The 144,179-nt window shown below is 35.0% G+C and overlaps 3 protein-coding genes and 1 pseudogene across 16 annotated transcripts; 3 read left to right on the top strand and 1 right to left on the bottom strand.

The window, feature by feature from the left end:
- The first annotated feature begins 1,860 nt into the window (after window positions 1-1,860).
- LOC147382713 (PPPDE putative thiol peptidase family protein) lies at window positions 1,861-9,438 on the top strand. Its single transcript, XM_086428036.1, has 5 exons — window positions 1,861-2,006; window positions 4,420-4,491; window positions 4,588-4,685; window positions 7,647-7,963; window positions 8,879-9,438. The coding sequence occupies exons 2-5, from the start codon at window positions 4,483-4,485 to the stop codon at window positions 9,307-9,309; spliced, it is 855 nt and encodes a 284-aa protein (XP_086284162.1). The 5' UTR covers window positions 1,861-2,006; window positions 4,420-4,482; the 3' UTR covers window positions 9,310-9,438.
- A 29,800-nt stretch (window positions 9,439-39,238) lies between these two features.
- Window positions 39,239-98,124, top strand: LOC147382711 (uncharacterized). Of its 2 annotated transcripts, XM_086428233.1 has the most exons (3): window positions 39,239-39,506; window positions 39,618-40,307; window positions 97,352-98,124. In XM_086428233.1, the coding sequence occupies exons 2-3, from the start codon at window positions 39,623-39,625 to the stop codon at window positions 97,885-97,887; spliced, it is 1,221 nt and encodes a 406-aa protein (XP_086284359.1). In that variant the 5' UTR covers window positions 39,239-39,506; window positions 39,618-39,622; the 3' UTR covers window positions 97,888-98,124. The 2 variants fall into 2 exon arrangements, with proteins under 2 accessions (XP_086284359.1, XP_086284360.1); XM_086428234.1 differs by having other exon boundaries at window positions 39,258-39,866; window positions 97,175-98,124.
- LOC147382712 (uncharacterized) lies at window positions 81,086-94,366 on the top strand. Of its 12 annotated transcripts, none has more exons than XM_086427868.1 (11): window positions 81,100-83,750; window positions 83,850-83,975; window positions 84,489-84,568; window positions 84,657-84,784; window positions 85,396-85,516; window positions 86,247-86,336; window positions 86,550-86,731; window positions 87,438-87,510; window positions 88,491-88,588; window positions 88,813-88,973; window positions 89,816-92,799. In XM_086427868.1, exons 5-11 carry the CDS (start codon window positions 85,451-85,453, stop codon window positions 90,139-90,141), a joined length of 996 nt encoding a protein of 331 aa, XP_086283994.1. In that variant the 5' UTR covers window positions 81,100-83,750; window positions 83,850-83,975; window positions 84,489-84,568; window positions 84,657-84,784; window positions 85,396-85,450; the 3' UTR covers window positions 90,142-92,799. The 12 variants fall into 12 exon arrangements, 6 of the variants coding, with proteins under 6 accessions (XP_086283994.1, XP_086283991.1, XP_086283990.1 ...); XM_086427866.1 differs by having other exon boundaries at window positions 81,102-83,750; window positions 84,657-84,752; window positions 89,816-92,798; XR_015173435.1 differs by lacking the exons at window positions 81,100-83,750; window positions 83,850-83,975; window positions 84,657-84,784 and adding exons at window positions 93,211-93,291; window positions 93,386-93,601; window positions 93,710-93,841 and having other exon boundaries at window positions 83,998-84,568; window positions 89,816-92,735.
- A 3,860-nt stretch (window positions 98,125-101,984) lies between the features above and the next one.
- Window positions 101,985-112,065, bottom strand: LOC147382710 (putative vacuolar membrane protein YML018C; annotated as a pseudogene). Its single transcript, XR_015173544.1, has 3 exons — window positions 111,009-112,065; window positions 110,479-110,895; window positions 101,985-102,694 (listed from the first exon to the last, which is right to left on the bottom strand). The product of XR_015173544.1 is annotated as a putative vacuolar membrane protein YML018C (transcript).
- Window positions 112,066-144,179: the final 32,114 nt, after the last annotated feature.

Below are 144,179 nucleotides of genomic sequence, written 5' to 3'. Positions count from 1 at the left end.
TAGATTAAATCTCTATAGTTGGTTCAAAAAATCACATTTATCTTGAAATGAATTAGCAACACTAATGTAACATAAGATGGTTTTTTAGGGTTTTTAGGATTTTTGAGAGAAACAGACTTACATATGAGATTTGGAGTAGTTTGATCGGTGGCACTAATAAGTGAGTTTCAGTTATTAGGATTTTTGACTTGAGCTCTGATTTCTTCTTCGATTTGAGCTTTGAGAGATTAAAAATTCATTGACAAAGTGAAAGAGATCGTTCGGTGAGTGAGATTACGTATTGTTTTCGAATGTGATTGAACCAAACCGAAATGGGATTTGTGAGTTGTTGATTGAAATGGGAGTTCTTCTGTGCAGCAAAACTCGTTTTCCCTGAGATGGCTGAGAAGGGAAGTCTGTTTGATGTTTTAATTTTTTTTTGTTAAAAAAAAAAATTTCAATGGTTTGTTGGGCGTAGGCTGTCGAATTTTTTTATTGGGCTTAAATGTAGGTTTTGGGCATGTGAAAATAAATGTGAGACTTGAGCCATCGAGTTTAACCCTATAATAATAACGAATTTTAACTTTTTTGAGGTAGTAGTTGTAAAGGACAAAATTCTACGAACTTTGATTTTCTTTTTTTTTTTCAAAAGAAAATTATTTTTTACTATTAAACTTAGTTTATGGTTGTATGAATTTAATTTTAGTAATGATATTTCATTTTTGGTGGTGGAAATAAAATTTATTTTTTCAATAAAGGTTAAAATTTTATTGAATAGATTATATATGGGTTGGGTCAAGTATACCTAAATATAAATGGGTTGAGTGTGGGTTTAAGTTTTTGATACGATTATTAAATAGGTTGGATTTGGGTTGGATAAATTTTCATAATACCATTAACTCAACAAGACACGACCCATTGTTACCCCTAACCATATCTTTTCTTTTTCTTTATCGCCCTTAGAGTCTTTTTTGTTTTTCCCCTTTTAGCCAATATATATTTTTTTACATGATTAAGGCTCATTTTGAATTTTGAAAAAGAAAGAAATGATTTTTTTTCTTTTGTAATAATGGAGAAGATGATGAAATGAAGAGGAAATAAATAAAATAGATATGAGAATTTTGAAGTTCAAAGTAATGGAAGAAGAAGAAGAAGAAATGTTCGGTTATAAAATAAAATTGTGTAGACCCATATCGACTTTTTTGGAATTGTATTGATAAAGTAAGTTTTAATTGTAGGATGCAATTAGTTATCGAAAACATCCACGACATCTATTTGGATTTTTAAAATTCAAATATCAATACAAATCTCAATAAAATCTAACGATGATAGATGATAATCATTACATCACATCGCATGTCAATCACATGAGTAAATGTGTGGGTAATGAATCCTTTTCAACTACTTTTTTTCGATAGCAAATTTATTAACGTCACAAAGAGAACGGACTTTTACGATGAATAATAATGAAATAGTAAATATGAAAAGTGCAATAACGTATTTTTGGTAAATGTTGATAATTAGATAAATTGTCCTATAATTATGTTATAAAAGTCTTTGTCTAAAATATTCTATAATTTGGATTTTTCTAATCTCAAACAAGGCTTGATATAACACAGCGTCATACATACCGTTGAGATGGAAGAAAAGGACAGATTCATTCGCATGTGAGCATCTCTAGGAGATATCTTCACATCTGAGCTGTTAATTTGATGGGGATCCTCGAACGATGATCGTAGTGCAATTCATTGAAAAGTCAAACTCAGCTAACAGATTTATTGTACAGTCCACACGCAGCTAACATAATTTCTATGCTGGCTAGATCGTAGGCGTATTTTGACTACAACACCACGTGTCAAATTTATAGTGGTTAGTAGATTCTAGAAACCTTCTAGAGGAATCGTCTTTCTTGTCCGTCACTCTGGAGAATTTCTTTGGCCTATAAAATGGGTCAAATTCTTTTGCTTTTTCTTGTATTTTTGCAGAGAGAACGAAAGAAAAAATCCAGTTTTCTCGAATCATTTAAGGTGATTTCTTTTTACTAATTTTTATTTTTTGGTTTCTGTAATTTTGTTATAGATTTTTTCTCTTTATTCCGTAATGTGGATGTTTTCCTGCACTTTTTCCTTTGATGTTCTTCTATATCAGAAAATTTCTAGGGCAAAATTAGGGTTTAAACTCTTATTTCTCTCCGCATTTTTCTTTTGGTTATGGAATTTCAGTCGTTAAACTGTTGATTATGAGATTTGAGATGTAAATTTAATATTTTGTTTGTTGTTAATTAATTATGGATTGACTTTGGAGAAAGTTCTCGAATTCAATTACGATGCCTGTTTAATTTTTATTTATTTATTTAAATTTTGGTGTTTATTTGGGTAATGGGTATGTATTGTTCTCCTCAATAAATATAATTCTCATGTGTTGATTTTTCCTTCAATTACGAATCGATGCAATATGTTGTAACAATTGTGAGTTTACCAAAATTAGCTATGACCATCCTTTTTCCATGACAGATCTACAGATTTTGGAGGAACAAATTAAGAATTTTGACCTTATCAAAGTTTCCAAGAAAGAGATGGGTTATAAAAGTGTGTTAACTGTTAAATGACATTTCAAGGCGAGACCTCAATCTTGTATTGTGGGTTTCATGATGTATTTTAACAGAATGTGTTAAACTGTTAAACAGCATTTCAGTGCGGATCCCCAATCTAGTATAGTGGTTTTCATGATGTATTTTAAAAACAACATTTCAATGTGAAATCCCAATCTAGTATAGTGGGGTTCATAGCACATTTCAACAACTTACACCTCAGTATACTCAATCAACTTGTTGAATTAGATCTCACTAAAATAACCTACATTATCAATGAAGGGGAAAAAAGAATAAAATGTTTTTTTTTATTTTTTGATTAGAGTAGGGAAATAGGGGTTTTTTAAGCTGCCACCTTGGTGAGAAAAAAGTCTATGTGGTAAAGACACAGACCTGGGTTTAAAACACTGCATTTCAGTACCGATTGGAAAGGGTTTTGGGAATAGTTGTTCATTTCTATAAAACAACTTAACTCAAGAAAATATTTATAACAATATAATTTTATTTTTCTCTTTTGCAAAATGTAACTTGGAATGTCAATGCAGAATTCATCTTTTTAAGACAGTTTTCTTGGTCAACATGGAGAAATTGAACAATACATCTGATAAATGTCAATCTAGATTGACCATTTGGGCACCACCCCTGTACCCTACCATGGATTTTTCTTATTTCTTATGACGGTAGAGCTTACTTATCTCCATTGCATGGTTGAGGGAAATTGGACAGAAGACTGCCATATTGAGGGATTGAGGTGTTCCAACTGGTTGACCTCTTTCTACATACTACATACTACGTTTGCTAGGATGTGCAATAGTCCTGTTTTTGTAGGGCTGACTTTCGTGTGTTTGCTCTATTAAGTTTTGGGTGATTATGTACTCTTTAATTTAAAAAAGAATCAATGGTATGAGAAATGTTCAGCAACAAACATTTTGGCAAAACATTTTTCAAAACATGGGTTAGAGGTTTTGGAATGGGCTGATTTTTGGTGAGGCTGATCTCTACGGTGAGGAGATCATCCTCACCAAAAATCAGCCCATTCCAAAACTTCTAGCCCCAGTTTACAAGTTGAAAAATCGTGGACCGTCCATTTTTTGTAAACCATTTTTGATAGGGTTAAAAGTTTTGGAATGGGCTGAGTTTTGGTGATGATGATCTCCTCACCGTAGAGATCATCCTTACGAAAAATCAGCCCATTCCAAAACCTCTAACCCATGTTTTGAAAAATGTTTTGCCAAAATGTTTGTTGCTGAACATTTCCCATATATATATATATATATATATATATATATATATTAGATAGATAGATAGATATATGGGTAACTCTAATATTCATTCAAAATGGGAAAAGATGTTTTTACATTTAAGAATATTCACCAACACGTGTTATGCTGTAATATATAATTACAAAAGGATTTACCAATGTTCATGCCAGTTAAATAGGAGAAATAAAAGTAGTTCATTGCCATGTCTCGTCTACATCCGGAGTTGACTCATTCTCGTCATGTCATTGTGGTTTTAAAATCTTGTATAACATCTCATTTCGGTCCCCATTGATATTGAGTTGACTTGTCCAAGCCGTCTCATGTTGGACGATTCATATCTTTTAAATTATTATAGTTAAGTACTTATAAGATTTTATTCCAAATACAAGATTTGGGATAATTTAATTAATATTGAACAGTTGAATTTTGTAAATAAAAGGTTGGGATACATGGGAAATGTAGCAAGAAAAATTAGTAGTATTTTCTTTGAATATGTTTTGATATTATAAAAGAAATTGCATTTTCAAGCATCCACAAAATTTTCCTTTGTCACTAAAGCTAATGGTTTTCTATTTCTGGTTTAAATAGATTTGCTCCCGTCGTGCTTTCAAAATTTTCACCTAGCTTAATTTGTATTTTGGACATTCGGAGATGGCAGAGGTATGGAATTTCTCCTCTTTTGATGATTTTTGTTGTTTGTTGCACATTTAGTAACTCTTCTCTTTTTATCTCATATATACTCCAAATTTGTTGTAGGATGGTTACAAGGTTTCGTTGAACGTGTATGATCTAAGCCAAGGACTTGCTCGTCAGTTGTCTACAAGATTTTTAGGGAAAGCTATTGAAGGTATATGGTATGTGTTTCTTCACTCTGAGGAGCTATACAAAATGGCATTTCTATCCCGAAGAATGTGTTTTAAATCCTGATGGGGGTGAGGGTGGCTTATGCCTCAAGGGAGGCTTGGGTCTTGGCTACAATTCTTAAGCCTCAATTGTTTTTTAAGAGGCCTTTTTTCACCAAGTTGAGGCTTGAGGACTGAATCGTTGATTAGGTTGAAGCTGTGGTCGCACATGCTCTAAATAGTTGAATTTGGAGAAATTTTGTTACTCTTTACACTATTCCCGAATTATGTTTCATCTCTTTTCCTCCGCGTCAGAAACAACCCTACCAATATTATTACTCATTATTTTTCTGTAAAAAACCTTTCAATTTTTTATCTTCTGCCACAAACAACCCTTATAAAACAAACTTGAACAATATTTATTCTTGCATTTATGTTAATAAATCTATCATATACACAGTCATGGGAGTCTCTCATATCAGTTTTATAGGGAACCAAACTTTTGAAACTTGAGCTTGATGTCATAAGAATAAAGATTGCGAAGATTTAAATTGATGCACTTTGAGATGACTTACCAATTCGCTGCAATTGTCAACTTCTTTATCTTTAATAGACTACACTTTGTTTACTTGTTGCACCAGCCAATAAAGGGAGAATACCACATGAGCAATGTACATTGTTGGACTAGTTTTCCCTGTCAGTTTGACATCACTTGATAATTAGCTAGTGTTGCAAATTCTGCATTAAGGTGTGGATATAATGGTACATCATCAAATGGAAGAGCTATTGATAGGTGGACTTATTACAAAATTTTAATGTTGATATTGGGTATATGCTTTTTTCTTTTTTGGTAATCATTTATGTTGAATGAGATGTGCATTCCTTTGTTTACTGTTTGTTTACTGTTCCATAATACATTTATGGTGATATATGAAACAAAGTTAGAGGGGTTTTATTAAAAAAAAATTGAGGTTAAAGGGATAAAAGATGAAAAATAATAAAGAGGGTTAAAGGGGTGAAAGAGAAAATATACTAAATTTAGAGGGGGTGATGAGTAAAGGAAATAAATTGGGCTCCACATCAAGAGGTTTATCCCACAAAACTATAGCATGTGTGGGCCTTACGGTTGTGTTTTATTACATATATAAATTAAAGCGGCCTAAAGTTGCTGCTAGTAGACTCTTTAAAGAGTGAAACTTAGAAGCCATGTACCCCTATTTCTTCTGGAAATCCTCCTTATTAAAGATTTGTCATCATCATCATCATCATCTCAAAAGTCTTATCCAAAGTTTCAGTTAAATAACCATCGTCCTCTGTTCAATTATGTCTGAAACCATGTCTTCTGTTATTGCCAATATGTTTATGTTTGCTCTCACTAACTCAATCCTTGTCCTTTGAGGTCTTCGCCTCACTCTTCTAGAACCTTCAATAAGCACATATCTTCCAACTGGGTAATTATTAAAGACTCATTATCCCAAAACCCCACTAATTCAAAGAGTTAAATATTTCACATCACTTCTTTGATTCATTGGTGAATGCTTAAAATGACACTCTTGTAAACTTGTTGCTCTTGGAAAGACTTCAATAATTAGACATGGGAAAATGTACCAAACCATTTCTTTTCCTAAATTCAATAATTAATATCCTTCGTTTGTTCTCTATCATGCTTATAAAGGAAAGCTGCATCTTTTTCGCAAGGAAACTTCTCAATATCCTAAGTTCTCTAACTAGCCCCAAGGAGTAGCTCTAATTTTATATTACTTCTTTGATTCATTAATGAATGTCTAAAGCGGAAAATCTTGCAAAGATGCAGCTCTTGGAATGACTTTCAAACTAGAAATAAATCTCAAAGACAGAAAACCTACAAGTACATGCATGCAGCTTATCAGAAAAGCAATCCAATAAATTATCCTCCCTTGGATAGGCTCCAACTAGACAGAGATCTTAAAAAAGAATAAAACTGCAAGTGCTTGTAAAAAGTTATGCTATTTATCAGGAAAACAATGCAATTAAATGCTCCCTGGAATCCATTGCTTCAACAATTGGGAATGCCAACATCTTTTCTGTCTTGGCATATTTCGGCGTAATGTTTGTGATAAGTGTCGATCTGTATACATTGATTCAAAGTTTTTTCTGTCTTGGCATATTTCTGCGTATGTTTTAGTTTTCACCGAGAAACTAATGAAACACTCTCCCCGAAACATTGAATGTTTCAGAAATGTTTCAGATTGTTTCGTAATGTATCAGTCAAGACGGTCTTGGTTTTTTCTGACTGAAACATTGCCCTGCAATGGGATCTTACATTGTGACATATACAACTTCTTCCTCTTGTTTCGATTTGGGCATATTTGAGCTGGTTAATTGTGGACTCCATTATCAACTGGCAAAATGTCTACATTAAAGTTCAAACTTTGTGTGATACCTAGAGTTGTAAAAAGGAGACCTTGTTTAAGTATATGCATCAATGCTCTCGAACAAAATAGGGTCCAGCATGGAAACTAGTTTGGGGTGTTTGCACAAGCTACTATTTGGATGTTAGAAGCAGGTTTCTTTTCTAGTAGCGGGATTAATCAATTTTATGAAACTGGTGTTATTGCCTCAATAACTGCTAGAGCAATTCAATTCAAATCCAATTGACTGGAAATTAGAATTATGAAAATTATAAAAAATGTTTAAAAAAAATCATAATAATTTCCTCATTCAATACATTGGATTTAGGAATCATTGTCAAATCCTTATTTAAAACATTTGGGGATTTCGGAAGCATTTTACCAATTTGTCAGTAGGGTTGGTCTGGTAAAATTGAGTTCTCTTTGTTGGCAGTGATGGTTTATTTATTTTTTAATTTTAATTTTTATGGTGTACCTTTCTTTTTTTTCTTCTGTTTTTTTGTTTGTTTGTTTTTTATATTTTTATGTACCTTTCTTCTGTTTTTTTGGGTATCGATGTTTGTGTTGATGGATGCTGAAACAGGCACACAGGAGTAGTAGTGTATGGGAATGAATACTACTTTGGAGGAGGCATCCAACATGCCTCTGTTGGAAAGACACCATATGGAAATCCAATCCGAGTAGTGGATCTGGGTGTCACACATGTACCAAAGGAGCTTTTCGAGGAATATTTGCAGGAGATCAGTCCCCGATACACTGCTGAAACTTACAGCTTGCTCAGTCACAATTGCAACAACTTCAGCAATGAAGTTACTCAATTTCTAGTTGGAAACAGCATTCCTGACTATATTCTTCAGCTCCCAAATGAAGTCCTTAATAGCCCAATGGGTTCCCTGATATGTGAGTCCTTTTTCCCATTACATGGTTTGATTAAATCTCTTCCTTTCTCCTTTGACATGTTTTTCTTCTGAATTTTTTACTGCAATATTATTAAAAAATATCTTATTATCAGTGGTGTTGTCCCCATTTCAACTGCCACTATCATATGTTCGTTATTTAGAATTGAGGTGCCATACTAATATCTGAAGATACTATTATTATTTATGGTTGCATTACTATACCAAGCGAAATGAATGTTAGAAGTGCTGCCCTAACTATGCTGTCAGATGGAAAATGCTTAAGGAGATCATCCTCACAATCAAGCCATTCTAAAACTTCTAACCCCATCAAAATTGGTTTACAAATTAACAGGAAAAGTCGATGGTCCACAATTCTTCAACTTGTAAACAAACCACTTTTGATGGGGTATACACTCCTTAGATAAGGGCAAGCGATAAACAAATGTGTTGTATGTATTTTTTTATTTTTTATTATTTATTACTTCAGTTTAAAAAAATCACAATTCTTCAACTTGTAAACAAACCACTTTTGATGGGGTATACACTCCTTTAGATAAGGGCAAGCGATAAACAAATGTGTCATATGTATTTATTTTTTATTAATTCAGTTTAAAAAAATCAGGCAAGTCTTGTAACCAATGTTTTAATAACTGAACTTGATTGGCCCGAAAATTGTCAAACTGGTCGTGGAACCTGTGGTTCAATTTGGCTGGGCCGACTTAAATTTATTACAAAAATAAAATAAAATAGAAATATGTATTCCTCCCTAAATTATCTTCATTTGTATTGATAAAAAAAAAGATAATATTGACAGAAAACCGAATAGATTACAATATCTGGTTGAATAACTGGTTGGGTCTGGTTTTCAAAACATTGATTGTAACTTAATCTTTTATCTTCAACGGTGGTGGTGCAGTGCCCATGATACAGCAACTTGAAACAACATTGAGAGCAGGTGCTGTTCCCCAAGTTCCTCAGTTCAGGCCTTCTTCCATGGCCCAGCCCATGTCCACACCTGTCAATAACTACTCCAACAAATCCACAAGTAACGGCCCCAACATGGCAGTATCCAGGGAAACAAAAATAAGCAAAGATGAGGGTCTAACGAAATCTGATGACACATCATCATCGGGCATAAAATCCGGTGGAGGGGCACCCAAGAAGATGGTCAATGGAGTTGCAGGAGACCCTCTTGGAGATGCACGGACTAAGGTTCAGGAAGAGATAAGCAGCGAGTTTGCAGCGATCATGGCAACTGGAACACTGCGAGCAAGCGAGGCAGCAGCTCTCGCTACCAGGAGAGTGATGGAAAGATATGGACAGATGAACGTGGCCACTAACGGATGAAAAAAAAAAAGTTCTTTTCTTCTTAAACCAAAAATATTATTTCCCTTCTTTTATGGATGGGCTGTAATTCCATTGGAATTTTACCTGATTTGAACATAATTCTATTCTATCTAGAACAACATATTTCCATGTGATGTTGTCTTTATATCAAAACTATATGCCCTCAATTTATCAAGCAAAGCAGGTTATAGTCACGGCCTACAATAGCTACGTTCAGAAAAATAATATCAAGAACCTAATATTATACTGTTTTTTTTTTTGTTTTTTTGTTTTTTTTATGGGTTGGATTGATGCATTAAAATTTTGTGAATCAGTTTAACAACAATCATAAAGGGTGGATTATGGATGCATGAATGAAATGGAAGGGGAAACTTTATTCTGAACCTAAGTTTTCTCATATTCGTATGAATTAAACCAATGCACCAAAAATAATTGGGAGTGATAATGGTGTGGAAAGTCGAACCCATATTACATATCTGTGTGTTTCTCAGTTGGTGTCCTTGGTTGTCCACTCTGTGTAGGCTTTCACTATGGGGGCTCTAGGTTGCCCATTTTCACAAACATCTCCAATGTCCAATTTCTCATGTTTTTCACTATGATAACATTCTTTTTGGGCTCTTAGATAAACTCTTTCCGGAAGTCGCTCCTCCCTAGGTTTGAAGCTGAGAAGTGTTGGTTCTTATAATTGATGCAAATCCAATCATGTGCCAGAAGCACCTATGTCAATGATGCAAAAAGTTGAGCTCGTATGTCCTTGGGATTGTAACACAAACTTACATAGCACAGATTATGTTTTCCTTGAGGGAAAGCGTGGGTTGTAATCCCCTCTCTTATTGAGGCTACATTTACGTGTGGGCACACTATTATAATTTGAAATGATACGAATCCAATCAATACACCAAAAATACCTACATCATAATGATCCGAAAAGTTTTCATCTCTTTGGGATTTGTAGCACAAATAGGGGGTCCATTGGTTATAATCCTTCTTGATTATGACAATGCGTAGGTGTGGATGATCATTTCTGCAAAAGTACTAGATTGTGACACATGGCATTATAATAAACCGAATCCAAAACGTAGCAACATATTCCGAGTAAGACGTGGTGACGAGTCCAATCAGTAGAAAAAGTAAATGAGCCGAGTTTGGAGATAAGCAATTACCTGAGACTGAGGAAGGAAAATGAGAACAACTCAACCTCGGAATCAGAGATAACAAACTGAATACAACACAAGATCCAAATTTAAAAATATCCAGGATTCGGTTCAAATACTGTCTACTGGATATCCGATGACATCTGAACTCCCGCGGAGGGGGGGGGGGGGTAACTGTGGATGATCATTTTTACGAGTGTACTAGATTGCGACATGTAGAACAATAATAATCTGAATCCAAATTCTGAGATAGATGTGATGTCGAGTCAAATCAATAGAAAAAGTAAATGAGCCGAGTTTGAAGATAAGCAAATACCCGAGATTGAGGAAGGAAAATCAAAATAACTCAACCTTGGGTCTCGAAACCAAAGATAACAAATAATATACAGTACACGATCCGAATTTAAAAATATCTGGGATTCGTTTGAAATACTATCTGTTGGATATCCGATAAATCAGGGATTATCCTAGATTGGGGGGAGATTGTTGCTAATTTGACTCAATGAATGTAGACGTGATCCATAATAAGATACATTCCAATTATGGTCCCATTTCTGAATTAGAAGGAAGATGATGTCATTAAGAAAATAGAGGGGCTAGGGTTTCACCTTTATAAATACAAAAGGCAAAGACATTAAGAGGTATGCTTTTCTCCTATATTGAAACTCTGATCAATTTTGTATTTAATTTAACTTGGACATCGGAGAGATTATGTTGAGGGCATACTTAAGAGTAGGAAGATTCAAATCTGAGACAGTGACGAGAATCTTGAGGTAATGCAAGAAATTACATCTACAATTTGACACCGTTCATGGGAAATGATACAAAGAGAAATGACTGACATGGCGAGAATAAGGTGAGAAGGAACTAGTGAGGCTCACTCGCATATCCCAAGGTCGTATGATTACATTGCCTCAAATATTATAGTTGGGGATGCATGTCGTCCTGAGTGTTATCCCGCCCAAACCATTGGACAATTTTTCTAAGCCCAATGCATACAATTAAGACTTTCCAACATTCTTAGAAAGTCACATTCTTCATTTTTATGTAGTTATCTTGCAATATCTTCAAACATTTGGTGATCTCAAGTATTCTTCCCCAAATACCTTTATAACTTCCCTACAAAATTTTCATATCTATAATTGTATTGGACTCACCAATTTTTACGTATTCATCAATGGAATTTGCTAGTGTTATATATATATGCCAACATTTAAAATACAATTGTTATTTTTTGTAAACTAGACAATTCAAGTCTACCAACATCATCCTTCTTCTGCATGAAGTATTCATCATGATCTTTTACTTTGTTGATAACATGAAAGAATAGACTTCGATGCATTCAAAATCATTTACAAAAAAGACTTTCCCTATATGTGGAATTCTCAGGAAAATAATCATTCCATAGTCGAGAATTACTTTCCTCCCTTCCATAGTGTATTGCGATATCTCTAGAAATTTAACATTTATGTTTCGATTTGTCATCTTGTTCAAGAGTTTGAGCAATGATGGTAGTCTTGGAAGCATGTAAATGAACTAATAGTGCTCGTTCTTCCTTTCATTTTTGCGTTTCTACTGCATAATTTGATAAGCACGTTGAAAAGTTATCTTCATTAGAACTTGAAGATGATAAATGAGATGGCCCCTCTCTAGAACTCATTATTTAAAATGACTTAGATACACAGTAAATTAGGGTAAATTAGAGTGTATGGTGTGTTACGTTATATAAAAGAAAAATGAGATAGAAATATGTGAATGATTTTAAAAAAAATACAAATTTTAATTTATAATCACAAATCCTTAGATTTAAAAGGTATAATAAATCTCAATCATCGGATTGAGTACATGTACTAACACTATCCAATGTACTCTCACAAATCATGTACATCAATCAATAACAAACATTCTCTTTCTACACCAACCATTGGATTTAAAATATATAATTAATCACAACCATTAGATTGTATACTTATACTAACACTCTATTCAATGCATTTATCTCAAGTCTTATCTATTAACAACCAATTCTTCTAGTCAAAACCAACCCTTAGATCAAAAGATATAATAAATCTCAATCATTGGATTGACTACCTGTACTAACATTCTATCCAATTCAATATCACAAATTTTACCCATCCATCAATAATAAATATTCTCGTTCAACACCATTCATTGGATTTAAAAATTAGAATTAATCCTAATCATTAGATTGTATATTTATAATAACACTCTATTCAATAAACTTATCTTAGGATTTGTCTATTAACCACCAATCCTCTCATTCAATACCAACCCTTAGATAAAAAATATAACAAATCTCAACCATTGAATTGAATACATGTACTAACACTTTATCCAATGTATTCACAAATCTTGTCCATCCATCAATAACAAATATTCTCTTTCTACACCAACCATTGATTTTAAAAAGTAGAGTTAATTCCAACCATTAGATTGTATATTTGTACTGACCATTGAAGGAAAAATAAAATTTATCTTAACCATTGGATTTACTAATATATTATGCAATAATATTTTTATTTATAAATTATGCCTTTTTTTTTCTTTCTTTCTGGAATCATACTTTCTCATCTTATTCTAGAATCATAACTCTTTCTCTTCTATTCTCACAACATGTCTTCAAGCGTGAATTTTTTGATTGGACATACTTTCAATAAAAAACTAGGGACTCATGGTAGATCATTCTCAATTGAGGAAGATCAAATTTTATGCACTGCATGGTTTGGAATTTCTCAAGATCCTATATCCGGAGCGAATGCATTTATTAAATCTTCGAGAGTCGTAAACTTAACTATTGTAATGAATCTTGAATACCGAAATATGTCGTATGTGTATAATTACGTGAGAAATTAACAAATTTCAAGGATGCATTCGTCAAGTAGAAAGTTATTATCAAGCGGTACAAGTTAGATATTGTAGGTACTTTTATTTTGAAATTATGATAATTGAATAATGATATGTTGTCTAGTAAAAATTGACTTTTTTCTGTTTTATTTGCTGTTGACAAATGCTAGAATATTATTTGCAGAGAGAGGGATCAAATTTTATGCACTGCATGGTTTGGAATTTCTCAAGATCCTATATCCGGAGCTAATAAAAAAAAGATAAGTTATGGGAATGCATTTATTAAATCTTCGAGAGTCGTAAACTTAACTATTGTAATGAATCTTGAATACCGAAATCCCTTTTATGTTGTATGTGTATAATTACGTGAGAAATTAACAAATTTCAAGGATGCATTCGTCAAGTAGAAAGTTATTATCAAGCGGTACTTCCAAGTTAGATATTGTAGGTACTTTTATTTTGAAATTATGATAATTGAATAATGATATGTTGTCTAGTTTTTTTTTATTTTAAAAATTGACTTTTTTCTGTTTTATTTGCTGTTGACAAATGCTAGAATATTATTTGCACGAGATCTATTTGAACAGAGGGCTCTTATTGGATTATATATGGCTCATCCTTAAGGATGCTGAAAAATGGGTTGATGCCAATCCAAAACGAAATTGATTTGAACATTTTAAAGGGTTTCAGACAGGGACTCATGTATCCAATTCTTCGAGAACGCCAGCATCTATTGATTTGAATGTAAATGAAGAGGAGTCTTTGCCATTAGAAGTAGACAGGATTCGTCTGGTCTCCTTATGTGAAGAAAAAAAGGAAAAAAGTTAGCAATTGAAAATATTCAGGCCCTTTACATGTATGTTTGAGGAAATCGTCAGATCATTGAAAGTTTGAAAAAATGAGAAACAAAAAGGGATGAGCGGTTACACATATGAATAAATTCATGATGATAAAAGCTGAAAATGAACATATGAATATTTTCACAGTTAGAAACTCGAAATTATACACACACACACACAAAAAAAAAAAGACTCGTGATTTACAAGAGGGTGGATCATCAACTGCATTTAATCTCTCCAATTTTAATAATTTTAATCATTTCAAAGTGGATACGGAGGAGATGACTTGCCATCTTATTAATGATAATTTACCACCTTGGTTATTTATAAATAACCAAGAAAATGTAATTATGATGTTTGCTGACTTACCATTTTTTTATTTAGTATTTAGCATATATCTTTCCAAGAAGATATAGTATGAAGTTTGTTTTCATTTATAATAGGAGAAAACTTTAATCTTTTTTGTTTCTCAAGTTTAATGTAATTATCTTTTTAACCTGCATTTGCTAAACATTTTTTTTCTTAAATTATTTATCACGATGCTAATTAAAGAGTAAAACACACCCTTCAAACTTGACAAAGGTTTAGGTTCAAGTTATTACCTCAAGATTGCAAAGCATTATATCACATTTAAACTACATAAGTTTCTTTATTTTATTTATTTTTTATTTTTATTTTGGGGGGGGGGGGGGGGGTGTTAGGATTTAAAATGAGCCTAATCATAATTTTAAACAATTATCTAATTTGTTGGAACAAGTGTTATAATGTTTCGTAATGTTGAGATTATAATTTGAGGCAAACCTTTGTAATGTTCGGAGAGTGTGTTTATTTTTTATTAGGGTGTGATAAATAATTTAATAAATTGGAGTGCAATAAGTCAAAGTTGGCGTGCCAACAAAAATTCTATTTTTTTTTCACTTAATTGGAGTGCCAATAGCAACATTAATTTGTTTTTTATACTTTTAAATATGTTTGAATAGTGTTTTAAAGTTATGAATAGTGATTTAAAGGCGGAACCCCTTAGAGTAACAAAGAGGCTTGGAGCCTTTTATTTTGATGGAGATGCCAATTTGAAGACTTTTTTAAAGCTCTCAGTTGGAATTGCACTAAGTGTTCAAATTTGATGGGTTACCATCTATTATTTTGTTATGAACTTCTAGTACCACATTAGATGAGGAAGCAACTCTCATGCAATAGAGAAATCAATCTAAGAACAATAAATGAAGAAAAATAAATCAAGATGCAATCAGAACAAAACACAGAGATTTTTCTATGGTTCCTTCAAGATTGAGGTACGCACACGGATCACATCGATTCTACTATGAAGAGAAAATTTGTAGTTACAAATTACACGCTTCGACTAAATATCTATATATATATAGGGAGCCGTTCGACATCAGCTTCTTTATCAAACCTTTTACCCTACAAAAGGGAGTCGTTCGATCAGGAGCAATTCAACAGATGAGATGCCTTCAAAATAAATAAAAAAACGTGTTCACTTATAGATTTTAGAAAATTGTTACGACTTCCCTGCAAGTTTATCAATAATAAAAATGACCTCCCTTTTGCGTTTTGACTAAAACCCGCAATACTGTTTTCTCAAAACTCTTCTTCTCTTATTCGCTCTCTACAGCTCTTTCTATCGAAGCTGTTTATCAAACGCTCGCTCTCTCTCTCTCTCTCTCTCTCTCTCTCTCTCTCTCTCTCTCTTATTCTCCTACTCTCAGGACTAAACTCTGATCACCCTTTTCTTCTTCACGGCCTCATGATTGAACCTAATCACTCACGAATCACGGCAACTCTCTCTCGAAGCTCTCTTTCAAACTTTCTCTCAAATCCTTCTTCTTCTTCATTTTTTCCTCTTTTTTGACCTCTCTCTCTCTTCTTCTCACAACTCCCACTCAAATCCTTCTTCTTATTCATTTTCTCCTCTTTCTCGATCTCTCTCTCTCTCGGATTTCACTCAATTAAAATCCTTTCCTCTCCTCTCTCTTTTGGCTTCTTTCTATTAAGAAACCCTCTCCTTTCTCTTTCAACCTCTATTTATCAAGAAACCCTTCCCTTCTTTCTCTCAGTTTTTTTCTTCAAAAAGAAACCCTATCTTCTCAATCTCTCTCTCCTTATCGCAACTTTCTTTTAGATTTCTCTCATTTGAAATCGCTACAATGACTAAACCAATAAACACACAAAGAGTTATAATTCTCTTTAGAACTCTCATTCTCTTATCGAGTGAGTTAAAGGTAATTTCTTCCACTATTTCACTCTCTATTTGTTAGTGTATGTTTGGTAATACTTCTGAAGTATGAATGGAGATGGTCCACCTTTAAAATTCAGACTTTAGAAATTTTATTTCTATTTGTTTTGGTTCAAATTTTAGATTTTAGAACAAAAATTCAGAAGTTTTGAACCAGCAATGGAGGGATGCTGGACAAAACTTCCGAAATCTGATTTTTTTATTCCTAAAATACCTTCTTCAAAACCCTGATTTCTATCACTTATCATTTCTTTATACGAATCTTAAAACTTTTATTTTTAACTTTTCTACCTCTCATTCATCTACAACTGTGTTGTCAAAGTCTCTATCCCTTTCTCTCGTTTCGTGTTTGAAAACCCTATATTTTTATATAAACCCTAAAATCCTATATTTTTCAATTACAAAATGAATGATTGATTTTTTTTAGTATTACCTTGTTAGAATATAATTTCTCCAAGTGTGAATTCACATTGAAAATAATAATTTTGGGGTGTTTGATATGTTAGAAATCGAAATTAAATGTGTGGATGGTTCCATTATGCATAACATGTTATATTTTTCGGTTAACAATTTATTAGAATTACAAAAGGGTAATATTGTCAAAATGGTCATTATGTTTTAAAATTCTATTTGTAACCAGAAGCTTTTAAAAATGATAAACAAACAACTTTTCTATAATAAGATTTCAGATTTCAAAAAACAGACTTGAGACTTCAAACTTCAGATTTCAAAAGTGTTACCAAATATACCTTTAGAGTTATTTCATTCGTTAAGGATTTTTTAGCCATTGTACATTGAGGAAACCTTGACCTTTACTTATCAATCCTAAACAAGAACCCTAACTTGTCACTGGAATGTCGACTTTGAAAACCATCAAGTATTAATTTTGTTTTTTATATCAATGAACTGCTAAATTTATAAAATCATTTATCTTTGAATTAGAAAGGGATTTTTTGCACTTTAATTGTGGAAACATTTTTGTTTCCAATTTTAAATATCACTAGATGTTCTTTGGAATTGTATGTTTGACAGTGAATAGGAAATTATGAAAATTATAAGCAAATATATTCTATTAAATTTGAATTATACCTTAAGGACCTTAACGTTTGACTATCAACAAGAAAGATTAAATTATTACAATGGATGCGATTGCCATTGACAAGTGTGGGAAAGCGCTATTGGTGAAATTATGGGATCTTCATTGAGAATCCAAGTAGATAGTGGGGAACGTGTTGATTGCGAGAGTCTTATAAAACTGTTGAAAAGTTGAAGGTACCATATGTGGGGATGATCTTCAATTCAATTGAAGAAGGATTTTCCATTCGGATTTAAACAACTTCTAAGTCTCGACGATGTTCAAATAAGATAACTAGAATGATATGTTTACACACATGAAAGAAAATATAAGACGATAGAAAAAGATGTTGAAACATCAATTATGAATGAAAGCGAGAATAAGATAATTAAAAAAAGTTCTTCAACTGTTAAACATGGATGTAAGGCTATGATGCGTATTATAAATGATTACAAATAGACGGCAAAATGGAAAGTGTCAATTTTCGATGTTAGCCATAATCACAAGGCAATCACACCATCGAAGAGAATGAAGATGAGATCAAACTGTTGTATGCTTAGAATAAATAAGGATCTAGTGGAAAGATTTAGAAGAAACAATATTTAAATCACTAAAGTGCAAACCATTCTTGGTGGAAATCTAATTGACTTTGATGGTAGGGACTATTATAACCACTTGAAGAATGTTAGGCATAGGGAATTGGAGGTAGGGGATACACAATCAGTATTAAATTATTTAATAACAAAACAGGTTGGAAATCTACAATTCTTTTATGCAATACAATGCGATGATGAAATAAGGGTAACCAATTTTTTTTAGGTGGATGCAAGGTCAAGATTATCGTATGAATATTTTGGTGATGTGGTGACATTTAACATGACTTATCGGACAAATAAATATGATATGTTGTTCACTCCATTTACTAGAATAAACTACCACTTTAAATCTATACAATTTGGGTGCGCTCTTTTACAAGATGAGACATATGTGACATTTTTATGGTTATTAGAGACTTGATTCAAGGTTATGGGAGAATGTCATCCAATATTGATGATCACCAACCAGGATTTGGTAATGAAGAATGTGATTGCCAAAGTTTTTCCCAACATACATCATCACCTTTGCATTTGGCACATCATGAAGACGTTTCTTGAGAAGTTGGCTCATAAATACCTTAAAATTTGTGATTTCAAAAGTAAATTAAAGAGATGTATTTGGTGGACATACATAGGAGAAGAGTTTGAAAAGAATTGGAAAAACTTGATTATGGAGCATGAATTGTAAGGAAATGAATGTCTTAAACAATTATTTCATTTGAAGGAGTCTTGGGTGCCTGTTTATAATCAGAGTTTTTTTTTGCTAGCATGAATACTAATGATCGTAGTAAGAGCATTAATGCATTCTTTGATGGGTTCATTACATGGAAGACAAATCTAAGATAATTATAATCAAGTATGAGGAAACATTGAAAAAACTTGTTACAAGTGAGAGTGATGAAGATTTTAAATCAGAACACAACTTTCGATGTGTCAAGAATGACGAGTTACTTCTCAAACATGCAATAGTGTATACTAAAAGTATTTTTGAAAAACTCAAGGAAGAATGGCTCCAAGTAAATCGATTTAAAGTTGAAGAAATGAGAATTGACAATGGATTTCATACGTATTGGATGACAATTAAGTTTCGTAAGCTTGAGGAGTTTGTGTTGAAGTTAAATTTGGATACTTACAAAAGTGCATGTGAATGTAAGAAATTTGAGTTTATTGGAATAATATGTCGACATTTTCTAAAGGTGTTTCTCCATCTTGACATTGATAGTATACCGTCACACTTCATTCTTGAAAGATAGAGGAAATGGGCAAACAAATTTAAGGTGGTGGATTCACAAGTAATGATTGATGAGAAAGAACTGTCAATTGCATTGAGATTTGACAATATATGTCAACAAGTTAGTATATTGGCTAGTTTTGCATCACCTTCAATAAAGACATATAAAATCTTAACAAATACTTTAAATGAACTATCCAAACAAATTTTCGAAGTTCGATACGATGAAATGTTAGAACATAAATCTGTAGTTGATGCATTCTCAACTTTAGAAATAAAATGCAGTAATAACCTATCATAGTTATTACTTTTAGTCTCGAATATCTCACAAAGAAAAGGTAGGAAGAAAGATGAGAAGGGCAAAGGAAATGTTGAATGTACTGGCAGATTAAAAAATATTATCGAGTTGAGCTAACAGAAGAATAAACGAAAGTATATATCATGTAAAGCATTCAGACACAACAAACGAATATGTCCTATAAATCCATATAAAAAGTGGATATGTTCTATAATTTAAGGTAAATGAAATTTTCTTTGTAAGAAAAAATATTATTTTAAAACATTTATATTGTACAAAGTCATATTTCTCATTTTTCATTTTTAACAGATAGTGATGATATGCAAGAATTGGGTTAGGACATGGAAAGTGATTGAGGCATCTCTATTGAGTTAGACACTTGGATTGGTATCAATGAGCTTCTGATATTCAAGCTTACAATGTACTCTTTTATTTTGAATACATGTATGAAGAATTTGTTTCCTTTTTGTAGTTTTGAGTATTTTGTACTTTTTGTTTGATGCACTTTATATTTCAGATTACATGTCATCAGTTCTACAACTTAAAGCGGTTCCAACAAATTGGATTTTCAATTATAAACAATACAAGATGGAGGATCCTAGGGTGGTCGAATCTGATGAGGTTTTGGATTTTTCTCCATCTCTTTATTTGCAGAGGCATGGGTTGCTTGGAGATGTGTATTATGTAAAATTTTTTTTCTCCATCTCTTTGTTTGATGATAATGTGTTTATATATATATATATATATATATATGGGAAATGTCCAGCACCTAACCATTTTTGTCCTACATGACTTAAAAGTTTTGAAATAGGTTAATTTTTGGTGAGGATGATCTCCACGGTTAGAAGATCATCCTCACCAAAAATCAGCTCATTCCAAAACTTCTAACCTCATGTTTACAAGTTGAAAAATCGTGGACCGTCTATTTTTTATAAATAATTTTTTATGGGGTTAGAAGTTTTGGAATGGGCTGATATTTGGTGAGGATGATCTGATCTCTTAATCATAGAGATCATCCTCACCAAAAATCAGCCTATTCTAAAACTTCTAACCCATGTAAGACAAAAATGATTGGGCAAATGGTTGGGTGCCGAACAGGATCATATATATATATATGGGGTCCCGCTCAGTAACAAACATTTTGGCAAAACATTTTTCAAAACATGGGTTAGAGGTTTTGGAATGGGCTGATTTTTGGTGAGGATGATCTCTACGGTGAGGAGATCATCCTCACCAAAAATCAGCCCATTCCAAACTTCTAACCACAGTTTACAAGTTGAAAAATCGTGGACCGTCCATTTTTTATAAATAATTTTTTGATGGGGTTATAAGTTTTGGAATGGGCTAATTTTTGGTGATGATGATCTCCTCACCGTAGAGATCATCCTCACCAAAAATCAGCCCATTCCAAAACCTCTAACCCATGTTTTGCCAAAATGTTTGTTGCTGAACATTTCCCATATATATATAGCCAAACATTGTGCCAAACATTTTTCAATGTATAAGTTTGAGGTTTTAGAATGGGCTGATTTTTTGTGAGGATGAATTCTATGATGAGGAGATCATCCTCACCAAAAATCAGTCCATCTAAAACTTCTAATCTCAGCAAAAGTGGTTTATAAAGGTCGGACGGTCCACGATTCTTCAACATGTAAATTAGGGTTAGATGTTTCGGAATGAGCTGATTTTTGGTGAGGATGATCTCTTCACCATAGAGATCATCGTTACACAAAATCAGTTCAGTCTAAAACTGCTAACCTCTATTTTCAAAAATGTTTAGCACAATGTTTGACTCTCTTTAGGGCTTTTGAACGCTCCCCACCACCACACACACACATATAGAATGAATTATACTTGGCACTCCATTGTTACAACTTACAATGCGATTAGGGAAAACAAGCAGAGTTGACCAGTAGGAGTTGTAAGCTTGGGCTGTATAGGTTTTTTTCTGATTGGCAGATTTTTTTTATTTGATAGACCTGTCTCATTTTTATTTTATATATATATATATATATATATATATATTATATTTATCACAGCATATGTGATCAGCAATCAATTTTCTTCTGCAAATAATCACAGTGGATGCATGTTAAGAGTTTTCTTTGCTTTGCGCAAAATAGACTTCTGCAATAAGAACAAGTTCCCATACCCCACCAACCACCTTTTTTTTAGCATTGAATCTAATAATACTTCCATGGCATACATACTAATTGTTACCTAATGATAATTTTTATTTCATGAAATTGATGGCGAATTATGAAATTGATGGAGGCCAAATTGCCTACTGAGTGAAGTTTAAATCATCATAAACCATAAGTTTTTGTTTTAATGTTCATGCTGCTTGTGATATAATTGAAACCTCGGACACTGACCCTTTTCTTAGTCTTCATTATCAGCAAAAAGGTTCATATGCTTCCTCTGAAATGGAGTTGGAGAGACTAAGACTGGAGTGCAGAATATCTGTGCTGATGGCCTAGCAATGGAAGAAAATGTATGAAGACCTGCATCATTTCTATGTAAATGAGCTTGTCGATGGTGGCCAAACTGGAGCTTGTCGATTTTAATTTGAAACTGGTGCTTTTCAACTTCTCTACTTACGTTTTCAAAGCAGACGTTTTGGTATTATTAAGAAAGAGCCATTGGGTCCGTGAGAGATATTGACTGTTTTTGGCTGACTTAGAGGTTTCACTGATTTATTTGTTCAAGAAGTGAACTATTTGGCACAATTAAAAATATAAGAATGAGAGTGTACCTTAGCTGACTGCATAAGTAAAAGTTGGGGTGTGAATGGAAGCGCTCTCATTTATTTATTTTTAATTTTTGGCTAAATTTCTAATTTTTGTGTTTAGGATTTTATGAGCAGAATCATAACTGTAAACAACTACTGAAATTGACTGAAGGAGTGTTATAATGTTTTGTAATGTTGAGATTATGGTTTGAGCCAAACCATTGTAATGTTTGAAGAGTGTGTGTTAATCTTTAATTGGGGTGTAATAAATAATTTAAGAAATTTGGGTATAATATGTAAAATTTGGGGTGCCAATTGCAGCTCTATTATTTAATTTTGATAACAATTTTTTATAGACAAAAATGCCTAAATCATGTATGTGGCATATTGCCAACTATGAACAATAAAATGAAGTCTCGTACTTGGGGGAGGCCTCAAACAGAAGTATTATTTACAAATTCTCCGCTGAATTTGAAATAACTTCATGTTCTAATTTTGTTATAAGCACCCCGTTCTTATAATTTTAAAGAACCCATTGCTTTAGATTTTGGATTGGATGTGCTTCAAGCTATAAAAGATGAGCTCAAGCTTCGTCCTTCCCGGACTAGACTAGATTTTCTTCTCAATGCTTGTATAACTGCCAAGGATTCGCTTCGTGCTTCATTGATTTCTGAAGAATATCAGAAAGCTGACCTTCTCTTCAATGTACTTACTTACTTAACGTGAATGTTTTCTATGGTTGGTTTTATGTATTGTTTGTTCAGTTTATTTAAAACTCAGCAAGGCCACAGAACTCTACATGGAGCCTATATACTTAGGCTTGATGAATTGTGATCAACTACAAGGCTTCTTGATAAATATGGTAAAACCTTCACAGAAGTGAACAAGGCTTTGCTAGATTTTATCTCATAATTGACAATGCTCGTAATATTTCCCTTACTTTGCAACAGGATGTACTAAACGATTTTTTCTCCCTCTCGCTGATTTGGATTTTTTGAATGCTTTTGCAGGATGTATCAAGTCTGTTTGGCTTCAAGAGACAATAGAGGTGCAAAAAAATTGCTGAAGGAAATACCGAAAGATGATCCCCATGTAGGTTGCATCATCAACGCATGTAAAAAGACTTACTGTAATTCCAAACCTGTAAAGGGGAAGAAGGTGAAGAAGGGGAAGAAGAAATGAAAGGTGTATCACGCATTTTTTTTCTTTTATTAAGGATCAAATGGTCTCAAGGGCATTTTGGACTTAAAATGTACCTCATTTAATAATTAATCAATTTTGTCTAAATATCCCCTCTCTTATGAAATGTGTTTGCAGTAGTAAGATTTCAATAGATCACAATGTAGTAGGGGTGGACATTGGATTGGGTAAACCCAAGAACCAAACCAATCCGAAGCTTTTGAATTGGATTGGTTCGGATTGAACAAACTCACGGTTGGGGTATGGATCAAAGAAAAAAAATTCGGTGGTTTTGGTTCAGTTCCGAATTAGGGATATAATAGAACCGAACCAATCCGAAAACCAAACCACTTTTATGTATATATATATATATAAAATTATTTAAAAATAAAAGTTTCGTTAATTCTTTATTCCTCTCTTCTTAATCTAGTTAGAAGAAGTCTGAAAACGAAAAACCTAGTCGCTATTGTTCTCGTTCGTCTCCCTCACTCACCTCACCTCGCCACCTCATCGGAAAACGAAGAGGTAACTCTCTCTCTCAATTGTGTTACGAAGAGGTAACACTAACCCAGCCTCTGTTTTTTAGCCGTCATCGTTCTCATTCGTCTTCCTCACTCACCTCACCTCGTCACCTCATCGTAAAATGAAGAGGTAACTTTCTCTCTCTCTCTCTCTCTCTCTCTCTATCTATCTATCTATTTATCTCTCTCAACTGTGTTATGAAGAGGTAACACTAACCCATCCTCTATTTCTTAGCCGTCGTCGTTCTCTTTCGTCTCCCTCACTCACTTCACCTTGCCACCTCATCGAAAAATGAAGAGGTAACTCTCTCTCTCTCTCAATTGTGTTACGAAGAGGTAATAAGTATGAGAATTGAGAACTGATCCGAACCAAGATTGGATTGGATTAGTTAGATTCTATAGGGTAATCGGATTGGTTCGGTTCCAAATTTATAAAATCGATCATATTTGGTTCGATTTCAATTTTGTCAAAATCTGAACCAATTCGAACCATGTGCACCCCTACAATGTAGTGTTGAAGGTAGGGTGTTAATGTTGAAAGAAGTCTCTGTTGTTTGCTTGTTTTTAACTGTCCTGGCAAAAGACTCACCATTCATTGAATCATTAATAGAGTATTCAAGATGACAAAAGAGTAATCACACTTAATCTTTTAAATAACACTACCAACAGACAAACTTCTATTTGATAAATTTATACATTATTAATACAAACATAAACACAGTAAAAAGAAAATTATATAAAGCAACAGACATTTGCAATTATACAATTTCTTTGTAGGCCCTTGACTTTTTTCAAGGATTTGTGACTTCTTCCTTAGCCTTTGTCTTTATTCAGGGAATTATATTGGGTTTCCATAGTGAAGTTGATTGTAAACCAATAGATGCCTCTCAGCTTCTTCAAATGTGCGAAACACTTTAAAACAACTATCCTTGTATCCATTTATATACTTACGACATTCGTTCCGCATTTTGTAAATCTCAAGTTTACTCCCAACAAAAATGACATAAAACTTTGTCATCCTAAATATCTGTAAAAATATACATATATTTGTAAAAATAAAATATTTCAAATAAATGACTAATGAATAAGTTATACTAATAAGGCTAAAATAAATCATTATTAGTAGATAAATTACATGACACTTCTAAAGACAATTGTTTCATCAATATACCCATACAACTATTTTATCTATCTGTTCTTAATCAAAAATCTTGTCTCAGCTCATTTTTTATTCTCACCCTAACAAGATTTGTCTATAGGAATCTAACATTCTCGATTTCACTCCTTGGAAGAGTGAATCATTTATTTGTAATTTACTACCATGTTTCTAGTTAGATCAACCATAAACTTGTTTGCATATAAACATTAACAATCCATAGGAGAACAAAACTGAAAATTATACTACATGTGAGTTTACTATAATTCTAGTGTTTGATTGCATGTGTGAGTTCACCCAAGAGAACTCCAACTCCAATTCTTTTTTGTTAGTTTAAACTGTGCTTGGATTGGATGGTGCAGATCCTTCAAGAGGAGGCTTGGTAGCTCACCATTTCCTCCAAAATCACAACCAAACATAAGAACCCCTTGGGTTTTTGTTTTCTTTCTAAATTCTTCAATTTGGGTGTCTATAATCTTTTTTGTTTATTTTGCATAATTCTATTTATTAGTGTGATGGAAAAAGTGTGGCAACTATCCTTTATCATGCTTAACAAAATAATCTCTCTCTCTAATTGGTTTATAAGGGACTCATTTGTTTGGTGTGCTTAATTCTTGAAACACCAACTTTTTTAATCCTTAATCAATTAATAAGTAGAAACCTAAAAACATACTTGATGTTTTGGAGGAAAAAATGTTATAAAAAAAAAAAAAAACACATAAAGCCAACCCAAAAACATACCAACTTTCTCTTCTCACTTTTAAAGTAATAAAATACATTAAAAAAAAAAAAAAGAAAGAGCAAAAAAAAGACAAACTTTGTATCTGTCTCTCATCTTGATCATAAATCCCCAGAAGTATGGAAAATATATAAATAGAAAAAAAAAAAAAAAAAGCTATTGAACACAACTATAATAATAAAAGAAGGCTATAATAATTATTATATCAATATATAAATAAAACCTGAACATATCAATATATATATAAGGCAAAGAAGATCCAAAAAAGAAAAAACAAAATTAGAATGAAATTGTAAGTAGAACCCATTACTCATGATCTCTTCTACCTTCATAAAAACTAAAAATCGTTTAGTGTTGATGTTGCTCCATAAATTATACTTCAATTGTAATAATTTAATCTTAATGCTAAGGAAACCAAACAGTTCCAAATAGCATTATAGATTAAAAGAAACATAACTCTTTTCAACCAGTTCTTAGGGAGTTTCAAGCTTACGCCCAACTACCGATATTGCATTGTTGGGAATATGTTCATTTATAATTTCATCAACTAATGTTGCTCCATAAATTATAGTTCCATTATAATAATTTAATCTTTCCTACTAATAATCAAACGTTAAGTTCATTGATAATCAAATGTTAAGTTCCCTAAGGTGTAATTCAGGTTTAATAGAATATGTTTGTTTCTAGTTTTTATCATTTTCTATTCACTGTCAAACATACAATTCCAAAGAACATCTAGTAATATTTAAAATCAGAGATATACTAAAATCGGAAGCAAAAAATATTTCCACAATTAAAGTGCAAGAAATCCCTTTCTAATTCAAAGATAAATGATTTCATAAATTTAGCAGTTCATTGATAAAAGAAAATTAACACCTGATGGTTTCAAAGTCGACTTTCCAGTGGCAAGTTAGGGTTCCTATTTAGAGTTGATAAGTAAAAGTCAGGGTTTCTTTACAGTACAATGGCTAAAAAATCCCTAACGAATGGAAAAATCCTAACAAAACTATCAAATTAATGAAGGATGAGAGAAATTTGACAGCTTTAAGCCGTCAAATCTAGGAACATCAAGAATTTCGACGGTCCTAGACCGTCAAATTTCAGTTTCTAAAATTCATGGGCCTTGGCCTCTCAAATTTTATCTCAAATTTCCAGTTTTCACGTAGTGATCCTCACAAAAAATTAACCAAATCCAAAACTTTTAAGTTATATAGGACAAATTTTAACTCCCAACATTGTCCCCCTAAAATTGTCTATTGAATGTTCCCCTATATATATTACCCCCTCATGAAAATTTAACTAAGGTTTTACATAATACAAGTAAAATTATAAAATACACATGGCAAATTTCTTTCACGGGTTCCACCATTGAACCCCAACCTTTCGGGGCAAGGTGGCCACTAACCCCAACAAGCTCAATGTTGAGTTTGATCGAAGTCTCAATTGTGTTAAATGATGAACAACACTCCTTCCTGACCAGTACCGTCAGGTTCCACAGACAATAACATGTGCAAAATTACAGAAATCAATTGTTGAATACTTTGTAAACTCCAAAGGAAACAATTTCATGTTCTAGCACATGCAACTATCTTTCCAAACATTCACTTAATTTCTCTTATTAATACTTCAACCACTTCTATTTATGTTTGGACAATTATCAATTTTTCATCTTTTTGCAGTCGTTTGAGACATTAATGAGAAGGCCCCGAAGGTGGTCCATGGTGCTCTAACAAGATCGACACATGTATGTAGTAATAGTTGGGAATAAATCTTACTTTCAGGAAAACGAGCTGTGCCTCAATCTTTTGTACTACCAATAAATTCAATCCTAGCAGTTTATTTCCTTTACAAATCTTGTAAGTAATAATTTAATTTCATATTTTATTTGAAACAGATCCATGAAGGAACGTGTGGTATGGTGGTTTGATGGCCCTTTCAACAAAAGAGACATGAACCCATTTTTTTCAATGCTTCAAGTGAGGCCATTAATTCTAGAATATTTCCGATTAAATCAAAACCAAAAAGGAAAGCTTTCACATTGAAATGGACTAAAATAAATTTGAGGGCATGGTTTTAAAACCCGGTATTGTGTCTCGTCTCCACCCCATCATAATTCCGGCTTGAAATCAGTCGTGACTCGCTCCCCCATCTCAATAAAAAAGCATTTATGTACGCTTAGTTCTTGGTAATTTGTTCATGTGGGTATCATTTCTAAAATTGTAACCCATATACTATATCTTGGTTCTACTTATTCTAAAGTCTTTGGACTCGAAAGGAACTTTCCAATTATCATCTTTTGCCTTGATTTTCTATCCATTCTCATAAACTAACACTACAACATCTACAATTTACATGTTCCATATATCTACCCTTAAATATGATCATTTTTTTTTTCTATCAAATTTATGATAGAGAAAATTAACTCTTTGAAACTATCATGTTTGTTTAAATAATAAAATTAATAATGTGGAAATTCTTCCTCAATTCTGAAAATATATTCATCATTTGTCTAAGTGGAAAAATTGCCTCAACAATTGGTCTTGTGTTATAAAATCAAATTAAGTCATTGATACCTACGTTGTTCATCTTCATCTTTATTCCATCATATTCATATACTAGAGTTCACTAGTGCCTATGGCACGGGCATCCACTACAGGGTTAAGAGGGTAAAAGCGAAAAAATAAAGTTAGAAAGATATTATTATTATGAAAAAAAAAAATTTGAGATTAAATGATTACAGACGAAAAAAAATAAAGTGGATTAAAGAGGTAATAGATAAAATATAGTAAAAATAGGGGAAGTGAAAAATAAATGAAATAAAGTGAGTCCCAAGAAACTATAGCTTGATGGAAAGGATATTATTAAAAAAAATTAAGATTAAAGGGGTAAGAAATGCAAAACAATAAAGTAGATTAAAAGGGTAAAAGAGAAAATATAGTAAAGTTAATAGGGACATTCTCTTTCGGGTTAAGGGGGTAAAAGTTGAGAAAAATTGAGTTTGAGGGAAATAAAGTATGTCCCATGACACTATAACTTGATGGGAGGTTTAATCTACAAAACTGTAAATGATTGGACGTTCGTGTCACATACAACTTCTTCAACTTAGTTGTTTTTATTATATAGATATATAAAATTGACAACTATTTTTATGCCCACACCTCGATGTTAACTGTCCATGTTTTTAATGTTTTCTACGACACCACAAAATATTATTGGATCTGTTAAAATGGATGGCATCCAAGTAATGTAAAAGTAATTGTCACTTGTAGATGTCCCCCAAACATGCCCATACATATTCATATATTAATATTCTTATAGTGACTCATAAGTTAATGTCCCAATAGTTAGAGTACCTATCTCTTTCTTGTTTGTTCTTGTACCTATTGGTATTTCAATATTTCTTATTCATCCAATGTCTTTATCTAAAAATCATTAAATAATTTAATCAAATGTTTCACATTCGTTTCTATAGTTCTATTAAATATGATCTTAATGCTCTATCTTAGGTGTGTAAATTGGGTTGGGTCTAAATAGTGTCACTGTGTCAGCTTCAGATTTTGCTTGGGTCCGGCTTTGTCAAATTAATAATTTATTTATTTAACTTAAAACCTAAAATTACATTGATGAGACCAAGAATTGCGTATTTGATTATATACATGAAAGAGACTGGATGATACGACCACATTTGCAGAATCGAAAACGAAATGCAATTAATTAAGAAGGATTTTAATAGGTCATGAATAATTTAAGCTAGATGAAGAATTATTTTAATCAAAATATGAATAGATGTCAAATGGTCTATAATATGGATTAATAAATTGATTCAATACTTCAATGTCAGCCCCTTCATGTACTCTATCATGCGGTCACGACCCTTGTTGGGCCTTAAAGGAACTCAATGCAAGTTCCATGGCAGGTTCAACATTGGCTTGGATGATTGGGTCTAGTAGTCTTTACGATGGTGAGTGGTAAGAGTGAGGTGATGACAATGAAGGTCATGATAGGTGGTGTTGAGATTAATTATGCGATGTAAATCAGTCTCTTGATGAAAAACTTGTTAGTAGGTTGATGATCAGTGATTGTTTGCTCACAGACCAACACTGTTTTGACATGTGGCACTGACAATGCAAGTAATAATAAAAGGATTTTTCTCTCCCCTACCCATGGTAAAAATCAAAATTTCCTGATAAGATCATATGGTCGCATTCAAAAATATGATCCAATACAAAAGTGTTGCAGAGGATGAAATTCTATGAATTTCAAAAAATAAAAAAACAAAACAACAAAAAATTTTGAAAATTATTTTTCACCAATGTATTTTAATTTAAAATTTGGATGCTCGGTGGTCGGACATTTTCAACATGATTGATCAAACTTGAAAAAAATTGTTTTCTTCTTAATTTTTTACCATGAGTTTTTTCTTGAAATCTAAAAGGTTGTGATGTTCGATTGTCAATATGATAATTCATGTGGATTCCACAATATTTTTTAAGATTTGAAATTTAAAATAAAAATTTCTGGACAGTGAATGTGCAGGCAGGAGAGAGAAATTTCCACTTTATCACTTTTGTGTCAAAATAATTTTGGTCTGTGAGCAAATTTCAAACGATCACTCCTCTATGATGGTGATTGTGTCCATGGTGAATTTTTGAGTTATTGTGACAGTGACAATGTTGATAGAGACGATAATAGTGATAATAAAGAGGTTAGTTGTGAAAAAATAAAAGAAAAAAGATTAGTTCATGACAGGTGTCATCAATGAAGTACACTACAGCTGTTGTCGAGAGTGACCCTAAGTATAGTTTGAAGGGTGATTAGGCATGCGCCATATTTTAATGTTAGATGTACCCCCATTTTCAAATTGATGACATGTGGCATTGACGTAGGGGCTTCTATAAGAGAATAAAGTAAATAACCTAAATGCCCCCATCTTCAATTTCTTGGTGAAATCTCCTCTACTTTCTCCTAAAATAAGTCATTTTCAACATTGATTTTGGGGGGTGGGTTTCTATGCCGCTCTACGTTTTCATCAATATTAGTGATGATATACTCTCCTTGATCTAGTCTACTTTGATAGAGTAAATTAAATCACCTAAATGCCTTCATCTTCAATATACACCTAAAACCTTTTGATTTTCTCCTCAAAATCAGACATCTTCAACTATTCTATCTTCTTTAAGCATCAAACCTCAATGACAAGAGAGGGTTTTTTTTTTTGGAGAAGTACAAGGATGGATTTTTCCTAAATCAGTCCATCTTCTACCTCTTTTATAAATCATTTACCCTCATATTCAATTTGAAAATTCTGCCTACTTAATCTTCAAACCTCAAGAATGCAATCTGATTTGGGGAAGTAGAAGGTGATGTAAATTTTAGCAGAAAAATCAAGGGTTTTCCACAAGAGATCAAGACGAGGTTGAAAATGATGATTGGAAGATGAGAGGATAAATAGGTAAAAAGTAATTTCTTATCAAGGTTAAAGAGCTTGCAAAAGTTTTTTGATTAATAGCTTGGAAGACATAATGTTTTTGCTAGGGATTTGGGTTAGAGAAGTTGAAGATTAGGGCATTTAAGTCACTTTAAGTTATTTTCAAACAAAACCTTCGTTGAGGAGGTATGCCATCACTTTGAAAACGTATTGAATATCTTTAATATTGATCAAAATGTGAAAAGGATATCTACTAACTAGATAATTTATATTAGGGTTGCAATCTGGGTAGGTTGGAGGGTAGACCCATGCTAAACCCAAGTGGTAGAACCCTCTCAACCCAAGTTCAGCTTAACCCGAGCATTGATCCTAAGTTCATTGACCCAAACTCAACCCAAGCTTGAGCCCAAGTTAACTCGAGTTATATATAAGTAGCGTTCTTTTGACAAAATCCTAGACAACATTTTAGACAAAGCATTTTGTTTTATATGGACTAAAATTTTTAGAATGGACTGATTTTTTGTGAGGATGATCTCTATAGTGAGAAAATCATACTCACAAAAAATCAGTCATTCTGAAATTTCTAACTCTATTTTATACGATGAAGAATCGTGAACTATTAATTTTTACCATTAGTTTGTAATTACTTTTCATTAGGTTAGAAGTTTCAAAATTGGCTGATTTTTTGTGAGGATGATCTACTGACTATAGAGATCATCCTTCCAAAAAATCAGTTCATTACGAAATTTTTTAGCCATATAAGACAAAAAAGTTTCTAGAATGTTGTGAAGGATTTTGTCAAAAGAACGCTACCCTATATATATATTTGTTTGGCATGTTGAATGAGCCTACTTTTATTCGATTAGCAAAGAAATTTTACTTTTTGAACAAGAAATGCAATTAACATGAGTAAAAATTTTATATTTTAAACAAAAAATACGTTTCAAAAATAATTAATATAAAAAAATTTATGTAGCCTTGCGTTTGGGTTGAGCTGGGTTGCCAAATCCTCAACCCAAATGAAGGTCGATTTGAGTTATTCTAACTTATCTCAAATCATGTTCTACATTACTCAGCACAGGTGAGCTCGGGCTGGCCCAGCCGGCCAAAGTAAAAGTCTAAAGCTAGTCTGCACCAGATCCAGAAAAAATACTTTCTATATTTTGTAGGAATCTAAAATCCTTAGAAGATTTTGTTGCCAAATGCGTTAATCTTTTTATGCAGAATCACTTCTAGCTTCTGTGGGTAATGAAAATAATAAGATAGAATCATTCCCAAGCACTTATTAATTCTAACTAATTAATCCAACTTGAGCTCATCCTAATCTGATTAAGATAATGATATGATGTATCGATATAAACTTTGTTAAAATGCATCATATATATCGAATACTTCAATAAACTTTACTACCCTCTTTGCTTATTTTCTTCTTGTTTTATATATCTTCTTAAGTTTTCTTCGTTTCTAATTATTTGTCAAGGACATAGAATGGATCATTTTTTCTAATGACCTTCTAAACATCTTCATTCCATCACAAAAATCTTCTTATGTGGGTGAATTTTTCTCATGTTCTATTAATTTATTTTTATTATATTTATAATTAATAATCCTTTTTGTTACTCTTTTATATAGTTAGCTAACTCATACTCGTTACTGTGGTCTTTCCATCTACATCTATTCCTTTGTTAATTTATTTATAAAGGAAAAACATTTTTTTTCCTTTTAGATTTATAATTTCATTCTTTAGTAACGCTTGCTTTGCCCCATCTCTCATTTATTAATGTTACATCTAAAATGACTAACTTATAGTGTGTATTTCAGCTCTTCCTGAAATGACCTTACATTAATTTTGTATTAGTCCCTAATTTCTCCAAATAGAAATACATTTTATTGATGAGTTGCAATCTAGAATGGTGGCCCCTTCCTACAACAAAATTAGGCACGTACATGGCAAATTTTTATTGGAGTTCAAACACATCAGGCTGCATGCACGACACTCCAATAATAAAGTGCCATGAGACACCTTATGAACAGGACAACGTTCTAGATCCTAACTCTTTATTGATTCTACTCTTAAAAGTAATTAAATATTCGATCTCTTATCTTCCTGCTTGATCTTCGGCGGGATCAAATGCTTCCCCAGTCATGGTTCAGTAAATCTACCAGTCATACGGAAATCTGCTTGATTCTCCTGATCTACAACCATCCTTCACGTCAGTATTCAGGTCCCATTCTTGATGTACCTACTATTGAAGTTCCTTTCAAAAGTCTAACTCACGCCCATTGGTGCACTGCCTACAAGAAACCAAAGAAGCAATTAACTAGTGATGATCTCACTCTGTAGGTATATGCATTGTCAACCATTTATTCCATTTATTTCAAATTGTCCATACATCGAAGACGGTGTGACGTTGGAATTCACAATGTGAAAAAAGCCCATATTTGATGGCCTTCGACTGTCAAATTTCATAAATTTTGATGGCCCAAGAGGTTAAATTGGTGTCGAATTTTTCATTATCAAATTAATGAAGGATAAGAGAAATTCGACAGCTCTAAGCCGTCAAATCTGGGAACATCAAGAATTTCGATGGTCCTAAACCGTCAAAATTCAGTTTCTAAAATTCATGGGCCTTGGCCCATCAAATTTTTATGTCGAATTTTCCAATTTTCACATAGTGGAAGCCTCGTCCTGCATGGAGACTATTAGCCTCTTGATCTCGACTTATGCTATGGAAATAATTCGATTGCTATCCGAAATGCCACTGCAATTTTAAAAATATAATTTCCCATTTATTTCATTCTATCCGTATCCATGTCCCAAGTGCATTCTCATGTATCAGCTACTTTTCTTGCATTTATGACTGAAGTCTTGCTGGGGTGGAGGCATGATTTTGCCCATGAGGGGGCAACTAAAAGTATAAAAAAAAATTGTGAGGGCAAGTGCCTCCACTGTAAATCCACTCCTGCTCATGCACCATAAATACCTTCTTTCCACCAATAATTTGTTGAATGATATTCAACAAAAAAAAATTATAAAATAGTTTAATATATGAATGAGTATATTATAATATAAAATAATAGATTAATTTTATTTTTAAAATTTTATTTTATCACTTAATAAATTTTAGCATTTTTCAAATATACAGATATATATTTCAACGATTAACTTAACGACTAAACTTTTTGGAAAAAGTTTCATTTTGAAAACTACACTGGAATGGTAGTTTTTCATGCAAACTTTTGAAAAATTACACTTAAATGATTGTTTTTCGTGGTAATTTGAAAAGCTACACTTGTATTGTCATATTTTATAGGGTTGTCAAAAATAGTTTTTCAATGATACTCAAGTTTTTATTTTGCAATTTTGAAAAACAAGTGGTTAATTTTATTAAAAATAATATTTTATTTTGGTTAGTTTTGAAAATTTTCCCCTTTAGGAAATTATTCGACTCCAACCTATGCATATCAAAATTACTAAAAATACTTTTTATTAAATAAATTAATCAAATTATAAAAATACAGTCAATATTTGTTATGATAATATGTGCATAAATTTACAAAAATATAAAATTAAAAACCCTCGTCAAAGATACATTAAATTGCATATTGAAATTAAAAGGTTACCCCTCACCTAAGATAGTTTTAAATTATAAAAATAACCCTTAGTTCTTCCTACAATAACATGTATATAAATTCACAAAAAATATATCTCATTAAATATACATTTATTTGTATATAAAATTACAAAAATACCCCTTTATGCGGTAAAAATCTGGTAGATAGTACTAATGGACTCTACCACACTGATCTGAAGCCACTCCTATCACCTCCCTCCTTGTGCTGGCGTGGTACCTACCAAGATCACTTCGATGTTCAAATTAGAGAAGTATAGTCTAAAGAACTGGTTAGACCTCCAATCTGTCAAAAGATCCTTTCACTAGTGTTTGATGTGCTATTTATAGGTCCTAGTTGTGAAAGGGTTTTTCCCTTTTCGGATGACTATCCTGGGAAATCCCCTGATTCTGTGGATCTACTTATCGAATAAGGATCTTCTGGATTTGTTGTACTATACTACAGAGATTTCCTCCGAGATCTCTGGGAGTAACGTACGTGTATCAGGGTTACAGTTATCTTATAACCAGGTCTGCCCTGCTTGGCAGATCAAGTCTCATTACGTGATGTGTTGCCTTCTAGCCAGACTAGGAAGATCTCTTAACCTACCCTGTTGAAGGGTAGCGCCCATATGCTGATCTGTACATGGTACCACTTAATCGGCTTGGACACGTGTACGACTTAAATAATTATGTGATTATTTCCTTCTACACCCCTCATTTGTGTTATTATAAAATCCTTCATCGTAGAGTAATTTTGTAAACTTATATGCATGTTATTGTAACAAATATTGAAGGTATTTTTGTAATTTGAACAGTTTCTTTGATAACAAGTATTTTTCTTAATTCCAATATGTAGGTTACTATATACTTGATGGGGACATTTTTGTAACTCATATGTACTTTAATGTAGCAAGTAAAGGATATTTTTGTAATATAAATAATTTGTGGTATAATAACTTAAAACGGTTTCCACATTTTTTTTTTAGGGGGATTTAGATATGCAACCCCATTTTTTGATGAATATTAGAGATATCTCCCATATGTTTTGAAATTGATGACATGCATCCTTTGACTTTAGTCTTCTTAATAGAATAATGAAAAAGACCTAAATGCCCTCATCTTCGATTACTGCCAAAAAGTCCTTGTTTTTTCTTCCTAAATCCAGTCATTTACGTCCCCATCAATCTCTATGATATATTTTATAATCTACTCAATCTTGTTTTTAATTCATCTTTTTCAACATAGGATTAACTCTTTGTAGAAAACCCTATGATTTTTTAGCGAAAATTTCATGCTTTCATCTTTCCAAAAATACTATTTGATTTTTATTTTTAAAACAAAAAATCTTGAAGCTCTTCAACCTTTTTCTTAATGTAACTTAAATCCATCAACCTTATCTCATGTCATCATTTGCTACCTTCCCTCAACCATAGTAACAAAAAACTCTCTTGTTTTTTAAAAGGTCTTGTTTAAAACATACTTTGAACCTCTACCGACTAAAAATATAAAATAAAATAAAATTGAATTTTTCAAAGAGACGTGTCTTACATTTTAAGTACATTTTGTTTAAATATGTTTTAAACACATTTTTTTTCTTCAAAAGAAATAAAAATAATAAGAACCCCCTTTTTTTGCCAATGATTAACTTATGGTTGTTTGTGATTTAGTTCATAAATGTTGTTTAATGTGGGATTTTATGATAATATCTTGATGCTATTTAGCTTTTAAATTTTATCTATAATATGTTCTTTTGCTCAAAAGATACATCGATGGTTAAATTTTTTTTCATCATAAAATGTAAATTTATTTGTGGAAACATGTTATCATGTATAGATACTCAATGGGGTTTATTTTTCATAGACTAAACGTCTAATATTATATGTGTGTTTGTTATATGTTTTCATAATTTTTTACCTATATTTTTTATTTTGTATATTTGTCGTTTTTCCCCCATTTTATTCTTGTTCTTTCCCTTGTTTTTTTTTTTTTTTTTCTTAATTTTCCCTTTCCATCTTATACCCATATTCGACTTGGTTACTAACCTTGGATTTTTCCTCCCCAAATGCCTTTGTTCTACCGGAAAAAAAAAATTCTATCTTTTTTATGGGCTTGGAGGTTAAAGATTGGTGTTATAAGTTTTAACCAACTTAAGAGGTTTTAAGTGATTGGTCTTCAGAAGAAAAATCAAGGTTTTTTTTGTTATAGTTGAAGATGAGGGCGTTTGGATCTTTTTCTTTTAATCTATTAAGAAGATTGAGATCAAGAGACACATGTCATCAGTTTCAAAACATAGGGGAGCCATAAAATATTCATCAAAAAGTGAAGGGCCATGTCTAAATCATCTTTACTATTATAATGATGATTTAGCATCAAAATTGGGATTTCAAAAATGCCTCTACTTTAATATTCAAATTTCATATAATTAATATAATCAGGATCATTTTGGTCAAAATCAAGAAAATTACAATCCCAAGACGTTAAAATCATATTGATTAGTTTTCAAAATTATGAAAATGTCATTTTTACTATATAATCTTCAAAATCACCCTTTAATTAATATTTTAAATTACAATTATACCCTTTAGATACATGTGTGTTTGCACATGCCACCTCCTAGTTTTAACAAAAAAAAATCATTACAAAATTTTTGCATTGCAACAAAACACAAGAAGTAATTTCACAAAAGATTTCTTTATGGTTTACCAAGCAATTGTAAATTTTCCATCATAAAACATTTTCAGTGAAACTCAATTGCAAATCCAAATGATTTGTAGTGTACTAAGCAGGGGTCAATGTGATGAGAAAAATTTACACTCATGGACTAAGTTCTTTACTTCTACTCAACCAGTCTAATTTGAGAACCGTTGCCTACTTCTTATAGGAACCGTTGTAATGCATTATTTTCCACTGCAACCAAGCTCTCCTTCACTGTGTCGCCTTCTAGAAAGCCTTGGCATGAATTGAAATGAAAAGAGGCTCATATTTCATATTAAGAATTAGCAAAGTTTCTACAACAACCATGGTTTTAAAATTTGTTTGGATGTCTAGTCTTTCGATTTGTTCGAGTCATCTAGTTTAACCATGGACGGAATTTTGAGAAACGCATCAGGTTTGAGATGACTTGTCTATCTGTCTTGTTGGTGGATAATACCAAAACAAATTGGACGAGTTGTCTCAGTCTCAAACAAGATTTAAAACCTGATACCATCTAGCTACCTAATGGAACGCTTCTTTATTCGGGCTTGAGGCCACTAATATATATTAAAATAATAATAACATGACTCGAATACATCGACGTAGAATGTGCACAAAACCATAGATTTTTTCCCTTGTGTATCTCAAGGAAAAACCTATGATTTTGTGCACATGCCACAACAGTTGAGTTGTTTATTTTTTTTAGAAGTTTATCACGACTCTTTTCCCTCTTGTATCATAAGCACAAAATTCAATGGTTTTATGCACATTCCATGTTAGTTGAGAGGCTTTTTTTAGTCAGTTTAGCGTGATTCTCAATTATTATAAGATAAAAGGGATCAACTAGTTGCACACCACCCATTGTCAATTGCACTTCATCACTTAAAACTTTCCATTTACTTTCCTTTTGGACTAAACTCAGGATCCAATACGATGTCCCATCTTATAAAATAGGTTAGGTGTGTATGTGGCATGCTTTAGTTGGTGTTTAAAACACCTTGGACTCCAAATCAAGTTGTTCACGCGGTCAAATTGTGCCACATAGATACCATTTGTATCTATAGAAACAAGACACCATATGGGATCTTGACTCTTTGGATTATTGCACTCAAAATTAAAATGAAAATATTGCACTCCTTTGGTTCTTTTTTTCTTCTTCTTCAATCATGCTCACATAAATTATTTTTAGTTCAATAATTTTTGTAAGAAATACTTGATCGTATAATAAGCATGTTTACAATTCACAGAGAAGACAAAGTCTCAAGAAGGTGAAAAATCCGAAATTTTAATTTTACCAATAATGGTGCAACTAGTAGGTTACAATAGAGATTATAAACAATAAAATAAAAAAAGATTCTTTTTCAAAGTTGGTGTGCAACTAGTCCGTTCCAAAATAAAATTAGTTTTGATATTTTTTAGCTCAAATTTGGTACTTGCTAAATTGACTAGGGTTAGTAAATGGGTTCTGGGAAATTCATGCTATATGAGTCAACTCAGGCATGTTTTGAGGTGTTTTAAAACTACGCGCACTTCTAGTTGTGAATTGTTTATGGGAGCACAGAGAGCATTGAATGAGAACACGTTACTTGGTTAAAGAGGAAGCTTCAACACCACTGTTGTTGTCATCTGCCAACTGGATCCATTTGATTCTGTATTTAATGGATAGAGTTCAAGAACTCTTTAGTCAAAACAGTACTAGCACACAACAAACACACACAATTCACTCTTGATAGTTCGATTGATGGGCAGTTGAGAATTAAATTCGGGCCATTAACAGATGAGATCAAATTCATTTTATGCTTGTAGTCGGTGAGAGGAATTGTGTAATAAAAGCTATTATTCTTCTCCTATAAATACCTTACACCACCATTGTTGTGGTTCATATATCCTTAAACAAAACACTCATCTTCTTCAACTCTGTTTTCTTGTTTTAGGTAAGATGAGCTTTGGTCGTTGTGTTGCTGTTTTTGTTCTTGTAGTTTTTCTTGTGAACGACATTGTTGTTGGTAATGATGTTAAGGGTAGTGTTAGTGATGATAAGCACTATTTTGGACGTCGTGGTGGTTTAGGGAATGGAATTTATCGACATCGTAGGTTTGGTAAGGGTGGAGGTTTAGGGGGAGGACTTGGTGGTGGTGCAGGAGGTGGTCTAGGAGGAGGAGGAGGCCTTGGTGGTGGTGCAGGCGGAGGAGGAGGCTTGGGTGGAGGTGCAGGAGCAGGAGGTGGACTTGGTGGAGGTGCAGGAGGAGGAGGTGGACTTGGTGGTGGTGCAGGAGGAGGTGCAGGAGGTGGACTTGGAGGTGGTGCAGGAGGAGGAGGAGGACTTGGAGGTGGTGCAGGAGGTGGACTTGGAGGCGGTGCAGGTGGAGGAGGAGGCCTAGGTGGTGGTGCAGGAGGTGGAGGTGGACTTGGTGGTGGTGCAGGAGGAGGTGGAGGCTTAGGTGGAGGTGCAGGAGCAGGTGGAGGCTTAGGTGGTGGTGCAGGAGGTGGACTTGGTGGTGGTGCAGGTGGCGGAGGTGGACTTGGTGGTGGAGCAGGTGGGGGACTTGGTGGTGGTGCAGGAGGAGGAGGTGGACTTGGTGGTGGAGCAGGTGGGGGACTTGGTGGTGGTGCAGGAGGAGGAGGTGGACTTGGTGGTGGAGCAGGTGGGGGACTTGGTGGTGGTGCAGGAGGAGGTGGGGGACTTGGTGGTGGTGCAGGTGGGGGACTTGGTGGTGGAGCTGGTGGTGGTGGAGGTTTAGGTGGTGGTGCCGGAGGCGGTTTTGGTGCTGGTGGTGGAGCTGGTGGAGGTCTTGGTGGAGCTGGAGGTGGAGGTGGTTTTGGTGGTGGTGGTGGAGGTGGTTTAGGAGCTGGAGGCGGCTTTGGAGCTGGAGGTGGTTTTGGTGCTGGTGGTGGTGGCCGACACTAAAAACAAAAAAATAAAAAAAAAACAAAAAAAAAAACCCATTTAGTACAGTTTACCTAAAATTATGAATAATTCATTCTATCCAAATGTGTGTGTTTGTTTTTTTTTTCTTTGGTTTGATTGGAGAAAGTATTTTATGTTATTTAATGTAATGGTGATTTATTATTGAATGAGAATGTACTTAAAGAGGGTGGCTGAATGATACCGACTTGGGGGTGAAGGAATCAGTTATTTCTTCGATCTCAAGTTCAAATCCCACTACCCATAAAAAAAACTTTGGTGAGTATGCACTATTGCACGTGTAGATTAACACGTGATGGGCAAAGCTCGAGTGTAGGGGTGGGAGTGGTTTTTTTTTTTTTGATAAATGATATTTCATTCATATAACAGAGACAGATCGATCGAGATGACCAACTTAATATAAGACCTTACAAATGGACACTAATCACAATAGAACAACAAATCCCATCTTAGTTATACATAAAATCTTAAAAAAACAGACCCCCTAAATTTCTTATAGACTTTTGACCAATAAAAAATAAATCCCAAAATGAAAATAATTGTACCTGAGTAATTTTTTTTGTTTCTCCTCAATGATATGTTTATTTTATATCTTTTTCAAACCACACTCCCCTAACAGATTGCGCGAATGGTATGATACTCCACAACTTCTTTTTTGCACTGTCAAACAAATATCCAAAAGAGATCTCTCATTATTTTAGACAAGCAGGTTAGTACCCCATACAACTTAAAAAAATGAGTCCAAATAGCATGGATGAATTTGTAATGAAGAAAGAAGGTGATCTGATAATTCTCCATTATTTATACATTACACATAGCAATTCGTCTTGTACCAACTACACCGCATCAAAAAGTTTATCGTTTGAATCCTTCCTAGAACCCCTATCCATGTGAAGAAAGAAACTTTACTTTGACACTTTTGAATCCCAAATTGAGATATGAGGAAAGAATGTATCTCCATTAATACCTAAAGATCGATAAAATGAACATACTGATCGAGAATCTTCCATCTTTACTTGCCATCCATACTATCCCATCTTCCCTTCCTGTGCATAATTCGATACATCCTTCGAAGACTCGGCATATTAGAACTGAGATTAAATGATAATGTACGATTGTCAACATCAGCATTCAATACCTCAACCAATCAGCTAGTACTTTTATGAAACACGTTACAAAATAGAATCAATTCACATTGGATGACCGTGATATTTCGACACTATTATATTATATAAATATGATTACAACTACCCTACATCTCAAATTTATAATCCTATAATATAAAGAATAATGATGAATGCAGCGGTCCTGTTATGTGGGTGACGTGGTAAGGGTATAGAATCACCTATCTTTTCTTGTGTATCTCAATGAAAAAGATTTATGATTTTATGCCCTTGCAACATTATCTATGTACCAAATTGCATACTAACATTGTGTTCATTCTTCGGACTCTTACATAAAATCACACAATAAGTTAAATTATTTTATTTTATTTTTAATGTGGAAAATATGGTTACCAAACTGTTGAAACACTAATCTCTAGTAAGTGAGAAACAAACTGTTTTTTTTTTAAAGATAAATGGAGAAAATAGTTGGTTTCTAATTTATTTTTTTCAAAAGCAGTAAGAGTGATTTAGACGTAGCCCTACTTTTTGGTGATATTTGAAAATAACCTCTGGATTTTGAAACTGATGACAAACGTCCCTTGACCTCAATCATCTAAATAGCCTTGTTGAAAAATACTCATATCCTCATATTCAACTCGTACTCAAAAGCCCTGCTTTCTCTTTTCAAAACTAATCATCTTCCACTGCTCTGAATGTCATTTTTAACTCTCAGTTCAACATGAAGCTTTTATCTAGATCAACCTTCAAACCTCAAGGAAAGATATGGTGTTTGTTGAAGGGTAAAATGATAGAATTTTGCTTAGAAAAGACTAGGATTTTCTACAATTGGTTAAAGGCAAGTGAAAAATAATGAATCAATGACAAGGTTGAATAGGTCAAAGTTACTACAAAATTTGAAGAGCTAAGAGCAACTCCAACCGGTCTCTATATTTCTATATTTAGAGATAGAGACCTTCGAACCTAACTCCAACCGATCTCTTAATTTCTGACACCCCCTCTAAAACACGATTCACATTTCTAGAATTGGAGGAAGCAAAAAAAAAATAGAGATGGTCCCTATTTCACTATGTATCTTGTACAAATACCAATTGTATCCCTATCATTTTACATAAATATCATTCTTAATTTCTTTTTTGAATAAAAATATGTTTTAAATATAATTTCTATCCCTTATTTATTTTAAATTATTATTATTCAACATTTTTAATTCTTTTTATTAAATATTTAAAGACTCATATTTAATCAATTGTTCGAAAAAATTTGACAAAAAATTGCAATAAAAAATAAGTTTTATCATGAATATTCATTTTTTTTTCTTATATATATATATTTAAATTGGGGTGTAACAAGTAAAGTTGAGTTACCAATAATAATTTTTCCTTTTTTATTTTTAATAATTAACTTAGGGTGTAATAAGTAAATTTGAGTTGCCAATAGCAAATTTTATATATTTAACTTGGGGAGAGAGAAGTAAAGTTTGGTGGCCAATAGCAAGTTTATTATGTGAATAGTGAATTAGAGGCATGAATAGTGATTTAGAGGTCCCCCCTTGGAGTTCATTTAGGTTATAGAATCACCTCTATAATGATAGAATATGCCAAAATAGAGACAAGATATAGAGACGAGTAAGAACAACTCTAACCGGATTGTATATCTCTATATAGAGATTTTCGAACTTAGCTCCAACTGGCCTATAAAATTCTGTCAAACCCTCTAAATCACTATTAACGTTGTAGACACGTGATTTTCGTCATTACGACGGTCACATCTACTATGGTTTGGAGTCGCCACCATTCATATTATAAATGGGTGTGAATGGTCACCCGATGTATATTTTCCAAAAAATGTCATTTTTGGCACGTAGTGACTCAAGTTGGATAGGGATTGATCAAACCTAGGGATTCGGGTAAGCGGCCCGGTTGGAGAAAAGGGAAGGAGTTAGGCACCCTTTTCTCCCCGTCAAGTTGCAGTAACCTCAACATAATTTGGTAATTTTGATTTTAAAGAATATTGAAAAATAAAGTACCACGTGGAAGTGTTTGTACCCTCAATGGGGATTCATTTTTGGCTTGATCATAGGGTCATTTCATTGATGGAAATGACCCTTTTAGACCTTTAGCCATGGGATCCATTCATATTCAACCCATTTAAAATAAAATGAAAGGGGGGTGATAGAAGAGGAAAAAGGAGAGGGTAGAGAGAGAGAAATGGGGGGGTGTTGGTTGCACCCACCTTGTATCCTTGATCTTCTTTTCTTCTTCTTCTTCTTCTTTTTCTTTTATTTCTTCTTTTTGAGTTCTTTTGAGTCCTTAGTGAGTTGAGAGTGAAGTTTTTCGTTTTTTAGAATATGATATGAGAAATTAGTGAGAAGGAGTAAAGAGAGTAGGTTTTTTTTTTTTCTTAGGGAGACTTGGTAATCATTTTTGGGGTGAGGAGAGGGGTATTTACAGGAGTTGGGAGGAGGTTTGGGGGCATAATGGGGTTAAATTTTGAAAATGATGATACTGACATGGGTTTTAGAGGTGAAAGGTTTGAAATTTGGAATACAAGTGAGGGTATTTGTGTAAAGGATGAAAATGAGTTGTGTTTTAACCCAAATGGTTTGGATTTTACCCAAATCCATTTGGGTAGAGTATTTGGTGGGATGAGATGAGTGATGGTTGATGGGAGAATGGAGTGTAAGGTATTAGGTGTTTGATTGAGTTTTGGATTGATAGAAAAGGTAAGGTGTTTAGATTTAGGAGGATGAGTTGTGTAAGAGGTGGGTATATTGGTTTTTGAGAGGAGAAAGGGGATGATGCCATGTGCAATCATGATGAAAGGATGAGGTGATGAGATTGGTTGATTGGTTGATGTGGGTTGTTTGATTAGAGAGAGAAGTATGGGTTAGTTAGTTGATGATGAGAGAAGTACAGGTTGAGGTGATTTTATTGGAGTGTTTTAAGGAAGATGATGGGTAGAGATATGGGTGGTGATGTGGGTGGTTGATGATATTAGATAATGGTGATGGATTAGGGTATGGGTTGAGGTGTGGGTGGTTGATGATGTTAGAGGATGGGGATATGTTAGGTTAGGGTAGGGTATGGGTTGAGGTGATTTTAGAGGGAAGTGATGTGTTAGATGAGTTGTTTAGAGAATGATGATGGGTGATGAGATGTGGGAGGTGAAGAGTGGTGATGACATGTGTCATCTTTGATGTAGGGATGGTGATTGGTTGATGTGGGTGATGGATAATGGGTTAAGGTTATGGGTTGGATAATGAGTTGTATATGGGGGGATTTTGTGGGCCTTGATGTGTATGGGCTTGGGTTTAGGAGGGTTTGTGGGTTGTTTTGGATTGGGTAAGGCTTATCTTGGATTTTGATTTTGAGAAGGGAGGTTGTTTTTAGGGCTTAGAAGGTATGAGATTAATTTTGTGTTGGGTAGGTTGGAAATGAATTTAGGAAAGAGTTGAGGCCTTGTGGGCCTTAGGTGGGTTTAGGGTATTTGCGAATTTCGAGGCGGAGTGGTGGGTGATAGATGAAAGGAGGTCTCTCAAGTCTCACCTTTTTAATTTTTATTTTTTTTGTATTTTCCTTGAAGTTATTGATTTGATCAAAAATGCCACGTATTTGGCAATTTGGGCCTTTTGGGCCCGTTGGAGAATTTATCTATTTTTGTGGATATAAGTGTGGAGCGACGAAGGTTGGGATGACGTGGGATGAGTCTGGTCCCTTTGATGGATCGAAATTGTCACTTTTTAATGTTTTGGGTCTTAGAGGCCCGTTGGCCTATTTTGTCGAAAATCGATGTTCTGAGTGGAGCGGGGTAGAAGGGAGATAGCCGAATCCTTTTGATGGACCTACTAAACCATTGAGAGATGTTAGAGGCTTGGATTTTGGCTAAAATGTCACATTTCGATGGTTCGGGCCATCGAGGCCCATTGGCAAAATTATTTGGAAAATTGCTGTTTTTAGCCCTTTCGAGTGAGGGCCCGTTCAAATTGGGGTGTCTACAGTTACCCTTCTTTGTAGGAATTACGTGCAAGGAACTGCAAAGAATAGACTAAACCCCTATTTGTACGGGCCAGACGGCATTTTGTAAAATACGACTTTGAATTACCGGTTGAATTGATGACTTTTGTAAAAAATGGTTACTCAAGCACGGGGTCTAACAGAGTTACCTTATTAATTCCTTAATCTCGATGGCGCGGAGCTCGTGTAAGACCTTGGATTTGATGAAAATTTGATGAGTTCTAAAAATCGACTATTCCTTCGATCGTGTTTTGACAAATCAGAGTGAAGCTCAACTTGAAAAGGGTTTTTGATTTTTTTTTTTTGATTTTTTTGATTTTCATTTGATTTTTTATTTTGATTTTGATTTTTTTGATTTGATTATTTGATTTTTTGATTTGATTTTTTGGATTTTTTTTTATTTTTATTTGATTTTTGATTTTTTTCGATTTTTATTTGATTTTTTATTGTTTGATTTGATTTTTAGATTTTTTTATTTGATTTTTGATTTTTGGATTTTTATTTGATTTTTAATTGTTTTGATTTTTATTTGATTTTTTGATTTTTACTGATCCGTGCTTGAGGCACGGATAGCATTTGGAGCGATTTAACCCGTGTTTAAAACACGGATAGCCTTATTCTTGTCTCATCCGTGCCTGGGACACGGATCCAATCAAGCTCTCTTCATCCGTGTTGGCGATACGGATAGATCAAATTTTGCTTCATCCGTATTGATAACACGGACCAGTACAAATTTCAAACGATAAAGCCTTCGCGCCCCTCCATTTTCTCTTTCTTCCTCGGTTTCTTTGGTTTCTTCTTGCTCTTTGGCAACTTTTGGCGATTCTCTTCTTGCCTCTTCGTTTCCTCATTAACTTCCCTCCCATTTTCTTTATTTTCTCCTCATTTTCGTTGATTTGTGCCTTGAGTTTGTTTGGGAGAGTAAACGGGCGTGCGTGTCGCATTTGACCGTTCGTAGACAAGTTTTAAAGCTTCGAAGAACTTGTTTGGATTGTGATTTATATCGAGGTAGATTTTAATTGATCCTTCTTTCTCTTTTTCGCTTATTTGATCCATACATAGTCTATATCACTGTTTCATGTCACCTCTTCTTTGATTTCTGCTTTGTATACTTCACGTGTGATATTCTTTTAATCTTTTTGAGCATTTTTGGAGTGCATGTGCATGTCTTCCATCTTTTGAATGTTGTTATAATCGAAAATGATGTAGCTTGATGCCCCTTTTCCTTGTTATTTTGCTGTTTTATCATTTTTATTTCACATTTTGATTGGATGTGAGCGTATGTATTGTTAGTCCATGGAATTAGTGGGGGTGTTGGGGCTATTTTGTGGGTGTGGATTGATAGATGGAGTTTAGTAGTTGGTCGGGGCTTGAGGAAATGGATGATGGTGGTTTGTTGCGACTTGTATGGTGGTTGGCTTGTGGTTGGGGTGGTTTGAGATTGTTAACGGATTGCTCGGATGGGGATTCGGACTGGTTTTTTTAGGTAGTTTGGAGCGAAGGGTTGTATATTGGGTTGTGGGTAATAGAGGGCTTTAGAGGAGGCGATTCTTTTTCTTCCTCTTTTCTTAGCATGCCTTGGTTTGGAATTGTCTGTCATCATGCTTGTATCCCCACATCTTCTTTCTTTTAAATGATATTTCGATATGATGGATATGGTCATAGGTTGGCGGGGTGAAATTGGTTGAACTAGGCTTTGATTAGTTTGGTTGGGTTAGGCTGGATGTGGAACGGGTTGATTGATTTGATAAGATTGATTGGGTCAGATAGGGTTTCACTCAGATTTGGCTGGGTCGGACTAAGTTGGACAGGGTTTGACTTAGATGGGTTATGTTGACCGAGTTTGACTTTGGCTAACTGAGTTGACTGGGATTGACTAGACTTAATGGGTGAATTGGGTTAATCGGGTTGACTTAGGCTGATTGGGCTAAATGAGTTGGACTGGGCTGACTGGGTTGGTGAGTTAAATGGGTTTTATTGGGTTGCCTAGGTTGACTGGGTTTAGTTGAATTGGGTTTGACCGGGTTAAACTGGTTTTGGCTGGACTTTGAGTTGACTGGGTTTAATTGGTTTTGATTGGATTTAAGGGTTGACTCGACCTTGGGTTGACTGAATTTGGCTGAGTTGGACATGTTCACTGAGTTGAGTTGGGTTGGATAGGTTTTGGGTGAGTTGGTCAAGTTGACTGGGTTTTAGGTCGAGTTGACCTAGGTTTGACTTTGGTTGGATGGGTTTGACTTAGATTTGACCTAGATGGGATGGGTTTGACTAAGTTTGACCTTTTGGTTGACTGAGTTGGCTGAGTTAAATATGTTTGACTTCAGATTCAACTGGGTTTGATCGAGTTGGGTAGATTTGACTCAATTGGGCTAGTTTTGGCTTAGGTTGGCCAGGTTTAATGGGTTTTGACTTAGATGGATCAGGTTCGACAAGATTGCGTAGGTTTGACTGAATTGACAGATTAGGTTGACTGGGTTTGACTTGATTGGACTGTGTTTGACTGAGTTGATTTGAGTTAAAAACTAAGTTTTGCTTGAGTTGATTAGGTTTGACTGAGTTGGGTAGGTCTGGTTCGGATTTAACTAGGTTTGGTAGGTGGACTCAGATTTGACTGGGTTTGAGTTGGGTAGGTTTGACCTAGACAGCTTCATTGAGATGTGTGATCATAGGATTTTTGCATTGTTGTTTGATCACATGGCGACATTCTTCAGACAAGGAGGATGAAGCGAGGCTCAGGACCCAAGCTCACTTTGCTTTGGGATTTGGGGTGGCGACAGAGTACGGTTGGCCGAGATAGCCTTCCTGGAGGCCTGATTCAGCTTCAGTGACCGGTTCTTCATCCGGTAGTGGGGCAGATGAGGCCAGTTCTCCTCATAGTGGTCCAACTGAGGACCTACTGAGTGGCAGTGGTGGTGGAGGTCGACGTGGTGGCCGAGGCCGAACGGATAAGGCCGTAGGTGCCGGCGAGTCGGTAGAAAGGTTCCCAGGGTGGAGATCCCTGCGGAGGAAAGTGAGAGGGTTCCAGATACCTCTCTTCTCCGAGGATTAGGGAGGCATGTCTTATGCTTATTCGATTGGACATTCCTACCCCCTACCCATCAGCCAGCTTTCGCGGGAGGTGGAGCACCTTTTTATCAACTGCTGCCCTATTTTCTGACGACATCAGGACACAGTTTGCTACAGTAGGCTTTGGAGCCTTCATGCAGATACCGTATTTCAAGGCGGATTGACCCCTGTTTCTAGCCATGGTGGAGAGATGGTTTCCAGCGACTCACTCATTCCATATGCCAGAGGTGGAAATAGGTATCAGGCCTTTGGATTTCGTTGCGATTACGGGTATCGTGATGGATGGAGAAGTTCTATCCTTGACTATGCTATCTGTCCAGGAGGTAGGTGAGTTGTTGGGTCTTACTAGAGTACCTGCCTTTATGGTGGGGAAGCAGGGCAGGATTAGCACGGAGGTGTTGATGGGACTGTTACTGATTGAGGAAGAGGATGGAGCCCCTCACACTTATCGAGAGAGATCAACTCGATTTGGAGATAGAGACTTCGACATTATTTTTCGTATTTGCTTCCTTCTCCTCATCGACAACTGTTTCTTCTTAAAGATGATTCTTCAGTTTCCACCACATTCCTCTCAGTTATGCACAATATCGATCACATCGGTGACTTCAATTGGGGGAGTCTCATTTATGGTACCATTTTGGCCGGACTTGATCGGGTCGTTGAGGGGATCACTGCCCCTCGTGGAGCTGGGATCTCCACACGCTTCTTTTGGCAGTTTATTGAGGTAAAATGGATCTTTTGTTTCTTTTCAATTCCTTTCCCATATCTCATTCGTTGTCTGATGCCTTCTTTCTTTTTCCAGATTTTTGTTCATGTGTATTTTTCTTTGTACCTGCCTACCCGTCGTCATCCCGATGAGGGTAATCCGTTGGGTGCATTCTGGGCCACTAGAGACGCTAGGGCTATCCGGAGTAGCCCTAGGAGTGCCCGGGCCCACATTGATAGATGTTGTCTCCAAGACGTGAGTATTCGAACCTTTTCTTTTTTGTTTTACTCTGAAACTGCATGTATCTGTTGTCTGACTATCTCTTTTGCAGATCTTCTCGGTTACGCTTCGAAACCTCCCCCGCACTGTCAGCGGAAGACAGGAGGTGAGGAATGCCTATAGGCGTAACACCAGGCGACAGTGCTACCCCTACTTCATCGACGAGCAGCGATACACATTTTACTTGGGGGAGCGTCTATTCTTCCAGCATGACGGGAGCCTTCGCATCCCTATCGCTCCACCTGAGCCTATCTCGGGGGCTATGACTCTAGACAAGTATCTCGCCCAGGCGATGGGCGTAGATGCTGCTGGACTGGTGAGAGGGGGTGATTATCAGGTATGGTTCCGAAAAGCCTCTATTGGGTGCATTATGCCTGCAGTCACTGCCCGTGCTGGGATCACTGAGATTGGAGGGGTCCTTCTTTAGGAGCACGCTATTACGGTATGCATTCTATCACTGTCTTTCTTCCTTATAATTTTTGTATTCCATTATATCCTTATCTCACTTGATTGGTGTTCTTGTTCTCAGGCCGATGATCTTCGTCACCTTCGAGAGGGCTACGACGTGATCGAGGCTCAGGCAGTGAGGGCCATGGAGATGGAGAACAGATGGAAGGCCTCTAGGGTGGAGGTGGAGGAACAGGCTGCCCGGCTGGAAGAGCAGGAGGCTCGTCTCGAGGCCCAGGCGGCTAGTATCCAGGAGCTAGAGCTAGAGGCAGCCATGCGGGAGTCTCGTTTCCAGGCTGAGATGGTATGTCATTATTTGTTTCTTTTTCCTATTCTTATGTAGATCGTAGCACTCTTTTTCACTTGTTGTGATTGATTTTCTCATGATCTTCTCAGGATTACTATCGACACCGAGACAGAGCGAGCACCTCTGCACGGCCTCCGACACCTCCTAGGGTAAGTATATGCATTCCAGTTGTTTATTTCCTTATATATGCTGCTGTATTTTAATATGTTCTGTTTTATTTTCAGGCCTCCCTCTTCACTGGACCTGCTGTCATCGGTGCTGATCTCGCGGGCACTACGGAGCAAGATGCTACCCTGGACGCGGAGCTATTCTTCATGGATTCGGAGGGACAACTACGGATGTACGGTTTACCTTCTTCCGGGGTGTCTGGCTCTAGTGCAGTGGTCGGTTCTTCTTCTAGAGCTATCCTAGAGACTCAGAGTGCCCGGGATGATGCTCCCCCTCCATCTGATTCTGTTTCTTTTTGTACATTTCATTTTTTTACTTCCCTTTTTCACTCTTGGCCGATTTTACTCTCCTTCTCCCTCAAAGCTTCTTTCTCAAGCTCCAAAGAGGTGCCCTCTATTCTTCCAACTTGAAAAGGTATGATATTGTTGATTCTTTATTGAGTAGTTGGATAGATAGCATAGATAATGATGATAGAGCTCGATGGTGCTTGAACAAGTTGGGGTTCACTCTCTTTTTGCCCAAGGTTCCTTTGTAATGGGTTTTAATCAAGGTAGTGTTGGGATATTGGATTCCTGAGCTTAATGTCTTTCGGTTTGGGGTGTACGAAATGACTCCCACCATTGAGGAGTTTGAAGTATTATTGGGGCTTGAGATATCGGGCCCTGTTGTGATTCCACCATTGCGTGATGGATTCTGAAGTGAGGCTTCCGACTTCTTGGGGATAAGTCGCAAGTTTTTGAAGATTCCGGATGGCGGATCAGTTTTGAAGACAATGTCTAAATCCTTCTTGATTGAACGCCTCACGGATCACTCGAAGCCGTTGATTCACTTTAACGCTCTTACTTTGATGGTGGTGAGTCAACTTCTATTTCCAGGTGGTGGAGACATCATGGATCTTTCTCTTATTCACGTGATTCAACAAGTCCGGGAAGGACGCCGGTTGGCACCAATACTTTTGAGTGAGATGTTCCAATCTCTCAAGGCTTGCTCTTCCGGTCGTGATCGAGTTTTCCGAAGGTGTGTTCCACTCCTGCAAGTAAATTCTGAACTTAGCTTATTTTAAATTTAAATCTGAACTTGTTAGTTTCCAAAGTTTAGAATGCTCATGTTATTGTAGCTTTGGTTTATGGATCATCTGGCTTCGACTGAAGTGGTTAATCGCCCATTTTGTGTTAATGCCGATCTTGTACTCATGATGTCGATGCGAGTTGCTCCCTTTATCTCGGATAGCAAAGAAGAATGGTATTCTTTTATCGACAACCTTGATAATGAAGAAGTGAGGTGAGTTGGGGCCTTCCAACCTCGAGGGTCTCCCGTGATTGCATTTGATGGTGCCTGTTTTCTCGTTTTGATTGGTCTTCAAGGGGTGATTCATTATGTACCACTTCGGGTTCTTCGTCAATTTGGCTATGACCAGGGTGTGCTTATCCCTGAGAATTTTAATGAGTTGGTTGGTCCGTTGTCGACTACACTTTTGAGTCGACTTGTAAAGGAATAGGGTCGAGTTGAGGTTCTGAGTCAGCCCATCTTTGCAGCACACCAATTCCCGGCATACTTGCATTGGATTTGAGAGCTCGTATCTGGGAGACCCTCGGTGTCGATAGTTTCCTGAACACGCCCTGGTGTTTCATCCTTTTTTATTACCGAGATCGAGTTGAGGAGTCTCAGACTGATCATCGTCGAATTCAAGCTATTTGGCTCAAATCCGAGAAGAAGATGTAGAAAGAGATCGCTCGGCTGACATCCGCCCTTGCCCAGTCCGGATATAGTGATAGTGGTGAAGTGGCTAGGCTTCAAGCTGAAGTCGCTGAGTTGAGGGATCGGCTTGCCCAATGTCCTCATTTTAAGGACTTTGCAGCATATTTGGTGAGTCGTGATGCTTCCGATGCCGAAAAGGTAATGATGAGTCAAGTTGCCCGAATCCGTGCTTTGGAAGAACGCCTTGACTCATTTTTCATTTCTCACCATGATGTTTGATTGACTGCGTTGTATTCCTTTTTTTGTATTTTCTTTTCATTAACTAAATGTATGCCAACGTTGAAAGATTAATGCCAAGAAAATAGGTTTTGTACTTACTTGGCCTCAAGTATATCTATTGTTCCTGAAAACTCGAAGTTTTGTTGAATACGTCCTAGATTTTTCATCATCGACCAAAATAATAGTTTTTGAAATGTAATTTTGTGCAATGTCTTTATCAAATGAGTACGATAAATTCAGAGTTTGTAAAATCTTTGGTTATGACGATTTTGGTACTTTTGCCAAACACTGGGGATGCAAGCGTTAATTATCTTTTGGTTCCTTTAGAGTCATCTCTATTGCTTGGTATTTGGAAGATTGTTATCTGTTTGGATCCCGGGATTTTGGATAGATTTCACCATTCACAGTTTTATACTCTTGCGGGCCAAGAGTTTTTTTTTTTTAAAACCCTTATTGACCCTGGAGCCAATTACGATTTTTACCAGACCCGAATTTCACATTTTTGCGCATCGACGTCCTTTTTGGGATTTTCATCGTGCCAGTGGTTTTGATCTTGTCATGGTCTGATTCTTTTACTCATAATGCTCTTTCAGGTTTTCACTATGCCCTTTCAGACTATGCTTGTATTTTTCGGATTTTTACATTTCAGTTTTGTTTGGAATCTCTGTGTCTCTGTGGCTTGGTGACTCAAGTTGAGCTGCGAGATCGACGACTCTACTCTTGTAGTGGCACTCTTTCTTGAGTAGTCGATCTAGATTCCCCTCTCGAGTTGGCTGATGACTATTCGTGATTCGACAACTCAAGTTGAGCCGCGGGATCAGCTACTCTATACTTCGAGCACTTTTTTTTTTAATGTCCAACCTGGATTCCCCTCTCGAGTCTTCCAACGACTAATAAAACTTTGGAGGTCCGAACCAAGTCGCCAGATCATTAGTGCTGCCATTGTCATTGTGTTGCCCTAGAACTTTCCCTGATCAAAAAGGACTTTTGTTGGGACGAATGTTGGCTTAGGCTTATGGCAGTGGAAGGTTACAAAAAGTTAAGGTCTGGATGTATTCAGAGTGGTTTAGACATGGGGTTCGTCTATTTTTGTTTCGAAAAGCTGATCTATGTTTCCTCCCAACGTCTCTCGAACTTGTTTAGGCTGGAGATTTGGGTCGAGCTCAGATCAAGTGTCCGAGTTTTTAATTTTTTTGATTTTTTTTTGTATTTTTAGCCGTTCACAATTTATCCTCATGCGGGCCAGGAGTATTTTGATACTTCTGATTTTCTCTTTGATTTTCTTTTCTCTTATCTTTTTTTTTGTTTTTTTTTTGTAATTATTGACTTACCCCGATCTTAGGTTATGAAATGAACATGATGGCTCAAAAGGGCTGACTAGGGTTGGATAGTTTATTTGGGATAGCAAAGATGGCCTTTCGTCATCTCAGGGTCAGATCTTAGGCGTAATATTTCTTGACAGTGTCAGCATTGATCGGTTGCGGGAAGACTCGTCCGTCCATCTCCGTAAAGATCAGAGTTCCTCTTGTCATCACCTTTTTCACGATAAATGGTCCCTCATAATTCGGTCGAAACTTTCTTCTAGCGTCTTCTTGGATTGACATAATTTTTTTTAGAACAAGGTCTCCCAACGAGAAATCTCTAGGTTTGACTTTCTTATTGTAAGCGCAAGTTATTCGTAGTTGGTAGATCTGTCCGTGGCAGATGGCTGCGAGTCGTTTCTCTTCAATTAGATTCAGTTGATCAAATCGAACTTGAATCCATTCAGTTTCATCTAACTCTTCTTCTTTTAAGATCTAAAGGGAGGGAATCTCAACCTCTACGGGTAAGACTGCTTTCATTCCGTAGACCAACGAATACGGAGTTACCCTAGTCGAAGTTCTGAATGAGTTTCGATAGGCGTGAAGTGCAAAAGGCAACATGTCATGCCAGTCTTTGTACGTAACCGCCATCTTCTCGATGATCTTCTTGATGTTCTTGTTGGCTGTCTCGACTGCTCTATTCATCTTTGGTCTGTAAGGTACAGAATTGTGATGAATGATTTGAAAATCTTCGCACATCTTGATCATATCTTTGTTTTTAAAGTTCTTGGCATTATCAGTCATTAGTCCGCTGGGAAGCCCATATCTGCAGACAATGTTGTTCTTGACAAACTTCAGGACATTACTTTTAGTGACGTTGGCATATGAAGCAGCTTCTACCCACTTGGTGAAGTAGTCGATGGCCACTAAGATGAAGCAATGCCCATTTGCAGCTTTAGGTGAGATCGGACCGATGACGTTCATCCCCCAGAGCGAAAAAGGCCAAGGTGTAGTCATATTATGAATTCTGATGGCGAAGAATTGATCTTATTGGTGTAGATTTGGCATAGATGGCATTTACGAACATACTGATAGCAGTCACTTTTCATTGTTGACCAATAGTACCCCATCCGCATGACTTCGCTGCGTGCCATGGCTCATGTGAGGTTCACAGACTCCACCATATACAGTCTCGATTAATCGCTTTGCTTCTGCTTCTGCTACGCATCGGAGTAAGACCTCGTGGTGCGATTCTTGTATAGATGCATTACTCATGAGAATTGCCCTGCCAAATTTCTGATAGTTCTGCGATCATTTGACGTTTGCATTGAGGAGGGTTCGATCCTCAAGATATGCCCTGATGTCCGAATACCAAGGTTTTCTTCAGATTCTTCCACTTCGACGGGGAGTAGTAAGCAGGCTCATCCTAAATTTTGATATCAATTGGGTCAATGATCAGATCTTCTGAGATACTAATCATGAAGCAAGTGTAGCTAGTGCATCGGCGAACTGGTTCTTAACTCTTAGCATGTATGTAAACGAGATTCTGTCAAAGTGTGAGCTTAGTTCCTCTAGATACTCGTGGTAAGGGACCAATCTCTGTTCTCAAGTCTTCCATTCTCCAATTGTCTGATAGACTACTAAGCTTGAATCTTCGAAAACATCAATCTCATCTACCTCGAGATCTAGTGTTGCTTTTAACCCTGTTATGCATGCTTCGTATTCAGCTTTGTTGTTAGAGCATTGGAATTTCAATCTGATTGCGATCTGTACGTGGGACCCATCCGGCTTGATCAAAACTGCCCCTATTCTGCTTCCTTTATCATTAGCTTCTCCGTTGAAGTATATTTTTCAGCCTGGTTCTTCGTCGTCATCATCGTTTTCAATCTCGGCAAATAGTATGGCTTCATCCGGGAAGTTCATTTTTAGCGGCTCGTAATCCGATAAAGGGTGATCGGTGAGGTGGTCAACGATGGCTTGCCCTTTGATAGCTTTTTGAGTGACATAAGTGATGTCGAACTCAGATAACAATAACTGCCATTTAGCTGTGCGGCCTGTTAGTGTTGATTTTTTGAACTTATACTTCAGGAGATCCATCCTGGCAATAAGCATAGTCGAATAGTTGAGCAAATAATGACGTAGTCGTTGAGATGCCCAGACTAATGCACAGCAAGTCTTCTCAAGTGTTGAGTATTTGGCTTTGTAATCAGTAAATTTCTTGCTAAGATAGTAGATGGCATGTTCCTTCCGTCCTAATTCATCGTGTTGCCCTAGCACACACCCCATAGATGCTTCTTGTACCGAGATGTACATCAGCAGAGATCGCCCTAGAGTAGGAGGGATTAAGACTGGGGGATTGAGTAGATATTGCTTGATCTTATCGAATGCTTCCTGACAGTCTTTGTTCCACTTATTCGACGTATATTTCCTTAGTAACCTGAATACCGATTCACAGATAGGCGTTAGTTGAGCTATAAACCGACTGATGTATTGTATCCTTCCCAAAAAGTCCTGAACGTCTTTTTCTATAACGGGTGCCTTCATTTCGAGGATATATTTAGTTTTTGCCGGATCTATTTCAATGCCTCTTCTGCTGACGATGAATCCCAGTAGCTTGTTCGATGTTGTCCCGAACACGTATTTTGCCGGATTGAGCCTTAAACTGTATTTCCTGAGCCTGTCGAACAACTTCTTAAGATTGACCAGATGATCTTCTTCAATGCCGGATTTAGCGATCATGTCGTCTACGTAGACCTCCATTTTCTTATGGATCATGTCGTAGAATAACACGGTCATTGCCAGTAGGTAAGTTGCCCTTGCGTTTTTCAGCCCGAATGCATAACTTTGTAGTGGAAAGTATCCCATGGTGTGATGAATGTAGTCTTTTCCTGGTCTTCTTCTACCATTTTTATATGATTATAGCCTGAGAAGCCATCCATAAACGAGAACATGCCATGCCCTACTGTACTATCGACCATAGTGTCGATGTGTGGTCGTGGAAAGTCATCCTTAGGACTGGTTTTGTTCAAGTCTCGATAGTCAACGCACATGCGTACTTTTCCGTCTTTCTTGGGTACTGGTACAATGTTAGCTAGCCATTCCGGGTACGTAGAAACTGCAAGAAATCCTGTTTCATGACCTCATCTTTGACCTTGAGGGTCCATTCTGATTTTAGTCTTCTCAGTTTTTGCTTGATTGGCTTACTTTCGGAAGCAATGGGTAGTTTGTGGACGACCAGATCTGTATCTAAACCCGACATATCCTTGTACGACCATGCGAAGACGTATTGATATTTTCGTAGGAATTCGACCATATCTTATTTCTGTTGCGACATCAACAATGCTCCAATCTTGACAAATCGTGGGTCTTCTTTGGTACTAAGATTGATTGAGTCTATATCCTCGATGTTTGGCTGAACACCTCTCTTGTGACGTTCTACCAAATCTTTGATTTCTTTGGGTGGGTACTACATTTTGTCCTCAGACTCTTCTTCTATTCCCATGAAGTCGAAGTCGAGTTCAAGATCGAAATCATACTCATCCCTTTCAAATTCTATTTTATCTGAATACTCATTTGATGAAGACAGATCCTTTGAAAACTCTTTTTTTGATTGTTGGGAGATATCTATTTTTTTACACTTTTGAAAGCTTTTTGATTTTTTTGGTTTTTGAGAAATTTTTTATTTTTTTATTTTTTGAGAAATATTTATTTTTTCGTGATTTTCTGAATACCTGAAATAAGAAGAACAATCATGCAAGTTTGTTAATAAAGATAGGGAGCCCCCAAAATAGTCTTTACCGGAGGATGAGGGCTCGTTATGATCCCTAGGCAAATTGATGTCGCCTAACGACATTTTTTTGAGGCCTCAACAGCTTCAAGTGTCAATGGGAATTCCTCCCAGTTGTGTAATGTTTTCCCTTCTTTGAGGGGGTGGATGAGATGAACGAGTGATTCGTTGGATGATTTGGATAGTGGTTCAGAGACGACCATGATCTCCGATTGGTTGTTGTTAGATTGGGGCATAGTCCCTCCCAAGCTCGGCGGGGTAACGACTGATGCCCAGTCAATACTTGATGAAAATTGTGGGTTATTCTCTTGGTTGGTAGTGACCTCCACTTTAGTGAATTTTGAGCAGTCTCTGATGGACTTTCATCGAATCCCCATTGAATAGAACATCAATGCCTTCTTCGAAGGATGATTGGGACTCTACGATTGGGTCTTTTTGAATGTGCACCGGTTTGGGATTTACCCTTTTTGGCTTTTTTGCTGATGGTGGTTCTGATAAGCTGTCGGGTCTAGTATGTGATTTTGGGAAGTTAACACTGATGTGGGGGACTCGGCCCAGATTCCAAATGTTCGATTCCCGATTTTACTTTCTTGCTAGTCGAAATTCTTTATTCTTTTTGTTCATTTTTGCAATATCCCTTTTTGTGGGCCTAAACCCCAGACCAAAATAAGGAGTATGCTTTCTTGCTTTGACCGGTGTAACTCTCCATTTTCCTCTGGTCCCAACCCTTGTTTGGGTCGATAACCTGTCATTTTCATAATCTGACCAATCATCAGACTTGTTCTTGATAGCTTTGCCCTTATCCTTCATTTCCTTTCTCGATGTGATTGACAGTAGCGAATTGGTATGAATGGTAGAGTGCCTTGTCTTTCGTCATTTCTATATCAATAAACGGTACGTCCGGAGCTCTGCCAGCCAGGATAAGGTTTTCTGCCAATATTGATATCATTTTCTACCCCATGATAAATTTGACTCTTTGGTGCAATGAAGAAGGTACAGCTCCGACAATGTGGATCCAAGGTCTGCCCAATAACAAGTTGAAGGTCGTTGGTATTTCTATGACTTCAAATGTCACTTCAAAGGTGCAAGGACCTATTGTGATCGGTAGGTCTACTTCTCCCAGTGAATCCCTTCTTGAGCTATCAAAGCCTTGAACAACCTTGTTGTTGGGTTTCACATGCGACCATTCGGCGTTGAGTTTCTAGAAGGTTTCAAGGTGACAGACGTTAAGCGTTGAGCCATTATCAATCAATACTCTGGCGACCATCATGCCCTTGCATATGACCATGATGTTCAGTAGTTCGACGTGCCCCGTTCCCTCGGGCATAAATTCATTCTCCATGAAAATGATAGGGTTTAGGGCCACGATCTGGCCGACTGTTTGCTCCAATTATGCTGGTGACGTGGTCGAAGGTACATGTGATTTTCCCAGAACTCTCAACAACACCTCTTGGTGCTCCTTTGATTTTTGCATCAGTCCCAGGATACTGATTTGAGCTGGCTGCTTGTTCAATTTGTCTACTATATTATGTTCACTCTTGAGAACGAGCTTAACAAAGTCTGCGACTTCCTTATTTGTCACCTTCTCCTTCTCTTCCGTCTTCTTATCCTTATATAGCTTACCCTTTCCCTTAGCTTGCCTTTTTTCTTCGTTTGTCCCCTCTTTCGTAGTCTCTTCCGTTTTTTCATAGACATTCGCCCCATTTTCTAACAATTTTTGGCATTTTCCTATCCTTGTCATATGGCCGATGTCAGCTACTATTGTTTCCTTCTTTGTTTCGACCCCCGCTGTTGTGGTGATAATGGTCTCATAGCTCCAGGGGACTACTTGCTCGGAGCTATAGGGGAATGGTTTAGGTGAGTGTATGGTTATAGGAGGTGGATCGGGTTTCATGTTGAGAATGAGGGGACGTGGTGACGGTTTGGAGGTAGTGGTAGTAGGAGGAGTTACGTGAGAAGCTGATGGAAATGACGAGTGGTGGACGTGGAGACAAAGGGTATGGTATGTGAAGAAGGGGTCGAGTTGATCCTTGAGAATATGGTGGTACGTAAGGTATGACAAGGGGGACGGGGTCGAATTTTGATGATGGGGTGATCCGTAAGGTAGGACTAAGGGTGGTCGAGTAGTCATATTTTGATGAGTGGGATGGATTGTGAGGTCGGTCAATCTGAATGGTGGTAGTAAATTTTGGGATGCGTTAACTGTGTTAACCGTTGATGCCTTGGATTCCTGGGTTAGGTGGACCCTGATTTTTGTCCTAATGGGTGCTATCAAATCTGTAGGATTGAAGTCAAGTTTTCCGTATATGACATTTACCTTGTGCCCACTCCCCTCTCCATTGTGAGTAGGTAGGGGGTTTTGATTGATGTTCTGTTGTTGGGACGGATTGGCATACCCATCTAGGATGAGAGCCTTTTTATCGATCAGGTTTGTACTTGATGTTTGAGCTGGTAGCATTGGTCTGTAGAGTGCCCTGGTGCACCCATGTGGAATTCGCAGAATAAATTGGGGTTATACCCTGGCCCTTTGGCAGCCTCAGGATTTGGCGGGCGTTTTGCAAGATACTCACCCCTGGTAAATACTCTATTTACTATGTTGGGTCGTGCCTGCTGGTTCTGTCCTTATAGTGGTGCATGTTGCGCAACTGGTGGAGGATTTGCCCTGAATTGGTTCCATGTTGGCGGTGCTGGTGCCCATGAAGTTGACGGTGCTTGTGATCTTGGTGCTGGTGAAGGGATGAAGAGGGGTCGATTCGGCTGTTGTTGTCCCTAGACTAGTGAAATCAAAGATCAGACCGGTTCGGATCCCGTCCTCGACCCGATCTGCCACTTGTACCAAATTCGTGAATGTGCCTGTGGTGTGCCCCACCAAATGAGTATAGAAGGCGTGCCCTAGTATCGAGATAAATGTAGTATTCATCTCTTGCTCCGTCATTGCAAGCCTTACTTGTGAGGTGGACTCTCGCCATCTCTGCGCATACTCTTTCACCGTTTCCCTTTGCTTCCTTGTCATTTTGGCCATGTCGTTTCGATCTAGCCCTACATCAGTATTGAACCGGTAATTTTGCCAGAATATTTCGGCTAAGTCCTCCCAGTTTTTAATGAGTGAGTAATCCAATCCAGAAAACCATTTAAGTGCTTGCCCCGTTAAGCTCCTTTGGAACAACTGTACCAACAACCTGTCATCTTCACCGTACTGGCACATGGACCCACAATACAACTTCAGATGCGACAGCGGACACCCTACTCCGTTATATTTTTCGAACTCCGGACATTTGAACTTGACCGGTAGTTGAGCATTAGGGTAGAAGCATAGATCTTTGAATCGGGTTCCACTCATAATGTTGAGACCCTTCATCCTCCTCATCTCTTCTTGCAGAGACTCTATCTACTGAGCCAGTTTTTCATCTGTTGCGCTTTTGGCTTCCGTAGCCCTGTACTCACATTCATCATCGGGAATGATCACAGGGGGCGGTCGATTCTGCGGAATATAGAACGGAGGCCCCTAGTATTCAGGTACTGCAGGTGGCATTGTGGTCTGTGGTCCCTGTGGAGGTTGCTCATGTAACTCTTGATTTGATCCAGATGCGTGCTGCTGTATCGTTTGAGCTTGTAGGATGCTAGCATTGGCTAACACAGTACTTACTATCTTTTCTTGCCTCTTAATTATCTTTAATAGTGCTGTTATTTGTGGGTCGATACCTGACGCTTCGATCACTGGAGGTTGTATTAGTTCAGAAGAACTCATAGTGATAGTAGACGATCTGAGAAAATAGGGAGGCACTTCTGGCTGCTTGTATTTCTTTCGCTAGGCCACCTGTGGGTACAAACAACCAAGTGTAACTATCTTATTTACAAAAAGAAAGATGCATGATGTTTTTATTAAGTCAGGTAATGTTGGTTATTATGGGTTTTAGCGAAAAGGTAATTTCTCGGTGCGGAGCTGCATCAACACAGTGCAAGCGGAGTTATTTCAGCACGGAGCTTGCATCGACACGGAGTCGGCATTAGCACGGAGTTGGCATCAGCACGGAGTTGGTATCGACCCGGGGTCGGGAAAACATTTTGAAAAGTAGTTTCATCAGCATGGAGCTAGCATCAACATGAAGTCAGGAAAATGTTTTGCAAGCGGAGTTATCTCAGCACGGAGCTGACATTGACACGGAGTCGGCATCAACACAGAGTTGGCATCAACATGGAGCTGGCATCGACACGGGGTCTGGCATCGACACAGGGTCGGAAAAATATTTTGAAAAATAGTTTCATCAGCACAGAACTGCATCGACACGGAGTCGGAAAAATATTTTGAAAAAGTAATTTCATCAACAAGGAGCTGGCATCGACACGGAGTCGGTAAAACATTTCGAAAAAGGTAGTTTCATCAGCACGGGGCTGGCATCGACATGGAGTCGGGAAAATATTTTGAAAAAGTAATTTCATCAGCACGGGGCTGGCATTGACACGGAGTCGAGAAAATATTTTGAAAAAGTAATTTCATCAATACGGAGCTGGCATCGACACGGAGTCGGGAAAATATTTTGAAAAAGTAATTTCATCAGCACGGAGCTGGCATCGACACGGAGTCGAGAAAACATTTTGAAAAAATAATTTATAAGATAAATCGATTTGGAATAACCCATGTTTTTAGGAGCCTCCGATTCAATTCTCTGAAGTCGTCTCTAGCCAGGCAGATCTTTAAGGAAGAGGCGACGCACAATGGCACTCTTAAATCACCTTGTTCCCTGAATAGACGTAGTCTATCCTCATCGTATCAACAGGATAAGATCTTTCTAGGCACCGACTTTGATCAAGGACTGCAATTGGTGTTTCTTTTTAAATCTGGTTTTTTTTTTTTGAAAAGTTGGATGCATTTGAGTCGATCAATTGGTTGTTATCTTTGTTAGATCGTGAACTCTGTTTGAAATTTGATATGGATCCGATTTGTAGTTGATCTGGGTCTTAGACCCAGACGAAACAAATCTGGGTTGTGGGTCTCGTTGAATTGGATCTGGGTCTTGACCTGGGTCGTGGACCCAATTGAGAATGGATCTGGGTCATAAACCCAGTTGGATGGGTCTGGGTCGTAACCTAGTTGGAAATGGATCTGGGTCGTAGACCCATTTGGAAATGGATCTGGGTCTTGGACCCAGTTGTAGTGGATTTGGGGTCGTGGACCCCATTGGTATGGATATGGATCCGGGTTGAGGACCCAATTTGGAATGGGTTTGAGTCGTGAACCTAGTTTAAGTGGATCTGGGTCGGGAGCCCAGTTGGATTGGATTTGGGTCTTGGACCTGGGCCATGGACCCAATTGGGAACAGATCTGGGTCGTGGACCCAATTGAGAACAGATCTGGGTCGTGGACCCAATTGAGAACAGATCTGGGTCGTGGACCCAATTGAGAATGGATCTGGGTCGTAACCCGACTGAGAATGGATCTGGGTCGTAGACCCAGTTGGATTGCATCTGGGTCGTAACCTAGTTAAGAACAGATCTGGGTCGTAACCCAGTTGAGAACGAATTTGGGTCGTGGACCCAGTTGGATTGGATCTGGGTCGTAACCCAGTTGGATTGGATCTAGGCTGTTACCCAATTGAGAATGGATCTGGGTCGTAACCCAGTTGAGAATGGATCTGGGTCGTGGACCCAGTTGGAAATGGACCTGGGTCGTGACCCAGTTGAAAATGGATCTGGGTCGTGGACCCAGTTGGAATGGTTTGGATCGTGGGCCCGGTTTAAATGGATACAAATGGGGGCTCGGTTCACAAAATTGTTTAGAGTTGGAAAATCTGCAAATTCTTCCCCTTTTTTTTTCTTTTTCTTTTTTGTTTTGTTTTATATTTTTTATATTTTATATTTTTTTGTTTTGATTTTTTTTTTCAAAAACATTGTTTAACAAAATCCACCTTACTTAATTTGCCCCAAAACTTAGGATTTTCCTAGGGGTACCATCACCGTTTGATCGGTTGTAAGTGGGACCCTTCAAAAATGGACTGTCGAGTTCACTCTGGTCCGTGTTAATGGCACGGATGTAATTTTCATCCTGTTATCCGTATTTTGGGCACGGATGAGACATTCACTGTTTCAACTGTGCTCAAAACATGGGTAAAGTAGTCATTGTTTCAACCGTGTTCCCAATACGAATGAAGTATACTTTGACTCAACTGTATTCCGAACACGGATGGGATACATTTTCGCCTGTCCGTGCCATGGACAAGGACTAGAAAGAATTCCAGCCTCTGGGTTTTCACAGAAATGGCCCTTTGGCCCACTGTTTTGCTTCCACTGTTTATTTTTTGGACATGAATGTAATGCATTCCTCCCCTTTTACCTAAGGGGAGATGAAAAGAAAACAAAGATAAATCCTACGGTCTACGTGTGCCTCTTTGGCCTTACAACTTGGGCTTCGAGGCCCGAATACATCAAACACGTACAACTTTTCCTTGGGGGTCGATGTAACATTAACATTTTGTGTCCTAGCTCATCTAGCCGGGCACATGCATGAGTTTAATAGGAGGCTTCATGGCTACTCGATCTTCAAACCTCGATGCATATCGAAGTATACACGTCGTTGGTTGGTGATTGGGTTTGATGTGTTCATTCCCGACACTTGAAATAACGATCTCAAACTGTAGAACTACTAAGCATCGGGGCTAAGTATGTTGAGGGTGGGGTGGCTTGGAAGTGAGGCTATGCTCGTAAGTGCACATGTGCATTTTTATTCATTACTTTTCATCGACCCCTTACAAACATCATAATGAAGCAACAAAAATGTAAGTAAATATTACATCGAGAACATAATAAGGAACACAAAAGCAAAACAATAAACACACAACAAACAACAAACAAGATTAGTAAAAAAAAACTCTGTTTTTTCTTTTTTTTCAAAATGACCGAGTTCGTCACGAGGGATGAACCAAAGATCCCCAGTGGAGTCGCCAGCTGTAGACATGTGGTTTTCGTCATTACGACGGTCACATCTACTATGGTTTGGAGTCACCACCATTCATATTATGAATGGGTGTGAATGGTCACCCGATGTATATTTTCCAAAAAATGTCATTTTTGGCACGTAGTGACTCACGTTGGATAGGGATTGATCAAACCTAGGAATTCGGGTAAGCGGCCCGGTTGGAGAAAAGGGGAGGGGTTAGGCACCCTTTTCTCCCCGCCAAGTAGCTGTAACATCAACATAATTTGGTCATTTTGATTTTAAAGAATATTGAAAAATAAAGTGCCACGTGGAAGTGTTTGTACCCTCAATGGGGATTCATTTTCGACTTGATCATAGGGTCATTTCATTGATGGAAATGACCCTTTTAGACCTTTAGCCATGGGATCCATTCATACTCAACCCATTTAAAATAAAATGAAAAGGGGGGGTGATAGAAGAGGAAAAAGGAGAGGGTAGAGAAAGAGAAATGGGGGGTGTTGGTTGCACCCACTTTGTATCCTTTATCATCTTTTCTTCTTCTTCTTCTATTTCTTCCTTTTAAGTTCTTTTGAGTCCTTAGTGAGTTGAGAGTGAAGTTTTTCTTTTTTTAGAATATGATATAAGAAATTAGTGAGAAAGAGTAGAGAGAATAGGTTTTTTTTCTTAGGGAGACTTGGTAATCATTTTTGGGGTGAGGGGAGGGGTATTTATAGGAGTTGGGAGGATGTTTGGGGGCATAATGGGGTTAAATTTGAAAAATATGATAATGGCATGGGTTTTAGAGGTGGAATGTTTGAAACTTGAAAACAAGTGAGGGTATTTGTGTAAAGGATGAAAGTGAATTGTGTTTTAACCCAAATGATTTGGATTTTACCCAAATCCATTTGGGTAGAGTGTTTGGTGGGATGAGATGAGTGATGGTTGATGGGAGAATGGGGGTGTAAGGTGTTAGGTGTTTGATTGAGTTTTGGGTTAATGGAAGAGGTAAGGTAAATATTTAGGAGGATGAGTTGTGTAAGAGGTGGGTATATTGATTTTTGGGAGGAGAAAGGGATGATGCCATCTGACAATCATGATGAAAGGATGATGTGATGAGATTAGTTGATTGGTTGATGGAGGTTGTTTGATTAGAAAGAAAAGTATGGGTTAGTTAGTTGATGATGAGAGAAGTATGGGTTGAGGTGATTTTATTGGAGTATTTTAAGGAAGATGATGGTATAGATATGGGTGGTTGATGATGTTAGATAATGATGATGGATTAGGGTATGGGTTGAGGTGTGGGTGGTTGATGATGTTAGAGGATGGGGATAGGTTAGATTAGGGTAGGGTATGGGTTGAGGTGATTTTGGAGGGAAGTGATGTGTTAGTTGAGTTGTTTAGAAAATGGTGATAGGTGATGAGATGAGGGAGGTGAATGGTGGTGATGACATGTGTCATCTTTGATGTAGGGATGGTGATTGGTTGATGTGGGTGATGGATAATGGGTTAAGGTTATGGGTTGGATAATGAGTTGTATATGGGTGGGATTTTGTGGGCCTTGAGGTGTATTGGGCTTGGGTTTAGGAGGGTTGTGGGTTGTTTTGGATTGGGTAAGGCTTATCTTGGATTTTGATTTTGAGAAGGGAGGTTGTTTTTAGGGCTTAGAAGGTATGAGATTAATTTTGTGTTAAAGGTAAGGTTGGAAATGAATTTAGGAAAGAGTTGAGGCCTTGTGGGCCTTAGGTGGGTTTAGGGTATTTGCGAATTTCGAGGCGGAGTGGTGGGTGATAGATGAAAGGTAGGTCTCTCAAGTCTCACCTTTTTAATTTTTTAATTTTTTTGTATTTTCCTTGAAGTTATTGATTTGATCAAAAATGCCACGTATTTGGCAATTTGGGCCTTTTGGGCCCGTTGGAGAATTTATCGATTTTTGTGGATATAAGTGTGGAGCGGCGAAGGTTGGGATGACGTGGGATGAGTCCAGTCCCTTTGATGGATCGAAATTGCCACTTTTTAATGTTTTGGGTCTTAGAGGCCCGTTGGCCTATTTTGTCGAAAATTGATGTTCTGAGTGGAGTAGGGTAGAAGGGAGATAGCCGAATCCTTTTCGTGGACCTACTAAACCATTGAGAGATATTAGAGGCTTGGATTTTGGCTAAAATGTCACATTTCGATGGTTCGGACCATCGAGGCCCATTTGCCAAATTATTTGGAAAGTTGCTGTTTTTGGGCCCTTTCAAGTGGGGGCCCGTTCAAATTGGGGTGTCTACAAACGTCACTAGATTTTAAGACCAAGTAAAAAAAAAAATTAGAGATGATCTCTATTTCAATATCATCTCATAAAAATACCAATAGTGTCCCCATCATTTTTACATAAATGTCATTCTTGAATTCCCTTTTTCATTAAAAATATGTTTTAAATATAATTTTTGTCCCTTATTTATTTGCAATTATTCTTATTATCAATATTAAAAATTATTTTTATTAAATATTTATAAAAATATCTTAAAACTCAGATTTATCAATTGCTCGACCACATTTGACAAAAAATTGTAATAAAAAATAAGTTTGATCATGAATATTCATTTTTTTGTAATTTTCTTTTTTTATTATTTATAAATTCTTCATTGAAAAAAATTTGTAATAAAAAATAAGTTTGATCATAAATTTAGTTTGGTTCAAAAATAAGTTTTGTAAGTTTGGTTCAAAGTTATTTCTTTGACAATACAAAGCATTATAACTCATTCAAACAACTTCAACTGTTGTTCCCTAGTGATTAAAATCATAAAAAATACTAAATCCAACAAATAAAAATCTAAACAAAAATAATAATAATTTTTAATTATTTTCATTGGTGGATTTTTTATATATTTAAATTGGGGTGTAACAAGTAAAGTTGGGTTGCCAATTTCTAAATCACCCAAAAATAAGGAAAGAGGGGACTTTTTCCAAGTGGTATTACCAACCCATATAGTTAGGGTCGGGATCGGTAGACTCATATGTTCACACACAATCATGACCATGTATATGTGAGATCCAATGGTTGAGATTTATTTTAGAGATCCATAATGTATTCTTGAGATGCATCTTTTATCCCTATCGTTAGGTCTCACGTATACATGGTCACGATTGTGAGTGAACATATGAGTTTACTTTCATAAGTCTACGAATCCCAACCCATATAGCTATAGCATATTAGCATGGTAATAATCACAAACCTAAAATGATTGGAGGCCTTTCTTTTGGTCAAATAAACAAAAAGGACACAAACTAGTTCAAAAGTTTGAAACCATACCGATCAATAACTGATCTTATCCCGAACTATCCTTGAAATATATTTAGGTTTAAACTTGGCCTTGAAATTTGATTTTTCTAAATAGGCCTTTACATGCCAACCCATCCAAAGAAGACTATATAACAACTGATACAGAATGACCTCAAAACATGCATAACCCGACGTAAAGAGCCAAGAAGGCACTGTAATTGGACTGATGAAAATATGTATACATTTATCAGAATTTTTAACAATTGTACAGACCTCTACATTAAATATTTCGAGCGAGGGAATTGAACAATTGATTCACCATCCGAGTGAATCAAAATTATTGGTATACTAAGAGATGGGAGCCACATCTCTACTGATTGGTAAGTTTTGATATTAATCCATGAGATGAGGGGCATTGCCTGTTTGTGAATCCACAACGGCTGCTAAGGGGACCTGAATTCTGAGACCAGCTGTAGCCACAGTGGTCGTCGTTAGAAGAACAACCTTTGCCCACAAGTAGTCACTCAACACATTATCAAGAAGACCTATAGACAATGATACTTAGAAATAAAGAAGTTATTTTTTTGACAACTTAAAATCTTCTTGATGAAAGGAAACAAAAATCCCTTAATTTCAAAGAAAAATAATTGAAGGAAAATTAAGAAGAAAATCAAATCTGTGGAGGATATTTTCGTGACGACGAGATAGCGACATGTGGCATCAAAGTTCTGACTCAACATACCTTGACGCTGAATCTTAGGTGTAGGTGCACCAAAGTCCAACAGGCAAATATGTTTTAACTCGGATCTTGGCAGAATAATTCTGTCTCTGATTTCAAACAATAATTTGCACTCGGAAAGCAGATAAAAATCCCCATAAATTGGGCGAATGATTAAAGACCCAAATTCCAAGAAATCAGGGATGCGAGATAAGATGAGATACGATTTAGTTTGAAGTATTAAGGATCCACAATGTGAAAAAAGCCCAAATTTGATGGCTCGGGCCGTCAAATTTCATAAAATTCGATGAAGAAAGAGGTTGAATTGGCATCAAATTTTTCATCATCAAATTTTTATTTTTGATGGGTCGAAACAATCAAATTAATGAAGAATGGGAGAAATTCGACAACTCTAAGCCGTCTGAAATCACCTCGACCCCCGCCTGCTCGCTAAATAATGGATAGGGGTTCGATTATGTATCTTGAAATTTTTTTAAAGAATCGGGAGTTGCCACCTAGTTTAGGTCTAGGAACCAAAATTAACTCCAAATGGATATGGGTCGTTCCACAGATCAGAGAGATGGGTAAGGGGTTAGGTTACGATTTGCAGAAGGTGTTAGGCACCGAACCCGCCTGATCAAGATGATCAGTCTCTACTGCGATCGAAAAATACCCTACAGTCAACATTCAAAGACGAACAGTCAAACTATGGTCCAATCATCATCAAATTGTATCGGATTTACTAAACAAATCCTACTGTTAAAATAACTACATGGATTCTCGAATTTCGCATGATAGAACCCCACGATTTAGTAAGGCTTACGTGGCACCAAAAATTAATGGATCAATTCAGTCACATTTTGAAAAGTATGAATACAATCTTTAATGTCATGTGCGTCAAAATCAGTGAGCCGACTCTTAAATTTTAATCAAAGAAATTTGATTTTTTAAATTGTCACGTATATTAAAATCAGTGAATTAACCCACACATTTTTTAATCAAAGAAATTTGATTTTTTAAATTACCACATGCATCAAAATCAGTGAATTAACCCACAAATTATTAATCAAGAAATTTGATTTTTTGAATCGTTGTGTGAACTAAAATCAGTGAGTTAACCCACAAATTATTAATCAAAGAATTGATTTTTTCAAATTGCCACGTGAATCAAAACAGTGAGTTGATTCATGTGCCTATTTCATAGAAAATTTCGATTTTAAACTTTCAATGTACACAAAATTAGTAAGTTGACTCACGTGCCCATTTCATATAAAATTTCGATTTTAAATCTCTAATGTACACAAAATCAGTGAGTTACCTCACATGCCAATTTCATAGAAAATTTTTATTTTAAATCTCAAATGTACACCAAATCAGTGAGTTGACTCACATGCTCATTTCATAAAAAAATTATATTTGAAACTTCCAATATACACAAAATCAGTGAGTTGACTAACATGCCCAATTTCATAGAAAATTTCGATTTTGAACCTCCAATGTACACAAAATCAGTGAGTTGACTCTCAATTTTGATCAAAGAAATCTTGATTTTCTAAAATCGTCACGTGCGTCAAAATCATTGAGTTAACTTACATATCAATTTTATAGAAAAAAAATCGATTCAAATTTTTAATGTGCCCAAAATCAATTAGTTGATTTCAATAATTTTGATTAAGGAAATTTTGATTTTTCAAAAGCGTCATGTGCGTCAAAATCATTGAATTAACTCACATATCTATTTTATAAAAAGAAAAATCGATTCAAATTTCTAATGTACCCAAAATCAGTGAATCGACTCAATAATTTTGATCAAGAAAATTTTGAATTTCCAAAATCGTCACGTGCCCCAAAATCATTGAATTAACTCATATATCCATTTTATAAGAAAAAAAAATCGATTCAAATACCCAAAATCAGTGAATCGACTCAATAATTTTGATCAAGAAAATTTTAATTTTTCAAAACCCCCACGTGCGCCAAAATCATTGAATTAACTCACATATTCATTTTATAAAAAAAGAATCGATTCAAATTTCTAATGTACCCAAAATCAGTGAATCGACTCAATAATTTTGATTTTTCAAAATCGTCATGTGCGCCAAAATCATTGAGTTAACTCATATATCCATTTTATAGAAAAAATCGATTTAAATTTCCAATGTCCCCAAAATCAGTGAGTCGACTTAACAATTTTAATCAAGGAAATCTTTATTTTTCAAAAACGTCACATGCGCCAAACTTAATGAATTAGCCTATACATTTCGTAAAATCAACGAATTGATTCATTAATATTAGAAAATGAAGAAATCGATTCGATAATATTAATAATCAATTGGTTGATCCATCAATATTTCAGAAATTTTAAAAATTATCATTAATGCCACGTATACTTAAAAAATCGGCGAATCCATTCGGGAACATAAAAAATTATGAAATCAAGAATAAATAAATAAAATAAAATAAGTAAATAAAAAAAATTACCTTTGTCGAATAATTTCGAAAATTTGGATTCCTTCAACAAAAATTCGAAATAACTTATGAGTAATGCCGTGATTTTGCGAGATTGATGTGTAAACTTTCCTCGAAAATCAATTTTTTATTTTTTGATTATTTGAATAGTTCAAAGAAAGATATAGTGAAGATGAAGAAAGATAGAGAGAGTGAAAGAAAGAAGATGGTTGGGGGTACCTTCTATTCTTGATTTTTTTTTTTGGTTGAAGATGACGAAAAAATGTTAATGGAAGAAGATGATTGTTATAGTTTTTTTTTTTAAATGGAGAAGAAGAGAAAATGGGATTACCGTCCAACGTGGGAGAGAGGAGTTGAAGACGTTAATGGAGAAGAAGATGTGACTTTTTTTTTTCAAGAAGGAAGAAGAAGGTTGTAGGTTTAATGGTGGAAAAAATATTACTATTATTTTTTTTAAGGATAACCCTAAAAATATTTTTTTTCCTTTAATGGTTCCTTTGATCCTCTTTTATGGTGGTTCTACCATCAAACATGAGAGAGGGAGAAATGTGAGTGATGGTGGAGGACATGGGTAGTTTATAAGAAGTTGAAAAGAGGGAGATGGAGGACATGGGGAAGAGGGAGTTGGAGAAGAAAATGTGTGTCCACGTAGTTTCTTTCTCTTTTTCTTATTTTTTATTTTTTTAATTTTGGAGAATGGGGGGTGGTGATCCCACGCTACTCGTATTAATGATCTCTCATAGATTATTAAATTGATTGGTCGGTTAGAACTCGATTTTAATTCAATCCGATTTGGATTTCAATTTGATCTAGTGGATTTTATTTTTGGTTGATTGATTTAATTTTGAATTCGATTGGTCGATTTTAGTTTTGAATTTGGTTGATCGATTTTAATTGGTCAATTGGATTTTAATTTCAATGTTAATCGATGGATTGGATTTTGATTTAAAAATTTGATGGATTTTAATTTTCACTTTGCTTAATCGATTGAATTTTAATTTGACTTTTGTTTGATTATGATTTGATTTTGAATTTCAATTTGATTTTAAAATTTGATTTGGTTGATTCAATTTTAATTTAATTTTGATTAGTTGATCAATTCGATTTCATTTTACTTTTTAATTGGTTGAATGATTTTTAACTTGAATTTTATTTTGTATTTTAGTTGGTTCTTGATTTTTAATTTAAACTTAATTTTTAATTTGTATTTTAATTAAAATTTAATTTGATTTTCGATTTTAAATTTTTGTTAAATTTTGAATTTTAATTTGATATTGATTTAGTTTAATTTTCAATTTGAATCTTATTTTGATTTTTGGTTTAGATTTGATTTGAATTTTAAATTGGTTTCTTGTTTGAATTATAGTTTGATTTACGATTTGAATTTTATTTTTCTAGTGATTAGGGTCTCTATGTTAGAATTGGATATTGGAGGGTGTTTTGGTCATTTTGATGATTTTTTATCGATTTTTCTTGAATCTCTCTGTTATCGTCGATTTGGGTATCGTTAGACTCAAAATCATATTCTGAGTGTAATGGAGGTACTTTCAGGATTTTTCGGGGGTTTGAAATTTATGAGGGGCGTTTTCGTCTTTTTGATGATTTTTTTACATATTTTTATTAATTTCTCTGTTTTCATCGATTTGGGTCTCGCTAGACTTGAAATCACCTTTTGAGTGCAATAGAGGTACTTTCGAAACTTTTTGGAGATCCAAAATTTATGAAGGGTATTTTCGTCATTTTGATATTTTTTACAGATTTTTTTGAATTTTAGCGTAAGGTTTCTTTTAGTCACTGTGTAAGTATTTCTAAGTTTCAAAGTTATATTTTTCTAGTGCAGCAAAGTCTCTAAGTTATCGAACTGTGTAGCGAACTTAAGTGTACGTGCTTGCTAAATCGGGGTGTAAGGTATAGTGATCCTAAGCGTGCGTAAATTTCTATGTTGAGTCGTGACAAATAGAGGGGATGAAAAGACTAGAAACAGAAGGAATCAAGCAGTACTCACAAGCCTTCGAGTTCTTTTATGCTCATAATTAGAAATCCAAAACAATCGGCTGACGAATTGTCGAATTGGGCAGATGCAAAAATGGGGTGTCTACACCGTCAAATCTGGAAACATCAAGAATTTCAACGGTTCTAGACTTTCAAAATTCAATTTCTAAAATCTGTGGGCCTTGGCCCGTCAATTTTTTCTGTCGAATTTTCCAATTTTCATGTAGTGATCGTCCTAGATCAAAATGAGACATCTCTAAATTAAGGAATGTTCGATCTCTTATCTTCCTATTTGATTTTCGGTCGGATTGAATGCTTTCATGGTCAAGGTTCAGTACATCTACCAGTCATACGCTTGATTCTTCTGATCTACTACCAACCTTCACGTTGGTATTCAGGTCTCATTCTTGATGTACCTATTATTGAAGTTTCTTTCAAAAGTCTAGCTCACACCCATTGGCGCGCTGCCTACAGGAGACCAAAGAAGCAATTAACTAGTGCTGATCTCACTCTGTAGGTATATGCACTGTCAACCATTTATTCCATTTATTGAAGTCCATAAACCGAAGACGACGTGACGTTGGAAGCCTCGTCCCGCGTGCAGACTGTTAGCCTCCTGATCTCGACTTATGTCATTGAAATGGTTCGATTGCTATCCAAAGTGCCATTGCAATTTTAAAAATATAATTTCCCATTTATTTCATTCTATCCATATCCATGTCCCAAGTGCATTTTCATGTATCATCTACTTTTCTTGCATTTATGACTATTGAAGTCTTGCTGGGGTGGGGGCATGGTTTTGCCAATGTGGGGGCAACTAAGAGTACAAATTTTTTTGTGAGGGCACTAGTTGTGGATTTTATTATCCATTGCTAATATCTGTCATAATAGCTCATTAATCTAAACTTTGAAAATTCTTATGAGGGCAAGTGCCACGATTGTAAATCCATTCCTGCTCATGCACTATAAATACCTTCTCTTCACTAATAATTGGTTGAATGATATTCATGCATAAGCACTAATAATCTTTAAGTGTCTCTTCTACTGTTACTAGTTTTATACTTAACATATTGTCAATCCGCTATTATAAAAACACCGACTACTTTATCCCTTAAATCACTTTAAACTACTGAATCTAGTTCATTTTTTTTATTACTTTTCTTTTTTACTAGAGTATCTAAACCATCATTCTTCTTCTTCTTCTACTTATTATTTTGCGTGCCTTGTAAATAAGGCATGTTAAGTTTTATCATCTTCTTTGTATTCAAGAAACCTAGGCTCTTACCTATCAAAATTTCAATTAATTAAGACCCTACTTGGTATGGTGCAAATAATTTTCTTAATTCAATTTTACGGGTACTTGACTGCACAATGCAAATGATTTGTATTGCGAAAAATTTGCATGCATCACCTAAATTCTTAAAAAACAATTAGCAAATGATTTGCAACACAAAAATATTGCAAATTATATAGGAAAGGGGAAATTTTCAACAAATTTTTTTTTAATAAAATATTATTTTTAATAAAAGTAATCATTTTTTAAAATAAAAAAAAAAAAAAACCTTGAACAACCATTGAAAAATCATTTTTAGCAAATTAAAAAGGTACCATATGAAAAATGACAGTGTAATTTTTCAACTTACCATGAAAAAACTACACTCCAATTATAGGTTTTTAAATTATCACTAAAACATATACTTCAATAGTAGAATTTTAAAGTTTGCATAAAAAACTATCATTCAAGTATAGTTTTTCAAAAGTTTGCATGAAAAACTACCATTCAGAGCGTATTTTTCAAACACACTTTTGAATATGAGTTTTTCAATGAAATTGAGAGTGTGTGTTTAATCTTTAATTGGTGTGTAATAAATAATTTAAGAAATTAGACATCAAACCTAAATAGAAAAAATTCATTTAAATAGTTTAATATATGAATGAGTATATTATAATATAAAATAATAGATTAATTTCATTTTTAACATTTTTAAAATTTTATTTTATCACTTAATAAAATTTAGCATTTTTTAAATATACAAATATATATTTCAACAGTTAACTCAACGGATACGTTTTTTGGAAAAAGTTTCATTTAGAAAAACTACGCTGGAATAGTAGCTTTTCATGCAAACTTTTGAAAAACTATACTTAAATGATTGTTTTTCGTGGTAACTTGAAAAACTACACTTGTACTATAATTTTTCATGGGGTTGTCAAAAATGACTCTTCAAACATACTCAAGTTTTTATTTTGCAATTTTGAAAAACAAGTGGTTAATTTTATCAAAAATAATATTTTTTTTAGGTTAGTTTTGGAAAATTTCCCCTTTAGGAAATTGTTCAACTCTAACCTATGCATATGAAAATTACTAAAAATACTTTTTATCAAAGAAATTAATCAAATTAAAAAAATACAGCCAATATTTGTAATGATAATATGTGCATAAATTTACAACAAAAAAAAAAAAAACCCTCGTCAAAGATACATTAAATTGCATATTGAAATTAAAAAAGTAACCCCTCATCAAAAATAATTTTAAATTACAAAAATACCCTCAATTATTGCTAAAATAACATGCATATGAATTCACAAAAAATATATCTCATCAAATATATATACATTTACTTGTATATAAAAATTACAAAAGTACCCCTCATTTGTGTTATTACAAAATATCCTTTATCGTAGAGTAATTTTGTAAACTTATATGCATGTTATTATAACAAATATTGAAGGTATTTTTGTAATTTGAATAGTTTCTTTGATAATAGGTATTTTTCATAATTCCAATATGCAGGTTACTATACACTTGATGGGGATATTTTTGTAACTCATATGTTCGTTAATGTAGCCAGAAAAGGATATTTTTATAATCTAAATAATTTACGATGAGGTTGAATAACTTAAAATGGTTCCATATTTTATTTTTATGGGATTTAGATATGCTACCTCATTTTTTGATGAATATTGGAGATATCATCCCTATGTTTTCAAATTGATGACATGCATCCCTTGACCTTAGTCTTCTTAATAGACTAATAAAAGACCTAAATGCCCTTATCTTCAACTACTTGCCAAAAGTCCTTGATTTTTCTGCCTAAATCTAGTTCTTTACGACCTCATCAATCTCTATGATATATTTTATAATCTACTCAATTTTAATTCATCCTTTTCAACATATGATTAACCCTTTGTAGAAAACCCTGTAATTTTTTAGCAAAAATTTCATGTTTTCATGTGGCGCCCTGCCGAACGCTAACACAATTCCCCATGTCAGATCTCGAGGTAGTAGGTGGCACCTCGAAATTTCGGCATGGTCTCCTCTGTTTATGTTAGCATTCCAAGGCGTTCAACCTGCACCTGATAGACGACATACAATCCTGCATATAAACAAACAAAATAGAATACGAGCGGAAGCCTATATACATCAAATAATATACGGTATATCAGAGTGCGGAAGAAGAAATTTACGGGATTATACAAAAATTTCTTACTCTAACAGGAGTCCTAACGCTCAATACAAATCTATAATACTCCTAGACAAATCGACCCACTAGGGGATGTAGCCTCAATACTCACCAGGTGACGAACTCTGGTTGTCTATCTGACCGACCAGATGATCTTCACTCGTGCTCTATACCTGTCTCGCCAAGCTCTGAATCTGAGACTAAAAAAATGGAGAAGGAAATGGTGAGTAACAATGGTTACCCAGTAAGGAAGCAACAATTTCTGCCAATAACCTTTCCTAACATGAACGAATAAACATACTGAATCATTTTAAAATAAACAAAATTTTACAGAATAAACTACGATTAACTGGTACATATAGCTAGGGATGAACAACTAAACATTTTAAAACTCACATTACATCAATTATCATTACTCACTATAACATTCTCTTCTTATACAAATCTAATTGATCAAATGGAAACAATAAACATGCATTTCATTTTATATATCAAAATAAGCAACAGATACATAATACACAATGGTGGAGTATTAGAATTAGAGAGTTGGGATTCACGACTGGATCGCTCCCAGTCGGGACATGATGTTACAATTCTTCTCTGGCTTTTAGTTCCTGATTTTGTGGCTGGTCGCTGTTTACCACGCTTGGTTGACTATTTATCCGGCTCAGGCTGGCCGTTTGACGTGACCGTAAGCAATGGGTCTCTTTTCGATGTGTCAGAACGTTCGACTACTATAGATTGTTAGTGATCACTGACTAATCATCTTCGTCTATACCTATCAGGCGTGCATGTGATTCCCAAATATACAAACCATTCGTATACGACCACCTTTACATTACAAGTTCACTGGTAAAGATAGAGAGGAATAAACCCGGATTCCAGTTGTAACTCCACTCTCATACGCGTCCCATACCACGTATGAGCTTGGTGGTCCCTACCGTACAGCCCAGGATAGTACACCACTCTGGATGATATGACGCACTATCCCTTCAGGCATTCACAAACTCTTTAACAGCTCACAAAATAGCAACATATATATATTATTTTCATTTGAAAACAAAAGAGAAATTAACAATACAAGGTTGAGAATATATATCCAGTTTCCTACCATGCAAGTGTGGCCACCCGGCCTAAAATAAATAACATAACGGAAACGTAAACAGCGCCTCGCGCTAACAGAAAGGAAATAAATATGCAACCAATAATATTATCCCTGGATATCTGTTCACCAACCTACACACAACACAACAACGTAAAATGCAGACATCACCCCTCGGGTGTGACTCTGACATTTTACCGTTTCATACATTTTTTTCCCTCTTTCCGATTTTTTTATAATTTTCAATCTCTTCAATAAAACATCCATTTTCTGATATTCATCAACTCAAAATGAGTTCATTGAATATTAAATCACATTTTCCAACTATAGAATTTATTTCTATCAATAATATTGAAAAAGAATACAAATTTTATATCAAAACGGGGTCCGAACAGTGCACAAGACCCAATTTATGGAAATAACCCGTTATAATACTCTACCCACGTATAATTTGTTAAAAATACAATTAAACATATCAAACATGCAATTTCTGGCGTGAATTTTGAAATAAACAAAGAATTCTATATTTCGGAAATACATCCAAATTTTTCCAATAAAATCCTAAATGCAATTTTCACAATCTATGATTACTAATAGAAATTAAGAGTTCCTTACAATCTTCAGGCGAAACGATCGTAGCACGGGCGCGAAAATCGAGGCGATCAGCACGAAAATCGAGACGGATCGAACTTCGAAACGGCTGATTTTTGAAACTGGCCCAGTGGTTTCAAAGATCTCGATGTGCTCGTCTCTTCTCCCTTCTACGGCGAAAGATGGTTTGACCCCGAAACCGATGAAAATCGAGGTCGAAGTTACGAAATCTTCGTATAAAAATACGGCTGATTTTTGATTATACGGGGTGAAAAAGACAAGAAAACGGAAAGAATTTGGGTGGGTTATGTAGAGAATGAGGCTGCGAACGTTTCTCCCTTCTGCGTCGGAAGACGGTTTGACCCCGAAACGGACGAAATTCGAGGTCAAAGTTTCGAAATTTTCGTATCCAAATACGGATGATTTTTGACGATATCGGGTAAAATAGAAAGTGAAACGAAGAAAGGTTGGGTGGGTTTTGTAGATGTCGAGGCTGCGGATCTTTTTCTCTTCTACAGCGATCGTCGAAAGTGAACCGTTTGCGAGAGATCTAAAGTGAAAAATCGGAGGAAAAACAATTTAATTTTTTTTTTCCGTATATGTCTCGACTGTAATGACGCGTTGGGGGAAGATGAGTTATAAAAAAAAATTAAATTTTATTTATATAAAAGTTGGGACGAAATCGATATTTTGTCAATTGTTTCAACCGACGATAACTAGGCCATCTGGACTCCAAAACTGACAAATGAATACTCTATTTCGCCTAATTTTTCGTTCTTGATCTAATGGTACAGTCAATTTCTACAAATTATGTCTCCATCAAAAAATTACATTTTTGGCCTGAGGTGACCCCTAAACTTGATGTCGTTTTCGTTTTTGACGATAATTCGACTTCCTGATCTCCAAAAATGACAAATAAATAGTCCATGTTGAATAATTTTTCGTTATGAACCCAATGGTATAATTGAATTTTAAAAATTATTGCTCTAACAAAATGTCACTGTTTTAGCCTGGTCCGACCTGGTAATCGAGGATTTTGTAACTTTTATATTTGGACTCGCATTTGAGCGTGCTTACAGGTTAAACTATGTTTTTCGATCATTTTGAATCTAATGGTGAGGTCAGATTCCATTAAAAATGATCAGAAACATCCTAAAGTTTTACCCCTAAATCCCACTTTCAAGATTTTCTTAAAATTCCACTATTTATTTTTTTCCTCGAGATACGAAGTAAAAATTCGGGGTGTTACATTTCATCTTTCCAAAAACCCTATGTTATTTTTATTTTCAAAACAAAAAAATCTTAAAGCTCTTCAACCATTTTCTTAATGTAACTTAAATCCATCAACCTTTTCTCATGTCATCATTTTCTACCTTCCCTTAACCATAGTAACAAAAAACTAGGTCTTGTTTAAAACATGTTTTGTACCTCTACTAACTAAAAATATAAATAAAATAAAATTGAATTATTCAAAAAGACGTGTCTTACATTTTTAAGTACGTTCTTTTTTTTTTAAATATATGTTTTAGACACATTTTTTTTCAAAAGAAAAAAAAATAATAAGAACCCCCTTTTTTGGCCTATGATTAATTTATTTGGTCTTATGGTTGTTTGTGATTTAGTTCATAAATGTTGTTTAATGTGGGATTTTATGATAGTATCTTGATGCTATTACCTTTTAAATTTTATCTGTAATATGTTCTTTTGCCCAAAAAATATATCGGTGGTTAAATTTTTTTTTATCATAAAATGTAAATTTATTTATGGAAACATGTTGTCATGTATAGATACTTAATAATGTTTATTTTTCATAGACTAAATGTCTAATACATATGTGTGTGCTATATGTTTTCATAATTTTTTACCTATATTTTTATTTTATATAATTATCATTTTTTCATCCATTTTATTCCCGTTCTTTCCTTCTTTTTTTTCTTGATTTTCCCTTACCTTCTTAAATCCATATTGTGACTTGGTTACTAACCTTAGATTTTTCCGCCCCAAATGCCTTTGTTTTACTGGTAAAAAAAAAAAAATTTCTATCTTTTTTATGGGCTTGGAGGTTGAAGATTAGGGTTATAAGTTTTAACCAAATTAAGAGTGTTAGGTGATTGGTTTTCAAAAGGAAAATCAAGGGGTTTCTTTTTGCTATGATTGAAGATGAGGGTATTTGGACCTTTATCTTTTAATCTATTAAGAAAATTGAGATCAAGAGAGGCATATCATCAGTTTCAAAACATAGGAGAGCCATAAAATATTCACCAAAAAGTGAAGGACCATTTCTAAATCACACTTCATCCTTACTATTATAAAGAGAGTAGGCGAAATAGAAGTGGTTTGGCACCAAAATTGAAATTCCAAAAATACCCCTACTTGAACATTTAAACTTCATATAATCCTTATAAGGATCATTTTGGTCAAAATCAAGAAAATTGCAATCCCAAGGTGTTAAAATCACATTGGTTGGCTTTTAAAATTATAAAAATATCAATTTTACTATGTAATATTCAAAATCACCCTTTAATTAAGATTTTAAATTACAAATAAACCCTTCAGATACAATTGTGTTTGCACATGCAACCTTCTAGTTTTAACGAAAAAAATCATTACAAATTTTTTGCATTGCAACCATCAACAAAACATAAGAAATGATTTCACAAAAGATTTTTTTATGGTTATCAAGCAATTGTAAATTTTCCATCATAAAACATTTGCAGTGAAAATCAATTGCAAATGCAAATGATTTGTAGGGTACCAAGCATGGGTCAATATGACGAGAAAAGTTTACACTCATGGACTAAGTTCTTTACTTCTACTCAACTAGCCTAATGTGAGAACCGTTGCCTACTTCTTATTAAAAACGGTGAAAGACCGTTTTACGCTCTTTCAACCTTAAAAAATCGTTTCTAGTTGCTGGTTTATATCGAAAAAATCGGGAGAAACCTTTTCAGTTTCTCAGTCTAACAGGAACGAATGTCCCATCTTCTTTCTCTCCCATCAGTTTCTCCCACGATTTCAATCCTATTCATCTTTGATTTCAAGAAGGTGAAACTCGTTTCGGAATGGTGAAGGTTGTTTCAACCTTGTTAGTTTTCGATTTCAAGAAGGTGAAACTTGTTTCAACCCTATTCGTCTTCAATTTCGAGAAGGAAGTTAGCAAACCTGTAAGATCTTAAACAAAAACCTAGAATCAACATTGGTTTTTCTTTGAGAATTTATGATTTCCTGTTCTGAATCGGTTTAATCAGGGTTTTGTTTTTCTTTCACAGTCTTCTCTTTTTGGGATTTTATTTTTTTATTTTCCTCATGATTTGTGACTAATGATATTTGCAATTCTAGAATTCTCAGAGTGGATTGAAATTGAGTATTTTTGTTAATTATCTTAAATTATATCCTGTAATTTCTAGTTTTTTTTGGTTGAATCTAATTTCTTTTAATAATTTATTTAGGATAATAGCTTGATTGATTACTCACTATTACTTGGATGTACTGATTTGCTATATCCTCTATGTTTTGGATTATCTGATTTAGTTCTTGGAGTGAACTTTTGGTTTTTGATCCTTTTAATCCAAAGTTATGCAACATCTGGGAACTTTAATTTATGTTTTATTTATTTGGCTTGATACAGTAAATTCTCACAGAACTGTTCTTGGAGCTAAAATTATAAATATATCTTTTGCTTCTCCGTCTGGATGAGTTTTCATGTTTCAAATGTAATGTTCTAATGTTTGTAATTCATGTGGAATTTGAATGTTGCGGACTTGTTTTATTACATTTATTGCTATACAAGAACTTTCTTGATTTAATTCATGTTAGAAGTTGTTCAATTCATTGGGAAACTTTGTCGTCTGTATATGTTTTGTATTTCAGAAACAATACCCATTATTTCTAATATGCCCAAACTAATTAAATCAGACTTTCCCTATACCCTTTATTTCTATCCTTAAAAGATTTTCATACGAAGGGATGGTTTGCTATTTAGAGAAGAATACTAAAAAGATTTTCAGATCATGATAGGTTATTTGTTCATGATGCAGAATTTGAAGTAGGAAAAGCTTTTCAAGTCTTAATTTTAGTTGAATAAGACCAGGGTATATATTATACTGCTAAATTTTCCACTGCAATCAAGTTTGTAGATTGTGATCAGAATGCTAGCACTTTCACATTTTTTATAGGTGAAAGGATTGGTTGGTTGGTTTAGAGGGGTGTTTGTCTTGTTTAGATGGAGGAGACGGATGTTTACAAATCATAATTTAACAAGTTGGCAAAGCTTTTACTTGTTAATTTCTATGCAAAAAAGAAAAAGAAAATCTATAAAATAACTGACTAATTTTAGCTTTCTTAACTTTTGGATGCAGTTCCTACAAGATATATGCTAGTTTTAGGTTCAATAATTTTGTAGTACGTTTCTTTACATATGAAGAAGGATCCTTATCTCGTGGCTTCAACTTTGAATGGTTAAAATTTGTGTCATGCCACAATCTGGTTTATGATGTTTTGTAACCGATCTATCATGGGTCTATCATATTTTGGTGCTACATTTGAGGTATTACTGACACCTAAGTTATCTGGCACAATCTCATGTAATATTTAATGGGGTACTAGGATAAAGGAGAGATGACTAGATTAGTCTAGTCGTGGTTCCTTTATGAATGATTTAGATTACTCAATATGTAGATAGTCTCATTTGGTGGTTAACAATCTTTAAGTTTTTACGTGATCAAATTAGGTAGTGGTGGCCATAGAGTTGGTACAACACCTAAGCCAGATCACAGTATGAAAGTCAGTCCTATTGTCAGTCACTTTCATTGTTCACCGTTCACTTGAATTGAGTAACGCAATTTAACCACTTAAGTTTTTAAAGTAAGTTTATCGTTCTCGTCGCTTCTAGCTATATACTTTGTTTTCCAGCATATGAATCATTGTGTGAATGTGTACTTTTTAAAGGTCATCTATAAAATCCAAGCATATGAATTACTTTAATACTGTATTTAAAACTTTTATATTGAAGGTTTACTGATTACTTGAACTTCAGGCTTCGATTCATAGCTCAGTTTTTTGATATATTGCAATGCAACTCTGATGTCTTGAGTATCAATTCCAGTTTACCTTTGAAAAAATATCCTTGAACTTCCACAATTTTCATTTACATTGTTATTAGGTTTTTCAAGTGACTAATTCGCAGGTTTGAAGTGACAATCTCAAAGGTTTGAAGTGGCTATCTCACAGGTTCGCTAATTTTTAGCGAGATTGTCACTTGAATTTCGTTATATTTAGCTTACGAAATAGTAATTTACTCTAGCTATAACATATGAAGTATGAATGTCCCTTTTTAACTTAATCTTCTTTCCTATGAGCATCACTGGTTGCTAGTTTCTTAGTTCACACTTTTAAGACAATGCAATGACCTTTTCTTTTCTTAGAAGTGAGATCAAGACCAATCATTGAGGTATCATCTGGTTTTTGCTTATGCATAGTCATCTTATCTGTTGGTTCATTATGCTGTAAGACAGTGATGCAGTAGCTTATTGTTTTAATATGGCTGCAGGTTGGGTACATTGTTGCATCTTGTTTGCTCAATGAGAACCATGAATTTCTTAGATTGGCCATAAACAATGTGCGCAACGATATTATTGAGCTCAATGAGACGTTACAATGCTTGGTATTGACCATGGTATGCATTAGCTATTTATAACTAGTTTATATTTGTCAACCATTAATTATTAATTACCATTTTCTTTTGTAGTGGTGATCTTGATGAAAATGATCTTCTATCTGTATGTTCATTTATGGATTTACTTCAATGATAGGGAAGAGTAAGCAGGGGTGCTGCATTTTGTGTTAGAGTTGGCTTGAATTGGCTCGGTTGTTAAACTAAGATAGATTAAACCCTGCTTTTAGACCATATATGTTGCTAACCAAATAGATATCAAGTGTCATATTATGTGATTTTATTTCTAGAAACCGAGCCTCATTATATAAAAGTTCTCCATGGAAAATGTTATGTTCTAAAATATTTCTAAGCTTTCATCCATGCCAAAGTTGAGGATATTTTCTAAATTAAGCCAACTGTGTTCTGGGTTCTATGCATTTAGCAAGTTCCCACTTTGTGGCTAGTAACTTATATTTGCATAATGACAGAAATGTGATCGTTGCCAATTTAGTGTGTATTGTTACTCATTTACAGATGTGGACCATGCGTGATAGGGATCTTTCTTATAACAATCTTTGTGGTTCCATTCCGAAAATATCTACAAGAACTTTCAAGTAAGCCACACTCTCTCAATCTTGAAGCACTCATATGTCTTTGAAGTTATGGTTGGTTATTGATGACTCTCTTTTCTATCTTTATCAGAATTATTGGAAACCCTTTAATTTGTGGGCCAAATTCAGATAAAAGCTGTTCCACCGTGTCTTGAGCCGCTATCCTTCCCACCATACACTTTAAGTGGTGATTTCACATAGTTATAAATTTGCTTTATAGTAAACTTTCCAGAACACTTTGATAACTTGTCTTGGGTGACTATTCTAAGCTATGGACACCTTCTGTCTCACACGTCACTCACAACCAAATGGAAAGAAAAGCCACCGAGCTATTGCATTTGCTTCGAGTATTGCATCTGTTTCTTTTATTCTGATTGTTGTTGGGTTGTTTCTTTGGTGGAGATATAGACACAACCAAAAGATTTTCTTCGACAAGACCCATAAATAATTATCAACATTTCCAATTAAATAGACATCTATTTTTTTTATTTTGTTTTCAAAGAATAGAACTAGTACTACATCATAGCTATCATTCACCTCTCTATCAATCATCAAATGCAATGTGAATCAAATGTGTATTGTAACAGGAAAAATCAGTAAAGAACATGAATATAGAGGGAGACCTTGAAATTGATCATTGTTTACTATTTTGCGGTTTTTTGCTAATGGGACCCGTCAAGCATAGATCATCACAAAGCTGATTGAGATTATTTCTGGAGCATCTACCCTTACTGCCTAATTACACTTATGATGCACCCACCTGACAATGATATGAGAATAAAATTGTTGTGGGAGCTTTTGGAATCTGATAGTATTTATCTATAATTCAGGTATTGGCTCTATGCCGCTGTCAAACTTAAGTGTTTGCTTGTGACAAATGATGAAATGCGAGATCACATTTTTGAACTCTTAGGCAGCAAATTCTTTCTCAAGTGGAAAGAGCGACATCAAGTATGTACTATTTAAAACCTTACTTTGGTATGTTCATGGTTTAGTAGGAGTTGCACATCCATTCATTTGAATTGTTGCAGTTTTCAATTCTCTCTCTTAATGTCAGTATGTTATAATGCTTTAGCCTATGGTTACTATGGTTAATAGGCATGTTGAGTCATGACTTTTTTGCATATCGTGATGAAGTCTTTTGGAACTATTCATGTCATTGAGGAATCGTGGACCATCAATTTTTTATTGTTAATTTGTAAACCACTTTTGATGGAGGTGATCAACCTCACAAAAAATCAGCCCCATTCGGAAACTTCTAACCCATAATGGACAAAATGTTGCTATTGTTATCTTCTTTATCGAGTGATGATGACAAGGGAGTTGAGAAAACTTGAAACTTGAATCGGATAAGATCGACAAACATAAGAACAGTTTCTGAATTTCCTTCCTGTAAGACAACAGTTTCTGAATTTCCTTCCTGTAAGACAAGTAAACAAAGGGGGTTAAAACTTTGTTCACAAATATGTATGTATTATTAAGTGTATAAAAGGTTGATTACTGACTTGCTTATTCATTGCTCTTGGGGGAATTGAGAATAGGTCAATGTTTCATGATAGGTAAATTATTTCAGTGTAAATTCTGTTATACTGAATATAGATTTGTTTATTTTACCCTACAGTGGTAGAAAAGAAGCAGCATGCTATGACCCACAATGTTTAACTATTTTGATAATTACTAGGTCGTGATGCTGATAGCTGTGTATGCTGATTGGGGTTTTGCAAGGATTAAGGGCATTGGTTGGGGGGGATTGGAGTCATCTGGCTTTACAGTATTGTAACCTATATTCCACTTGACTTGTTCAAATTCTTAACCTGATACATCCTAAGTGGAAAAGCTTGGGATAACTTCCTAGAAAAGAAGGTATCTTTCTGCTTTCATTTCCCTTATGAAAAGTGCTTTGTTTTTAGACATTGTGTTTGTAAACTTGAAGTATGAGTGGGGCTTTTGTCTAATAATTGTATTGTTTTATTTATGAAAACAGATTGCCTTCACCACCAAGAAAGATTATGGGAAAGAGGAAAGAGAAGCTCAGAGGGCCCTTGCACAAAGGACTCTACATGGTCTTCAACTACCGGAAACCACTAACCTCTTCTCTGACAAGAACAATTATAGGGAGCTTTCTGAGATTCCTGAGCAGGCCAAGAGGCAAGTTGAGGTTGCAAGGTATGGATATTCACTTGTTCCTCTCGCCATATTTATTTGAAAACCGACTAGGCTACAATATTATCCAAAATCCCCCATTGTTTTGCTTTTCCTTAGATAACTCAAATGCAAATTGTGATGATACTTTGTTGCAATTCTTATTTATATGTTTGTATTTCCTTGAACGAGTCAAAATAATTAGCAACCCGCTTTAGCAGACTAACTTATTGCAATAATGCCATGATTTTGTTTTATTGAATTCAAAAATCCATTATATTCTAAAACACACAATAAGAAAAAGATCCCATGTGGATACTCTCTCTGTAATGTAGGACATGATTTCCTCTCAAGGCTGACAGAAGTTTGGTCTAGCATGACTATCGGCTTGAAAATTATTATTTTCAGATCATTTAGTGCTCGGATCTATTCAAGTTCGACTCTAATTCTTTATTTTCAATTGTTTGGATATTGGAGAAGATATTATTTCCCATCTTTTGGGGCTTAATGACTCTTAAGGTAAGATACAAATTTCTTAATTTTGACTCATGGTAAGGTGTTACTAGATTATATAACGCTTATTATCATCGAAGTTTTTTTCTAAAGACTTTGGAAAACAGAATGCATACCTGCAGCACCATCTGCATCAATTGAAAGAGTATGTCAAGTTGGATTGTATTATTTGTTTTATGCCATAAATAGGGGTTTTCATTTCTTTAGGTTCTTGCAGGCTCTATGGTATAAATGTATGCGGTGAAGGAGGAGAATATGAAACACTAACACTTGATTGCCCTGTTTTTAAAGTAAGTTTATCGTGCTTGTCTCTTCCAGCTATATACTTTGTTTTCCAGCATATGAATCATTGTGTGAATGTGTACTTTTTAAAGGTCATCTATAAAATCCAAGCATATGAATTATTTTAATACTGTATTTAGAACTTTTATATTGAAGGTTTACTCATTACTTGAACTTCAGGCTTCGATTCATAGCTCAGTTTTTTGACATATTGCAATGCAACTCTGATGTCTTGAGTATCAACTTTTGACGAAATTTCGATTCCAGATCACTGTTCATTTTAATTCCCAAAGCGTGAACAACGATTTCACAGGTTTTTTAAGTGACTAACTCGTAGGTTAAAGTGACAATCTCAAAGGTTTCAAGTGGCTATCTCACAGGTTCACTACTTTTTAGCAAGATTGTCACTTGAAAAACCTGCCATCTCGTACATTATGTTTGGGGAATTAAAATGAACAGTTAGTCGAATTGGAATTTCGTTATATTTAGCTCACAAAAGAGTAATTTACTCTAAAATGTACATTATGACTGTGGATACTATACTGCTATGTTAATCTTACTTCCACATTATTCCTCTTTGCTGGAATTGGTTTCTTTTAGAGGAGAACAATGGATTTCATAGTTAAACTATTTAAAGTAATCTAAACCCTCCAACTACATTATTAAAGCATAGATATATGATTGTTCCCTTACATGTATGGTGGTTAATTGAAACTGAACACCAAATGGATACAGTGGAGCAATTTCCATCCATCTTCTCATAAATATTGTAGCATGTGGTATAAAGATCTAATTTGGCTACAACAGATTTCTGGAAGTGAGTTGCTGAGATTTATGCATGAGCAGAATTCTCGCCCACAAGAACCTTAGTCAAGAGACGAAGGAACTGGTTTTTGCAAATGTCAGCATCTCTTTTGTATCTTGGGACCTCTATTAGCTGTTTCCTGGTTTTTGCAACTAATTTGCATGTATTTGTGGTTCACAACAGGAGATTGAGAACGAGAAACTAAAGCTAGAACATGTTCAAATAATGGAGGTGAACAGTGGATTGCGTGTGCAAAATCAAAAGAACCAAGAGAATCCAAGGTACCCTGTACACACAGTATAAGAGCAGATTCCAAAGTACAAAAGTAACTATAACTTTGGTTATATTTTGCTTTGGGTTAAGGCAATTCAATATCCTATCATCAAAAGTAATTTCTTGTTAATTGTTTTAATGAAGCTACACTGCAGTCAGGACTCCCACCCATGCATAAAACTATTGTTTCAATGGGATTGCCTCTAATGGATTGTATATTTGTCCATTTCAGAATTATTCTTTGTGATTTGAGGGCAGACATGCCCAGGTTTCAACAAAGGATGAGCCTCATGCAGAGGATGTTGGAAGCGTGCATGGACATGCAACTGGAGTTACAACGTTCAGTTAGACAGGAAGTATTGGCAACTTTAAATCGTTCAGCTGGTGGATCGGGTTTGTATAATTTTAATTAGTCATCCTTATAAATTCTTTAATTTGAGGAGCTTATTACACAAGATTATTTATTTTCCATGTTTAACTTAGGATGGATTTGTTGCTTTGCAAATAAAAGAAAATAGAAGAAAAGAAAAAAGAAAAAAAAAAACCTAAGATGGATTTATGTTGTATGAGATTGACTTGTGAAGTTGGTGATTTGTTGCCAAGGGTGATGGGTGTGGAGTCATCAGATGATGGATCTAAATGGGATCATGTTAGATTTGCATAATTGTTTGATTTTACCATCTAAAACTAGATAATTTTACAGCAGGTGGTTCCGAAAATTGTTAGATTTATGAAAGTTGAAGATGAGGGACATTTGGGTCTTTTCATGTTGTTAGTTGGGGTCTAGGTCATCTATGTCAAAACATAGGGGTATCTCCAATATTTAACAACATGTGAGGGGGGCAGGTGTAAAATAAATAAATAAAAAAGAAAAGAAAAATACCCTATAGCGACGGTCGACGACCATCGCTATATCCCTATTTTTCTATAATTTTTTCCGATTGTCAAAGACAGTCGTTTTTTTCCGACTTTTTTGATCTATTGTTTTTAAAAGACCACTCCTTTTAAAACGACTCTTTTTCCAACTGTAAGGGCAGTCTTTTTGGCGCATTATGACGTAGTGCCATCGTTATAATTGGAACTCTAAAGTTATTTTGGGTCTTTAGTGTTACATTTTATCTGGACATATTATTGCATTTCACAGTAGTTTACTTTCTTCCTTGTTATTTTTATTGCCCAACCCAATCTATTTATCTAATCTATCTTATACTAGTCTCAACTCTGTCAATGGGCAGTTTTGAAGCTTGCGCTACATATAATCAGAGGTGCGCCATTAATTGCCACCTTTGATGTTCTTGGAGAAGGGAAGATTGATGTGTTTTTCCACTGTAACTTTGTGTGTATTTCAAATCAGCAAGATCAATATTTCTTATTGTTAGTTGCTTATTTTTTTATTCATTCCCAAATTATTATCTTGGATTACATTTTAGGGATGTTTTCGAACCAACCAAATTTTGGATCTGTTTATACGAGGATTGGACAAGAGATTAGCAGGTTAGAAATCTTGTATCAAGGTGTACAAATGTTAACATGTGTTTATAACAACTCTTCTACCTCATAATTTAATAATTTGTGGTACATGAAGAAAACTTTGAAGTAGATAGCTACCAAAATTACTATGTACATTGTCCACATTCTTAATGTTAATTTACATTAGAAAGAAAAAATAGTGAAATATTGTTTCAACCTTTCTAATCCCTTGATTCTAGTCTATCCTTTGCTTGTTTTAAATCGTTGTTATCTTCCTTGGTTTTCGATATTGGATAATGAATTTGCATGGCTCATTTATAATTTTTGATATATCATAACTACTAGGATGATATGTTTGTATTAGCTAAATTTTGTCTAAACTTCACCTGCTTTGTGTAGTCATGGCTGGATTACATTTTGATACTTGTCAGTATGATTCCAAGATGAGGGAATTGTGAGTTCTTTTGCATTGATTTATTCTTTCTCCATTTTCTATTGAAGCATTGACTATGTTTGGGTACTATATCCTATTTTACATGTTTGGTTCTACGATCTTATATTCTAGTTCTTGAGGCCCAAAATAAAATGATTGAATTAGTGGTGATTTCAGAGAAAAAAAATTGTGTAAATGACACAATTTTTCTACAATCCCCATACATTAAAGAAAAGGCCTTAAAACTACAAAAAGCTAGAACTTTAAAAAGAACTCTAGATATCTAAGTGATTTATGTTAGGCATTGTGAGCCCAGAAACCCAATAAAAAAATTGGCCTTTCATTGGACCCCCAAATTCATTAAATCAAAAAAAAAAAAAATTGCCCAACAACTAAATAGTTTGGTGATGAACTCCATTCCCAAGAAGACAGATAGAACAACTAATGTCCCTAAAAATTGGGGTGGGACATATTTTCATCAATAAAGTCCAATAATTTTGATGGATATTTGCTGTACCTTCCTTGACCTCCTCAGTCTTCTCCAGTAAGACTAATGAAAATGATCTAAATGCTCTCATCTTCAAACTCAAGCAAAAAAATCAATGATTTTTCTCTTAAAAAACCTTATCTTCAACCTCAATAGTAAATTATTTCTAATATATTTAACCCCATCTTCAATCCAACATTTTGAACCTTACTTTACTCCTTGTGCGAATTTAATTGGTTAATTCTAAGGTGGGTGATAAGCAATATTCATGTCAAGTCTATGTCTATCTTCTCAGGTAAAATCCTAATTTTCTATCCAAAATTTCATCGTTTTCTATTTCCCAAAAAATCCTATCTTGTTTTTGAGGTTTGAAGGTTGAAGTAGATAAATCTTAAGGTTGAAGATATGAGTAAAATATTTTACTCATGAGCTTGAAGATGATTGATTTTGAGAAGAAAAATGAAGGGGCTTTTTACTCAAGATTGAAGATTAGAGCTCTTAACAAATTTGGGATGAAAAGTGATGGTTTTTGGGCTTAAAAAATAAAATTTTGCCATAATATTTCAATATCCCAGGGAAGATGCCCAATTAACCCTCAATCAAGTTGATTTAGATGTGCAATGCACAAAGCATGGACAAAAGACATACATGAGTTTCGTGCCACACGAGTGACCCCATGACATTTTGGTGAGCTGAAATCATAGGTTTAAATCGCTATAATCATCAATTTAAGTTGATTTGTTTGTCTAAACGGTATTATTAGTGGCATCTTCAAGTGCTTGGTAATAACTACACCTGGTGTCAGTTTCCTACCACATTGACATGGAAAGAACTTCTATCCACACTTGGATTGTGATCAATCGGTTGGTTAGACTAGATCTCTCCAAGAACATCTGTTTTACATAAAATAAAAGAGTAATTTAGACATATAGATGAATATTTGAGATATCGATGCGTTTTCAAACTAATGGCAAGGAGAAAAACAAAGCAACTTATAATTTTTGGGATAAATTCCTAAGGATACTCTTAAGGGGGGATTCAAACTCAAGGTCTTGATCGTCTCATCAATCTTGGGGGTTTGGCAGTCAGTCTCATCAATCTTGGGGGTTAGGCAGTCAGTTATTGTAAGAGTCTTTTGTAAACTGACTTTGTTGGACACCGTACTGATGTTGCAGTGCGCGGAAAACCTTCATTGTATCTCGAGGAAAAATCAATGGTTTTCTGCACATTACCATGTCAGCACAGTGTCGAACGAAATCAGTTCAGCATTTTCCTTTTGGTAAACAAGACCCTGAAGATTTGACCCAATTTACAATGTGAAAAAAACCCAAATTTGATGGCCTTGGGCCGTCAAATTTCATAAAATTTGATGGACTAAGAGGTTGAATTGGCGTCAAATTTTTCATTGTCAAATATTTTTTTTTGACGGGCCGAAACTGTCAAATTAACGAAGGATGAGAGAAATTCAACAGCTCTAAGCCATCCAATTTAGGAATATCAAGAATTTCGACGATCCTAAGCTGTCAAATTTTCCAGTTTTCACTTAGTGATTGGATAGACAGACAAAAAACAGCCCAATTTCTAAGGATTTAGCCTAGCCTGACTAACTAAATTTCAAATCTTACTGAGCATCGTTGGACCCACATGGATTGTCACGTTGGCCAACTGTTGATAGACCAAACATTAATGGGTTGATGGGCTCAAAAGAGTTTCATGTGGCAAACTGGAAAGGAGGTGTTAAACAAGTCGACAGATTTAAATGAAGGTGCATGTAATTTCTTCTATTGTATCGTTTGGTTTCTTTAATAGTAGTCAAATTAGACAATTTGGATGCATAAAGGAGTTAGATATTTGATGTGTTCTACTTGATAAACCAAATTGGTCACAGAGAAGAAAATTCTATATTGTGATCAATGCGAGTGTAAATATGAGTATAGTACTCATCTATATGTAGTAGCTAAATTATTTAAGAATTGAAATTTCAATAAGGTTATTTGTCAATTTATTCCCAATTCTTTCTGATCTCATCCTCAATATTTTCTAATTACATTTTTAAGCCTTATATAAGTGGTTTCTAATCATACTTGTTACCAAATCCAACTGGTTTTGATAATAAACTTGGTCTGGTTCAAATCAAATAAATTTTTTTATAAAGAATCTCCAGTTCTTTCTGAAGAATATTTGAAAGAAGCATCTGATCATATTTTCTCCTCTAAACTTGGTTTGGTTGTTTCATCCAGTACATTTCTGCCCCGCACTGTCAAAAGTTGTAAAAACGATGAAAAAGGGAGAAAAAGTCATCCTAACGGTGAAGACACAATGTAGGTTTATTTTTCCATGGTTGGTTTGCTTCATTTGGTTGAGGATATGGTGAAAGAATATAAATATAAACTTTTTGTATTTTACCCATTCAAGAGAAAGAGTCATGGGATATCAAGTAGCGGGGGTGAGTTGATTTCTTTTAAATTTCACAACGCCATGCACACACCACAGAAGACAGAAAGGAGAGTTGTTTGATATTCTATTGCGACACCAATTTTTGCCTAAGAGTCCACCCCATCAAAATGCTAACCAATCATTTCAGAGTTAATACTACTAATGGAGATGGCTATATTTTTCCACTACAGTAGTGTATGTATCTGTCTTTCTCAATGTCTTCTAGTTTGGATTGTTTTGATGCTAAAGTTGATAATTCCCTCATCTAATGATAGTCTTATTCTTTCATCTTCATTGGAGCAGGTTATGATGGTCGACCCATTGATGGGAAAGGTATCGTGAGAAGAGTGATCAATAGAATTCATGAAATATATGATACTGAGCTTGCTGGAAAGGACTTTGCGTATGGTGGAGAAAAAAACTTATTTACTGTTGGTCATCTCCAGCAAAACAAGTTCAAGTTCTCTGTTGTGCTTGAAGATATCTTATTGAACAGGTACACATGTGTGGCTCATAGTTTGGATTTTACTCAAGGTTTCATGATATTAAATGTTCTGGATGATTTTGTACATAGGAATGCTAGGAATGGCTGCCCTGGTGGTTAGGGGCGGAGCCAGGATTTTACACATGTGGGGGCAACTTAAGAGTGGAAATTTTTTTGTGAGGGCAACAAAGATTGTAATTTTTTGTGTGGGAGCAACATAACAATGGAAACTTTTTTGAGGCGGCAATTAAGAGTGTAAAATAAATTGCGAGGGCAATAGCGCTAGATTTCTTTATTCACGACTATTATCTGTCGCAATAGCTCATTACTCCGTAGAAGGTTTGAAAATTCTTATGGGGGCAATTGCCCCCACTGTAAATCTACCCTTGTTGGTGGTAGTGGATCTCCAAATGAGGGACGATTACGGTTTGTTCGTAATGTTTTACAACATTTTGTAATTTTGATGGTGAAGTATTTGGTAATTTTGTAAATTATGACTCATTGTAACTCTTTTTGTGTATAAATAAATGTAATAGAGAACCTTAATGTTCTCTATTTAGGTCTATTTTGACTGCATGTAATAGGTGCGTAGAAAAAAAATTAAAAAATAAAAATTAATTTTTTTTTACAGTTTAGATATCAGTTTATGACCACTTTAGATATCAGTTTGTAACTGATGTCTAAAGTCTCAAACTTAAGACATCAGTCTTATAGACATCGAATTTTAAAGCGATGTTTAAGGTGTTTTTTTTGTTAGTGCTTTCAGACTTGGAAAGGTTTTAAGCCGTTCCAAACGCTGAGTTTTGGAATGGTTTTTAGCCGTTCCAAATCCTGAGATCTAGAACGGCTTGCAACCGTTTAATTTCATTAACGACGCCTCGATCAGAAATGGTCTGTCAACCGTTCAAAGTGTTTTAGGAAAGGTTATAAACCGTTCCTAATGTCCAATTTTGTTGTAGTGATAGTTTTAAATTTTGTTTTGATGTCTTGTCTACCGATTTGTTCGAGTCATCTCATTCCACAATGGACGAAATTTTGAGGAATACATCAGGTTTGAGATGACTTGTCTATTCGTCTCATTGGTGGATGACACCGAAACGAATTGGACGAGTCGTCTCGGTCTCGAACGAGATTTTAAACTTGATACCATCTGCCTACCTAATGTAACCCTTATTTAATTACTCGGGCTCAACCAATAATATATATTAAAATAATAATAAGATGACTCAAAGGCACCAACGTAGAATACGAACAAAACCATAGATTTTTTCCCTTATGTATCTCGAGGAAAACCTATGATTTTGTGCACATGCCATAGCAGTTAAGTTTTTTTTTTTTTTTTTTTTTTTGAGATAGTTTATCACAACTCTTTTCCCTTGTGTATCTTACGCACAAAAGTCTATGGTTTTATGCACATTCCACGTTAGTTGAATGGCTTTTTTTAGTCAGTTTAGCATAATTCTCTGTTATTAATGTATAAAATAAAAGGGATCAACTAGTTGCACACCACCCACTACTAATTGCACTACATCACTTAAAATTTTCATTTGCTTTCCTTTTGGACTAGACTCAAGATCTAATATGATGTCCCATTCTTATAAAATAGGTTACGTGTGTACGTGTCACACTTTAGTTGGTGTTTAAAACACCTTATACTCCAAATCAAGTGTTCACGCAGTCCAATGTGTTTATTTCCTAATCAAATTGTGCCACGTAGAAAATCAGAATCGAACCAAACAAGATCGGTTCTACAAATTTGGAACAGAACCAATCCAATTACCCTATCGAACCGAACCAATCCAACCCAACCTTGGTTCGGATTGGTACTCTGTTCTCATACTTATTATTTTTAATAGTAAAATTAAAATAGTTAAAACTTAAAACTAAGCAAAATAAATATTAAACGAGCAGCAACATACTTATTATTTCAACATAAACAAAGCATCACGCATAACACATTAAAAATAAAAATCGTAAAAAAATTATAAAATAAAATAAGAAAACCAATATATTATAATAAATATAAAAATTGGTTTGATTCTCAGATTGGTATGAATCTATTATACCCCTAATCGGGAACCGAACAAAATCAATCAATTTTTTTTTTAACAATCCGTACCCGAACCAAATCATGTTCAATCAGAACCAATCCAATCCAAAAGTCTTTGGATTGGTTCGGTTATCAGATTTACCCGAGCCAGTGTGCACCCCTACACCGTATGGGATCTCGACTCTTTGGATTATTGCACTCAAAATAAAAATGAAAATATTGCACTCCTTTTTTTTTTCCTTCTTTTTCAATCCTGCTCACTTAAATTATTGTTAGTTCAATATTTTTTTTGTAAGAAATACTCAATCATATGACAAGCATGTTTACAATTTACATAGAAGACAAAGTCACAAGAAGGTGAATAACCCAAAATTTTAATTTTACCAATAATAGTGCAACTAGCAGGTTACAAGAGAGATTATAAAAACTAAAAAATAAAAGTTTCTTTTCAAAGTTGGTGTGCAACTAGTCCGTTCCAAAATAAAATTAGTTTTAATATTTGTTTAGCTCGAATTTGGTATTTGCTAAATTGACTAGGGTTAGTAAATGGATTCTGGGAAATTCATGCTAAATGAGTCGACTTGGTCATGTTTTGAGGTGTTTTAAAACTACGCGCATTTCTAGTTGTGAGTTGTGACATTTATGGGAGCACAGAGAGCATTGAATGAGAGCACGTCAATTGGTTAGAGAGGAAGCTTCAACACCACTGTTGTTGTCATCTGCCAACTGGATCCATTTGATTCTGTATTTAATGGATAGAGTTCAAGAACTCTTTAGTCAAAACAGTACTGGCACACAACAAACACACACAATGCACTCTTGATAGTTTGATTGATGGGCAGTTGAGAATTAAATTCGGGCCATTAACAGATGAGATCAAATTCATTTTATGCTTGTAGTCGGTGAGAGGAATTGTGTAATAAAAGCTATTATTCTTCTCCTATAAATACCTTACACCACCATTGTTGTGGTTCATATATCCTTAAACAAAACGCTCAACTTCTTCAACTCTGTTTTCTTGTTTTAGGTAAGATGAGTTTTGGTCGTTGTGTTGCTGTTTTTGTTCTTGTAGTTTTTCTTGTGAACGACATTGTTGTTGGTAATGATGTTAAGGGTAGTGTTAGTGATGATAAGCACTATTTTGGACGTCGTGGTGGTTTAGGGAATGGAATTTATCGACACCGTAGGTTTGGTAAGAGTGGAGGTTTAGGGGGAGGACTTGGTGGTGGTGCAGGAGGTGGTCTAGGAGGAGGAGGAGGCCTTGGTGGTGGTGCAGGCGGAGGAGGAGGCTTGGGTGGAGGTGCAGGAGCAGGAGGTGGACTTGGTGGAGGTGCAGGAGCAGGAGGTGGACTTGGTGGAGGTGCAGGAGCAGGAGGTGGACTTGGTGGTGGCGCAGGAGGAGGTGCAGGAGGTGGACTTGGAGGTGGTGCAGGAGGAGGAGGAGGACTTGGTGGTGGTGCAGGAGGTGGACTTGGAGGCGGTGCAGGTGGAGGAGGAGGCCTAGGTGGTGGTGCAGGAGGTGGAGGTGGACTTGGTGGTGGTGCAGGAGGAGGTGGAGGCTTAGGTGGAGGTGCAGGAGGTGGACTTGGTGGTGGTGCAGGAGGAGGTGGAGGCTTAGGTGGTGGTGCAGGAGGTGGACTTGGTGGAGGTGCAGGTGGCGGAGGTGGACTTGGTGGTGGAGCAGGTGGGGGACTTGGTGGTGGTGCTGGAGGAGGAGGTGGACTAGGTGGTGGTGCAGGTGGGGGACTTGGTGGTGGAGCAGGTGGGGGACTTGGAGGTGGAGCTGGTGGTGGTGCTGGAGGCGGTTTTGGTGCTGGTGGTGGAGCTGGTGGAGGGCTTGGTGGAGCTGGAGGTGGAGGTGGTTTTGGTGGTGGTGGTGGAGGAGGTTTGGGTAGTGGAGGAGGCTTTGGAGCTGGAGGTGGTTTTGGTGCTGGTGGTCGTCACTAAAAAGCAAGAAAAACCCAGTCACTAAAGTTTACCTAAAATTATGAATAATTCATTCTATCAAAATGTGTCTGTGTTTTTATTTTTATATCAAAAAAATAAATAAAAATGTGCGTTTTTTGTATTTTTTTTTCTTTTTTCTTTTTGTTGATTGGACAAAGTATTTTATGTTATTTAATGTAATGGTGATTTATTTTTGCATGAGAAAGTACGTAAACTGTGACAACTCTTTCTTGGTAATGCATCATAAATATCACGACCCTTTTTCATCCTATTTGAATTAATTCTATTTTAAAACGTGTTTTAGAAAAGTAATAGCTGTAGCTGATTGGTTGAGGTATTGAATGCTGATGTTGACAATCGTACAATATCATTTAATCTCTCTCACATCTAAAATACAATATGAGCCAAGTCGTTGAAGGACAAACCTACCCCCACCTGTCTCAGGACCCTACCATACTACTGCTGGGACCCGGTCAGTGGCTCTCGTTGCTGGCCATTGGATATAAAAAGAAATCAATCACTCATATGTAACTATTTATGATGCATTGTTCTTTATAATATGCTCTTTTGCATATGTAACAATTCATTATTCTTTATAAATAAATAAAATGATATGGTTACAACTACCTTAAGAAATATCTACATCCTAAATTTATAATCCCATTATATAAAGAATAATGATGAATGCAAGCAATTTTGCCATGTGATTGACGTGATAAGAACACAGAATCACACATCTTTTTCTTGTGTATCCTGATGAAAAAGATCTATGACTTCGTGCTTACTACATTATCTATATACTAGATCGCATGCATTCATCATGACTCTTATATAAAATCACACGATAAGTAAAATTATTTTATTTTATTTTTAATGTGGAAAGTATGGTTAGCAAATTGTTGAAACACTGATCTCCACAATCTGAGAGTCAAACTTTTTTTAAAAAAGCACTAAGGGTGATTTAGACATACATCTACTTTTTGGTGAATATTGGAAATAGCCCCTAGATTTTGAAATTGATGACAAACCCTCTTGATTGACTTGTTGGAAAATACTCAAATGTCCTCAAATTCAACCCCTACCCAAAAGCAGATTTAGACATGCACCTACTTTTTGGTGAATATTGGAAATAGCCCCTAGATTTTGAAATTGATGACAAACCTCTCTTGACCACAGTCCTCTTGATTGACTTGTTGAAAAATACTCAAATGTCCTCAAATTCAACCCCTACCCAAAAGCCCTGCTTCTCTTTTCATAACTAATCAGCTTCCACCACTCTGAATGGTATTTTTAACCCCCAATTCAACATAAAGATTTTATCCAGATAAAATGGAAAAAACTAAATTTTCTACAATGGGTTAAAGCAAGTGAAAAACAATGAATCAAAGACAAGGTTGAATAGATTAAGGTTACTAAAAAACTAAGATCAACTCCAACCGGTCTCTGTATCTCTATATTTAGAGAGAAAGAGATCTTTGAACCCAACTCCAACCGGTCTCTTAATTTCTGACATACCCTCTAAATCACTATTCACATCTCTAGAATTGAAGACAAACCAAAAAAAAAAAAAAATAGAGATAGTCTCTATTTCACTATTTTATCTTGGACAAAATAGTAATTGTGTCCCCATCATTTTACATAAATACCATTCTCAATTCCCTTTTTCAATAAAAATATATTTTAAATATAATTTTTATCCCTTATTTATTTTTAATTATTACTATTCAACATTTTTTATTCTTTTATTAAATATTTATAAAAATATTTTAAAACTCAGATTTAAACAATTGTTCGACTAAATTCTACAAAAATTTGTAATATAAAATAAGTTTGATCGTTAATATTCAATTTTTTTTTTTTTAATATTTAAATTGGGGTGTAACAAGTAAAGTTGGGTTGCCAATAATAAGTTTATTATTTTTTATTATGTGAATAGTAAATTAGATACATGAATAGTGATTTAGAGGTTGGAATCCGTTGGAGTTCGTTTAGGTTAGAGAATCACCTCTATAATTAGAGAATATGCCAAAATAGAGACAAGATAAAGAGACCCATAAGAGCAACTCCAACCGGGCTCTATATCTTTATATTTAAATATAGAGATCTCCAAACCTAGTTCTAACCAGTCTCTAAATTCTGTCAAACCCTATAAATCACTATTTACATCTCTAGATTTTAAGATCAAGAAAAAATAAATAGAGATGATCTCTATTTCATTATTTATCTCATACAAATACCAATTGTGTCCCCATCATTTTTACATAAATGTCATTCTTGAATTCCCTTTCTCACTAAAAATATGTTTTAAATATAATTTATGTCCCTTATTTATTTGCACTTATTATTATTATTCAATATTTAAAATTATTTTTATTAAATATTTATAAAAATATCTTAAAACAAGACTTAATGAATTGTTCAATCAAATTCGACAAAAAATTGTAATAAAAAATAAGTTTGATCATGAATGTTCAGTTTTTTTTTTTTTTTTTGTAATTTTCTTTCTTTTTTTATTGATAAATTCTTCATTGACAAAATTTTGTAATAAAAAATAAGTTTGATCATAAATTTTGTATTGTAAGTTTGGTTCAAAGTTATTTTTTCACCAGGACAAAGCATTATAACTCATTCAAACGACTTCAAATGTTGTTTCCTAGTGATTAGAATCATAAAAAATACTAAATTCAACGAATAGAAATCTAAACAAAAATAATAATAATTTCTAATTATTTTCATTGGTGGGTTATATATATATGGGAAATGTTTAGAAACAGACATTTTGGCAAAACATTTTTCAAAACATGGGTTAGAGGTTTTGGAATGGGCTGATTTTTGGTGAGGATGATCTCTACGGTGAGGAGATCATCATCACCAAAAATCAGCCCAATCCAAAACTTCTAACCCCATCAAAAATGGTTTACAAAAAATGGACGGTCCACGATTTTTCAACTTGTAAATAGGGGCTAGAAGTTTTGGAATGAGCTGATTTTTGGTGAGAATGATCTCCTCACCATAGAGATCATCTTCACCAAAAATCAGCCCATTCCAAAACCTCTAACCCATGTTTTGAAAAATGTTTTGCCAAAATGTTTGTTGCTGAACGGGACCGATATATATATTAAATTGGGGTGTAACAAGTAAAGGTGGGTTGCCAATAGTAAACTTTATTATTAATTTTTCATATTTAACTTGGGGTGTAATAAGTGAAGGTGGGTTGCCAATAACAATTTTATTATTTTTAATTATGTGAATAGTGAATTAGAGACATGAATAATGATTTAGAGGTTGGAAACCCACCCTAGGAGTTCGTTTTTGTTCGGAGGAGAGCATCTTCTCTATAATGAGAGAAGATGCAAATATAGTAACAAAAAGTAGAGATCTGTGGTGGAGTTGCTTTGGTTTTGGGAAGAACAATAAAGCAGGATTTTTGGGTAAGGAACACAGTGAATTTATTTTTCTATTCAATGATATTTTTACGAAGAGTTCAATGCAAAGTTCAAAATGATGATCTGAAGAAAAGTTTGAGTAGATTACAAAAAGATAATATAGAGATTTAAGAGCTAGAAGATGATTTTAGGAAGAAAAATCATGAGGTTTTGACTAGAAGTTCAAGATGAGAACATTAGGGTATTTTTCTCTTAGTCTATTAAGCAGACTGAGGTCAAGAGAGGCATGTAATCAATTTCAAAATATGGGGGGTTATCTCTAATGTTCCCAAAAAAGTGTGTGTAAGTGTGTGTGTGTGTGTTTGTGTGTGGGTGGGGGTAGTTTAATGTCTAGATCACCCAAAAATCAAGAAAGAGGGACCTTTTTCCAAGAGGTATAACCAACCCATATAGTTAGGGTTGGGATTGGTACTCATAAAAAGTGAACTCACATGTTCACACACAATCACGATCGTGTATATGTGAGATCCAATGGTTGAGATTTGTTTTAGAAATCCATAATGTATTCTTGAGATACATCTTTTATCCCGATTGTTGGGTCTCACGTATACATGGTCACGATTGTGAGTGAACATATGATTTCACTTTCATAAGTCTACGGATCCCAACCCGTATAGCTATAGCATATTAGTATGGTAATAATCACAAACCTAAAATAATTGGAGGTCTTTCTTTTGGTCAAATAAACAAAAAGGACACAAACTAGTTCAAAAGTTGAAACCATACCGATCAATAACCAATCTTATCCCGAACTATCCTTGAAATAGATTAGATTTAAACTTGGCCTTGAAAATTTGATGTTTCTAAATAGGCCTTTACATTCCAACCCATCCAAAGAAGACTATATAACAACCTATCCAGAATGATCTCAAAACATGCATAACCCGACGTAAAGAGCCAAGAAGGCACTGTAATTGGACTGAAGGAAATATGTATACATTTATCGGAATTTCTAAAAATTGTACAGACCTCTACATTAAATATTTCGAGCGAGGGAATTGAACCATTGATTCACCATCCGAGGGAATCAAAATTATTGGTATACTAAGAGATGGGAGCCACATCTCTACCGATTGGTAAGTTTTGATCTTCATCGGCCATAATAACATTTTCTACTTCTTTGTCACAACCTATATCCTTTGCACCACAACAAGCATCTGAGGGTATGTTGATGCCAGCAAAACCAATCATGACAGCTGCGGCTCCGAGATAATCCATGAGATGAGGGGCATTGCCTGTTAGTGAATCCACAACGGCTGCCAAGGGGACCTGAATTGTGAGACCAGCTGTAGCCACAGTGGTTGTCGTTAGAAGAACAGCCTTTGCCCACAAGTAGTCACTCAGCACATTATCAAGAAGACCTGTAGACAATGACCCATAGAAATAGAGAAGTTATGTCTGTGACAACTTAAAATCTTCTCAATGAAAGGAAACAAAAATCCCTTAATTTCAAAGAAAAACAATTGAAGGAAAATTAAGAAGAATATCAAGGATATTTTCGTGACGCACGAGATAATGACACGTGGCACCAAAGTTCCGACTCAAAATACCTTGACACTGAATCTGAGGTGTAGGTGCACCAACGTCCAACAGGCAAATATGTTTTACCTCGGATCTCAGCAGAATAATTCTGCCTCGGATTTCAAATGATAATTCAGACTCGGAAAGCGGGTAAGAATCCCCGTGAATTGGGTGAACGATTAAAGACCCAAATCCCAAGAAATCAGGGATTTGAGATAAGATGAGATACGATCTAGTCTGAAGTATCAGGGATCGTCCTAGATCAAAGGGAGACATCCCTAAATTAAGGAATGTACATGGACACATTCTAAATTGGGTACATTCTAATTCAGGCCTCAATCCCTAATAAGGACTATTCAGCATAACAATCAGGGGATTTAGGGTTTAACTCCTATAAATACATGGGGATAGGCACTATAAAGGTATGTACTCTTTTATAGACAAAAACTCTGCCTAGGCGTCGGAGGGGTTGTGTTGCAGGCATACCGAGAGCTCAAAGGTCGTAGATCTAAAGTAGCAAAGGAGAATCTCAAGGTAGTGTAAGAAATTGCATCTACAATTTGGCACCATCCGTGGAAAACTTACAAAGAGAAGTGACTATCATAGTGAGGACAAGGCAAAAAGGGAATAGGAATGAAGGAGCTGCACCCTAATCCCCCGCCTCCCCTCAAGATCCTGTGCAGGGCATGCATCAACTGCTTGTGCAAGTGAGGGCGGAAATGTGGGCAGGACTAGGGCGGCAGGATGCAGAAATACAAACTCTGAGGAGGGAAAACGAAGAATTGCATCAACAGGAGTTTTATATATAAAAACTCAGCCAATTTTTATACTAAATCTGACTTGGGTGTTGAAGGGGCTGTGTTGCTGGCACGCCAAGAGCTCAAAGGTTACAAATCTAAAGTAGCGAAGGAGAATCTCAAGGTAGAGCAAAAAATTGCATCTACAAAATCCATTATCTGAAAAAAAAATATTCCTCACTTCAGCATGGTAAACAGAGGTAACGGAATGTTTATCTAACATTAAGATCTTATTTACGCAATCCAACGCTGTCTTGTGGGTATGGTGGGGTTAAAAAAAAAAAGCCATAACAAATCACTCTATGATTCTAACACGAGTTGGGAGCTTTCTGGGTGTTAAATAGCTAATGCTAACAGATATCCTAGTAAGGAGATCAACAACCGTAATAAGGTAGGTGGGTTAATTGGCTTTACGCTACAAAATGGAAGTTCCTTAATCTGTAGTACACTGAACAAGGATCAAAGATAAGTGAAACACATTCATGGCCGCTAAATTTGTAAATGATCTAGATGGAGACTGGGCTTACTCTGAAAAGAATTGCTTGAGCCTTGAAGTTCTATAAATAAATTATGAGTTGGCAGCACCGTGCCTCTCAAGAGAGAGAGAGAGAGAGAGAGAGCACTTTGGCATTTACTTCCTTTTGCTGTTTGTTGGGGCTTGCGGAAGGATAGGAACGACAATCTTTTTTCGAAGAAGCAGAGTATGAAATAATCATCACAATTTTGGAAATTGTATTCTTTTGTTGCAAGCTTTTCAAGGAGTCAGGAGGGAATAATTTTTTAATATTTGTTCTTTAGATGGGATGCAGTTTGCAAGCCTAAGGGATAATTAGTATCATTGTTGGACCTTTTTGTATTTTGATGGTCTCGTCCATCGGGTTTATTTCTACGAAATAATATACTTCATACCTATCAAGAAAGTTCTATGATTAAATAATTGATCAATCCACTTTACTGAATGATATCCAAAAGTTCCCTCATATCCAGCATAATCTTGGCCCATTGACCCATACATATTAGTAAACATATTAGATATTTAATAAAAATTAGAATGTCAAAAGAACCATAATGACAAAGACGAGTACATTTTTCTGTCTTGGAGTGTGAGCTAAAGCAGGAACAACCATAGTGACAAAGATAGGTTTGTCAATAATTCAGCAAAAGAAAAAAATTGAGGAAAAAAAAACTGGCAAAAGTCGGCAAAACTAAAACTAATTTTTTAATTCATTACAGAAAATGTATATTTCATAAATTAAGCCTAATATAAATATAAAAAAATTCAACCATAAAAAAATTTCACATTATAAAAATAAAAATATTAAACGCAACATCAAACAAAATTTCACCATTAAATAATATAAAAATGTATTTCTCAAAACTTCACGAAAAAGTGGTGAATTCATACCAACCCTACTATGATAGGGCTATATAGGGTAAAGTCAGGGTTGAGGTGCGGGTGGTGGTGGGGGTGGGGGTGGGGGTCTTCAGCTCAACCATATGCTGGACTAGAAACTAAAAACTCCGGAAGACCAAACTCGGGCGAGACAGTTAACCTACTTGTGATATCTTCTCTATACATTACACAGTGTTATGCAAAGATCCTGACCACAGCTATTGAATCATGGGTATTGACCATTGTTTAAAGCTCTATCACATTGCTTATTCAAGAATAGTAAAACATTCAATCCCTGTGAAGATAGGTATCCATGTAAATCTGCAGCACAATTTACCAAGTTACCATGCACAACATGGTATCCATTTGATCCTCTAACAAAAGATAAAGGGCTTATGATAGTTGTGCCAACAATAAACATAAAACTAAGGAAATTACTTGGGAGGAAAAAGCAAAAGCAAATTTACAATTTTAGTAAAACAGAGTTCTTTTTAGGATTCATAGTAATGTTAAATATACGCATATCTATATATAAAAAAGTAAAGTTAATAATATTATTTTAGGAGTTTTAATTAGTTTCAGAAACTTAAATTTTTATTAGATTCCCTATGGTAAGCTTATTATTTAAAGAGTCTTATGTAACTAAATGGTCAAAGTTTTAGTGTTCAGTAGAGTTCCTGAGTTCTGACATCTGTTTTCAAGTAGGATTAGAATAGAAAAAGGAGAGAACAAGGTTGTTGTAAAGACGTCTATGAACATGTTCTGAAGTTATTTGGCTTCTCTGAAAGCTACATCCATAGGATTTTCAGCAATCCAGGAAAAGATTAAAGATTGGTACTGATTCTAGTCCTTGGACCTCTTTAACAGTTTGATTTACCTCAAATCATTCCCTCCATTTTCTTCCTTTGTTCAAGTCCATTATTTTCAGATATAAGAAATCACAATTCCAATCACCCTTTTAGATGCTAAGATCAATCTTTAAGGTTCTAAATCAATCCTTGTAATTAGTAGCAAACCCCAACTCGTTTTCCTTTTTTATTAAAGCCCTAAAACCTGTTCTACCAACCCAAAGCCTATGTAGATTTTTGGACATGGCTTTTAAAGGGTTTGTTTTTCCCTATATTTTAACCCATCTAAAAAAAATTCCAGAAGTCATTACTTAACCTAGACATAATTAGTTTAAGCCCACCCCATTCCCACCCAAATCCCAGTGCAACTTTACTTACACTATTATCAAGGGCTACAGGAGGCTCAGGGAGGAATCAGATGCACTTTAGACAAGGGTTTCTTACTCCAGGGAGGTATTCAAAATGGGGGTGGGGAAAGTAATTTACCATCTATATCTTTTGGGTTGGGGCCTTGGGGTTTTAAGAGAGGTTTCCAATGTTCTCCATGATTTTAGGAATAAAATCACCAATTATGTAGGTAGAGAGGACAATCAAACTTTGGGTGGAAATGGTGTAGGAGAAGCCATTGAAGAACATTTTCTATTCCATCTTGGTTTTCACAAATGGTAATAGAGCTTGGGTGAGGGATTGCTTGAAATTGGCCAGTTGTGCACTATTAGATTTGAAATTCAAAAGGAACTTTGGTGGACTTGGGCAAGTTTCTAAATGTAAGAGTGTAAGATGTTGAGTAGGATGAGGTTTTTTCTCGATTAAGTTCTACCATAAAATATAACATACATTTGGGGAAGGACAACATTTCCGCAAAGGACTTCGGAAGGCTCAAGTGTTGACCACATTCGTTTTCTTCACGTGGAGACAATGCTAGGGATAATGGTTTTCTCTCCAGGTACACCAGCCTAGCGATTGAAATGTGTTTCTAAAAAATTTTGAGTTGTAAGGCTCGCACCCATGACCAAGATTATCCCTAAGTTGCCACCCATTTGCAATAGTTACATGCATTGTTCAAAGTACTATTCCCTTTCGGAATGTTTCGGAGGAACAATGGTTCTAGATGAGAATGAAATGAAAAATCGATTGCAAAACATTAATGTTTACGGAACATTCTGATGCAGGACAATGAGGGGAGAAGAAAATATGGGGGTTTAGGAAAATATGGTTGGGGATTGGGTTAAGGATTAAGGATTTGAGATTGAGTTTACGAGTTGGGTTAGGATAGGGTAAATCTAAAAGGTACAATGAAAATTTTATTTCAATTATTGTAGGATAGAGATGGTAAAGGTTAAGGTTCATAGGATAAGGAAAGGATTAAGGGTTCAAATTTGGAAAAAAAATTAATGAAATAAGAGTTAAATAAAATGGGAAGGATTAAGGGTTGAAGCTTGTAGGTTTCAAGAATCAAGAATCAAGAATCAAGAAAGGGGTTTCAACAATAAAAAATCAATGAAGTTAAGAGAAAATAATCAAAAAAGAAAAAAATAAAGATTAAAAGAAAAAAAGAGAAGAGATGGAAAGATAGAACTTTGAATCATACCAAGAGTTTCTTGGAATCACATAAAGTATGGTGGAAAACTCACTTCACTCATGAAAGAAACTAATTCCTTATTCATCAAAATCTTCGTTGTTAAAAAAAGCCCTAATACAATCTATATAAAGAAAATAAACCAAGAATCCTAGTCAAACTAAAATACCAAATAAATAACCTTATTTTCGTAGCTCTCTCTCTCCTAATTTTCAAACCCTAATAAACTTAAATATAAGACAAACTAAAGTTACTAAACTACCCCTAAATATTATACTAAGACCGGGGCAATAAAACATTTACATAAACAAAAAAAAAATATAATTAAAACCCTAAAACAAAAATCTAAATAAAAACTAAAATGTACTCTTCAAGATTTGATGTCCCCATCAATTCTCCTCAGCTGGGAAGATTTTGCCACTGGCGAAATAAAATTGTAGAAATTATCCAACAAATGAAGTCCTTATAATCCACATGTAATCTGATCCTGACTTACTTCTTAACCAATGCACCCTCCACGCTCCAATATATATCATCAAACCAAGTAAAAATCCGTTGACCTTTCATTTCTGACAAGAACTGAAGCTGGAACTCTAAAATGCTCCATGTATAATGTAACTCGTTGATTTATCCCACATATCATCTACCTTTTCTTTTACGTGGGACAAAGTGAGTGTTTAAATCAAAGGATGTAGTGGCTTCACAATTTCATGTATCAATTGTTCAGATTCTTCTTCAAGAACCAATAATAATGTCTTACTCTCACTTAGATCGGACTTATAAATTTCTTCATTACTCACCTTGAGTTTAGGTGTATGGATTTTCATCACATCTGCTTCATTATCTATGTTTGAATACTCTGATTTAAAGTATCCAAAATGATTGCATTTGGTGCACAAGGTTTGTTGTCTGAACACATAACATGGATCACTTAATTGCCTATTTCTTCGTTTTCCTTTATAATACGATCACGGACAATGCAAAAATATGCCCAAGAGTGACGCGTTCGACGTAGTTTTGACTTCAAATTTTTTACCTCTTCTGAGAACATCATTGAGTCCATCTCCCATCAGCACAATCTGCTAATTTTATTTTTTGCCTTGACCTAGGCTCTGATACTAAATTTGATACAAGATTATGAGGGGTGTTAAGAAAATATGGGTGTTTAGGAAAATTTGGTTGGGGATTGGGTTAAGGATTAAGGATTTGAGATTGGATTTACGATTTGAGTTAGGATAGGGTAAACCCAAAAGATAAAATGAAAATTTTATTTCAATTATTGTAAGATAAAGAAGGGTTAAATGTTAAGGTTCATAGGGTAAGGAAAGGATTAAGGGTTAATATTTAGAAAAGAGATTAAGGAAATAAGGGTTAAAGAAAATGGGAAAGGATTAAGGGTTGGTTTGTAGGTTTCAAGAATCAAGAATCGAGAATCAAGAAAAGGTTTCAAAAATCAAGAATCAAGAATCAAAAATTAAGAATTCAAAAATCAAGAAAGTTAAGAGACAATAATCAAAAAAGAAAAAAAAAATTAAAGATTAAAAGAAAAAAGAGAAGGGCTAGAAAAAGTAGAACCTTGGAATCACACTAAGGATTTCTTCAAATCACACAAAAAATGGTGGAGAACTCACTTCACTCCATGAAAGAAACTCATTATTTATTCATCAAAATCTTCGTTGTTAAAAAAAAATCCTAATACAATATATATAAAGAAAATAAATAAAGAATCCTAGTCAAACTAAAATATCAAAAAAATAACTTATTTTCGTAACTTTCTCTCTCCTAATTTTCAAACCCCAATAAACTTAAATATAAGACAAACTACAAGTTACTAAACTACCTCTAACTATTATACTAAGACCATGAACAATAAAACATTAAAATAAGCCCAAAAATATATAATTAAAATCTTAAAATAAAAATTTAAATAAAAACTAAAATCTACTCTTCAAGATTTGATGTCCCTATCAATTTCAGTCGAGACAATCCCAATTTCCCTCCTAACCAAAACACTACCTCAAGATAAGATTTTAAAACTTGGTTATAGATGAATTCATTTCCCATATTCAAGGATAGATCCCTTAGTGTATGTTATTTGGAAATGATATTGTGGTGATTGATCATACTAAAGGGAGAATAAATTCAATACCAAAACTAAGAAAGGAAAGGGGTATCGGACTCAAGGCGAGCACTCATAAAAAGAGTATGTTTGTTAACCCGGCCCAATAACTCTTGAAAGCCAAACGTCAAACAAGTGCTGGAAGTTTGGCTACGAGTAAAGGAGTGAGTGGAAGGTTGTAGATCAAATAAAATTCCTTCTCTTGCAGTAGTGGTTGGGGAGGAAAGTGAGTTCTAGTGACATTCCTTTGCTCAATCTATCTTTTCAGAATCGGCTTTGGAAAGAAATAATACCATTTCAAGCTAGGTTTCTCTACAACCTACCAACCTACAACTCTACCTGCCGCCACACCAACCCTAAGGATATTTTTGTGCCTTTAAGGGTTTTAAGATAAATAAAACCAACACAACATAGATAGGATCACATTCGAGGGACATCTATAAGTGACAATTATTTTTACATATCTCGTATGCCATTTATTTTACAAGATCCAATAGCATTTGACAGTGTTGTAGAAAACATCGAAGAAATAGACAGCATCCTAGTGGTTGTGTAAAAATAGTTGCAAGTTTTATATATAATGCAAATTTCGCAAGGATGCTAATAGGAGTAAATGCTTTTAATCCTACAAGAAAAGAGCAACATACCAATAGTTATTTGCTCAAGAAATCAAGAGCTAGAATTAGAACAAAACTTACAAATGAAAAGTATACTATGGAAACAATCCATCCTTGGAAATTTCACTTAGGAAGATTTTACACCATTTCTAGACACCTAGTAGATATACTAAAAGAAAAGCAATTAATCCATATAACTCAAAAGTGATTTCTAGTAGGAATAAGATTGAAAAAAAACTGTGAAGATCATATGATAGGATTTAATACGAACCTTTACCCACAATTAAACCGATCTGCTTCCAGGTGAGTACATGAAAAGGCTCCAACTTCGTAAAATTCAGAAAAAGGGCAACAGGTAGAAAAATCAAGAGGTTGAACAACCCTAGAAATCCAAGGAATTGTGCCATACTAGCACGACCACCTTTATCATCATCATCTGGAATCTTTTTCCGAATAAGGGTAATATACACAGCATATAACCCTGCCGAAACAAGAGCTAGAATATCTCCAAGAAGCGGCTTTGTAGCATCACCTAAACCCGACTTTGAATCACCCAAACTGACTATTATTGTCCTCCCATGCAGAGAAGAACACTGATAAGCTTAACCCATGTGAACTTCTCCCCCAAAAAAACTAGAGATACCAAAAAGGTGAAAAGGCTAGATGCACTGCTTAAGATGGTATTCGACTGCACGAAGGGAGGAACACTCATTAGTAGACCAAAAGAGAAAAAATGCAATAGAAGCCAAAGTGATGCACATAATCTAATAAAGAAAATGATGAGATTCCAAAGATGCTTACCGTCACACTAGTATACTTCAGAGATAGATTGAACGTGAGTTGTGCAAGAAACCAGAAAGGGCATATTAATAAGCTAACCTTTGCCATTCTGGTACGTGTCCAACGCCCTTTTTCATCTAGTTGTACATCAGAATCCTCAGTTAGTGCCACCCTACCAGTTTCACAAGGCAATGCTGTTTCCGACTCGTAAAATTCAAAATCCAATTTTTTATTTATTTCTCCGCATTCAACAGACCCAGATGGCTCCAAATCATCCTCTCTTGTACTTAAATTGCTATTCCCAAGAAGAACCACATCTTCCGAATCTCCTAATTTTTGTAAATGGGAATCATTCTTATTGCGCCAAAACCATAATTTCCCAAATGAATCCTCCAAATGGCGTCCAATTTCAACTATAGGGATATAAATCACAAACAAGGAATTGCAGATGTAGGTGATGAGAAAAGGAGAAACCCTGAATCAACAACGGATTGAACGACGAAACTAGCAGCGATCCAGATTGTTGCAACAGCAACTATGTATATCAAACCTAAACCCCATCTCCAAACTTGACTACCCATATCTTTCAAACTAAATGTTGAATCAAATTTTCCCCAAAAACGTTACAATTTATGAAAATTCTCTGATTCTATAAGTAGGAATATAGAGATCACATAAAAAAAATCTCTCATGCCAAATATTGGGTTCAAAGTGCAGCAAAAAACTCTACAAATTACGAAAATTCTCTGATTATATAAATACTCACATATAGATCACATCATAAATCATCTAAAACAAAGAAACCCCAGAGTTCTGAATAAAAAACGAACACGAAGTTACTTAATGAAAGACGGAGAGAGGTACCCACATGAATTAGAAACACGGCTGAGATGAGGTTTGTTCGTCTCCTTTGGGGATCTCTCTTTGGGTATTAGCTACAAATCCTCAAAAACATAGAAGAATCAAAAATTGGGATATCGAAAAAAGAGAAGCAGAACAGAGGAAGGATTCTGGTTGTTAATTTTACGAGGGTTTTACTCGTAACGAGAAGGATTCTGATTGTTAATTTGCGATAATTGTCCCTATATTTTTTGAGAGGTGATATTGGCACTCCAACTCTTACCTATTACACCTCAATTTCTTAAATTATTTAAGACATCCCAATTAAGGGAGCGGTTCGACAGCCCTAAAGTTTGCCAAGTTTGGTGCCAAACATTTTTTTGTAAATCAGCTCATTTTAAAACTTCTAATCCTAGTTTACAAGTTGAAGAATTGTGGATCGTCCAATTTTTGTAAATCACTTTTGATGGGGTTAGAAGTTTTGGAATAGGCTGATTTTTTGTGAGGATGATCTCCTCATCATAGAGATCATCCTCACAAAAAAATCAGCTCATTCCAAAGCTTCTAACCCATATTTTGAAAAATGTTTGGCACAAAACTTGGCAAACTTTAGGGCTGTTGAACCCCCCCCCCCCCCCCCCCCTGAGGAGATCATTCTCACAAAAAATCAGCTCATTCCAAAGCTTCTAACCCATATTTTGAAAAATGTTTGGCACAAAACTTAGCAAACTTTAGGGCTGCTGACCCCCCCCCCCCCCCCCCCCCCCCCAAGATTAAAAAACACACTCTTCGAACTTTACGAAGGATTAGCTCAAATCATAATATCACCATTATAAAACATTATAACATTTATTTAAACCATTTTCAATATTTCTTTGCAATTATCATTAGGCTCATATAAAATCCTAAACTCAAAAAATAAAAATCTAGCAAATTTTTTTTTTTAAATGAGAGAGTTTTATTGGCACCCCAACTTTTACTTATTCTCAATTATTTACTAAATTTTTTTGGGGTGAATTACCATTCATGTGCTGAATATGACGAAATTCTAAGTCTCGTACACTGTTCATATTAATTCCATAAGCATGCATGAATTATTTTTCAATGAATTCGTTGGTAGGTATTTTTAATTTGAAGCGACAAACTCCCTGATAAATTACCAATGAATTCGCCATTAAAAAATAATGATATATTTGTCTTTAAATTTACTTGCGAATTCATTACTTTAATACTAGAGAATTCATCACTTTAAATTAAAAATACCTACCAACAAACTTGATGGAAAATGATCGTGCATGTGTTTTAGAATTAATATGAATAGTTTATCGGTTTCAAAAATTCATCAAAAATTTTGCTTGTTTAGGGAAATATCTTATTTTTTTAATTGGGGTGTAACAAGTAAAAGCTGAGGTGCCAATGACAACTTTCTCTCACTCCCTCTTTCTAGGAAATTACTTAATGGGCATGCAGTGAGGACAATTTACTAAATGCACCATGACTTTTGGGTTGTAGCTTAACAACTAAGTTACAAAAAATTTCTTTCTTAAGAGCAACTCCAAGCTACATCTCTAAATTTTTTTTTTCCAAATTGACATTTTCTCTAAGTTTAGAAAAGATGCTCACCTACAAACCAATTTGAATTCCAACCAATCCCTTCTTTAAAATACTATTCATTCACTTCAAAAAAATTGAAAGGAATGTCAAAAAATAAAACAACAAACAAAACAGAACAAACACCAAACACAAAGATTTACCTAGTTTGTAGTGTGCCTACATCCACGGATCAAATAAAAAATTCAATCACTATCTTCTTTCGAGTTTTACAACCCCAGATAACTCTAGCAAAAATAGGAGTAAATAAGACGTGTCCATCTCTCCAAAAATAGAAATCCTCAAAACTAGAAAACCCTTATGAAAATATTATATAATTACCCTTTTAAAAGACAAAAAATTTGATCTTGGGCCTTCGCTCTCGAGCCCATTGGCAAGGGTGCGCTCCCCCTGTACCTCTAGCTTAACATCCCCCCAACAACATACAAGACATTTACACAACAAAAAGAAGGGGGGAAAATGATATTTAAAACATGTTCTATGAAAAGAGAAGATCAAAAATGACATTAACAATAAAAAAGGGATGAAATGAGTATTTAAAAAGCATGAATAATATTTTAAAGAGGTCTTTTTAAAATTTCTCAAGATCTCTATATTTAGAGACGTTAAGAGTGATTTAGAGGGGTGATTTCTCTAAAATAGGGATCGGTTGGAGTTAGATTCAGGCATCTCTATCTCTAAATTTAGAGTTGTAGCGATTGATTGGAGTTGCTCTAATGCACTTCACCCCATCCACATAAAATGTCAAATTTGAATAGATGAGATCGACCATTTAAATTCTCAAATTGATGATTTATAATTGTTGATCTTGACAATTTTAAAAGCCCAATCTCAACATTTAGATCAAAGGTTAATCTTGATGATTTGAATTATCGATCTCACTGATTTAATCACCGATCACACCTATTGAAAGGGGCATTAAGAAAAGATAGTTAACTAATTGTGCTATCAAGTTGCTTCCTAAAAGTTAATGGATATTTACAAAGAAATCCCTTCATCATGGTTCAATCAGTAATTTTCAATTTTTTTTTTTTGAGTAAAATAGTAATACACCTTGAGAAAATGGTGATATTACGTTAATTTATCCACTAGAAATGCAAAATGTAAAAAATAAAAAATAAAAAATAAAAAATTAAAACATTAAATAAAAAAAATTAAAGTTAAATTAAAAAATTAAAAAACAACGTTGGCTTTCGGTTAAGGAGCTAAACCTAATCTTGCATCTTATAGGGGATAAATCTAATAAAACCAATTTTGTAAGGGGTATTACTAAATTACCTTTGTTTTTATTTTATAGATATGTATGAAACACATTTTATGATAAAATTAATGGATTCAACACATGAAATCTTATTAAAGATTCTAGTTGCAAATGCCCCACCATGAGTCATGAGCTTCCTGTCTTGGATTTGTCAAGAGATCGGACAACCCTTGACAATTCGACACCTTCGAGGGCTAGATTTCTTCTTTTTTATAGAGTCAGCTCTACTTCCAGAAGCCGGCTTTTAGAAAAAGTAGAAGCCCAAAGCTTGAAAAGTCACATCCAACGAAACTTGTTCGTTACAGAAGCACATAAGCCAGAAATTGATGTTCATTTGATAGTTTTTTATTGTTTGATTATGATAAAATGACTAGAATACTCTTAATGTTGATAATGCACCAAAATTTAGCATAATACATTAATAAATATTCAATTACACTAAATATATTATATTAAAAAAATTATAAAAATAATTATTTTCAATTTAAATAAATTTATACATTTTATAATTTTATCGAAATTTCGACAGCATATACTTTTTAAAATGAACATATGATAAAGAAAATATCTACATAATACACAATCCAACATTCACATACAAATGAAGGGTGTTTTGGTAATAAAGTAGTGATGATTAATTACTTAATCTTTATAGTAAAAATGAATGGTATTTTGATCATTTCTTTTTATTTTTTAAGATTAAGTTTGGTTCAAAATTTGATTAAAGATGAAGGGTATTTTGGTAATTCCATTTTATTTTTTAAGGTTAAGTTTGGTTGGAAATTTGATTTAAGATGAAGGGTATTTTGATAAAAATGAAAGGTATTTTGATAATTCTCTTTTGTTTTTTAAGGTTAAGTTTGGTTGAAAATTTGATTAAAGATAAAAGGTATTTTGGTAATTCTTTTTTATTTTTATGGTTAAGTTTGGTTGAAAATTTGATTAAAGATGAAGGGTATTTTAGTAATCTCATTTCATTTTTTAAGGTTAAATTTGGTTGGAAATTTGATTAAAGATGAAGGGTATTTTGGTAACTACACTTGAGTCATTTTACATTTTTGACTTCCCGCAAAAACCATTTGAAGAAGCCCCTCTTAAATGACTTTTTTTAGGGGTTACTTTTGGGCTTCAATTAAAATCCATGGGAGTCAAAAAAGTTCAAACAAACATCATTTATCTGGTTTTTTTTAGCTTAAAAGCAGAAAAAAAATAAAAAAAGTTGGCTCTTGAAGCCCAAAAGAAGCCCAAAAGGGCCTAAGTAATGAAAGAAAACATGGAAAAGCTTAAGAAGAAATTGATTGCGGTATGATTTTTTGATTTCAGCAGATTCAGTTGGTCGTTCTAGGGGACTTACACTGATGTGGACAACACCATCTCCAATTCAACTAATCAACACATAAAAAAGAATGATTGAAGTTTTGATTTTCCATCCATCTGGACTATCCATTTTTCGTCTTTCATGCATCTTTGGAAAACCAAACACAACTAAAAGAGCAAAACAATTGCAGGAGCTTAGCATAATAAAAGGGAGGCATCCCACCACTTCAAAGCCATATGCAAGCTTTCAGAGACAAGGATGATTGTGGCTTTTTAAACCTGGGCTTCAAAGGGCCAACTTTTACTTGGTATAATAAAAGAGAGGAACCTCATAGAATATGGGAAAGAATTGACAGAAGCTCTTACAAATTCTGAATAGGTTCATTTGTTTGGTGAATTTTGCCTTCTGAACTTGCTAATGGTAGGATCTGACCATAGGCCTATTTTACTTGATACCACATCTTTTGGGTGTAGAACATGCTTTTTCAAATTTCATGTCATGTGGCTTCGACATAGTACTTTTCAAGATATAGTGGCTGAAAGCTGGAGAAACTCCTACCATGGATCACCAATGTACAAGCTCTACCAGAAAACTAAAGAGCTATAAGAAGGATCTACAGAAGTGGAACAAGGAAGTTTTTGGTCATGTACAAACTAAAATAAAAAAGACTTATGCCTCCATTTTAGAACTCCAAGTTGTTGAGGAGAATAGTCAGAATGAAGCTAAATTGAATAAAGCAATTAGGCAATATGAAGAACTCTTAAAAAGAGTAGAATCTTTTGGAAGAAAAAATCTCGAATTCAATGGTTGAAGGATGGTGACAGTTTTCTTCCATGCTTCAACCATCACAAGAAGACAAAGAAATTGTGTGGACTGACTGAAAAAAAATTAATGGAGATTGGACCTATGATCATATTACCATCAAAGAAGAGATGCTTTCTTTTTTTCGGAAGCTTTACACAACCTCAAATCCTATTCCAAGAACCTTTATCCAGCTCATTTAACCTAAAGTCACATCTGATATGATTTCCAAGTTAAACATCCCGATCTCTGAAGAAGAAGTGAGGATAGCAGCATTTCAACTTGGAGCGCTCAAGGCCCCAGGCCTGGATGGTATGTCAGGCATTTTTATCAGAAATGTTGGCATACCATAGGTGAGAAATTAACTTTTGCTATTATCCATTTCTTTTCTTCTGGGCATATGCTTATACATGCAAATCACACGAATCTAGTGCTTATTTCAAAGATTTCTTATCTGGAATCAGTAGACCAATTCAAACCCATAGGCCTTTGTAACTTCAGTTAAAAAATTATTGCCACGGTAATTGGTTGTGAAATATCTTGGATAACATCATAGACGAAGCCCAAAGTGTTTTTCATTCCAAGTAGGCAAATAACTAATAACATTCGCATAGATCATGAGATCATGCACTATCTAAGAAGAAAAAAAGAAGGGAAAACATGGTTTCTTTTTTTTGGCAATAAAATTAGATATGCAAAAAAGCATATGATAGACTCGAATAACTATTTATTAAAACCATGTTTTTAAGCTTCGGTTTTCCAGACTTTTGGGTAAGAATTATAATGGAATGCATAACTATAGTTTCTTACTCCATAATCATTAATGGTGAGCCAAAGGGCTTTTTCAAACCATGTATAGGGTTTTGCCAAGGCGATCCTCTGTCACCCTACTTGTTTATATTGTGTACTGAAGGTCTTTCAAGTTTACTCGATATGGTGTGCAATACAGGAACTGTCTCAGACATACATCTTAGTCCTAGATGCCCAAGGATTACCCACTTACATTTTTGCAGATGATGCATACCTCTTCAACAAAGCTACCTTTGATGAAGCTGCAATGATTCGCAAGATTCTTATACGCTACTATGAGGCATCTGGACAAACAATAAATTATAACAAATCAAGCTTAAGATTCAGCGCAAATACTCCAATCGTTCTTCAACAATCTATTTCAGAACTATTGGGCATTCAGAAGAATAACAAGGATGAAAAAAACATTGGAGTTGGGATTGAATGTGGTGGAAACAAGAATGAAAATTTTAAGTCTCTCAAGGATCAGGTTTTCCAACTGATTATTATTAGGTTATGCCTTCTATTCTTGTATATGGAGATTGTCGTGGATTCAAACCGGATCTTTTAATGATCCGTTAACGACCCATTTAATTGGTAATGTGTGGGGTTTCCCCACCATTTGATTTGGTTTTGAATCCGACCCGTTTAACTTCTTTGTAACCTAAGTATATAAAAGGTAAAAGATGAAACCCAAAAGGGGTGTGCGAAATATACGAGAGACAGAGAGAAATTGTAACCCAGTTCTTTTTTGGTTAATATAGCGAAATCGCCATTTTTTGCCCGTGGATGTAGGTCGATGCTTTGACCGAACCACGTATATCTTGTGTTGTATGAGATTCTTGTGTTCTTGTTTGATTTATACTTCGGATCATAGGGTTTAGCCTTACAATTATGAACTGGAAAGGGAAGCTTTTGAACCAAGAAAGTAGAGGTATCTTGATCAAAGCGGTAGTCCAAGCAATTCCAACCCACTTCATGAGTTGTTTTATGATCCCTTCTGAAATTCTAAAAGACAAACATAATGGCATCACAATTTTGGTGGGGTAACTTGAAATGAATCAAATTCATTGGACTAGTTGGGCGCACCTATGTGAAGGGAAGTTCAGAGGAGGCTATGGATTTCATGATTTAAAATTCTTCAACATTGCTTTACTAGCCAAAGTAGGATGGAAAATCATTCACAAGCTTGAAACTTTGTGGTGTCGCATTATGAAAGTTCTCTATTTCCCTAATTCAGAATTTTTGGAAGCAAAAGCAGGTTATAGAGCCTCTTCGGGATGGACGAGTGTTTTTGCAAGAAAGGTTACTTTCCTTAAAGGTATGCGAAAACAAGTAGGGGATGAAAGAAGAACATGTATTTGGAAGGACCCTTGGGTCCCATCCCTTCCAAATTTTTTTATCTTATCTAATCAGTCTGGTAATACTCATGCTCATGGGGTTAGTTAGTTGCGCCATGGGAATAAATGGAATGAAATTTTTTGAGATCCCTCTTTTCTTCATGGTAAGGAGATTTTATCATTAAAATTCCACTTGATAACAATAATGTCTCAAATAGATGGATTTGGCATCTTTCAAAAATTGGCTCTTTCACTCTAAAGTCTACATACATGCCTAGGTAACTCATATGATCAATGCTTCTCAAAGTTCATCATCTTGTTTACTTTCAGATAACGATTGGAAATTTCTTTGGATGGAGCGTTTCCCCCCAAAAATAAGTAACTTTATTTGGAAGGCCTTTCACAAGGTGCTTGCAGTAGGGAACAATCTGAAAAAGAGAAGGATTCATATGGAGATTTGTTGCCATATGTGCAATGATGAAAATGAAATAGTAGAGAATATTCTTCTTCAATGTCAATTTGCTAGAGCTCTATGGTTTGGATGCTCCCTTCCAACACTCGCAATTTCCTCATGAAATTTTTGCTTAAGTATTGGTGGATCGAATGGTGTAAAATATATAAATCTGGAATGATAACTTCCTATCACTTTCATCTCGGTGCAATCTTACTTTGGAAATTTTTGATGGCTAGAAACAAGAAAGTAATTTCATACATTAAGCCAGATTGCAAGTAAATTATTCTCTCGACCCTAAACTTGGTAAATGAACAAGTCGAGTGAGGATGTTCTTGAACATGTCAGGCTTTCTCCTCAAGAACCCAGTGATGATTCCGAATCTTTTCTATTGGAAAACAAAATAAGGGTGTTCTGTAATGGTTCAGCAAAGGTAAATAACAATCATGTGGGAATCGAAATAGTGACTCTTTTTCCAGATAACAAGGTGATCGGTAGACTTGGAAAAAAGCTTCAAAGTTATTAAGTTCTTTTTGTAGAAGTTTTGGCTATTGAAGAAGCTATCCTCATGGCAATTCGAAATTGTTGGTTGAATGTGATTTTTCTAAGTGATTCTTCGTCAGTCATAAATCCCATCCGAAATCCCACAGTAACTTATCCTTGGAAAATTCACGTGCCTATTGCAAATACAAAATCTTATCTTAGTCAGAGGGATGACTTTGGCTTTCAATTTATCAGGAGAAAGTTCAATAACCAAGCACATCTATTAGCTTCTCATAGTCTTCTTTGTAACCTTGTACAAGGGAATTCATCTACTTATGTAAGGGTTTTCAATTCCACTCATGAATAGAATCTAGTGCCTTTCAAGCTAAAAAAGTGGAAAGAAAACCAATTACAATCAATTTGTCATGGGCAATTGACTAAAGCCAATTTTCCCACCACATGACTAATGTTAGGAGCCCCTAACTATGTTAGTCAGGCTGGTCATACTCTCTAGGCTTTGGATAATTGAAAGAAAAACTCTAGCCTGACTTAGAAGGCTTACTAAGGCTCATGAGCACGTCATCTAGAAGAAATATAGGTTAGAGGCAGTTACCCAATGTGCAGTATAGGTTAGAGGCAGTTACCCAATATGCGGTAACCAATTATAGTTAGTTTTCCCTCAATGTGATGTACTTAGATGCCTATGTAAGAGTAGGAGTCTAATTATGTTAGTTAGGCTGACACAACCTGACTATGTTAGCCAGGCTATGGCCCTTCTAATTGAAATGTTGGTTCACTTTGATCCTTGTTCGTCTGATCGAGGAAAAATATTTTAAGTGGACTTGAAGGACTAACTCGATTATCCGTCAATTGGATCGATTGAACCCCAAAATAATAATAAACAGATTTGTGTAGAAGAAAAAAAAAAGGGGGAAAGATTCCTCGATTTTATCCTAGCACTTCATCGCAAATCACTACACTATATCCCTTTCACATAAATCACAAACTGCAATGCAACTTAGCCATTAAGAATCACCTTCGCAAATCTAGGGTTAATGGCATATCTAAATTTTGTGTTTTAAATTCTAGGTAATAACCACAAATGCAACAATTAAACTTAAGTGTTTGATATAAACTCACTTTCAATAACAAATGATATGACCCCAAATTCTTGGGATATGCCTTTGTTGACCAATGCAAAGATTAAACTCAAATACCATAAATCCAAGGTTTCATTTTAGCTTCTTAAACTATTGAAGAAATTGTTGGAAGGGAAATTACATATATTCACCACCAATCTTTAAGGGTCTTTTAATTTCTTTTGGCACCTCAAACATTTAACTATTTTGTTAAGAGCACTCCATCTTTAAGGGCACCAAAGTTTTTTTCTTCTCATCCTCTGCCAATCTCTCTCTTCCTCTATGTTTTTTCTTATTCTCCTACTCCTCATCCTCTACCAATCTCTCTCTCTCTCTCTCTCTCTCTCTCTTCCTCTCTATTTTTTCTTCTTCTCCTACTCCCCATCCTCCAATCTCCCTCTCTATTTTTTCTTCTTCTCCTTCTTCTTCTCCTCCTCCTCCTCCGATCTCTATCCTCCTTTCTATTTTTCTTCTTCTTCTTCTGTGTCATATGTGAACTTTTGATATGGATTCAAGCATGTTAGATGTCCAATTTTGACACAATTAACAAAGATAACCATGATGAATGAAATGAAATTATAGAACTTGACCATGATGTTGCTGAGAAAATGAGGATACACAAATAGTCATGGATGAAAACATTAGAGGAGGAGGAGATGAAGAGGAAAGAAAAAATAATAGAGAATGAGAGAAAGAGAGATCGGTGGAGGAGGAAAAGGAGAAGATAAAAAATAAAAAATAAAAAAAACTAAGGTGCCCTTAAAAAATTTTATTTTCAAGTTTTTAAAACTTTTGGAGGGCCCTTAGAAATTAGTGGCATGTAGATAAAATTTCCTTGGTTGGAATCCTATTCCTCTTGAGAGTAAACTCTATTTGTAATATACATAAAATCAAACTATAATTACAAAACTTTTTTTTTATAGAATAAGACTAAGATTTTGAGAGGTCTAACCATATATTGAATCATTCACAATATGAAGTTCGTCATCTCCAAAAATCATTGCATTCTAGCATCACTAACTATATAAAAAACGACATTAAATCAACAAGGTAAATGAATGTTTAGGATCTTTAAATTCAATTCACGTTTTAGAGAGTATGTCAAAACAAATTGAAATTAAATGAGGATGGTCTTTCAGGCATTCACTGTGTAGTTGGATAGTTTAAAATGTTATCCACATGAAGCCCACATGTTAGAGTACAAATAAGAAGTAAGAACATGGCATAACTCTAAAACTTGACTTGAATTTGAAGAAACTAGGGGCCAGTTCGTTTGGGCTTTCGAAGCTGACTTTTTGAGTTTTTTTTTGTCTTTTAAGCCTAAAAAGCCAGCTGATGCATGTTTGTTTTGGCTTTTTTAACTTCAATAGATTTTTAAAAAAGTCAAAAAATGGCTCTTTTTAAGAGTCTGTCCGTGCCAACTTCTTCATTCAGCTTTTGCGTGAAGCTCATTATCGAAAAACGGTTGAAGTGCAATTATTGAAATGCCCCTCACCTTTAACTAAATTTCCAACCAAGTTATAACCTAAAATTGAAAGAGAATCGAAACCATTATCTCTAAGCTTCGTCTCCTTCAACCGATCGACTATCACCCTTCTCGCTTCTCTCAGCTTCGTCTCCTTCAACCCGATCGAATGTCAACCCTTTTCCCTTATCTCATCTATCCCTCACGTTACAAGAATCGAGAAACATTTTACGTTTCTCATCTTCTCTAGCAAGTTCGATCAAATGATCAACTATCGACGATCGACTCTCTCATCTTTCCTTGTCGCAGAGATCCCTTCCCTCTCTCTCTCATCTTTTCCTCACAACTAATCAAATGAAAAGCCCTAACAGTAGATAACAAATCTCGTCTCATTACAAACTGCCATTAACGACCTCTTCTGTAACGGCAGATCGAGTCCTTTGCTTTCCGCCATTAACGACCAAGTAAGGTATCAATTTTTAATTTTTTAATTTTTTTTTTGATAATTTGTTTATTTTTATTACTGATTTTGCTGTAAATCGACTTGATGAGTTCTTTTTTTTATTTCAGATTGTTACCAATTCCTCCTAATTCAATGCTTAAGTAAGTATTATAATGTGATTAGCATCTCTTTTGCAAACATCAGTACTTGAAATCCATTATCATTGTCAGATTCTTGTGTTCATTGAACCATTTCGTTCTTTGTTATATTAGATATTCCACACTCCTTTCATCAGTCAAAAATGAATCTTTATTTAAACTTTACAAACCCAAAAATAAATAACAAACAATACCCATACAGAAGGAGATAGGAATGCTTATAGTTTAGGTGGTGTATTACCCATTTTAATCTGAAGTTTATGCACCCCAACCTCCAACTTCTCTAGACTTGATTCTTTCTTTTTCACACTTGGGGTGGGATTTTCAATATTGAGCCACGGATGTTGCAAGCATTTTTCTGCCATTAGCCACTTCTCTGGAGCAAAATCGAGAAGGGGGCACATAAATTCGGATAGTTTGTGTTAGGAAATTGAAATCCAACATATAATCTAACTCATGAGAAAGTGGAAAAATTACAAATATTCGGATAGTTTGTGTTAGGAAATTATTTCCAAATAACCTATGCCAAATTTTAAAATTTGTGATTGAGTTTATTTTGTAAGTTGGATTTTGGTGACATTGGTTGATATTTTACTTGATTGTTAAATTATAAGTTGATTTTGATTTAGGATTGGGTGAATGGTTAGATGAATTGTTTGTTAGGTGTTTGTAAAATTACCAAACTTAAGTGAATTATTGTTGATGGTGTTTAAAGTGTTTTAAAAATTATAGATTTTAGTAGAATTTTATATTGGATTCTTTTGAAGATTGTTAATGGTGCTCTAAAGATTAGGGTGTTAGTGAATTTTTTATTAGATTCTTTTGAAAATTTTTATATTGGATACTTTTGGCACCCTAACTTTTACTTTTCTCTTAATCCAAAAAGACTGTTAGTGAATCTCTCATGTATTTTATTTCATTAAAGTGTTCCTTTTAACCACAAATAAGATTTATGTAGTATGTGTCTGCACATGCAACTGTAGTTAGGTATTATTTTGGGGAACGATGTGCTTAGCATGTTATTTGATATTTTTAACATTTACTTACAGTGATATTTGTTTACGATAATTATTTGTTTGCTTATGATTCTTATTGTTGTTACTCATATTTTATTACATTTTTCATTCTTTATTCTTATCCATTACTTTCATTTTTTTTAAAATAAATAATCAAATTGTCATATACCGAGACAAAAAGTAACAGAATCAAAAGAAACAGAGTCAAAAATTGATTCCGTAAGATGGACACCCTATCTTCAAAAGATTTGGGTTGATATCTGTGTGAAATTAGTTAAGAAGGGGAAAAGACCCGGTACTTCATTGAATGTATCAGGGTATTCATCTCTAATGAAGTAATTTCAAATAACGATGGGGCTTAATTACACTAAGAAGCAACATAAGAATCATTGGGATAAAACAAAACGTATTTGAGCTAGATGGATTAAATTAAAAGCATGTACTGAGTGAGTTATGATACTCTTAATAATAAGGTATTGATGAGCGATGAATGGTGGAACTCTTGGTTGGAGGTAATTTTTAATTAGATTACCAAATAGGAATATCATATTTACCAATTCAAATTTATAAAACAAGTTTATTTATTTTGTAAAAAAATAAAACTGATGCAAAATGGTGTTATGACGGACTAGAACATGTTGAAGAGTTGGACATACTATTTGGAGGGACTTATGCTACTGGAGAGTATGTTGCAAGCTCGTGTAATCCTAGTGTGCCTATCCATTGAGTCATCTAGAATAGTTGAGCACGAGCTTCAGGATGATGATGATGATACGTTTGCTCAAGAAACACAACCACCAGAATCCCAACCACCTATCGATATTAGTCCTGATGTTGATAGTTATGGTATCCCTCCATTTATTGCACCATCGTGCATGAAATCTAAAAATAACATAGATTTCCAACATTCCAAACGACAGAAAATGACGAATGCAGTTATGTTGGGACGACAAATTGAGCATTTGGTTGAAGCAGTTTCATCGAGGACGAGTGCGAGTAGTGCAACGCCCCCCACTACCACCTACACAACCTGGTAGCATTAAGGAGTGTATTGATTTGTTGGATGCAACAACAGAAATCATCCCTAATAGTGATCGTTATCGGTTTGCACTAAAATTATTTAGTATGAAGGAGTACAGGCAAATTTTGTGCATGTTGAAAACAAATGAATTCCGTGTTGGGTGGTTGGATGACGAAATAGAGGATGCTCGAGTTCATCATTCTAAATAGTATGTGATTTTAATGTGTTTATGTGTGTGATTTTAATATATTTTTTGTATTACCATCTTTCATTGATGGTTATGACTATACACCACTCCTATGATGGTATGACAATGCCTGTTTATTTTTTTAATATTTTCCTTGGATTGTATAATATGTTCATTAGATAGTGAATGTTATTAACAATTTCTATTATATAGTAAATGTTAAACATGTCTATTTTATTATCTATATTATTTGAATGTTATAGTTTTAAATGAATAATTTGTACTTATGTACTTATACAGACTTATGGATTCCAATGATGATATTTCCACCCATGATGGTACGTCAACCGACGATGATATGTCCAATAATGATGAAGTTAATGAAGTGAATGCCGTAGATGATGATTTGTCGTTAGATATTTTGGTAACAGGTGTCATTGTTGCAATACATCAATACATTGACACCTTTATTTATAGGAAATCACATAGGAATTCTTGTTATACTGGAGCAGATTATGTGCGTGACATCATTGATGAACTTGGTAACACATGCAATGATTTATTTAGGATTGAATGACATGTTTTCCTAAATTTGTGTGACATATTAGAAGCGAGGGGTCTGATAAAAGACGACAAGATGATCTCGATCCAAGAACAAATTGTAATGTTTATCTATACCATGGGTTACAATGAAAGACATAAGGTACTGAGGGCTACTTTTAAGCATTTATTGAATACTATTAACAAATATTTTCATGTAGTTCTTAAAGGCTTAATTGAAATTTCAAAATTTTTTATCGTTCTTCTTAATCTCAACGAAGTCTCTATGCATATACGAACCAATGAAAGATATTGGCCATATTTCAAGGTATTTTCTCAATGATATCTTTCATTTATCATTATTTATAATAACGTCAAATATAATTATTTATATTTGAATTATGTAAAGATAAGGATTGTGTTGGGGAGATCGATGGGACTCACATCAATACACATATCTCATTCATGCATCAAAATAGATTTCGATGACACAAAGGCATAACACAAAATGTTATGACTACTTATGCTTTTGATATGACATTTACACATGTCGTAGTTAGATGGGAAGGATCATCTAATGATTTTCGCGTGTTCTTCGATATTATTACGAAGCCATCATTACAATTTCCACATCCTCCTCCAAGTTAGTTTTTTTTTAAAGTAAAGATAAAATACAATATTGAAAATGTCATTATTAATAGGTTGCATTTTTTTCCAAGGCAAATATTATTTGGTCAACTCTAGATATCCGTTGATGGAAAGCTACCTCGCACCTTACCGGGGTACAACATATCATTTATAAGATTTTAGAAGAGAGTCAAGGCCAATAACAGATAAAGAATTATTTAACTATATGCATTCTTCACTTCAGAATGTCATTGAGTGATGTTTTGGAGTTTTAATAGCCTAATGGACAATTTTGAAGCAAATGCCACGTTACAAATTTCAAACACAACGAGATATTACATTGGCTTGTATGACACTCCATAACTTCATAAGGAAGCATGCAATTACAGATGAAGAATTATTACGTTTCGAGAAAAAATAAATTGTGGAAGATGAAGGGGGTGCATATGAACATAATAGTAATAATGAGCCTGTAGATCGTCGATCTCGTGTTACCATGGAGATGACTAGGAGTGGAATAACTAATGCATTATATGCTGCTTATGATAGAGTTTAAGAACTTTGATTTTTTTTTAATTTATTATGAATGAAAATTATAATTTTCTTTTTGTATGACATTGCAACACTTTTGATTTTCGTATAATATGTATTTGTTTGAATGTTAATGTGTATGAGATATTATGTGGATGTCAGATTGTGCATGAGATGTTATGTGGATGTCGGATTGTATATAGGATGTTATGTCAATGTCGGATTATATATGGGATGTTATGTGGATATTAAATTATGTATTATGCAGGTATTTTCTTTATCAGAAAATTTTCATATGTCCATTTTTAAGAGGAGGTGCTGTCGAAATTTCGGTAAAATCATAAAATTTATACATTAATTTAAATTGAAAATAATTATTTTAATAATTTTTTAATATAAATTGATTATATATATTAGTGTAATTATATATTTATTGTATTCTGGTCATTTTTTGTGCATTATCAACATTAAGGGTATTCTGGTCATTTTACCATAATCTAACAATAAAAAGTTGTAAAACGAACAGACTTTTCTAGCTTCTGTGCTTCTGTAACGAACAAGCTTCTGCCAAATATGACTTTTCAAGCTCTGGGCTTCTGCTTCTTCCAGAAGCCAGTTTCTGGAGCTGAAGATAGCTTCTATAAAGAACAGTTCCTAGGTTTTTCATTTAAATTGTTAATTCAAGGTCTTTTTACCAAATAATTACACAAGAATAGTGTAATTGCGAAAATGAACCACTTTTAACGTAATACCTAGATTTGACTAAAATAGACTTTTTTTTTTAAAAAGTTTTTTCTTTAACTTGGAAAAATGTTCTTTAATTGAAAACTACTCCCTCTTTTCACTAAAGTTGGTCAAATAAAAGAGAGAAACTTTTTCTCTCTTCACCATTTACTAGATAGAGTTCTTTGGAGATCCTTCACATTTTTATCTATCTCAACAAAGCAAATAAGAGGCTGGATATGCTTCCCCTTTTCTTTATATCGAATCCTCATCCAACAATCCTTTCTATTTTTTCCTCTATTATATTGTAAGAATTCAAATTCCTTCCTTGCTTAGTCTATATTTTTTATTTTCTAGTTTTTAAAACTAATATTATGTTGATCTATTGAGACACCTTGAAAAAATGATAGTTGTAAATGAAAAAACTTGTATTACCTTGGAATCTGCGATGAAAGTTTGAAATCTCCATATCTAAAGCTCTTTGGTATGCCTGCAACACAATCTTTCCGATGCCCAAGTCAAGTTAAGTGTAAAAGGTAGTGGAGTAACAATACAGGGGTGAAAGCATACCTTTTATTGTCTCGTCCTTGCATTTATAGAGGTAAATCCCTAAGATACTTAGCTCTTGTTTCCCAATTTAGTTCCTATCTAATTTAGAAAGTGAATCTTTATTAGGGATATACATAATCAAGATCCCTTACTTTGTTCATCTCTTCCTTTCAGGGATTTTCCCTTATCAAGACCTTCCCAAATTTGATTGATTCTAACTAATTTTGTACCCATTCGATCCTTGGTTTTTAGGGATTTGGGGTTGACCCATTCCCCTTGCTTTGAGACTTTCTCGCAATGCCTTTTGACTTTCCAAAGTACAAAAGTAAGCCAATCTCATAGGTGGGATGGAGACTTGGACTTTGCATAGTTATAGGATTCGAGTCATCTAAGCCATGCCACTCACTTAGACTTGGGATGAAGACTTGGACTTTGCATAGTTATAGGATTCGAATCATTCGAGCCATACCACTTACTCAGACTCAGGAAGGTTAACTTGGATCTATAAGCCTGACTTGGATCTCGAGTGTGCCATTGGTCCTCTTTTGGGGCCTTGCAAAAATATCCTCTACAATACCCCCTCTTGGAGGGCCTTGGGTTATAGTTCAAGCTCCCGAAAACATAGTCAATGGCACCATATAACATGTGTCACCTATTCGTGTGGACTTTTGGTGCAAAGACTTTCTTGAGGTTCGAGCTTTGTCTCATTAGTGCACATTAATTGTGATATCTGACCGTTTCAACTTCAACGATACAATAATGATGGCCATCTCAATCCCTGGGCTACCAACTTCAAGGTTATGTCAGTCTCCCTTCCCAATGTCGACGCATTAAGTGGTCTAAACATGTGACCATCTCCTATTGATCTGTCCGGCACGCATGTCTGTGCCTATCACATCATTTCAGACACGACAATAAATATGATGTAGCCCATTATTACCTTTATTTTTGACATGATCCTAGCCATCGATTCTAATACGAATCTCAATGAGGTTTAACTTATAAATATCCCTCCCCTTTTCCCATTTTGTCTTTACAAATCCTTATTTCCCTCTCATCGTGTTCTCTTTTTCTATTTCCCTTATTCCATTCTATGCTCATAGTGCCTTTCTGTGTTTTTTGTCCCAAACCTTTCTATTCTCTTATTTTCTCTTAATTCATCTTTGTTTTTGTTCCTGAGAAAACCACCATTCTCAAGTTCTTTGCAATGCCAGGAGCTTTCTAAAGGTTAACTTTTCAGTTTTCCCTCTCCTCTAAACTTAATTTTTTATTGTGATAATGGCAAAGGGGAAGTCTCATTCCCCTAGTTGCCCCCCTCTCCCAGAGATTAGGGAGGCTTATGACATCCCTAAAGATGTAGGTACTTACTTTATAGAGGAACCCCTATTATTCTAGGATCTTCCCCCAGGTACTACTATGGTGCTCTAGAGGCAATTCAAGCAAGCCTGCTAATCCCACAAAGTCAACTGACTTGGGAGGTTTTAAATTTTTACAGGAGGGCCTTGGACAAATGAGCGGTAACTTTAACCTACTCATAAATACCATCAAGCAAATGAATGCTCGGCTTGAGGGTTTATAGCTCAAGATGCTCAACATCCGAGCCTAGTTTACCCATTGGAAGTGCTCCCATAGGCTGTGATACTTCTACATGACTAAGTGTAGGGGAAAGGCTCCATAATTCACACTCCCCAAATCGGATAAGGACTAGTTCCTTTATCGGATCAAGTTCATGCATGTGATTGGAATAAAAGTCCCCCTTCACCTTTAGGACATTTAACAGAGTTCGTAAGGACAAACACATGCATTTTTTTCCTTTACCATTGTCATTTACTTGAGCTATCACTCTTTGGCTATCTCTTTTGGCAGATTAGGGCAAGGACAAACCAATTCCTAACTCGATAATTATCACTCGCATTCTCTCAAACAAGAAGTTGTACAACCGAGTAATAGATTTCTTGGCTCCTTCTACCAAACCTCAAAAAGAACAAGAGGAAGCACAGGTGTAAAAACCCCAATTTGCATGAGCCAACTTAGAAAGGGTAGCCAAAAGCTCAAAAAACCCAAATCTTAAGAGTCTTAATCGTTGTTCAAAATATAAGCCTAAGTGCCATTAGTAGGTCCCTGGAATAATCAACATTCAGAAATCTCTCCATCCACGCATTCTTCTATCTAACTACTCATTATCCAAACCTAGGCCTAAGGTCGTTTCTTATCCAAACCTAGTCCTAAACCTATTCATGAACCTAAATCCATTCAAACCCAACTCTAAGCCAGCTACCATTCCTAAATCAAACCAACTCTTCCTAAATTAACTTTAAGCCCCTTACTATTCTTAAACCAACTTTAAGGTCAATGATCTCAACCAAACTCATTTTCATTCTCATTCTTACAATTCCCAAACCCATATCTATTCCTAACCTAAACTCATTACTATTTCTAAGCCCATTTCAATTCCATTTTATGTCTATTTCCAACCTTATTCATAACCATGTGCAATACCTAGTCCAAACCCAAATCCATTCAAATCTCTAACATATGTCTATTCAAAACCCATAACCTAAGCCTATTCAAAGCTTATTATAAGTCCATTACTCATATCCAAACCCTAAAAGTATATGGTTTCACAACTCTCCAAAAAAAAAAGGACACGTCCGAAAGTGTTATCTGTGTCAGATCTATACCAACAAAATCAACGCTCTTCTTTCAAAATTGCATAATATGACTTCATTTTGGACTTTTTTGTTTTGGTTGATGGACGACATTGGATAGATCACTCTGTATGCTTCTAATGGACACTATTTCATCCTCGTCACTATCGACTACTTTACGAAATGGGTAGAAGTTGCATCTTACGCTAATGTTTCAAGGACAATGTTCTGAAATTCGTAATCAGTAAGGCAAATAATCTCAAGAACAAGGTCACCACCAAGATGTGCAAAGACTTTCAAATCACTTATTACAACTCAATCGTGTACAGGCCAAAGATGAATAGGACAGTCAAAACTACAAATAAGAATATTAAGAAGATCATCAAAAAGATGGCGATCACTTACAAGGACTGGCATGAGATGCAATATTTTCCCTCCACACTTTTTTGAACCTCAATCTGAACTTCAACTGGGGAAACTTTGTACACACTGGTATATGGAATGGAAAAAAATCTATTTTTTGATTTTGAGATCCCCTTGCTTAGAGTCTTGAAAGAAGTTGAGTTAGAAGGAATAGAATGAATCCAAGCCCAATTTAACTAGCTAAATTTTATAAAAGAAAAACGTCCCTCAACCATTTACCATGGTCAAACTTAACAATGAAAAATGACATGAGCTTATAACAAGAAGGTCAGGCCTAGAGATTTCTCACTAAGAGAGATTATTTTGAAAAATATTTTACCAATCTAAGAATATGCAAGAGAAAAGTTCTTTTCAAATTATGAAGGATCGTTTGTCATCTAGAAAGTAATGACAGGATGAGTTCTAATCCTCACAAAGATGGACAAAAAATTCTTTCATCAATGTCAATATTATCAAGAAATATTACACTTAAAGATATACCTTAAAATGAAGAGAGGCCATATTTTTAATATCTTGAACAACTATCTAATCTGAGTCAATCCTTTTGAGTTATTATGTTAATTTCTTAACCTAGGATCGGAGTAGATCATCGTTATTGGGAAAAATAGGATTAAGAAATAAAAAAATGAATAAAACAAAAAGAAAGAAAAATAAAAAAAAAATACCAGAAAAACTCCTAGCCCGCAAGAATATAAACAATGAACAACTAAAAATACAAAAAAATCAAAATACTCGAACGTTTAATCTTAAGTTCGACCTAAATCTCTAGTCTAAACAAGTTCGTGAGTGTAGACACCCATTTTTACACTCGCCTGATTAATCAACTCGTCAATCTGATCGCAACGGTTCCCAATGATGGATGATCATTCCAATGCTTTATTTTGTTACCAGATATGTTTCAGAAATCTGGATAAGGTATTTCGAACTAACAAAACTATAGAAATCACGCTACGGTAGGAAAATATAACCCCAAAAGCTTAGAAATCATCATTTTTCAGACAAAAAGAAGTTTTAAGATAAAAATCACTAAAAAAATAATCAAGTTACCAAAATACCCTTAACCTTAAAACATCCTTAGAGCCTACGTTACGCTTAAGAAAACTCATTCAAACATATAAAACAATAAATCGAAATCAAATAAATCATTTCGCCAATTTTCATAGAATTCGACAAAATTACGAAAATGTCCCTCATAAAGTTCACGATCATTTCGCACAAAAAAAACTTTATAAATGATAAAAACCAACATTCTCATTGAATTTCTTATGAAAAACCAATTCCAAAACATCCTGGAACATCAAAAACCGAGTTGAAACGTAAAAGTTCTCTTTAGGGGACAAAACGGTAATTTTATAATTTTAATAATTAAAAATTCTAAAATTAATAAATAAAATATTAAATAATGTAAAGTGAAATATTAATAAAATTAATTTAAAATTTTGAACAAAAAAAATCGATCAATCAAGCTCTCAGGCAAAATTGTTGATGGTTGCCCAGATATTTATTAAAGGACCCCTCCATCTAGGGGCCCAAAGAATTAAAGATATAATAAAGGGGGGTTCTCCAAAAAACTAAAGTCAATCAAGTAAGACTAAAGTCAATCAAATGAGACTAAAAGTCAAAACCCTAATAGAGTTCTAATTAAATAATAATTCTTTTTAATAGAATTCTAACTAAATAATAACTCCATTTAATAGAATTCTAACTAAATAATAACTCTTATTAAAAGAATTATAATTAAACATTAACTCTATCTAAAATGTACTTAAAAAAAATCTATAAATAGGGGTCCCTACACCCTATTTTCGTATAAAAAACTAAACCCCAAGAGAAGTAGGTCAAAAAGCTTCCCTAGCCTCCCATAAACCTTAATTTTGAAGTCCTAACTTCTTACCTAACACCCATACTTCAACTTTAGCTCGAAAAATACCTAGAAGCCCTTCAAAAACACCCAGAAATCCATAAAAAAATTCGAAAAATCCAGATCTAAGAAAGAGATATCTTGCCTTGGAGATTTGAAGCGAATCCGTCGACAGAACGAAGCGAGGAATACTATACAAAGAACTGTTCTACCGGATCTGAGGGAACAAGACCGTTGTCTTCGGAAAGGTATACATATTTCTTATTTTTTTAGTACCTAAGTCTTTTAGCAATGTAGTTTATTTGGGAATTAGTAGAGACCAACGTTTGCCGGGCGGGATTAGTGCATAACACCTTCTAACCCCGTAATGTGATCCCCGGACTCAGTATTTTTTGTAGTAGATTAGTTGATTTTCTGTGTTAATAACAGCAACAACTTTTTTTTAGAGGAAGTGGTGTGCCCCTAGTAGAACTTTCGATCGACAAACATCTAATGTGTTTAATATGGTTAGGTGGTGTGCTGTTAGCATTTTAAATTTTTTCCCTTTTCTATCTTCTTCTCCAAACATCCAAAGAAGATGGCAAGAAGAAAAAAACGACCTCTCTCTCTCTCTGCCTTCTAAGTTCACACTTCGCCGCACATTTTCTCTTTAATTCTTGAGCTGTTCTTCAAGATCTTTGATTTAATGGAGGCAGCCCAACAAGGGTTTGATCGAATTATTTCGACCAACTCTACTGAATCGCTGAACATATCAACGCTGGATGTGGAGGAGAGAGTTGATGCTGTCCCTTCAGCACATTGAGAAAAAAAACTCACCTTCTTTCACTATTTTGGTTCATTAAAATAAAAGAAAAAAAAACAAACAAACAAAGAAAGTGTTGAGTGTGCGTATTGCTGGCAGCCAACGTAAGAGGTAATGAGGCATATTGTTGTTGCATGTTGCTGGCAGCAACATAAAAAGAAAAGTTTTTCTTTTGTTCTTTTGTACGTGTGTGTGTAGCCAAATAAAAAAAAAACAGCAGCAAAGGTGTGTTCTGTTAAGCTACAAAAATAAAAAGAAGAAAAAGATAATGAGGAGTGTTGCCGTTGCACATTGCTGGCAGCAACATATATAAAAAGAAAAGTTTTTTTTTTGTTCTTTTGTACGTGTGTGTGCAGCCACAGTAATTTTGAAGAAAAATATAAGCTTGCTAGCAGCCAATAAAAAAAAAAAAATAGCAGCAAACGTGTGTGCTGTTAAGCTATAAAAAAAAAGGGAAGTTTGCTAGCATCACTAACCTAGTGAGATTTAATTCTTACTAAAGGTCTTTGGGCTCACCACGTGATACTCCAAACCACGTTTCAATTCCATAGGTGCATGGAGGATGAAATTCTCAAAATTTTTTTTTTTTTTAAATTTGTGTGAGTTATGGGTTGTAAGTGTTACTGGCAGCAACATAGAATTTAAAGAAAAAAAATAAAAAAAGAATGGGCTAGTCTTACTAGTTTAGTAGGGTCTCTTCTTTACTAAGAGTTGTTGACCTTGCCACGTGGCACCCAAAAAGGAGATCCAATGCCACGAGCTTATGGTAGATGAAATTCTACGAGCTTTTAAAAAAAAAGAATTTCAAGAAATTTTTTAATTAATATGATTTCATAGCCGTTTATTTTAAAAATATTGGATCAAAGTAATAAAAATAAAATGTGAATTTCACTTTCGGATCCAAATTTTTCCATCAAAATCTATAAGGTTGTGACATTGGATTGCCGATGTGATGAACCACGTGGCATAATGACCCTTAGTAATTTTGAAATCTTATTGTGTTAGTCAAGCTAGTTTGGTCCTCGCCCAAAGTGATCTTCATTTGGATCACAAAAAAAAAAAAAAAAAAAAAAAAAAAAAATTATTTTTGTTTTTATTTGAAATAAATAAAAAAGGTTCATAACTCCTTATCTCTACAACTATCAATCCATCCTCAATTCAATGTTCCGTGAAAATTTTTTTTTTTTTTGGGTCGCCCAAAGCGATCTTTGGTTGGACCATAAAAAAAATGTTGATTAAAAATTGCTTGCTTATTCAATTTTGAGATATGATTATCAGTCTTTGAATTGTAACCATTGATTGCTTATCTAACTTGCCATGTGTAGACACCCCATTTTTGCATCCGCCTGATTAATCAACTCGTCAACCCGATTGCAATAATTCCCAATGATGGATGTGTATTCCAATGCTTTATTTTGTTACCAGATATGTTTCAGAAATCCGGATGAGGTATCTCGAACTGACAAAACCTTAGAAATTACGCTACGCTAGGAAATACGACCCCAGAAACATAAAAATCATCATCTTGCAGACCAGAAAGAAATTTCACGATAAAAATCACTAAAAATTACCAAATTACCAAAATATCCCTAACCTCAAAACAACCCTAGAGCCTACGTTACGCTTAGGAAAACTCTCTCGAATACATAAAATAACAAATCGGAACCAAATAAATCATTTCACCAATTTTAACAGAATTTGACAAAATTACAAAAATGCCCCTCGTAAAGTTCACAACCATTTCACACAAAGAAACTTCATAAATAACAAAAACTAATATTTCCATTGAATTCCTTACGAAAAATCGATTCTAAAACATCCTGGAACATTAAAAACCGACTTGAAACGTGAAAAGTCCTCTCCGGGGGCAAAACGGTAATTTCACAATTTTCATAATTAAAATTTTCGAAATTAATAAATAAATATTAAATAATTAAAGTGAAACATTAATGAAATTAATTTAAAATTTTGAACCTAAAAAATCGATCAATCGGGTTCTCAGGCAAAATTGTTGAGGGTTCGTGAGATATTTCTTTAAGAACCCCTCAATTTGGGGGTCCAAAGAATTAAAGAAATAATGAAAGGGGCCTTCTCCAAAAATTAAAAGTAAATCAAGCAAGACTAAAGTCAAGGTATTAAAGTCAATCAAGTGAGACTGAAGTCAAAATTAAAGTCAATTAAGCAAGACTGAAGTCAAGTCAATCAATTAAGACTAAAGTCAAAACATTAAAAGTCAATCAAATAAGACCAAAAGTCATAATAGAATTCTAATTAAATAATAACTCTATCTAATAGAGTTCTAACTTAAAAACAATTCTACCTAAAACAATTTTAATTAAAACACAATTCTACCTAAAACAATTTTAATTAAAACACAATTCTACCTAAAATAAGTCTAACTAAAACACAACTCTAATTAAAAGATCTCTAATTAAGCACTAACTCTATCCAAATCAACCCCTAAAAACATCTATAAATAGAGGTGCTCACACCCTATTTTCGTATAAAATCATAAACCCTAAGAGAAGTAGGTCTAGAAGCTCCCCTAGCCCCCCCATAAACCCTAGTTTTGGAGCCCCAACTCCTTACCTAACATCCCCCCTTCAATTTTAGTCTAGAAAACCCCTAAAATCCCTCCAAAAACACTCCTAAATCCGCAACAAACTTGAAGAGTTCAGATTCAGAAACTAAGAGATACCTTGATCTAGGAGATCCGAAGTCAAATCCGGAGACAGAACGAAGCAAGGGAATACAGTACAAGGAATGTTTTTTGTCAGATCTGAGGGAGCAAAATCCTTGCTATCGAAAGGTATGTATTTTTTTTATATTTATTTTTATCTAGGTTTTAGCAATGTAATTTACTTGGGAAGTTAGTAGAGACCGGCTTTGGCCGGGCGGGGTTGGTGCCTAACACCTTCCAACCCCGTAACTTGATCCCCGAATTCAGATTTTTTATGGTAGATTAGTTCTTTTTATCCATGTTAGAGTCAGTTTGGTTCCTAGACCACAATAACTAGGTGGCGACTCCGAAACCTCAAGGGTCAAAAGCGGATCCGCGCACCCCGCGGATCGAGGGCGCTTTCACCATGATCTTGATTGATACGTATATGGGAGTTGCTTATTTTGACCCTAATGTTGATGTGATTGGTTTGTGCATTATCTCTATAATATCAATGTTGTATGGTTTAATTGGACCCATGGACCCATGTGTTTGAAAAAGGCCTCGGGCACACCCCATCCCGTTTTGCACACACCACTAGCACGTTTATATTATTACATTACACGTTGCATGTCCCTTATAGCTCATGTGACACTAGTGCATGGTCTGGTCTCCTCGGAGATGCGACGTCATTCATGAAAACCACAACTCCAGTCACGTACCTTAGGGTATATAAAACTGGGGCATCAGTACCGTCTGATCAGGTGACTTTGAAAGGTATATCGATGCACCTAGGCTGAAGCGACCTGAGCTTTTGACCTATTGTAAGCCGCACAGTCACATGTCCCGTATGCCAATGTAGTACTAGTACGTGGTCGATCCCCTCGTGAGATGCCAAACCATTTATGAAAACTACAATTCTTGACTCGTACCTATAGGTATATCAAAGATGATCCAAGTACATCAGTTGCACTTCTTGGTCAAAACCAGTGCCTAAGAGAGATCCTGCTCCGATGTACTACGGTACTAGGAGGATAGACTACGTCTATTCAAGAAAAGATATGATTTAAGAGTGTCTTTGCTCAAGCATTGTGTACCACCTCTGATCTGGGGATTAAACTAGCTGTTTTTGGCTTTAAAGAAATGAGTTGAAGTTTTAAATTATCACCTATACGGTATATCAAACCAAGTCGCCACGTACCGTTTGATTGAGTACGCTCAAGAGGTATATAGGTGTATTTGGGCAAGGGTGGCCAGATAAATTGCATTGCACGTAGTAAACCTAGAGTCTAGGAGCCTTCCTATAGGTCACGACCAGAACTGATTACGGGTGTTCCCAGATTGCTCTATTTAATCCAACCCAAAAATACGTGGGTGGATCAGTCCACACCGCTCCAATCAAACCCGCAATATCGGTCCAACCCAACAGACTTAATTGATGAGACATACTGGTCAATATCAAGTTAAACCAATTAGCCCCATTGGTAAATGGATCTTATGGATCAACACATGAACCGGTTGAACTAATTGGCTTAAAAATATTGGATGAAGTGATGCAAGTGGAATATTCAGATCCATTGGGTCGAACCGGCCCAAACTCAAATGGGTACATGATCCCAATCACCTTGCATCGACCAGTTTAATTCAATGAACTGAATATTTCATACTTAACAAAATCAGTAAATCATATTCATGTAATATTTCTTGATCGAAATATTTCATTGGTTAGAGATTTTGAATCTAGGGGATAACTTAACCATGCTATCAAGAGAAACCTCTATTTATTAAAAGTCTACTCTAGGATCCGTAACTAGTAATCCACCTTTGATGGGGTTTTCAGGGTTATCATTGCACCCAAACTCAAGCGTCCACCTCCTAGTTGGAGTCGTAAGTTCAGTCGGTTAGAACGAACGTTGGTACCAAGTCAACAGGCAGAAATGGCTTCAGAATCTGAACTCATAAAGATCCGTAAGATTTTAACAGTCTTTACCAATGATATCAATAATATAAAAGGAAAGGTGGAAACTCTAGAACAGACTTCAGAATCAATAGGTAATCCTCTTGATGACCCAAAAGGAAAAATGGTAGAAGAGAAACGCTTGCATGAAGTTTTTGAACTCGACGGAGATAAAGAATATGTCGATAAAAACTCAGTGTTAGCCAATAGGATGTCTCAATTAGAGTCAGCTCTGAAGAGTATAAAGGGTATTGATGAGATTGCAACAGGCATTGAAGCTTTGAATTGTATACCTAAGATTCAATTGTTGGAGAAATTTGTGATGCCAGAAACGGATAAGTTCAATGGAGTGGGTTGTGCAAGAACCCATCTCAAAGTATATGTCACTAACATGCGCACTATGGGGCTTAGTGACGAACATATGACATTACTATTTTAACGAACTCTGTCAGGATCAGCTCTACGATGGTTGATGTATCAAGATCCAGCTACAGTAGGTACATGAGAGAATATGTCAAAGGCTTTCTGGCATCAGTACGAATACAGTACCGAAATTGAAACTTCAAGAAGGGACTTGGAGTCAACCAAAAATGAAAAATGAGAAAACATTTACTGACTTCATCGGTCGTTGGAGGGCCAAGGCTGCACAAATATGGGATAGGCCTTCAGAGAAAAAACAAGTGGCTATTATCTTAAAAAACCTCTCGCAAGGGTATGCCCGACATCTAGTCTCCCAATACCTTTCTACATTTAAGTCTCTATTACAAGCTGGTAGCCAATTGGAAGATACTTTCGCTTCCGGAATCCTTTCCAATCCTTTTGACAACAAGTTCGAAAAGCCTTTCACCGATTCCAAGTCTAGCGCTGATCACGCCTATGTAGCCAATACATCTACTACACTCGTCTAATCTACTATCCTGCCTAGCAACCAAGTTAACCCTAGTCAACCTCGACCATGTAGGAAATTCACCAATCTTGGTATGCCTTTGAGCATTTTCTCTCAGAAATTATTAAGTAAAGGGCTCATTGCACCTCTCCTACCTCGACCTTTACTAAATTTACTCTCAACTTCTCACAATCCCAACTTATTTTGTGAGTTTCACCAAAATTCCGGTCATCTTACTGATCATTGCGTCGCTCTTCATCATACAGTTCAAGACCTCATTGACACCAAAAAAGTTACTGTCCCTACCCCTGAGCAGCCAAATGTTACTACCAACCCTCTACCCACTTACCAACTTCCTCAAACTTTGAACATGGTATCCAATACTCAACTCTCGTTTGACCAAATCCTTCTCATCCGCTCAGTCAATTATAAACCTCTTAGCCCCCCTCCTACCAGAGTGACGGTCTTTAATGAGGTTTTCGCCATCAAATGCAGTCTTTGACAAAAGAGAAGAAGTAAGTCTGAAGAATGCAAAGAATCTGAAGAAGAAGACTCAGTCTAACCGCTTGGAAATAGTTTCTTGAGTTCTCAGTCTGTAATCAAGCCCATTGTGGGTAATTGTCTCTAGTTGTTTGAGTCTTGAGTCCAGTAATCAAGTCTGTCTTTTTATTTCTTATTTTGTTCTAGTCAAGTTAGTTTGTCGAGTTTGCAATGGTGTCAGTCGCCCCATCTGAATTTAATTGAATAAAGGAAATTTTTGAATACCTTGAATACATTAACGAATTAACTAATAATCTGATAGATTTCTTTCCTGAACAAGAAAGATAAAAGTCGGGCTCAACTTTTAATCAAGAAAGCAAATGTCATTGACCTTGGAACAGAAAATAATTCTTAAAGAGATTTAAATAGAAATCATCTTATCCCTAAAGGAACACAAGGGGATAATGAATTTACTCAGAAATTTCAAAAGATTTATTCATGTGGTCTGATGAGGATATGTTAGGTGCAAGCTTGAGTGTTGTCTGACGCGGAATAGATACTGGCTTAAGAAAATGAGATCAAGGAAGATGTTACAAAATGTATCAGTGCTATACTTCTCAAAATGGTAGAGCTCCCAGAATAGATTACCATTCTCAGACTAATGAAACAGTTGAAACAGTATTGATCTCTGATAATGGGTCGTACATCAAAGCTTAGGTTGTTACTCTATGTTCAAAGTTCAGGATCCGGCATCATAAATCCTCACCCTACATTCTCAGACTAATGGAAAGGTTGAAACAACCAATAAAAAAATCTCAAAACAATCATCAAGACAATGTGTCAATCACACCAGGATTGGTCAGAAAAGCTACTATTTACACTATGGGGGTGTCGTACTTCAAATACAGTCTTCCATTGGAACTATTCCCTATTCTTTAGTATATGATATGGAAGCAGTCTTGCCAGTTGAAATGGAAATCCCGTATCTCAAGGTCTTGATGGAAAGTCAATTGCTAAAAACAGACTAGGCTCATCATTGGGTGCGAAGAGCTAAACTTGATTGAAGAAAAACAACCTAGAAGTTTTGTACCACGTGCAAACTTATCAAAAAAGAATCGTTCGCACGTTTGACAAGAAGGTTAAAATTCGTCACTTATAAGCCAAAGATTTAACCATCAGACTTCAGAGAAAATTAAGCACTCCTCATTGATTATGGGAAGAAGTCTGAACCCAATTGGAGAGATTAATTCATTAAGGAAATACTGTTTGGAAAAATCGTCAGACTTCAAGATCATGATGGAATTGAACTACCAAAATCAACCAACCTTGACCAAATCAAGCGGTACTGCATTTAAGGAGGCCATCTTTGATCGAATCAATTCTCTTATTACCCAGTTCAATATATTTTTTCTCAAGCCCTTTGCAACCTTTTAAAAAAATATATTTTTCTTTCTCAGCCTGATCACCTAACCTAGGGGAGGGAAAAATTCGAACTACGTTTTGGTCTGATCCCAAAATTCTGGGGTACGTAGGCAACCTGAGAAGTTACTTCAGGCCCAACCACATCAAAATAAAAAAATAGATTCCCCGACAAAGAAAAAATCTAAAAAGAAAAAATTCAAAAGAAAAAGAAATATCAGCTAAAATGGGGAAGAAAATTTAAGGAAAAAGAAAATCATTTAAAAGGAAATGCCACACAAGGGGTATTTGGGTTTTGAGCCTCAAAATTCCTTTCTTCTTATATCCAGTCCTAAGCTAACCCATGAAAGTCCTCCTAAGTACCGTTCGAAAGAAGGTAATAAAGCATAATTAGATAGTAACTCCAGAAGTTCAGAATGGAAGAAAAAGAAAAGAAAAATAAAGTCTGCTAGGTTGAAAACCCAAAATGGCAACTTAGGCAAAAATTAAGGCAAGCTTGTAAGGTTGAAAATCTGAAATGACGACCTTGACAACAATCAGAACAAAGAAAAGAGAAAAAATTGTAAGCTCGTTAGATCAAAAACCTAAAAAGGCGATCTAGGCAAAAGCTAGAGCATACTCACTAGATTGAAAACCTAAAAAGACAATCTAGGCAAAACTTAGAGGAACCAAAAAATAAAAGAAAATCTCCGTTGAGTTGAGAAGCTAAAAAGGTGGTCTGAGCTGAAACATCAGAAGTCCGAATGATCAAGTTTCAATATCCAGTTTGAACCAAATATAGACTCAGTGGATACAAGTATCTCGTTATGATTGATCTGAAGAGTTTCATGTTCCTAAGCGAACCGACGGGGAGAAAGAACAAATTCTATGATGAATTTCAGAAAAAAATATTTTATTCCAATTTCTTTGAGCCTGACTCAAAATCTTCAATATAAAAAAGTCAAAATTAAAAGTTAAACCTTTATTGCGCTTGCGGTAATCAAGGATTTCAAACTTTCATAATAAGGGTACTTCCTTTTTCTAAAGAGTACAGTTTTCCCCCTTACACTAGGGGCATTCGTTTTCAAATTATATTCAAATATCCCTAGTGGAATGTTTCCTATCAAACTAGGGGCATTTTGGTTGTGAAGCCTGGTCAATTTCAACCCCAAAGGATAAGGTTAACTTTGAATTAAAGGTTACCCTCTTGATAGCAATTTTGAAAACTCCTCAGATTCAAAGAGAGTTAAAATGTTTACCGGACCTTCATAAAATCCAATTTTTTATTTAAAAAAATAAATCAAATACGAGGTTAATCCCCTGTTTGTTCCCCAAAAGCTTAGTTCATTACTCTTTCACTCCGAGTAGGTAGAGTAGAACTTCCCAAAAAATTAGTTCATTACTCTTTCCCTCCGCGTAGGTAGAGTAGGACTCCCAAAAAATTAGTTCATTACTCTTTCACTCCGAGTAGGTAGAGTAGGACTCCCAAAAAAATTAGTTCATTACTCTTTCACCCTAAGCAGGTAGAGTAGAACTTCCCAAAAAAATTAGTTAATTACTCTTTCACCCTGAGCAGGTAGAGTAGAACTTCCCAAAAAAATTAGTTCATTACTCTTTCACTCTGAATAGGTAGAGTAGAACTTCCCAAAAAATTAGTTCATTACTCTTTCACTCCGAATAGGTAGAGTAGAACTCCCAAAAAATTAGTTCATTACTAGTTCATTACTCTTTTACTCCGAGTAGGTAGAGTAGGACTCCCAAAAAAATTTGTTCATTACTCTTTCACTCCGAGTAGGTAGAGTAGAACTTCCTAAGAAAATTAGTTCATTACTCTTTCACCCTGAGCAGGTAGAGTAGAACTTCCCAAAAAAATTAGTTAATTACTCTTTCACCCTGAGCAGGTAGAGTAGAACTTCCCAAAAAAATTAGTTCATTACTCTTTCAGTCCGAGTTGGTAGAGTAGAACTCCCCCAAAAAATTAGTTCATTACTCTTTCACTCCTAGTAGGTAGAGTAGAACTTCCCAAAAAAATTAGTTCATTACTCTTTCACCCTGGGCAGGTAGAGTAGGACTCCCAAAAAATTAGTTCATTATTCTTTCACTTTGAGTAGGTAGAGTAGAACCTCCCAAAAAAATTAGTTCATTACTCTTTCACCCCGAGCAGGTAGAGTAGAACCTCCAAAAAAAATTAGTTCATTACTCTTTCACCCCGAGCAGGTAGAGTAGAACTTCCAAAAAAAAAATAGTTCATTACTCTTTCACCCCAAGTATGTAGAGTAGAACTCCTAGAAAATTAGTCTATTACTCTATCACCTCGAGTAGGTAGAGTAGGATTTTTTTTAATTTTTAAAATTGATTCATTACTCTTTCACCCCGAATAGGTAGAGTAGGACTCCAAAATTTTTTTTTATTACTCTTTCACCTAGGGTAGGTAGAGTAAGACATTCAAATTATGTTCAGTTTATGTTTAAATTTTACTCATATTATGCTTAGTTTATGTTCAGTTTTTTCACAATTTTTACTCAGTTTCACACAGTACACACGCTCACACTTGTACTTTTTAGTCAGGGAGAATTCTTTAAAATTTAAGGATCTGACACTGTCAGTGAGAGTTTGCCCTTAAGGACCTGACATTTTTTAGTTTAGGGAGAGTTTTACCCTCACGGATCCGAACACCCCGACGAATTGCTAAATCAGGCTGTAAAATGAACTATCACTAGCTTTGGCATTCGGATATCGCACTATCTACAAAAATAGATTAGCTATCTAGTTTGCTTCAATCCTCT

The sequence above is a fragment of the Akebia trifoliata genome, chromosome 16 (genome assembly GCF_017979445.1).
Source record: "Akebia trifoliata isolate Shusen 1 chromosome 16, ASM1797944v1, whole genome shotgun sequence".
Lineage (NCBI taxonomy): Eukaryota > Viridiplantae > Streptophyta > Magnoliopsida > Ranunculales > Lardizabalaceae > Akebia > Akebia trifoliata.
Note: the sequence above shows the minus strand (reverse complement) of the source record. Positions and strands in the feature narration are given on the sequence as shown.

What these genes read in the sequence shown, in the direction of transcription:
- LOC147382713 (XM_086428036.1), top strand. An exon ending in AAAGCTATTGAAGGTATATG is followed by an intron (nt 4,686 to 7,646) that starts GTATGTGTTTCT and finishes ATGCTGAAACAG; the next exon opens with GCACACAGGAGTAGTAGTGT. An exon ending in CCCAATGGGTTCCCTGATAT is followed by an intron (nt 7,964 to 8,878) that starts GTGAGTCCTTTT and finishes GTGGTGGTGCAG; the next exon opens with TGCCCATGATACAGCAACTT.
- LOC147382711 (XM_086428233.1), top strand. Translation starts at nt 39,623, where the DNA reads ATGAGCTTTGGTCGTTGTGTTGCTGTTTTTGTTCTTGTAGTTTTTCTT. An exon ending in TGGTGGTGCAGGAGGAGGAG is followed by an intron (nt 40,308 to 97,351) that starts GTGGACTTGGTG and finishes GAGGTGCAGGAG; the next exon opens with GTGGACTTGGAGGTGGTGCA.
- LOC147382712 (XM_086427862.1), top strand. Translation starts at nt 84,387, where the DNA reads ATGCATTTAGCAAGTTCCCACTTTGTGGCTAGTAACTTATATTTGCAT. An exon ending in AGGCAAGTTGAGGTTGCAAG is followed by an intron (nt 86,732 to 87,437) that starts GTATGGATATTC and finishes AGGTTCTTGCAG; the next exon opens with GCTCTATGGTATAAATGTAT. An exon ending in TTGATTGCCCTGTTTTTAAA is followed by an intron (nt 87,511 to 88,490) that starts GTAAGTTTATCG and finishes GGTTCACAACAG; the next exon opens with GAGATTGAGAACGAGAAACT.